This window comes from Mesoplodon mirus (assembly GCF_964341445.2).
Source record: "Mesoplodon mirus genome assembly, chromosome: 16".
NCBI classification, from domain to species: Eukaryota; Metazoa; Chordata; class Mammalia; order Artiodactyla; family Ziphiidae; genus Mesoplodon; species Mesoplodon mirus.
The window spans coordinates 56853248-56997426 of NC_138992.1; the positions used below are offsets into that span (position 1 = coordinate 56853248).

The 144179-nt window shown below is 36.2% G+C and overlaps 1 protein-coding gene across 3 annotated transcripts; it reads right to left on the reverse strand.

Annotated features, from left to right (window-relative positions):
• Window positions 1-16828: 16828 nt before the first annotated feature.
• On the reverse strand, window positions 16829-115968 carry PKIA (cAMP-dependent protein kinase inhibitor alpha). 3 transcript variants are annotated; one of them, XM_082601749.1, is made up of 4 exons: window positions 115825-115929; window positions 53181-53307; window positions 24473-24650; window positions 16829-20695 (listed from the first exon to the last, which is right to left on the reverse strand). In XM_082601749.1, the coding sequence occupies exons 3-4, from the start codon at window positions 24621-24623 to the stop codon at window positions 20616-20618; spliced, it is 231 nt and encodes a 76-aa protein (XP_082457875.1). In that variant the 5' UTR covers window positions 24624-24650; window positions 53181-53307; window positions 115825-115929; the 3' UTR covers window positions 16829-20615. The 3 variants fall into 3 exon arrangements, with proteins under 3 accessions (XP_082457875.1, XP_082457876.1, XP_082457877.1); XM_082601750.1 differs by lacking the exon at window positions 115825-115929 and adding an exon at window positions 100876-100955; XM_082601751.1 differs by lacking the exon at window positions 53181-53307 and having other exon boundaries at window positions 115825-115968.
• Between the last annotated feature and the right edge of the window lie 28211 nt (window positions 115969-144179).

Below are 144179 nucleotides of genomic sequence, written 5' to 3' on the forward strand. Positions count from 1 at the left end.
CGTGGGCTGTGCATGATGATCACACATCTTCTTTCAAAAGGTCATACATCTTCTTTCTAAAGGGTACAGTACGGAAAGGGAAAAGAATAAAAATAACTTCTCAAAGGAGAAACCTGACAAAAAGAACTTCTGCCAGGAAATCAAAGTCAACATCAACATGACATCAAATATATAGCATGTTGCTAATATGTATCTTTGATATGATGTAATGAAAATGGCTCTTTACCTTTGTGATCTTCTTCCTCAAGACCCAGAACCTGAGTCTAATCCTGAGAAAAACGTCAGACAAATTTCAATTGAGGGATATTTTACAAAATACCTGACCAGTACTCATGAAAATTAAGTCATTAAAAACAAGGATAAAAAAAAAAAAAAACAAGGATAAGTCTGAAAACCTTCCACAAGCTAGAAGAGCCTAAGGAGACCTGACAATGTATATACATAATGTGGTATCCTGAATAAAATCCCAGAACAGAGAAAGGACTTTAGGTAAAAACTATGATATATGAATAATATATGGACTTTAGTGATTAATAATATATCAATATTTGTTTCTCAATTCTAACAAATGTACCATAAAAGTGTAAGATATTAATAATAAGGGAAACTGTTCCAGTTCTGTATGGGGACTCTGTACTATCTGCTCAATCTGCAAATTTAAAACTGTTCTAAATAATAAAGGCTATTAATTAAAAAAAGGAACTTCAAGAGACTTCTCAATAATTACAATATATAGACCTATTATGAATTCAGATTCAAACTAACAATAGAGTCATTTTGTGAGATAATTGTAAACTGGAACAGTGACTAAATATTTGATAAGAAGACGTTATTCTTTTTCTTTAGTTGCGATAAGGCTACTGTAATAATGTATAGGATAGTCTTTATTTTCTAGAAATGCAAACTGAAGTATTTAAAATTAAAACTATAGGATGTCTGGACCTTCCTCAAAATAATCCAGTTGGGTTGTAGAGTGTGGGAGTGTAGATGACACCAGATTCCCCAAGAATTGATAATGTTGAACCTGGGTAATGACTAGATAGTTCATCATACTACTTCTTACTTTATATTTAAATATTTCTATTAACTTTTTTAAAATTTATATTAAAGAGCTGTCATAAGTAAACGAATATTTATCCTTATATGTCAAATATATTATTTCTTCTCATGAATTCATTGTTCTTCAATTGTATAAGAGGGCATTCTTCTATGATAATGCAATCCTTTTATATTTCAAAACAATAGCTAAAAAAAAGACAAAAAAAATCCGATAATGTTTAACAAAATATTTTACATACAAGTCACTTCAGTGATTTGGGTTCAGTTAAGTTATTATGTTTATTACTTATATTTAAATGATAGCCATTCTATTCTTTCCCTTTTGCAGATCAGCACTAATCAAAGGAACATTGTGAGATATGTAGAATACATCATAAATATTTTCTTTCCCAACTAAACCCTCATATTGGAAAAAAAAGTGATGTAGGTGCTTAATTAGTCTTGTGTTAATTTATCTAACAATTTCAGAATTACAGATATTTACAAATTAATCTTAGTGGCTAAGATTGTCTTTTGAAACATGCTTCTTCTATTCAAAAATTATTCTGTATCATGAGCTTATAAGTATTTAAGTTAAATATTTATTAATGACATGACATACAACATATTTTACTATTATTTCTACTGAGGCAACATTTCAAAAATTGACTCAGATTTTGTTAAATCATAGTTTTAAAAATAACCTCAGTATATTTTTATTTTGACAAAATCTCCTGCATTTCTAACATATAGTTTTAGTAAGCAATGCTATGTTCCTGTCAAGGCAGGTTTGATACTTCCCAAAGGGTTTTATGCTATTGCCAAGTAAAGGAACTTAACCAAACAAAGAAGCATATATTTCTCTGACCATCTCTGATTGACACAAGAGACCTTACCTCAGGAGAATGTATATAAAGAATATTCCACTTGGCTAAATGTAATAAAGGCAAATCATGCTGTAACCTTAGGACTATGAGGCTTTGGGGGAGATATTTGTGAGAAATATATTAGAATTACCAGGTAAACATTTTAGTTTGATCAAAAGTAGTTTCCTGAGGACTCAAATTTATGTGCATATATTTATGGCTTACAATCCAGTTGAGTAAAAAGGGAATTGAGCTCCACAATGTCCTTGAAAGGCACTCATGTTCTTGGCTACCACTGCTGACTTTTTCCCTTCTTGGTACCAAGCTGATCCACCATTGCTTTCCAGAGTGAGTAGCTTTTTAAGCAAAATTCTAAAACAAAATCTCTTTGCTGTATTTTAAGAGACACAGACTATTTTTTTCCTTTAGAACCGCATATGGCCACCAGGAGGCAGAAATCTATTGCTCATTATTTATCAATATTTACAGAAATATGATTAGAAATATGGAAAAATATAAAGGTATATTTTTATTTTACCCTTGAGATAGATGAATGATGATTTAATTATTAAATAACTTGATTTTCCCATCTGAGAAACGTGTCTTATTTAACACAAATATTTATTCAAGGACAATTATAGAAAACATTTGATTAATCAGAGTGTCTATTATATAGAACTTGCTTAGGATTAAGAGGAAAATTCTTTTTATTTAAAAATTATTTACAACAATAAAAATTTAAAAGTCAACTCTGCTGGTTTAGTAAATAGCTTCATATCCCCTATATATGCTGGCTGAGATTTTGAGGGCTTCAGGTCCATTTTGCTTTTGCTTTTTTTTTTTTTTTTTTTTTTGTGGTACGCGGGCCTCTCACTGTCGTGGCCTCTCCCATTTCGGAGCACAGGCTCTGGACGCGCAGGCTCAGCGGCCATGGCCCACGGGCCCAGCCGCTCTGCAGCATGTGGGATCCTCCCGGACCGGGGCGCGAACCCGTATCCCCTGCATCGGCAGGCGGACCCTCAACCACTGCGCCACCAGGGAAGCCCGCATTTTGTTTCTAAATCAACAAAAAATACTTCTTTAGTATGTATGAATGATGTGTGAGTGTTATATCAATCATACAATTAATACTGTATGCTGGAAATAGGTATTTATTAAAGGTAGCTTTCATGATATATCTAACTAGAGGAAGAGGAGTCTCTTAGTCTAGAAACTGGGATAGGAGGAAAAGTCTGTAGATGAAAAGGGAGAATTTTTGGGGTAGTGTCTCATCTCTTTTTAGAGGACCTCATGAGTAATGGGAGGGCCTGGAGATCTTGGACTGAAGTTAACTAGATTGAAAATAAGAAACCTTCCTTTAATAAGCCAATTAATTTATACTCTCTCTGTTTTTCCTCACTTTGATTTCCTTGGTGTTTATCAGACTCTGCCTGGTCTCAGTTTTACCAAGGGGAACCAAGAGAAAGGAATTTTGTCTGCACTTAAATCAGAAGGCTAAAAGGAAGACAGCTCTCAGAGGTGCCAGTAAGAAATCAACATCATCAAATGATTGATCCTGTCCAATGATTCCCCCTGTCCTCCTAGTGTCAATCCCTGATGGCTTCGTGTTTTATTTCATTATGAGTACTTATGTTCCCTTCTACTATCTATTGACATTGTGAAACTGCAAAGGTAACAGTTGTAAGAAAAAGTTAGAGCTGAACTTGAACTGACCCTAAGACAGTCCTGAGGTAGTTTTCCTCTCTCTCTTTCCTCCCCACTCAAATTTTGCCCCTCAAAGTTTGACTTTCCTATAGTACACTAGGGTAAATGTTCTAAGTATTTCACTTGCTAGCATCCAACTGAACTGTTTTTTTTTAGTGTGGAAGCTTCACATGGTTGGAGATCATCCCTATAGTTAAACCATTGTATAGAAAGCATCCTGAAAGTACCTTTCATGTAGAAGGGACTTATTCATCTTTGTTCAATAAATAAGTGAATAAGTAGAACCTCTGTGCTATTAGATAGCACTCCCCATAAAGAAGCAAAAGCCATTTAACTATTCTCTCTGAGTTATCTAAGACTATAAATACATATTTCATAAAACAACACAACAACAATATTAGTAACTAATATTTATACTGAATTCCAGGCACTGTTTTATAAGGTGCCTTATATGTATTAACTAATTCCAACCTTTTAACATTCTTCTTATCTACTATTATTCAACATCCCTAAGAGATGCTATTATTACTTCCTTTTGCAGACAAGAAACTGATACCCAGAGTGGTTAAGGAAATTGGGCAAAATCATACATTTACTTAGTAAGAAGTCTAGGTTCTGGGTCCATGCTATTAAAATCAGTCTCTCCTTCATATATTTGCCAAGTGTTTCCTAAAATTGTCAGTCACTGGGAGTTCCACTGAATGGACAAATGAAAACTCAAGGTGCCTCTCTGATATTTGGGGAAGTTGTGAAATTTCTGACTTCAGGTGGTGGTGGCAGTTGGTATCCTCTACCACCTCTCCCATAGTTGGTAAATGACTCATTGGAAATTTGTAGAGATAGAGGTGAAAATTACTCTTGCCACCAGTGTCAGTTATGCATTCCTCCCCGTCACTTTTCCTTATGCCCCTCTCCCTCCCCAGGACCTAGGGCTTATCTCCATACTTCCAGCTAACTTTACATTGATCCTAGAAGCTTAGGTATGGAGCTCCTTTCCTGTTTTCTTTCTCCCACATGAAGTTAGGTAGTGGCTGAGGAGTGCAGAATGAGCTAGGCAGAGGGATTGAGGGAAAAAGCGGGGGTTGGGAGGATGGAAAATGGCAAGCAATTCATTAGGTACTCCTGAGGATTATAAGAATCGTGAAGTGATAAAACAGAGGAAAGTAGTGATAAGTGAGTAGGAGGAGAGGAATGTGGAGAGACAAAATGTAAGTGAAGAAGCTTAAGTGAGAAACTGGTGGAATGAGGCAGGTGGGCCGAGTAGGATGGAGTCAAAGAGGAAGACAGCTGTGTTAGGATATTGTCAGATTGAACCATGAAGGGAGGAACAGATGGTCATGTTTTCCTATTTTCAGCTGCAAATGCTGTCTTTGCAAAGTCAGACTCATTCAAAATATTCGTGTATGGGCTGGAAGCACAACAAGTCACTGTTCTGAGAGCAGGGAAAAAAACCAACACTGTGAAGCAATTGTGATTCCAACAAGTGGCAGGCTGAATACTGCTGGGTGTTTAACACATCTAGAAGTTGTTTACTCAGGATTCACTGTAGCATGGGACTCAAGGATGCAGTCCATTTTCATGTTTGCTCAAGTTGGCTGGAGTTAGGAAATGTCTTCATTAAGTATTTTTTTTCTTGATTAAACCAATGAGGGACCACCTGTGGAACACACAAAATTTGAATTTTCTTAGAAATGTGTTTTAAATCTCTCGAATCTGCAGAAAATAAATGACTAGGAAAACAAATGCTGTTTCCAAAGAATTGAATTTATAGGACCAGAGGTTGTGTGTAGTAATGAGAAGGGCTGGAGCAAAAGTTTGGGGAATGAAGTACCAAGGAAAAGGTTGTAAGCCTGTTGGGACTTAAGCCTGTTCAGTAGGAAATTGTAATCACTGTTACAGGCTTCACAAAGTTGCTGTCCATTTGATCCGTTGATGATCAGGGAGGTGAAACTCAGGTGAGAAAATAGGTGGATCATCCAGGAAAGGTGGGGAGAAGAGCAAATACCCAGTATCATGCAACTTAGAAGGGCTGAGCAGACACGGAGCCAGTGGTTCAGGACTGAATGGAAACTGGACCTGCATGGACCAGGGGATACAGTGGTTTGAAGGACCTGTGTTTTCTCGGGTAGAGATCCTCTAGAACAGGGGTCCCCAACCACCGCGCCGAGGACCGGTACTGGTCTGTGGCCAGGGCCGCACAGCAGGAGGTGAGCAGTGGGCAAGAAAGCGAAGCTTCATTTGCCACTCCCCATAACTCTCCATTGCTCGCATTACCACCTGAACTATCCCCTCCCCTTATCCCCACCCACCACCCCTCGCCGCCGCTATCCATGGAAAAATTGTCTTCCACCAAAATGGTCCCTGGTGCCAGAAGTGTTGGGGACTGCTGCTCTAGAAGACAGATGGGTTAGCACATGGTTTATTATTTCTGGGCTACAAGTTGACCTGACAAACTCTAGGCTAGAACCCTGCAGAAGAGCAAGCTGTATTAGGTGACGGTTCTATAAAAGCAGATGTGGATTCACCATTTATCAGTCTCGTGAGATGTAGCACTTTGGAGGGCATGGCAACTAGAAGGGAACCTGACTGGCGTTTCTCAGGTGTTGGAATGTTCCGATCCTTGATCTGGTTACCTGAGTGTGATCATTTAATAAAAATCCATAAAACTGCACACTTATGTGCACTTTTTTTTTTACTACTTAATTTTACTTCAACAAAATTAAAAGAATATTGATGCCTGTGCATTACCTTGCAATAAAATTAAAATCGAAGGAGATAGGGCCACATTCTTAATATGTTTTAAAAGTTTTCCAGGTGATTCTGACAAGAAGCCAGATTTGAGAATCACTGAGAAGGAACTATACACATATAGGCACACTCTATATCCCTATATCCCCAAAGTGCATCGTTTCTCTGCTTAATTCTTGGAAAGCAGAATAAGGTATATAATTTGTGATGTGCAATATGGTAGTCAGACCACTTGAAATGTAGCTAGACTGACTTGAGATACGTGTATAAAACAGACACTGGATTTTGAAGAATTGGCACCAAAACAAAATGAAAAAAGAATGTATCATTGATTTTTATATTGATTACATATTAATGGACATATTTTTAGATATACTGGGTTGTTTTACTGCTTTTTGTTTTAATTTGGCTACTAGAAAATGTTAAATTGCATGTCTGGCTTGTATTATTGTTCTATTAGACAGCTCTGGTATAGTTTGAAAAACATGGGAAATGTCAGAGAAGATAGACATAGGTTTCAGTCTTGGCTTTACAACACAAAAGCTGCATGGTCTTGGACAAGACACTTGACCTCTCTGAGCCTTATGTTGCTCACTTATAAGGAGATAGTATACTCATATTTCAGAGTAATTGTGAGAAATGGGGTTAATAGAATCAAGCATCCAATACATGTTTGGAACATGATAGCTATTATTACCCTGAGAGAAGATCGAGTCTTCTTCCCCCTTCCTATGGTGCTAAAAGACATTTTTTTTTCCTCACACTTGCACCACATGTTGTCAGCTGAGAGATACAGTGTCTATAGAAACTGAGGGGTACATCAGGGCATGAGTAGAAATCATGGATAAAGGACAGCAGCAGCTGCTTTGCCAGGCAGGAGTCTGTATGTACTGGGATGCACACATCTTTCCTGCTTCTCACTTTTCTTCTGACGTCTGTTTTTTTCAGCTGCTGGATTCTTAACCTTGGTATAAGTCCTTGTGTCTACTTTCATCTTGAAGGCCTTAGCTCACCTTTAAAAACTTAACTCTCACTTTCAAAATTCTTCTGTGTCTATGTTAGGCCCTTTGGCATGGACCCCAACTGTGTCTCAGGGTCTTTGTGCCTGAGACATGCCCCAGTGCCCACACTCTTCCCTATGATTGATCCCTTGGAGCTTGGTCTGCCAGCTGCTGAGGAGCTGTCAGAAACACCCATGAGTTCTCAGTGACTTTCATAATCTTCTGGGTCTTCCAGGTTCCCTTCCTTAGGGTCTCAGATTTCTACTCCTCCACCTCGCTTGGTGTCTCTCCTCAGAATGTGCTCTAGCTAATTTGGATAATTTTTAAAATATATGACCCCGTGTTTTCCTACCTCTGTACCTCAGTTTATGTCATTTTGTTTCCTATGTAGAATGTCTAATATCTCTTTCTTCAATGAATATATATATCAATAGGTGAATTCTAGCAAACATTTAGAGAAGAGCTAACGCCGATCCTTCTCAAACTCTTCCAAAAAATTGCAGAGGGAGAAACACTCCCAAATTCATTCTATGAAGCAAGCATCACCCTGATACCAAAATCAGAAAAATATATCACAAAAAAAGAAAATTATAGACCAATATCACTGATGAACATAGATGCAAAAGTCCTGAACAAAATACTAGCAAACAGAATCCAATAACACATTAAAAGAATCATACACCATGATCAAGTGGGATTTATCCCAGGGATGTAAGGATTCTTCAATACAAGCAAATCAATCAATGTGATACACCACATTAACAAATTAAGGAATGAAAACCATATGATCTTCTCAATAGATGCAAAAAAAAGCTTTTGACAATATTTAATACCCATTTATGATAAAAACTCCAGAAAACGGGCATAGAGGGAACCAACCTCAACATAATAAAGGCCATATATGACAAACCCACAGCAAGCATCATGCTCAATGGTGAAAAACTGAAAACATTTCCACTAGGACCAGGAATAAGAAAAGGATGTCCACTCTTGTTGCTCTTGTTCAACATAGTTTTGGAAGTCCTAACCGTGGCAATCAGAGAAGAAAAGGAAATAAAAGGAATCCAAATTGGAAAAGAAGAAGTAAAATTGTCACTGTTTGCAGATGACATGATACTATACATAGAAAATCCTAAAGATGCCACCAGAAAACTACTAAACTAAACAATGAATTTGGTAAGTTTGCAGGATACAAAATTAATGCACAGAAATCTCTGGCATTCCTATACACCAACAACGAAAAATCAGAAAGAGAAATTAAGGAAACAATCCCATTTACCATCTCAACAAAAAGAATAAAATACCTAGGAATAAACCCGCCTAAGGAGTCGAAAGAATTGTACTCAGAAAATTATAAAACACTGATGAAAGAAATCAAAGATGGTATAAACAGATGGAGAGATATACCATGTCCTTGGATTGGAAGAATTAATATTGTGAAAATGACTATACTACCCAAAGCAATCGACAGATTCAATGCAATACCTGTCAAACTGCCAATGGCATTCTTCACATAATTAAAACAAAATATTTTACACTTTGTATGGAAACACAAAAGGTCCCAAATGGCCAAAGCAATCTTGAGAAAGAAAAAGGGAGTTAGAGGAATCAGGCTCCCCGACTTCAAACTATACCACAAAGCTATGGTAATCAAGACAGTATGGTACTGGCACAAAAACAGAAATATAGATCAATGGAACAGGATAGGAAGCCCAGTGATAAAACCATGCACATATGGTCACCTAATCTTTGACAAAGGAGGCAAGAACATACAATGGAGAAAAGACAGCCTCTTCAATTAGTGGTGCTGGGAAAGCTGGACAGCTACATGTAAAAGAATGAAATTAGAACACTACCTAACATCATACACAAAAATAAACTCCAAATGGATTACAGACCTAAAGGTAAGACCAGACACTAAAACTCCTAGAGGAAAACATGGGAAAAACACTCTTTGACATAAACCACAGCAAGATCTTTTTTGACCCACCTCCTAGAGTAATGGAAATGAAAACAAAAATAAACAAATGGGAGTTCATTAAACCTAAAAGCGTTTGCACAGCAGAGGAAACCATAAACAAGACAAAAAGACAACACTCAGAATGGGAGAAAATATCTGCAAATGAAACAACAGACAGAGGATTAATCTCCAAAATATATAAACAGCTCATGGAGCTCAGTATCAAAAAAACAAACAATCCAATTAAAAAATGGGCAGAAGACCTAAATAGACATTTCAACAAGGAAGACATACAGATGACCAAGAGGCACATGAAAAGATGCTCAACATCACTAATTATTAGAGAAATGCTAATCAAAACTACAATGAAGGGCTTCCCTGGTGGCGCAGTGGTTGAGAGTCTGCCTACCGATGCAGGGGACATGGGTTCGTGTCCCGGTCTGGGAAGATCCCACATACTGTGGAGCAGCTGGGCCCGTGAGCCATGGCTGCTGAACCTGTGAGTCCAGAGCCTGTGCTCTGCAATGGGAGAGGCCACAGCAGTGAGAGGCCCGTGTACCACACACACAAAAAAACTATAATGACGTATTGCCTCACACTGGTCAGAATGGCCCTCATCAAAAAGTCTAGAAACAGTAAATGCTGGAAAGGGTGTGGTGAAAAGGGAACCTTCCTGCACTGTTGGTGGGAATTTAAATTGATGCAACCACTATGGAGAACAGTATGGAGGTTCATTTAAAAACTAAAAAAAGAACTACCATATGACCCAGCAATCCCACTATGGGGCATATACCCTGAGAAGACCATAATTCAAAAAGAGACATGTACCACAATGTTCAATGCAGCACTATTTACAATAGCCAGGACATGGAACCAACCTAAATGTCCAACGAGAGGTGAATGGATAAAGAAGATATGGCACATATATACAAAGGAATATTTCTCAGCCATAAAAAGAAACAAAATTGAGTTTTTTCTAGTGAGGTGGATGGACCTAGAGTCTGTCATACAGAGTGAAGTAAGTCAGAAAGAGAAAAACAAATACTGTATCTTAACGCATATATATGGAATCTAAAAAAAAAAAAAAAAAAAAAAAAAGGTACCGATGAACCTAGTTGCAGGGCAGGAATAAAGATGTAGACATAGAGAATGGACTTGAGGACATGGGGTGGGAGGGAGAAGTTGGAGCGAAGTGAGAGTAGCATCAACATATATACACTACTGAATGTAAAATAGCTAGCGGGAAGCAGCAGCATAGCACAGGGAGATCAGCTCGGTGCTTTGTGACCACCTAGAGGGGTGGGATAGGGAAGATGGGAAGGAGGCTCAAGAGGGAGGGTATATGGGGATATATGTATATGTATAGCTGATTCACTTTGGTGTACAACAGAAACTAACACAGCATTGTGAAGCAATTATACTCCAATAAAAATCTATTTAAAAAAAAATCATTCCAGTGTTCCCCATGATCTTTCCTATTGAGTGACATTTCTCCCCAAGAGTCTATATGGGATATTCCATATTCATCTATTATTGCTCCTTATACCTAGATATTTATTATAGATATGTATATACTTGTCTTACCATTACTATTATAAATGAATACACCTTAATAAACCTTAGGGTCCCATGTGGCCCTGTCTTTGTATGGAGCCACATTCAAAAGAAGTCTCATCCAAAAACCAGAAATAATTGAAAAGTATTCCCAATATTTACATGTATCTCTTTGAGAATATTAAAGAATATCTAATTAACAACCTATAAAAATGCTCTTTTCTGTCCACACTACATTGATACAGTTCTCTGTTTCTTCATTGAAGCCTCTTACTTGTCAAACCCCAAAAACTTGCTTTTGGAAACACAGTTTCATAGCTTTTTCTAATCCTCTTTCTAATTCTTAGCTCTTTATTATACAAATTGACTTAAAAATGCTAGCTTGATAATTTTTTTGTCTGCTTCAATCATTAACTGTTTTACCCCCCAACAAAGAACAATTGTGGTCCTGTTTCTTCATGAAAAAATTCTCCTTTTTCCTCTTATCACTCTAACCTGTGTCTAGATCTATTCTCCCACTTTTGTGTTACAAAGGCCTGGGAGTCAGCTGAGCAAAAAATAAATTCTTATTAGACAGTTGAATAGAAGAAAAGTTCCTTATAACAAGGAATGGAATGGAGTGGTGATGGGGAAGCCTGGGAATACTGATAGAAAAACTATGAGCACCATGATATATTTCAGTTTCTATTAGTCAAAGATTCTGTGGTCTTTTAAAAAAATTTTACTCCTTACTGCACCTAACACAGAGACTTAAACTTACTAAAAGCTCATTAAATATTTCCTAAATAAATGTGATGACTTACCAAATTTTATTTAGGACCATCTGGGAAAGCAGGTTCTGTTTAAGTTGTCACTCCCTCGCTAGAGCTATTTTTACATAACTTTTTGCTCTTAAAATTCACAGTTATGTATTGTTTTATGGATTTCAAAAAGCATGTGGGATAAAAGAAAACTTAGAAATTTAACGGGACAGTCATAATAGTCACGCCATCCTACTCAAGTCAAATGTGTAAAATGAATCATGGCAGCCAAAGTGCAAACATGTGTTCTGTTAAAAATTACCACACCATTACCTTGGCCATTCTTATTTCTTGGTTTCAGAGTCAAAAAAGTACATAATACTTCTTTAGTCCTGTTAGGTTTCCAGTGTTAATTTGATTACTACTATTTTTCTGTTTTTTTCAATTGATACAATATTTAGGAAAAAGAATTTAAGGTCAGATGTATCTGACCTTAAATTCTTTTATATATATATATATATATATATATATATATATATATATATATATATATATATAAGAATTTATATATATATATCAGAAAGAAATTATATATATATATATAATTATATATATATATCTTATATATATATAATAATATATATATATCAGCAAGAAACATGTTTTTATATACTCAAAGAAAGCATATATCAATGTTCTTAATTTGAGTATATAAAAACATGTTTCTTTTATTATTTCCCCATTTTTTTCTATGAAGTCCTGCTGTTGAAGTTCATCATATTCTTTTTAGAACTCCCATTTCTTTTTTTTTTTTTTTTTTTAAATTTTATTTTATTTTATTTTTTTGCTTTATAACAAATTTAATCAGTTATACATATACATATGTTTCCATATCCCCTCCCTTTTGCGTCTCCCTCCCACCCTCCCTATCCCACCCCTCCAGGCGGTCACAAAGTACCGAGCTGATCTCCCTGTGCTATGCGGCTGCTTCCCACTAGCTATCGACCTCACGTTTGGTATAGAACTCCCATTTCTTTAGGCTATTACTGTATATTAGAGTTCATTTCTGTAAAACATATTCTTAGAAACTCCAGTGTACCCTTGTTCAAGGCCCACAAACATCTCCCCAGAGATCTTCCTCTCTGGCTAATGTGTTACTTAGGCCAGGAGATTAAGATACAACCTCCTTTTTTGGCTAATAAAAATTCCAGCAAACTGAAGGGAATTCCTACTACAGAATGCCAATAAATACCTTTACCAAGGTCACTACTTAACTAAATGACATACTCTAACTTGCTCCTTTATTTCTATATTGTACTATTAAACAACTCATCTCCATTAAGTTGTATCAAATCTTCGTGTGTATGTGTGTAAATGTGCAGCATAGAGTTTGAGAATCAAATTTAAAAATAATTTATTGCACACACTAGGAAAAAAAGTGATAGAAATCAAGTGTTTATCTTCTGTAATGCAATATTATGTAGCTTTTACTATTTTCAAACATTAACTTTGTCTCTGAAATGCATTTTCCCCTAATAGATGTGTTTGTAAACCTCTCTTAACTATATTTTGAACTTCGGGGGGCAGACATTTATTTATTAATATTTGTTGAGTATCTAATAGACAACAAGGATACAAAGATAAATAAAGGAGGGCTGCTGCCCTCAAGGAACTCATATTCTAGTTGGAGAAATACACATGAAAACAAATTGCTATGGTCTAGTGAGATATGTTTGCAGACCAAGTGTTAGGGGAGCAAAGTATATAGAACAGTTAATTTCCTAGGATGGGGTTTGGGAATGGGGATGCAAGTCCAAAAGGCTCTATAAAAAAGGGTGAAGTGAGGCATAGCCTGAAATGATCAATGAGAATTTGCCAACAAGCATGAAGAAGGACATCTTAGGAACAGGAAAACAGCTACACAGAGCAAGGAGTTATATAAAAATAAAATATGGCACTTAAACCAAGAAGTGTTATCTGGCTAAATTTAAGGATTTTTTAAATTAGAGGAGTGAAACCATCAGACTTATGTGTTAGAAAGATACTTCTGATTGCAAGATGGATAGAAAGGGTGTCAGACAAGGTAGGCCATTGCTCAGACATTATATTAGATAAGAGATTTTTTTTTTATTATTATGATTTTTTTTTTTTTTTTTTTTTTTTTTTTTGCGGTACAAGGGCCTCTCACTGCTGTGGCCTCTCCCTTTGCAGAGCACAGGCTCCGGACGCGCAAGCTCAGTGGCCATGAACCATGGGCCCAGCCTCTCCGCGGCATGTGGGATCCTCCCAGACCGGGGCACGAACCCATGTCCCCTGCATCGGCAGGCAGACTCTCAGCCACTGTGCCACCAGGGAAGCCCCTATAAGAGATGATTTAAAGGGCTGAGTGTAGACAAAAGGAAGTGGGAAGTTTCAAGAAGTAGTTAAAATTAGAATTGATGGACTGAAAAAAATTGAAGGAAGAAGAGTTAAGAGGAGTCTGAGAATTTTGATTTAAGGTTGCTGAGGAACCAGTACTGCCATTATATGAGATCTGTAGCATATGAAGGAAAGCAAGTGTGGGAACGGTCTCATATACTGGATTTAGCATCTGAATGTTGAATTTTAAGACGCTTTTGGGAAATCCATGTTGAGGTATCCAATAGGTCAGGTGATTAGGAAAACCCCTGGGGCTTCCCAGGCCCAGGGTATGGGATTCATCATGGTAAATATGGTGATTGATGGTGTTGGAGTGGAAGAGCAGTGAAGAGTGGGATTGGAGAAGAGGAAACAGGATGGAATTCCAGGGAAGTAGTGGGGACATAGAGAAGGAAGAACTAGTCAAGCAGAGTGAGGAGTTGCCAGAGAGAAAAGGACAAAAGATAACTAACTAAATTTAAAACACCTGGGGAAAAAAAATGAAGGCAACGAAACATCTCAAAAATAAATAATAATAAAAAAAAATTCCACGGTAAGATTAAATGCCATACATAGGGTAGGCTAATAAAATATATATAAACTATCCATTATATTTCATCACTTGGATCAATATATTTATCTAGGTCTAATTCAGAGAATTAGAGTTTGACTGGGTACAAAGATGTTAAGTGTTTTTGCTTGTATGTGGCTGCTATTTCGAGGAACTGGTAATATCACTGACAGTCATCCCAGGGTATAATGAAACAGAGAACTCTAAAGCATCACAAGATAATCTTGCCCATCTCTGGATGTATGGGCCCTAGGTTAGTGCCTATACCTGTAACCACCACTCCTATGAAGAAATGAACACTGTAGGATCTGGGAATGTAGCAAAGAAACATTATGGGGAGAATGTGGTCAGAGAGAAAGGACACATACATATGTAATGGAAGATTTGAACCTGGAGTAGAAAACAGACTTTTTCTTGGTATATGTAGATTCCATCCTTAAGAAGGCTTTTATTATGCAACTATACTGTGCCACACTAATATCAATCAAAATTATAAAATCATTAACTTTGATTTTAGGTGAAGCTTGAGATCTCTGTAACATCATCACTTTTTAATTTCCACATTGGCCAGGGCTTCAGTGACAATTACGGAGAAACCAGGAGCTATTAAAGATGTCATTGGGGGTCTTCCCTGGTGGCGCAGTGGTTGAGAGTCCGCCTGCCGATGCAGGGGACACGGGTTCGTGCCCCGGTCCGGGAAGATCCCACATGCCGTGGAGCGGCTAGGCCCGTGAGCCATGGCCGCTGAGCCTGCGCTTCCAGAGCCTGTGCTCCGCAACGGCGCAACGGGAGAGGCCACAACAGTGAGAGGCCCGCGTACCGCAAATAAAAAATATAAAAAAATTAAAAAAAAAAAAAAGAAAGAAGAAGAAGCATGAAAACAGGGAGCATAGATTGTTATTTTGGGAAACAAGTAGTGAAGGAAAGAGGGGAACTTGAGAACTTGAGCACATTTGCGGAAAAGGGTAAAGTCAGTGAAGAGGAAAGGATAATTAACAGACCTCCTGTTAAGGTCAGAAAGAAAATGGTTTAAAAACCTCAGATGAAGGAGTAATCTTAGACAGGAAGAGGAAAACTTCCTCTGTCCCCAGGGACATGAAAAAAGTAGCTGTGCAGCACTTATGTCTAAACTGAGGTTGGAAAGAATGAATAAACATTGTTATGAACTTTTTACAGTCATTCAAAGGACAAGCAAAGAGGGATGGTTTGGTTGATTTTGATCGGACAGGAGTGTGAGAAAGACAAGAAAGCAAGGAAATTGAAAGCACTGAAGAGAAAGATTAACAGGGATTCCAGACTGAGAAGGGAGCTGCTGAGAAAATATCCATCTTGATATGGTCAGAAAGTAAATGTGGTGCAAATTCGAAAGATAATGGGTGATAGTCAGGTGGTTTTTTAATTTTGACTTTACAATGAGAGATGACCCGGACCCCAAATCCCTATATCCTGGACTAGACAGATGCAAAACTTTTACAAGAAGAGACACGAGAGGCTAATGCAAACTGGTCGCACTGTTTGCTAGTATTTTGTCCCAAATCCCTATGTAGTGTTTTATCCTCATGACCTGAGTAAGAAGAACTTAAAGATGTACATCCTTTTTTGCCTCTTTGGCTTAAGTCCTTCCCTGGATCCAGGCTGAGTGCTATTTGATGCTTGTTTTCTCCTGAGCCCTGCCTTGGTCTCTGCTTGGTCTTTACTGCCTGTATGTGGCAACAGTAACATTTTGAAAAGAGAGAAACACTAAGATAAAAAAGAGTTAAACTCTTTGCTCCTCTATTCTAAGATGTTATCCTTAATATAGTAAAACCCTGTGTGTCTGTGAGCACTCCTTTTTGTTGATTCGTTTTAAAGTTTTTCAGTGAACAGGTTGGGTGCATCAGGAAGCCTTGTACTTCTTCTAGATAAGTGGTTCTCAAGTTGTGGAGGTGAGGGTAGGAGGAAAAAAAAAAGATATGAAAGTATCCCAGGGAATGTTTCCAAGGGGAAGAGAGTGCTCATATCTCTGTGTGTGCAGGGGGAGGAGGGAGCATTGTAAAGACTTTTGGAGGGTACTGATAAACACCTGTCTTTCTTCTGACTGAAAATCACTGTCCTACAGGTGAGCAGGTAAGAAGACAGGAGTGACATTGGAGTTTACTATTTGAGAGGTGGGATGGCTCTGGTAGGTGATAAAGTCCAGGAAGTGGGCTACCAGGGTGGAACGGAAGTGAAAAGTTTTGGAGTAGAGGCCAGGAATAATGAGGCTGGAATGCTGGGTATGTCCACCACAGGGTGGCTGAGTTTTGGCTTTCTCCTTTATTACCTGCAACACTTTCCCGAGCATCAAGTACATAGTGTGTGTTCAATAAATACTCTTAATAGACTGTGTACATTTCAGAAAAATGTATTACTTTTAATATCAATTATGTGAGCATGCAACATTGCTAAATACAAAAGTCATACAAGCTCACAAATGACTTCAGAGACTGCCACTTGCAATTAAAGAACAATTTAGGCCCTATTAAGACATCATAAACATAGATCCGTTCCTGTTTTCACTTGATGACCATACATTTTCACCCTATTACTACTGGCTTCACTCAGAAACTCTATTGCCCGCTGTTACATTTCTTTACCCCTTAATGCTTCTCTGAAGAGAAACAGCCATTATCAATCATCTTCTAAAACGGTGTATTTCCACTGTGCCTGAGTAAGACTCAAGTGTTGGGCATTTACAGTACACAGCTCTGGGGATATTGCCTAAAAATTGGAGGCTGCCTGTCTATTATCTGTTGGAAAAACATTTCTATGAATTTATGATATCAATATGTCAGCATAGGATACTTACAATTGATTAAAGGTAAATTTGAAAAGTTTACACTTGTTGCAAATAAGTTGAAAGATGGAAAATTTCAATTTCTAGCTAATTAAACAAAATGAGTAGCATGGAGCATAAAAAGTCTGAACCATGCTAAGTTTACAGGCTCCATGCCAGAAAAATGTCTTCTGGGAAGTATAACACAAAAAAATAAGTTGAAATTAAATTTATTATTATTACTTTTCAGATAAAAGTGCTACTCACATCTGTGTCATTGCTCATCTAGGTAACCTTGAGAAAAACAATTGCCCTTTCTGGGACTCAGTTTCCTCCTCTAAAATATGGAGGCTGATCCAGTCCATCTCTAAAAGTTCCCTTCCAGATAAACATGCTCTGTAATTGGCTTCAACTTTAGGGCGCGTGCAGTAGAAAGCTCCCTGGAGACAGATAAACACAGTTTTACATTTTATTCATCATTTATTAGCTTTTCAAGCTTGTAAAAGTTATACCTTATTGAGCCTTAATTTCCTTATTTATGAAATGGAATAACGCTACCTCTTTAATGGAATTGTTTGAGGATTAAATGGGATAATATGTGCTGTGAAGTGAATAGCATAAAGTCAGTTGGTTAACAGGAATTCAATGTGTATTATCAAATCAGTGTCTTAGTTTTCTACTCTTTCCTCCTCTCCTTAAAAATTCAATTCCTTGTATGTTACTGACTTGCAAGTAAAAGATATTATGATAAAATTTGGAAGATACTATGGACTTTTGCTGAACAACATTTGTAGGATGTGAATGTTTTAGAAAGCTGATTTTTATTTTCTGGTTTGGGAATACCTCTGGATTTGAATATAGCAGACAAAGTAGCAGTAAGAGGTCAAAAATAATTCAAAAGCTCCATATGACTTCACAATTTAGCAACTATTATATATTCAAAGACAGGCATGATACCACATGCATTAATAATAGTATATCACACAGGAATATAAATCCTTCACATATACTCAGCACTAGTCCTAAACTTTACAAAATCACATGACATCAGTTTGGAATTCCACAATTTTAAGGATGAAGAGAACTTTACCTAGAATCACAAGAAAGCTATGAGGATAATAAATAAGAATATTAAAAAGTGATTGTATGGGTTGGATGTGCTAAATAGACTAGCAGAAATTGTCTAAAATAGCCCCAGGAACCTCTTTTCCCACTTGCGAGTCTATTAATAGACTAGTCTATTAATAGGTGGATTTGTTTGAACATTAACTGGACATTTTGGATCCTACTGGGTTAAGCAGAAGGAAATACTCAAAAATTTAATCTTTCCTATTGTCTCAAAGACTCACACTGTTAACATTTTTTCTAGTAATATGTGATTGAGGACGATGTGATACCCATGCCCTTATTCCACTCATTCAAAAAGTACTGTAAAGGGAGATGAGGGCAGAATTACCTTTCATCCTTTATGTAACTACAAAGGAGGGCTGAGTTCCTGGTATATCCGTATAGATTATCTGTTGAAATGCTGCTTAACCTACTTCACATGGGATTGTATCTAAGACCTCAAGGACAGTTAAGTGGGGTCTTTATTGCAAAGGGTCTTCCTGTTGCCTGCCATTTGTCCAGTAATTCATGAGCCATTGGCATATTACTGGTGCCTTATATATTACCACTGAGAAATGATTTCATAATACTGACCAGTGGGATTACACAGCTCATAGAAACTTTCCACATAAGAACCATGATGTCAAAACACAGCAGAGGCCACTAACAGTACTAATGAGGATTTTGTCAGCTTCTAATGATGATTATTATTGTATCAGAATGTAATTCACACTAATTATTAGTAAAAGTTTACAAACATTAGAAAGTGCATAATAACATTTGGATCTGATAGGGCTGAAAAAAGACATGAAAAACACAACACAAGGGCTTTACTTTTGTGATTGGTGTCCACATGATTGCAAGATCATTTTCTACATCTTTTGCTGCTCCGTGGAGATAAGTTGTCCTCCAAATTTTAATAGTATCATACAGCACTGTGATAAATTTGATTCCATAGAAGAAAATATTTCCCATGCTTAGTATTATCTTGTATTCTCTTTCCCACCTCCCCAATTCTCAGAAATCCTCATAATTGGAAATAAAAACATTCGTTGGAAAAAGTTCTCCACTTGGGAATAAGACAAAATTTGCAGTTTGAATTCTGGTCTGTGTAGACACCAAACAGACTGAATTCAGGTAATATTAACATTAATGGATATTTTCAAGTGCCTGTATAATAAGCAAAGGAGTCTTGATGAATCTGTTAGACTTAATTCATCAGCTGTGCATTAAGGGGAAAGATTAAGTTTTAAAAAATGTGTGTTCTGGGCTTCCCTGGTGGCACAGTGGTTGAGAGTCCGCCTGCCGATGCAGGGGACACAGGTTCGTGTCCCGCTCCGGGAAGATCCCGCATGCCGCGGAGCGGCTGAGCCCGTGAGCTATGGCCACTGAGCCTGCGTGTCCGGAGCCTGTGGTCCGCAATGGGAGGGGCCACAACAGTGAAAGGCCCGCATACCGCAAAAAAAAAAAAAAAAAAAAAAATGTGTGTTCTATCCTGTGCACACCACCGCACTATGGAGCAGAATTTTTAGGCAGCCCTTTTAAAAATGAGTAGTATAAAAATTCACAGTAACATACATCATTTTTGTTTTTCATAAGCAATCAAAGAAGGGGACAGTGCTGAGCATCTATATTGTATAATACAAAACAGTGTAAATAACACAGCAGGAACACACAGATACATAATGCTAAAAACAGTGCTTTCTGGATGGTTCTTTTACTGGGTGAATACTTAGGCCAGAGATATTTAAACTCTGGGGTTCAACCAACCCTTTGCGATTAGACACAATTAAATCCTCTGACATTGTGAGGGGCCAGATGCTACAGGAAGAATCATCATCTAGGTCGGTGCTACTCTCTACAAGCATTTAATCATATGGTCAAGTGAAAGGATCCGTACAAAAATGACATCCAAACACAAGCCACATGATTTCAACCATTGCTGATGCCAGAGGTAGAGAAAAGTCTGTCTGCAGCCACAGCCTCTGCCCCCATTTTTAACATAATGAGCAGGTTCCTGCAATGCAGCACAGCCATTTTCTTTTTCCCCTTTTCACTCTTGGAAATAAATGCATTCCAGCCAGGCCTGGAGATTTGAGACATTGTCAGCTGTTGATGAAGATCAAAGTGGGGTGTTAACTTTCAGATTTTGCTGCTTCTCCCTGGGCTTCCCCACTTTGTTCTGTCGAATTTCGCTGTGCATCTTCTTCACCTTCTGTTAGAGACAGAAAAAAGGATAAAGGCAAAATAAAAATGATTGCTTACATTTACTGACTCTCAGTATATCATATTGGAAATTTCAGAAATACTCAAGTCTGAAATTCTCATAGAGACAAGTATATTTCCTTGGTAATCAATTCCCCATCAAGAAAACAGCTTAAGTGTTTCAAGGGCTAATTCTGGTTCTGGAACAGCATGGCTCTAAAACAAAATAATAATTGAATTTTTAGAATGGTTAGTGATGCTCTATGCTTCTGATAATAGCTGGGAAATCTCATGGCCAGGTCATGGCATGGCACTTGTGCTTTCATAGGTTGCAGAAATCAGATGTGTCTTTAGGCAGAAATCAGAAGTAGGGAACAAGTTTACCTTTTGATGTCTGACTACCTTATATTAAGAAATATTTTAAAATTACGTTTTACATTGTTCTGAACACTTGATGATAACCTAGCTGACTTCTCATAGGTTTAATTAATTTAAATTAAAAGCAACAGTGGAAGGACATTATGTCAGCTTGTTAGTCCCTTGTCAAATAGTTATGATGGCCTCTGGCCTGCCCTTACAGAACATATGTACAAATCCAATAAAACCACTTTCATAACTGTACCCTTAGCAACAATCTCATCCATATCAACACTAAAATTAAACAATGCTTTCTCTCCATATTAGGTCACTTTACCTGGGTGCAAGCTGAAGGCAATTCTTGATTCAAAGATGCAAATATTTGCATGTGTTATCTTGTTATTAAGCGACCAATATGGCTTAGTGGACAAAATATTTGGGGGTGTTGCAATAATGTGTGTTATATTAATTTTTGCTAAGAGTTTATTACCATAATTCAAATTAATTGAGGTAAGTAGGCTGTCCATTATCCAGATGGAAAGTTGAAGGTAATTTCTCCTATACACTTAACAAGTACACACAAGACACCTCACCATGCACCATACTTTAGGGAAATTGAAAGCAGTTTTTCCACATAAAAATCATATTCTGTTCTAAAGGGGTTCCAAGAATATCATGATGCATTATATAGAATTTTCATGTACTATCTTCACTATTAGAGAAATGAACAAGCCCCCGAGGTATGCAGATGGCCTGAATCTGAGACGTGTAGATTAGCATGAAATGAAAAATTGATAAATAGGAGAAGCTCTGTAACCAAAGGAATGAAGTCATATTAGGGCAGATGCAAGACAGCAGAATATTAAGGATGAAAGTGACTGCATAAGTAAAAGATGAGGATCTTGACTCCCATGGGGCTTGGGACTTTCTAGGTATCCAGAGATACTTCTCAGGGCTCAGAATAATGCTGCAAACACAGAGCTGTGGCTAAATAGATGCTTGTTAACAAGTCAAGATAAACACGGGACAACAATATTGCTGAGCATAAACTTAAATAGAAGCTGAAATACTCAGGAATTACAAAGGAAGTCCCGCACTATTCTCAGCTAGTGGTATTTAATTTTGTGTGTGTGTGTGTGCAGTACGCGAGCCTCTCACTGTTGTGGCCTCTCCCGTTGTGGAGCACAGGCTCCAGACGCGCAGGCTCAGCGGTCGTGGCTCACGGGCCCAGCTGCTCCGTGGCATGTGGGATATTCCCAGACTGGAGCACGAACCCATATCCTCTGCATCGGCAGGCGGACTCTCAACCACTGCGCCACCAGGGAAGCCCTGATATTTAATTTGCCATTGTACAGTTGTCTTTAGTTTTTATGTTTTAGACTTTTGATTGTACAGTTATTACTTTTAGTTCTTTGTACTTAGAATAATAAATAAAGTCAGTGCTGTTTATACTTTGCCTTATTCTGGATTTTGTGATTTGAACAGAAACAGAAAATTCTTTCAGGGCCCACAGAATTGCAATTAACATGTAGAAAGATTTGAAAAAGAATACATCTGGAAGCATAAAGATATTTGAATTATTTTAAATTATTTAATTATAACATATTAATATCAAATATAAAATTATTTATTAATATAAAATGTCAACCTATTTAAATTTTAACATAGTCTAATAGACTATGTTAAGAGACTATAGCCCAGAGCTGGAAACAACCTAAGTGTCCATCATCGGATGAATGGATAAAGAAGATGTGGCACATATATACAATGGAATATTACTCAGCCATAAAAAGAAATGAAACTGAGCTATTTATAATGAGGTGGATAGACCTAGAGTCTGTCATACAGAGTGAAGTAAGTCAGAAAGAGAAAGACAAATACCGTATGCTAACACATATATATGGAATTAAAAAAAAAAAAAAAGTCATGAAGAACCTAGGGGTAAAACGGGAATAAAGACACAGACCTACTTGAAAAAAAAAAGAAAAAAAGAGACTATAGTCTCTTGTATAAGAAAGGTCTTGAGGTTAATGGGTCTTAATTTCAGTGAAAACAAAAAAAGAAGAAATTAAACTGCACTATGAATAAACATGTCCTCATAGTAAGAGTGGCTAAAATTAATGCAGATTATTTAAAATAGAGTATTCATATAAAACACAAATTTTATGAAAAAAGTTAGTAAATTCTCAAAGATTGCAGAAAAATTATATTTACTTACTTCATGCCACCAAATTGGAATAATTCCCTATAGCCTTTCTCAGAGCTATTTTGAAAATTAACTCCTGGTAGTAACAGAGAAACAACGAAACCTAAAATATGCATCAGTCTATATACTCCATGGAAGTGATTATTAAAGTTTTATTTTCAACCTGAGTTTTAAAAGACCAGTCTATGACCTGCTGACCTGTAATCATTGAATAAAGTTCTGTCAGTAGTAGGTGTTTTAAGGTAATGTTGCTGAGCTATTTCATTAACATATATATATATATATATATATATATATATATATATATATATATATACATACATACATATATATATACTCTGACTCAGTTTTCCAATAACTGGAAGGCTTTGCCATGAAAATTCTAATAGCAAAGAATTATCAAGCTGTTACCATGAGTCAGAAACTGACCAGTGTTTTTCACATATATAACACTGTGGTTCCTTAATTGTGAACTCCTTTTTACTTTTAAAGATTATTTTTTGCACAAATGTTTTTCAGTGAAATACATTCAGTTTTGATATTTGCAAAAGCTATGGATGGAAGAGCCATCAGGGGTTTCAGAAGTACTTTGACATGTCAAACTTATTTTACTTTTTCATTGGTAAAGTTAGATTTGGTGGGTAGGAGTTCAAGGCCCAATAGTAAGACAAATTTTTCAATCTCAGTCTATCATGAAAGGAAAACTAAAAGAACTTCTTACCTAAGACTTATTTATGTAGTAGACTATTTTACTTCCATTATCAATAAAAATGGTCCTGGAAACCCTTTTATTTTGAAATGGTTCTTGGAATCAAGATCCGTCAGACTCATCTGTGAATCTTGTTAAATATCTAATGCTATTAAATGTTACAGGTGGCCAAACTGTCAAAGGTAGGAGCTCCAACTTTGTTAAATGTTCTACATAAGATATTTCAGAGCTTTTATAGAGATTAGGATTAAAAAAAAAAACCCATGTGTTTTATTGATTGCATTAATAAAATCAGATTAAGGGTTCTGCATTTGAGTGGGAAACCATGTAAGGTGCAGTCATTAAAAACAGAGTGGGAGTGATTAAGAGATTAGTACCTGCCTTTTATCTTACCTTAGACTGTTTATAACTTTCTATTAGGTTACTTTCAAGGGTGTTTTTTCATGACTTAATCCTACTTAGTGAAGTGCTGCAAATCATTCCATGTTCATAGAGATGGATGTCAAACGACTCACCTGTCTTGTTGATATCAAGACCTGCTAATTTCAAGGCTAATTCATTGCTGTTACCACTTGCAGAGGAAACCAGGATATCATGTATTGCATTTCTTCTACCCGTTCTTCCTGAAGCAATAAAATCTGCATATGTAGTTTCCACATCAGTCATTGCTAACAAATATCCACATAGCAGGAGCTACAAAACAGAGAAAAATTAATAGGTAAATATAATGTTGGTCAATGGTAAACATTTAACAAAGACACTTGTTAAATTACTGGCCTATAATATGGATGTGAAATAACTGTCTTGCTTACATGTCCACAAAGCAAGTAATGCTTTGATTCTTTTTTTTTTTTTCCTGCGGTACGCGGGACTCTCACTACTGTGGCCTCTGCCACTGCAGAGCACAGGCTCCGGACGCGCAGGCTCAGCGGCCATGGCTCACGGGCCCAGCCGCTCCGCGGCATGTGGGATCTTCCCGGACCGGGGCACGAACCCGCGTCCCCTGCATTGGCAGGCAGACTCCCAACCACTGCGCCACCAGGGAAGCCCAATGCTTTGATTCTTGATCAAGGGTCAGGGAACATTTTTTGTAAAGGGCCTGATAGTAAATATTTTAGGCTTTGAGGGTATATAGTCTTTATCCAACTACTCAACTCTATGGTTGTATGACAAAAGTACTCAAAGAGAATACATTAAATAAAAGTAATAAACTAAACTTATAAAAATAGGCATAAGGCCAGATTTGGCCTGCATGCCATAGTTTGTGGACACCCAGTTTAGATCATAAAATTCTCCTTCTCTAATACCATCTTAGTCAGTCTTCAACTCCAGAAAGAAGAACTTGAGCTCAGTAGCATAACAAAGTGGTGGGAGGTGGAGTGGAAGTGCTCCATCCTAGAGATAAGCAGTAAGCAAGGGCATTGTTTGCAGAGAACCTAAGAACAATAATGAAATTGACCAAAATCCAGTTTGCTTTTTATTATCATCATGCACCAGCAATTCTAAACAATGCCAGTGACCAAATACCACTCCCAGTCTAGGAGGACAGGTCCCTTGTTGCCTCCTTGGTAAGTCATTCCTTGGGAGGAATAATAATCTTTCTCGACTGAAACTTTGAAATAAAATCTTCAAAATTACAAAGGACAATGAAAGTGAGTTTCCCCAAACAGACCTGATAACACGCATACTTAATTACAGACTTAATGAAGAAAATATTTTCAAGGTAGAATATGAGATACATGTAATAACAAAAGATCATCAAATATAAATCTTTCATTTCATTTTTTTTACATCTTTATTGGAGTATAATTGCTCTACAATGGTGCGTTAGTTTCTGCTTTATAACAGTGAATCAGTTATACATATACATATGTTCCCATATCTCTTCCCTCTTGCATCTCCCTCCCTCCCACCCTCCCTATCCCACCCCTCTAGGTGGTCACAAAGCACTGAGTTGATCTCCCTGTGCTATGCAACTGCTTTGCACTAGCTATCTATTTTACGTTTGGTAGTGTATATATGTCCATGCCACTCTCTCACTTTGTCACAGCTTACCCTTCCTCCTCCCCATATCCTCAAGTCCATTCTCTAGTAGGTCTGTGTCTTTATTCCTGTCTTACCCCTAGGTTCTTCATGTCATTTTATTTTTTTTCTTAGATTCCATATATATGTGTTAGCATACGGTATTTGTCTTTCTCTTTCTGACTTACTTCACTCTGTATGACAGACTCTAGGTCCATCCACCTCACTACAAATAACTCAATTTTGTTTCCTTTTATGGCTGAGTAATATTCCATTGTATATATGTGCCACATCTTCTTTATCCATTCATCCGATGATGGACACTAGGTTGTTTCCATCTCCTGGCTATTGTAAATAGAGCCGCAATGAACATTTTGGTACATGACTCTTTCTGAATTATGGTTTTCTCAGGGTATATGCCCAGTAGTGGGATTGCTGGGTCATATGGTAGTTCTATTTGTAGTTTTTTAAGGAACCTCCATACTGTTCTCCATAGTGGCTGTACCAGTTCACATTCCCACCAGCAATGCAAGAGTGTTCCCTTTTCTCCACACCCTCTCCAGCATTTATTGTTTCTAGGTTTTTTGATGATGGCCATTCTGACCGGTGTGAGATGATATCTCATTGCAGTTTTGATTTGCATTTCTCTAATGATTAATGATGCTGAGCACTTTTTCATGTGTTTGTTGGCACTCTGTATATCTTATTTGGAGAAATGTCTATTTAGGTCCTCTGCCCATTTTTGGATTGGGTTGTTTGTTTTTTTTGTTATTGAGCTGCATGAGCTGCTTGTAAATTTTGGAGTTTAATCCTTTGTCAGTTGCTTCATTTGCAAATATTTTCTCCCATTCTGAGGGAGAAAAATGTAAATCTTTCATTTCTTTTTCTATGTTAAAAACTCATATTCTTTCCTGAAGGTCAAAAGAGGGATGAATACTAAGATATGAATAATGAATTTCTCTTGGATTAATTTTGTTTAAACAGGACTTTCAAGTAACACAATTTCCCTCCTATTCCTAAACATTCCAATGACATTTTACTATAGCTTAAGATTAAAAACTCATGCCAATAATCAAGAGAAAGGAGTCTTTTCAAAATATACGAAATGTGGAAGAAGATAAAATGGTAGAACCCATACACTATCATGGATGTGCACACTGTCACTCTGAAATAAATTGATGCCATTTACAGTGAAATCCAGGATGGCAGTCAGTAGCACTTTCCTTAAAGCTTAGTTCTTCTCCCAGTGCATAATGAGGGAGCTATTAATTTAATCTGGGGAAAACTTTTATACTCTCTCTTCTGTAAGAGGAAGCTAAAAGAGGAAAGAGGGAGGAATAGCACAATACAAGTTTTGAAATAGGAAATATATGAATACTGCATGCTTTACTGTGACTATATTATGGTTCCAATCACTTGACTATATCCACCATTCTTTTTTATGGGAATAAGATTTAATGGTTGTTACCATGTTACTTAAAATTTCCAAATGCTCCTCAGAAGATCCTGGATTTAATCCTGTCCCTGACATTGGGTCATGGAGTGACAGAAAATCACTTGACCTCCTGGCCTTCCATTTTCTAATAAGTAAAGCAGGACAGCTGGATGACATAATCATTAATGGCACTTTAAGTGAAAGTGTAAAAACAATGATCACTCAAAACTATATCATTTCTAGAATCTTGAATTTGGAAATTCCCTTCTGTGACCATAACCACCTATTTTTTTTTCTTTTCCTCTTACTCACAATGAATCTGTTCTTCACACTGGTCATGTCTTTAATTCCTTTAATCCTTTTTGTTTTAGTTTCCTCTAGGCCCCGTCTGGATCAATTGCCCACCATTTCGTGTAGCTTCTCATTAGCATCAAGAAGTCCCTTTGCTCTACCATCACCTTGACTTTCCTAAGCCTCACCTGGAAAACAGCACGGTACACTTTCTCTGATCTCATTACTGGGTGGATAAGTGTTACCAAAAAAGTCACAAAATTGTGCCAATTGGCTCAACTAAACATTTTTACTCTATTATTAGTATACACTCTGAGTTGAACGGAAATTCTTTTGTTCACCTCTATTTGACTCTTCCGTATGGCTTCTCTCTGTGGGAAGGATTCCAAACCCTTTGTAGTCCACACAACCAGACACTACCTGCCTTAAGGGGTGATTTTGCATCTTCCTTCTTGGAGAAGATATAGGACATCTGCTGCAAGTTCTCTTACATTTCTTCCTTTCTCAAATACATTTCTCTGTAAGTCACTATTGTTTCTTTTCTAGATAAACTAGCTGCTTTCTTTTTAAGGCATGCTATTGATTCTATTTCCTATTACGTCCTGTAGGACCTTTCTCCAACCATTTTTTTCTCAATAATTTGAGTCTTCTTTCTCCTCTGGATTTCTCCCTTAAGTTCATAAGCATGTTCAAGTCTTTCCTTACTAAAAAAAAAATGAACCAACCATTCAGCCAAATACCCATTCCTCAACCTTCATAAATCTTTGCACTACCTTCTCTTTCCTTCATTAAACTTCTCAGAAGGGTTCAACTACTTTTATTTTCTCACTTTCCTTGAACCAACCTTTAGAATTTTTCTATTCCATTGGCCTTTATATAGTATGTTTTACAGAGACTACTTCCATATAGATCACTGAAATGATCTGTATTAACATTAAGTAACCACTTAGTGTTAAATGTTCTTGTGAGTGTCTATCCTGTTTGAGCTCATGTGACACTGCCAGTTACATTCTCCTTGAAACTCTCCCCTAGCATATATTAAAAGTTATAGAGGCAAAATAATTATAAGAATCAGACTTATCTGTATTTGAATGTAGACTTTCCATTTACTTGTTATGCCATGTCTAATCCCTCTTTACTCAGTTCTTTATCTATAAATTGTGATAAATATACTTAGTTCTCAAGATTATGAGAATTTACTTGGATTATGTATCTTAAGAGACTAACACAGTGTTTGGCACATGGTGGGTAAGTACTGATTTAAAAAAAGAAAAACTGTTACTTTCTTAGCTTTCATGATCCCTTACTATCCTGGTTCCATCCCATTTGACCTTTGTATTTTTTACAGACTTCCCTTTCTAGGGTCATCTTTAGAAATAAGAGCACATTTTGTAGGAATTTAGAATCAGTCATTGACCTTCTTTACTTTCTTACTTGAATAACTCATCTAATCCCCGTGCTTCTAATTCCTCACTATGGATAATACAAATGTCTGCATCTGCTATTTAGAATGTCCCCCCAAGCTCCTCACACACAAGAGCGACTGCCTGCTGAATAGGGACTTCCACTTGGTTTTGCACAAACATTTCAAATTCAATAAAAAAAAGTAAGACAACAACAAAACACATAAATAGAGAAAACTGGCTTCATTAATACACTGTGTTGGAGCATATTTTGACTTATTTCTCTCACTTGATATCCATGTCTAATCATCTGCCAGGTCATGTTGGTTTCTATTTGATGTCACTCATATATATTCTCTGTGAAACATAGAAAAAGCTCTTACCAGGATTATTGCTGAGCTTTCCCACAATCTGAGAAGAACCCACTTTTGCTGCTTTAACTTTAACCACTCACTCTCATACTTGGTATGCTACAGAAAAATGCACAGTGTTTTCCCAGAGCTTCTCTGATGGTGCATTTGCTCAAGTCTGTTATTCAACCTGGAATGCCTTCTCCTGACAAACTTACTTGTTGAAATGGATTTAGCCCTCAAAATTCAGCCAATGCCATCTTCTCTTTGTCTTCTTTCCCCTATCTCTTCACCTAGCACTCCCACAGGCCTTGATTTGTGCCCATACAGGGCGTTAAAATTCTAACTGGCATCATGGTTGCCTCTCCTTCTAGACCGATCACAAGTTCTGACAAGACAGGAAATGCATTTTGTTAATATTTTAACTACATAGAATTCCTAGTAGAGCCTTTTGCACATAATCAGTGCCGAATAAAAATATGTTGAATAGAACTGAACAATGAGGAAGAAGTACATTAATCACCTTTCATCAGTAGCCACAGAGAATTTCCCTATCACTGGGTTATACTAAATCACCAAATCCTAAAACTCTGGAAGGTTTTATAGGTGAAAAATCTGAGGACCAGATAGTTCAAGTGATCTATCCATCTTCATATAGTTAATTAATTAAGTGGTTGGAATGAAGGTCTTCAAATCCCAGTCCACTCTTTCTGTTTTACCAGGTTTCCTGTCTGTAAGCTACGAATTCGCATAAAGTTTTTGACCTTGAAGTAATTCGGTGCTATTATAATGATATTTTCATTACCTACTCCACTATCATTAACCAACGCAGTACTTAGTTTCTATGCTACTTTAAAGATTTAGAATTGGATATCTTTACCGATTTCTTTCTATGGTCACATTTTGAAATAAGGGCACATTTTGTGGAAATTTAGAATCAGTCATTGACCTTCTTATATCTATCAAATATATCTGATAAAAAGGCGAAGTAGTTTACAGGAATAAGTTCATCTCAAAGTCATTGTTATTGTCTTTCATTCTTAGTCTCTTTATGGCTTTCTAAAACATAGGCTTTAAAAATAGCACAACTGCTATTATTTCTCATCTGATAAAAATGTTATGAAGTAGGCAAAAATATCCTCATTTTCATTTGAAGAAAATAAGTCAGAGATGTTAAGTGACTGCTAAATAACACACGGAACTATGACTTGAGCCCAGGTCTGTGGGTTTTGCATAAAGAACACTGTATTTTGCAATAAAGTTCCTTGTTTTTTGCCATTATCATTTTTTTAAACGTAGACTGTCATAATAATACTCGTGTATGTGGGAGTTTACATCTAATTCACTTTGCTGATAATAGTTTTAAGAAGATTTGAAATATCAGAGTGAGACAGAAAAAAGTGGTGACATTTTCCATGAGAAGATATGAATTAAAAGGAGTACTGCGTTATGATTTGTATATCTGGGAATGTTAATTTCTGTGATGGTGGTAATTCTATTTATAAGAGGGGAGCCAAAAACTTAATTTGAATTTTCATTTAGGGTACTCCTAAGTAATGAGCACATGGAAGAAGAAACAGGGTTATGAGAGACGTATGTGTATACTGTGTTCACCTTTGAAATGTGTGTATCTAGATTTCAGTTGGATTTAGTGAAAGTCAATAATGAGAATTGTGAGTATAGATTATTCTGTAAACTCCTTTTCTTCTTAAGCACTTATGAAATATACTTGCTAGATTGATGTGCATCTTATTGTAAACGTCTAAAGTAACATAGAAAGTACTGGGCATTCAATTATGGTAGCCATTATAATTATTATTATAATAGTTATTATTATAAAGTACTATTTCACTTTTATTAGATTTGTTTTCTCCAGACAATAAACTTAATTTTCAGTAAAAAGAACGATAGCTTACAAATAGCACATATTTAAATACATAATTACATTTTGAAACAAAACATATACATGTTATAAACTCCGTATCTTTTTCTCTCTCTCCATGATTATACTTCCTTAATGAATTCCCATTAGGTGCTCAAAAACAGTAATTTTTACATTCATGGCAGCTATGTTTTTTTCCTTTCAGCTAAACATCTTGACACAGCTTTTCAATTTATTGACATGACTACCAGAGATTGGAAATAACTTTTACACCAATATAATCACTGTATGATGACTTGTAGTTAGCTTAGAAATTCTGGGGAAACTGTTGCCAAGTGACTATGGCTGACAGATGTTCACCCCAAAATGACAAAAGTCAAAAAAAAAAGCCTGATAAGTGTCAGCAGCTGGTAGAGATTTAATAGAGTAGCACTTAGCACACATTCTGGCCTTATGCAAAATAAACTAATCAGAATAAAACTTGGAAAAATGTACCAAAAGTGGGCTTTGACTCTTCACTAAAGCTTCCTATTTATGTTGCTATAATTAAATTTTCTAGACATGATAAAATGGTAGTATTGGATATAAACAAGATAATATGGTGTTATTTTTTGTATCTAGTTATATACAAGAGCTAATTATACTAATATTCAAAGTCTGATTAGAGGGAGGAAAAGACACTTTATTATTTAAGTACTGTACTATTTAAAATTAGATTAAATTTTAAAGCATAAATTTCTAAATATTGATATCTAAAAATCCAATCAAAATTCATGACTAAGAAATAACCTTGCTTTCTTTTCCCTCTTCTTAAAAACGTCTCACTTTTTCCCTCTTTAACAAAAGAAACAGTATATTGGTATTCTAAAATTGTTTTGTATGTATAATGGATTTCTAAACTGAGATTCATAATTTGTGTTGGTCTTTCCCTTATTTATGCCCTTTATCTTTTTAAATATCATTTACACAAATTGAGAGAATAAACCAGATTTCACCCTAGCATAATTTATAGATTTAGATAGACTGCAAGAGGCTAGAAAAAGTATGTACTTACGTCTCCTGTATTAAACAAATTGAAGTGTCCGCATAGATGTATTCTAAAAGAAGTTGGGTCTATGAAGCTGCTTAAATGATTTTTATAGTGACATTGAGTCATGAACCAAATGGTGACTGGATAACATGCTAATTTTACTCCTGTAAATGGGGACACATGAAAATGAGACTCACAGACTTGGAAGAAAGAATGGAGAGAATGTCATCAGCAGGCACTGAAGTCTTCTCTCTAATATAAATGGTATGATTTTTTTTAAAAGAGAAGGAAAATTCTTCCTCTACCATTATTACAAATGCAGTTACATGACTTCTCCATTGTTACTTTATGAAATCATGTGAAGTTTGCTAAAAGTCATTGAGTAGTTTCCTATGCGCTTAAGACTTGGTCTACATTAGTGTTTCTGAAACGTTTTGGTCACAGATATCCATTACATTATCAAAACTTACTGAGAACCCGAATGAGATTTTGTTTATATAGTTATATCTGCCAATATTTACCATATGTGAAATTAAGACTGTAAATTTTAAATATTTATTAATTCACTTAAAATATAAATAAAAAGCCCATTACATTTCAGTAAATAATATATTTTTAGTGAAATGAAATATATATTCCAAAGCCAAAATAAAATAGTGACAAGATGGCATTGTTTTACATTTTGAAATTCTCTGACTTAGTTTTGCAAATGTCTGGCTTAATAAAAGACACCTGGTTTCTCATATCTGCTTCTGAATTCAATGTCTCAATATGTTGTTTCAGTTGAAATATATGAAGAAAATCTGGCCTCACACAGATTTCTTAGTTGGAAAAGTGAGGAGAATTTTAATAGCTTTTTCAGATAATTATGGATTTTTAAATTTTGCAATGTGGAATCTAAAACCATATCAATATGCTTCCCTTACTGTTTTATTAAAATCCATTGTCTACTTTGCAACTTAAATGGATCCTTTGCCCATGTGTATTTTTAAAAATATCAGGTATTGGTCATTTGGAAAAATATTGGTTCACTAGGTTATGCAAAATTTCCAAATAGTAGCTTATTTCATTATACAATGTCACATTTGTTAGTAATGCCACCTATCTCAACAGAAAATTCTTTAAGAATTGAGAAACTGACAAGTTCACAGGGGCCGGTAATAAGTTTTCCAAAATTGTAATTTTTATTTGAAAACTCAGATTTTATCATTGGCAACAGATACAGTAGGATTTTGCTTCTCTTGAAGTGACAAGCTCACTTTGTTCATTTTCAAGAAAATGTCTGCCAAATATCCAAATTTGAAAAAAAACACAGTTTGCTTGTCAGTTGTTCTTTCAAGTAAAAATGGTGATTCATGAGAAAAGTGGCTAATTTAGCTCTCAACCCAAGCAGTCACACAAGTACTTACTTGAGACAACCATGCAGTTTGGTACATCTTCACTGACTTGCCATTTCATCACACAGAATATTAAAAAGACCTCTACTCAAGGGTCAAGATTTGACAAAATTAGTACATTTTTACTCCTTAATCAAGTACATTCTTAGGTACATCTTACATTTTAAAAAATATTAACTCTGAGTGTGTGGCAGTGAAGAATACCAGGCTTACTAGTAGTTTGCTGCTACTGACTTGATTCATGCTAAGGTGTCAGCAGTTTTCCCCACCATGCTTTTGCACCATTAGTGCAAATGGCAGCCAAGTGAAAAAGGTAAATAGCATTAGTATTATTATGAAAATTATTTTAAACTTGTGAATCCACTGAAAGTATCTCAGGGAATGACTGAAAGGGTTTTGGGGACATGCAGGGGTTGGGGGACCAAATTTTAAGAACTGTTGATCTACACAGTAACAGGAAGCTATCTGACAAACACTATGGATTATAGAAGGGAACCCTTTTGTAAAGAACCTAACTAAGCAAGTTTTTGATTCCTATAATATTCTGTAAATAATCAGCTATTTCCATGCTAAGTACAATACTATCTATCTTTTTCTCTTTTCTTTTCCTGTATAAGAATATTACTTATTTATCTAATTCAGGCTTACAAACAATCTAATAGCTTATTTCTAAGAACAACCCCCCAATCTCACAAATCAGAGGGCTTCAAATTAAGTCTCATGAGCTCAGGACAGGGTGCCAGAACTTGATGCTACCTTAGTTCCCCTCTTCCTTGAATTGGGCTATATTCTAATCACATTTTGGAGTAAGTGGCAACAAAGAAGAAATCAAGAACCATTCCCTGTTAATAGCAACAATTTGAAAATTTCCATGGAAGTCTCTGTTAAGGCATAATTATAAATCCTGTGCCAGGTCATGACATTGCATGCTCTAGAATACCATTTGGTATAATGGGACACGTATTGTCCTTTAGAAGAGTTTGGATAGTGTCCTATCAAAAGCACACTTAAAAAAAAGTAATCTCATATATTGAGTTGTATCACAGAATGATGCCAACACATATTAACTCTGTGAAGTCAAGCCCTCTTTTGTTCTAAATCCAAGGCACTGACTTATTTTTTTTGCGGTATGCGGCCCTCTCACTGTTGTGGCCTCTCCCGTTGCGGAGCACAGGCTCCGGACGCGCAGGCTCAGCGGCCATGGCTCAATGGCCCAGCTGCTCCGTGGCATGTGGGATCTTCCCGGACCAGGGAACGAACCCGTGTCCCCTGCATTGGCAGGCGGACTCTCATCCACTGCGCCACAAGGGAAGCCCCAAGGCATTGACTTTTTAAATCACAAAATATTGCTAGAATAAATTTTGCCTAATATGAGAAAAAATAGGCTGTCTTTGATGGTTTTCACAGTAAGTTCTTGACTAATACTACTAGAAATAATAACTTATCTACATTTGTTGGGGGGAGTTCGTCACTTCTTCCCCGATTTTCAGTGTATAATAAAAATTCTCAAGTTCAAAAATTTCCAACATTTGATACTAATGGTTATTCTTCTCAATCTTCTCTCTCTTCATCAATTCATCTCTGATCCCCAGTAATGTCATAATTGCAATCCTTATGCCTTCATTCAAGATTATATATATTTTTTTCCTTGTTTTGACATGGGCACATTTTCATATTGTTTTTGTAAATTCATGACCTAGTCAATTGTATTATTACTTAACTTCTTCTCTGAAACTTCCTTTAGCCCAGATTCAAATCCTTTCTTTTTTTTCTTTCCACAGTGCTTAACATATCAAAACTTTGTAATGAGAAATCTAAGCCTAAAAATGTTATAAAGCCAGAAGCACAGGTTATCTTAAGAAAATATTTTCCCTGTCTAATTAGGCAACAAGTGACCTCAAAGCTATTCATAAATTCCTTTGTTGATCTCTGGCTGACCCGTTCACCATCCTTAAAAACAGCAATTTCTTTATTGTTTTGTGTTTCTTAAGTCTCACTTGTATTTCATATTCTTATACTCCATAGAAAATCTTGCCTAATGAATTTATGGAGAATTTCAAGGTCATCCTACATAAATTCCTTCAATTGCTGTTTCTTTATCATCACATCAAAATTGCCATTTTTTTTTATTTGAGTCTTTTTGCCAACATTAATACCTGACTGGTGCTCTTGATTCTATCTTCTCTCCTGTTATTTTCCCTTCAATCTTGCCTTGTGCTTCCGGAGTCTTTCTTCTCCCTGCTTCTCCAATGCCTATAAGATTATTTACATATTCCCTGTTATAAAATATATTTCATCTTTTAGCTCTGTTCTTTTTGTCACTCACCTTTTACTTTCATTTACTCTCAAACTTACAGAAAAAGAGATAGATAGGAATTTTCCTGCATCCTTTACAATGTTTTATTTTTAATTCCTTTGCAATTTAACTTACATATCTATCAATTACCAGACTTGTTTTCTCAGAGAAAAACCATTACAGATTAATCACAAAAGTCAATAGGCTTTTCACAGTAATCATCTATATCAAATTGTGTACAACATTTTACATTGCTATTCCTCTCTTCTTGAAATATCTTTCTCCCTTGGCTCTGATAGTAACTGTACTCTTGATTCCCTCATAATCTTCTTATATTTCTTCTTGCTCTTTCCCTCACTTAACTATTAAATAATATATTTTCTCTCTTTTGTTCTTTATGTTCTGTTTGGTTTACCCCATTTACCCCAATTGTCTTAATTTCCAACTGTGTATAGACGGCTATCAAATCTATAATTTGGGGACCTGATATTTTTCTGAAGCGTAGTTTAGGAATTTTTACTGCCTATTGGATATTCCCCCATGTTTGTCCTTAAAAACTCAAATTCAGTAAGTTCAAATGGAATCTCTTTGCTGCATCTCTACATCCACTCCCAAACTATTTATTATCCTTATCATTTTAGTGTATATTACTACTATTTTCTTAGTTAGGTATTTTCTTAGGTATCCATGATATTAATAGAAATCTTAGAATTGTGTTCAATTACTTCCATCTCACTAATTCTTCCCATCTAATCAATTCTCAAACCTCATTGTTTTAATTCTATCCATTCAATACTTCTTAAGTATTCTTCATTTCCGTTCTTTGGTCAGTCCCATCATCATCTCTTTCTTGACTATTGCAATTATAGGCTAACTACTTACTTATCTAAACTTATCCTTTTCCAAGTTACCCTTTACACTTTCACAAGAATTAACTTTATTAAACATGAAATACTCAAAAATCTTCAGTGGCTCCTGGGAACCCTCAAAACATAGTTGTAACTTTATTTGCATGGCCCTCAAGAATGTGAACCCAACCTAATTTACTAGCTTTTTTCCCTATACTATCTCTCCCATGTATACTAAGTTAGATCATAGCAAACACTTGCTATATCTCTGGTGTTCTCTTAATGGTCTTCTCATGCTGTTTTTCTCAACCTGGAGTGACCTTCTCTCCCAATGACAACAAAATCCTCCTCATCTTTCAAACCCAGTTTATAAGCCACAACACCTCCCCATCTCCAGGTAAAATAAATAACTTTATTATAATATTTATTTAATTTGGCACTATGCAAGAATTAATTATTTTCATGTTGCTCTTCTTCCTATATTATATGTTCCTTGAGATCTGGGTCTTTGATTTTTGAGTCCCCTCAGAATGCTTGACACAGGACTTTGTATGTTGTTCTTACATCTACAAAAAGTATATTGTAGATTTATTTTTAATCATCATACTCAAGATCTTTATTGGTAAAGTAAATTTGTCAACGTTATCCCATTGTCAATAGTAAAAGTATTGATAGCTCAGAAAGCATGTTTCTTTATTCTTATTCATTTAATTTTCCTGTCTCATAATACTTATCATCAATATAAAGAGGTGAACTGTAATCATTTCCTCTAATATACTTTTTCTTCTGTGTATTCTTTTTTTTTTTTTTTTTTTTTTTTTTTGCGGTACGTGGGCCTCTCACTGCTGTGGCCTCTCCCATTGCGGAGCACAGGCTCTGCGGCCATGGCTCTCGAGCCCAGCCGCTTCGCGACATGTGGGATCTTCCTGGACCGGGGCACGAACCCATGTCCCCTGCATCGGCAGGCGGACTCTCAACCACTGCGCCACCAGAGAAGCCCTCTTCTGTGTATTCTTAATTATGACAGAAGATTTTTTTTTAAATAACAGCAACAAAAAGCACTCTAGAATTCCAAGTAATCTATCCTATTTTCACTTTACGGAAGGTTACCTCTTTTTAAGTTTTTTATAAAATATATATGACTAAAGTAGCGAATTAATGCATGGAATGATTTGTCTGTCCTTCTTTTGTTAAGGCTTTTTACATCATTTATTTAATATTTCAAAAGGTTTATAAATCATTTATTAGCTAATCTTTGCAGCATCCCTGCTGAGACAGTCAGTTAGCTGAAGAAGTACTGCTGGTTGGCAACTGACAAGTAATATTACTTGCACATTACAGATGAAGAAACTAAAGCAGAGAGAGGTTAATCGACTTGACCATGTCTTACACAGTGAGTGGTAGTACTGATGTCAGAATGGGAACCTGGGTTTATTCACATCAAAACCACAAAAGCATTAAGAGTCCAGAGCTGGGGCTTCCATGGTGGCGCAGTGGTTGAGAGTCTGCCTGCCGATGCAGGGGACGTGGGTTCATGCCCCGGTCCGGGAAGATCCCACGTGCCACGGAGTGGCTGGGCCTGTGAGCCATGGCCGCTGAGCCTGCGTGTCCGGAGCCTGTGCTCCGCAACGGGAGAGGCCACGGCAGTGGGAGGCCCGCGTACCACAAAAAAAAAAAAAAAAAAAAAGAGTCCAGAGCTGGTGCTGTTCTTTATTATATTATACTTTCTAAATCCTTTGTTTAATCTCCTTTTCTGGCTCTCTATGAGTCCAAGATACTTTTAAAATCTATACCTTCTCATTAAACTAAGACTATTTTTTCTACATCCAATAAATATTTAGTTTTTGCAAGGACGTTAGAACATCGACACATTTCTTCTCAAAGTAACTCATTATTAACTTTTCCATCTTTAAAAGCACAATGAAGGATCAAATCAATCTCAGTAATATTTTCTGGTCTGTTCTGGTCTGGTCTAAGTTGTAATAATAACCATAATAACAAAACAGCTATTGTTTACTAATTATTTATCAATAATAACAAAAATATCAAGTATTTGCCAGATACAACACTAAGAAGTTTATGTGAATTGTATAGTTTAAATTCATCAACAAATTTATCGAAGATGAATGTTCATTATCTCAGTTTTAAAGATGGAATATTAAAGGTTTAGAAATACTGTCATGAAACTGATAGGTGATTTAACCACTTACAAAACCAGTTGCCATTTTCCAACATTAATTTTGAAACATACTATACTTAATTTTTTTGCTGATGATTTGCCATCCCTATTTTTTTTTAAATATGTAAGCAGTTCACATACTGTGGTGTTGAGACATTGCTGTGTAGGGTGATATTTTATTGACATCCCTACAGAACCTGGCTTTTTAATACTATCATCTGATATACATCATATTAATTGACACTGCAATTTCTTCCTTGATTTGTATATTTTTTTCTACAAACACTTTGCATTCCAACTTCCACATATCTGATTTACTCATCCATGTGATGGTCTTCATCTTCAGACATCTTGCTGTCTGGGCTGTTCAACCCTGTGACAGTAAAAGCACACTCACTAGGGACTAGGAGTTTGAGAAGGACTTAGAAAATTGTTTGACACCTGAAAAGAATGGCTCCAGAATATGAAAAAAAATCTGCAAAATTGAGATCAAAACTTGTGTAATTAATATTTTCAACTAATATTACTACAACATCAATGTTACTCAGCTTTCATATAGTTATCTATAAATTATATTGGATATGTGACTTGGGCACATTTTAATGCATTTGATAACATTTAGGGTAAAGCTTCTAAAAGGGCAATTGCCTAGGACTGAGGAAGGTTTAAAAATGGCCCTGCACAGAATGAACTAGAAGTGACTTCAATGGGAGGCTGAGGCAGAGATGCTGGACCCGGAGAGTGACAGAGCAGGTGTATATTGGAGAGAGCTTTCCTATACAGGAGAACGAAGTATTTGTTACTTATTGAGTGGGGAGCATGAAGGTAGGGGACCCTATAATGAGAACCCTAGGATTGCTTCTAGATTTCTAACTTGGATAAATGACAGGACGGTACTCTTTGGTGAATGCTAAAGGAACAGCAACAGCAGCAAAAGTCTAAGAATGGAACTTTAACATATCACAATGCCACCTTTAAAGTAAATTTGGCATTCTTCTCCTTTTTGAATGAATGAGAATGCATTAATTAAAGACATACACATTCACACACCTGCTAATATCTGCTCTTCTGCAATCATGTGTTTTCTGTATAGTGTCTAAATATCTATTCCAGTTGAAGTAGTACTTAAACACTTCAATATGCCTCTTTTCAGCCAAAAAGAAAAACTGTCTATGACTGTTTCAACATATTTTAAATATATGTATAATCATTGCCAACTTATCTGCTTTGCAGATACTAGTTTCCTATACAATATTAAATATCTCCCTTTATTTAAAATGTCATTGCTCAGTATTATGATTAATGTTTTTCATTTTTATGATATGTCTGAATGTTAGAATTATTGACTAATCTCTTTATTACTGGAATGATCTTCAGCACAATGTTAAATACTCTTCTTCTCTACCATTATTATATGTTATATTAAAGATTTTCCATACAGTTACTTTAAATGGGATTTTCAGATTTTTCAGGTTTTTTGAAGTCAGTAGAATAGGCTCCAGTGAGTAAAAGAAATGCTGAAGAACAACAATATGAATTAAACAAATTTAAGTAGTTAAGAAAGCACTAATCTAGACATTGAGAAATATATACTAATATTTACGTAGTATGTATATATAAATCAATAGTTTCAAAATGAGATAATCTACTGAAGAAAATATCTTAAAATGTGAATTAAAAGATGTTGTAAAATCTCTGTATGATTAAAATACAAAAATTTTTATAAGTTTGGAATATAAATAATAAGTGCATTTTTGTCTGTGAGACAAGTTGTTATCTGGGAAACCTCAAGACATTTTGTAGATTATCGAAATCACTTTACTATCAATCTTGAGCATTTCTCCTATCAAGTCTATAATTAGTATTGGAAATTAGCATTATGACTCTATTTCACTATCAGGAACATTGAAGAAACTATTTAAAGTGCTAAACATTGGTTTTAACAAATAAAAAACAATTCATCTGAAGAAGATGTTACAATGAACTGAGGAATTAAAAGATCTCAAAGTAGAGAAATTTCACTGACTACAGTATAAACAACTTGAGGGTAGAGAGTTTCTGTTTTTCCTGTTTGCCCTCCAAATTTTGGAACAGTGTTATATGCACGGTGCAGGGTAATAAGCAAATATTTAACAAATGAAAAGTACTGAATTCATTACCTTGTGGTACAAATTAGGATTTCTTTTGTACTGTAACTAGAAGATTTTAATTTCAGCATTATGAATTATTAATGTCTTTATCTGATTCCCAGTTCTGTGTCAACCAAACTTATCTGAGTGATAATTAGAGGACTCCATGTTTATCCTATCTTCTAGGATTTCACTTTTGCATATCTGTTAATTCATAATTTTGATATTTTTATAGCACAACCAGAGACTATAAAAACACATAGAGCAAGCACTTGCCAAAGAACTCTAAACAAAACAGGTCTCAGATATGAAATTAGAGGCATGCTTGGTTATACTTCTAAGTGCTTCATCTAAAGAGAGACCTGCAACACTGCTGCATGAATTAATCACCTAGAGTGACTTTTAAACCTACCAACAGCTGGCCCCTCTATCATATCTGATTTTATTCAGTAGTCTAAATGATAATAATTTTTTGATCAAGAACTTTATTTTACTGGTTGTAAAGGTGCACGCATGCACACGCACACAATCCCCAGTGCTTTTAAAAATTGTGGGACAGAATTAATCATAACTATTGAGTTTAAATGTCATTTATCAACTTATTAAAGTGCAAGCATGCAGGGAAAATAAGCTAAAGACAAGACTTTCGTGTTTCAATTTATTTTTAAAAAGTCTTGTAGAAATCTTTATGAAATTAACACAAAATTGTGGTACCAAAAATCTTTTTGCTTTGTTTATTCCCTAGTCTGTGGCAATGTAAACAGTGGAAGTTAACCCAGAATTTAAGTTAAGGAAAGCTATATTGTATTAAGTTTAGCCAAACATTGTCTAACTTGCCATCATATTTTTTCAAATAAATAAAATTTCTATTCTCTTCCCTCTCTCCTCATCTCCCTTAAGATATGTCAACTCTAACCCCGCCCCCCATACACACACCTTGTTGCCTCTAACATTATCTCCTCTACAAGACGTGCTTTTGTACTTATTGCTACACAATAGTTCAACAATAAAATGTGATAAATGCAGGCAAAGGTGTTTCAAGAAGAAGGTAAATGTCCTTACACATTTTCAACATAGAAACAGAATTTTTCAAAAATGAGTTACAAAACAGCAAAATTAAAAAAACTTAGTTATAGATAAAGTTTGTAGATAACGTTGTCATCCCTCTTAAAAGAAGAGGGATAAGGCACAGAAGAAATGTAGTGTTGAGGACAATGAAAATAAGCAGTTATTGCAATCTATTTATGCTGCATTTAATGGATTTAGAAGACAGAGTCTTGAGTGCTGTCATTATTACTTGTTTGCCATTTTATGGTGGGCAAAATATTTAATTTCACTGGGTTTCTCTTTCTATACCTCTAAAATGTGGATTCCCAGGCTAAGAAAATACTTTAAATCTTTTCTAGGTCTAAAAGTCACAGACCTTAGTGTCTGTGTACCCTTTATAAAGGCCACATTTTCACAAAAGATAGCATTCTTGTAAAACACCTTTATAGAAAGAAAAAGCTACATTTAGAAAGTCCACTCCGTGTCCAGGGTTTTCTGAAGTCGTACTGCTGTCTATAACCAGGTGTAGGCCAGTAGGACAACACATTTGCTTTAACTAATAACTGTCCAGATTTCTTGGAGTTAAAGATAAGTTTTTCATTATTCTAAGTGTTGACCTAAGAAATTATTGAAAATAAGAATTGTTCTACTTTACTTATGGAATTGCCCAGTCCTTACATGGCCTGACATGAAAGGTGATTTAAAAGCTTGCATTTAAGTTTGGACATACAGCCTTCATCCTGCTGTTTCATCACAGACCTCTTACAGGATAAACACGTGCAACCATTTTGAGTTTCTGAATGGGAGTGCTCCTTATAGTATTTTCCCCTTATAAATTTCTTGCCAACTTACTCCAATTTGAATGCAGGTAGAAATTTATAAATTTCTCCAATAACTTTATTTTTATGAATCTTACTGATTTTGTTTTAATACCGAGGATTTTATCAAATTCATAGACATTTGATAGAATAAAAAGCAAAAGCATAATTAGGAAAAATCCAAAAACCTCAAGTAGAAAATAAGATGCTATGTTGTTAGTAACTGAAATTAGCACAAATAGACTGAAAAACTGACCACCATTGTAAACTGAGCTTTTAACTATGGGAGTCGCCAGGAAAGGGAGGATTACCTGACTCAGGGGTCTTCTCTTTCTTTGCCTTCTTTTAATAATCTCAAAAATTAAAGAAAGGTTGAAATGACAATAAAAATAATGTATTTCCCAAACCATTTGAGAGTAGGTGCCAACACAATGCAATGTCTCCCCCAAATCCTCTAGTATTTCCTACAAACATATATCCAAATATAATCATGAAAATCAGGAAATTAACACTGATACATAACTACAGTGCTACCAATCCTCAGACTCCTTTCAAGTTTTGTCAATTATCCCAATCATGTCCTTCATAATAAAAGGATCATCCCAGCGTCACATGTTGCATTTAGTTGTCCTGTCTCTTTAGTTTTTTAATCTGGAAAATTTTCTCAGGCTTCCCTTGAATTTCATGAACTAGAAAATTTTAAAGAATATGGATCAGTTATTTTGTAGGATTTAGCTGTTTGTATTTGTCTCATGATTATTCAGGATATGTGTAGTTGGCAGGAATAACACAGTGGAGAAGCTCTGTCCTTCTCACTGCTTCCTATCAAACAATTTCGGCAAACTTTTAACTTGTAACCTTACTGGAATATTATTTTACTCATTTGATTAAGGTGTATCATCCAGTCTTCTCCATTGTAAAGTTATTTTTTTCTCCATTATTAATAATTTTTGTGGTAAGACACTTTGTAATTATGTAAATATCCTGTTCCTCACCAAACATAATTTATTCAATTTAATTATTTAAATCAGTATGAACTCATAGACTCCTATTTTATTCAATTGACTATAATATGTTTCTACCATTATTTATTTTGAGGCTTAGATTGTTCAAGATTTGTCCAGTAGAAGCGCCGTCAGTTTGGCTTCTATATCTTTTGATGTTTCCCAATTATTCTTTGATATCTCCCTTCTTTCTTTTTTTTAACATCTTTATTGGAGTATAATTGCTTTACAATGGTCTGCTAGTTTCTGCTTTATAACAAAGTGAATCAGCTATACATATACATACATCCCCATATCTCCTCCCTCTTGCGTCTCCCTCCCTCCCACCCTCCCTACCTCACCCCTCTAGGTGGTCACAAAGCACCGAGCTGATCTCCCTGTGCTATGTGGCTGCTTCCCACTAGCTATAGGTTTTATATTTGGTAGTGTATATATGTCCATGCCACTCTCTCACACCGTCCCAGCTTACCCTTCCCCCTCCCCATGTCCTCAAGTCCATTCTCTACATCTGTGTCTTTATTCCTCTCTTGCCCCTAGGTTCTTCAGAACCATTTTTTTTCTTTAGATTCCATATATATGTGTTAGCATATGGTATTTGTTTTTCTCTTTCTGACTTACTTCACTCTGTATGACAGACTCTAGGTCCATCCACCTCACTACAAATAACTCAATTTCATTTCTTTTTATGGCTGATCCCTTCTTGAAACAATAATATGTTATACGGTCATCTTATATTTTCCCTGTAGTAGCTCTAGAATCAGCCATTTCTCCAAAGAGCTTTAGTTCCTTCAGTTGGAGAGCTGTATTTAGAAACCAGGATCTGGACACTAGGTGTATTCATTGCTCTTGGGAAGTAGTGGTCCCAGGTACTCTCAATAGGCAGAGCTAGGGGATTTATGTACATATATGCATACACACATATGAAAACACATATTCATAACCATTTACACATATTCATAAACATATATTCATAAACATATGCATACATATTGTCTATGTTTATTTCTATAATGCCTTTATATTGAAAATCATGTGTTCACATTAACATCCTCCATTCCCTTTCAACACCCTTTCATTCTAGTTTTTGCCCTTTTCATATTTTAGCTCCCTCCACAGATATTAAAATAACACTGATTACCATATCCTTAATATCCTTACTTATTTGATCAATCTTCCTGTATTTAAGTAAATTCTTGTAGCTGCCACTTTCCCATCCACACATTTTCTCCACCTGGCACGGGTTATGACTCTCTGTACAGAGTGGTTGCCAAGGCCACTTCCTCATGTGGATGCCCTTTCACACGAATCAGACTTCAGCAGTCAACTCCAGGCTCACTTATGCAGACATCCTCTCCCCTTTCTCAGACTCTGAGACACAATGCCAAGTCATGTGGTTCCTTGAATGTCCACCTCCCCCATGCTGACAAAGGGTTATTTTACCTCACTTAATGGACTAATTTGTTCAAGAAGGGAAGGGATCACAACACTGTAAAGCAATTATACTCCAATAAAGATATATAAAAAAAAAAAGGAAGGGAAGGGACAAGGAAGGGGATGAAGAAAGGGAGGTGGACAGGGATGAACAGGTATCTTTTTTTTCTAAACAATATTTGAAGAGGTCCTTCATTTAGAAGTTACAAAGACATTATGAAGTATCAGCTGAAGAACTGAAACAACAACATATATTTACACATCCATATCCCTACATCTATGACACACAATGTACACCTAATTTTATAGCAAGCAAAATATAATTTAACAAAACTTATGATGCTTATCCATACACTTTAATACTCAGCAACTTAAAAAAAATATGCAGTGCCATTTGGCTGTTAACTATCAGTCTATTTATATGAATGGGTTTGTAAAACTCCTAGCCAAGAGTGCTTGGGATAGCATCTCTACTGGTCCTTACTGGATCCTCTTCTTCTTTTGTCACCCTTTTCAGTCATTTGTTGATTCTCGATTGTATCTCATTGGTGACTTGCATGACCATTGGTAATCATATCTGGGCAAATACCCCAGCTTGGTGTCTCTCAAAGGGCTGACTGAAAACCATTTGCAACAGAATCAACTGAGGTACTTGATAAAATTCAGGTCCACAGGCCCTGTTCTGATTTCCTGCTCAGAAGCTCTTTAGAGAGTAATAAGTATTTGGAAAATACCTTAGCTAATTCTCACACATTAACACTGAAACCATGGTGTAGTTTGCATGTCTACAATTCCTCAGAGTTCACGGTTTAAAACACATAGGTCTCACCAACTACAGTTCTTTTATTTTAGCTTCATCAATTCACATTTGTTATTTAACCAACTTGGACATTGCTAGATGTGTGAATAGCTGCCAAAGTAAAATGTATCTATCTTTTGCAAAAATGTCTTCTACCAAGTGTCTCTACAAAATGAAAGGTAAATACCTTCTAAGATCTTGCTTGGAGGAATCTTACAGATTTTTTAAATCTTCCAGGTTTTAGGGAATAGCAAGTGCAAAGGCCCTGATGTTGGGAAAGCCACTGCAGAAAGAAAATCTGTGTGTGTGTGAGAGAGAATAGTAGTAGTAAACGAGTTTGGAGAGTAGGGCAGAGAAATATTGAATAAAGCATGTAGGACAGGTAAAAAGTTTAATTTTTATTCTAAAGTGATGGGAACGGGTTTTGTGAAATAATGTGATATGATTTATTGTTTTTGTTTTTTTTTAGATTATTCTGGCTATTGTGTTGGTTATAGACTATAAGGATTGGGACAAGAGGGGAAGAAGCAAGGAGGTTGTGTAAGAGGCTGCCTATTGCATTAGATGAGGCAAGCAATGATGGCTTGGAGTAAGTAAAGATGGCAAGAATAAGGTGAGAGGTAGGTGGATACAGAATGTATTTTCAAGTTAGAGCTGGCAAGACTTTCTGATGGACTGGACATAGGAATTGTGGGAAAGTGAGAGTTTAAGGATGAATCTAACATTTTTGGCCTGAGCAACTGGATGAGTTATGGAGCCAGGAAAAACTGGAGTGCAATGGATGGATCAAAGCAAAATATTTAGTTTTATTTGCTAAGTTTGAAATGTCTATTATGCATAGATTGGAGATATTTAGTGGGAAATTGTAATTAGGAGTCTGGAGGTTAGGTGAGTGGTTAGGGCTAGAAGTATGAATTGGGGAGTCATGAGTCATCTTCCCATTAAAGTAATGGGTCTAGATTAAAACTTATGAGTAGTTAAGGTAGGTGGAGAGTGAAGGGGGCCAGGAATGAGCCTTAGGGCATTCTAACAGACGTTGAGGGATGGGAGGCATCACCAAGGGAGACTGCCAAGGAATGGTGAGTGAGGAGGGGAGAAATCTAGGAGAGGATGGTGTCCTGGTAGCCAGTGAAACAAAATATTCATTCTGGAAATTATGAAGTTCATTTTCCAAAGTTTTTTGAATTGATGATAATTTGAAACTTGGTATTTTAAAAAGAGCTTTAGCAAACAGAAAAGAGAATACTTTTCTATCATGAGTGATTGATTGCAGTAGCATGGGGAATGGAAAAGTTGTGAAAAGGAAATCAAGAATTTATGTAAAAGACAATTTTAAACAAAAGTATTCATTTAAAAAACAAGTACACAATATTTAGACATTATATTTTGTCTTTGTGTCAACAGCAGCTACAGCATGCTGTAAGTGAAAGATGAATTATTACAGTTTAATATCAAATCAGGGAAAAAGGTGAAATACTTGAATTCTTTGTAGATTTTTAATAGATTTCAAACCTTTATTGTTTTTGAATAATGTCATATTTCAAACATAATTTTCTATATAATCATAACAATTTTAGAATCAGAATAAACCTTATATAACCTTATATAAACCTTATTTAAATGCACATATAGTTCATTTTTATGGGTAAAACTAGGACTCTGGTCTTACGATTACCAGTACTATTTCTTATTGCAACACACTGTTTAAATGTATAGATGATTGAAAAAAAGAGCACACCAGTGATCTCTTAAATATTTTACAAAATATTAAGGAATTAAAATTAGGGGAAATAAAGCTCATGAGGATTAAATTACAGGAAGAGTTTATAAGAGGGCAAAGAAGTAGGAGATGTATTTCCACATGGATAAATATGAGATTTTAGGAGAAAATGACCAAAACTGCATTTACAAGGTCATGATACTAGCTAAATGAAATAGACAACCATCATGTGAATAACATATAATTTTGAAGGTGAATTTTGAATATGGAGACTGATACAGATTAACATCTGATTATAACAAAAATCAGGTAGGTAGGGTAACAAGGTCTTCTTCATCCAATCACAGCTTATCAGGAATAAGGGAACCTCTTGATACTTTGGTATGTGCCATTTTAGGACAATGAACTTGCTACAAAGTGAACACTTGATGCAAGAAATAGTTTAGAAACATAAATATGATTCAAGAAATTCGTGAATGGTGAAAGCTATGTTGGATTATTTCAAAAAGTTAGGGACGACTAGGTTAAGTAGCTTCTATTTTTAATAACAGAATAACTGTCACATGAAAGATCTCACTATGCCATTGACAAAGATAAAATCCCGGGATGCCATGGCTTCACAGTCTAATAGTCTAGAGCTACAATGTCCAGTATAGTGTCCATTAGTCACAAGTGGCTATTAAATACTTGAAATGTAGGCAAGTTTGACTTAGGAACTGCAATTTTAATTTTATTGAATTTACATTTAAAATTTTTAAAACACATGTGACTAATGGCTATAGTTTTTGACAGCACTAAGAACATTTCCATTATCATGGAAAGTTCTATTGACCAGAGCTGACCCATAACATTTTTATTTAATTTTACATTTATTCCTCTTTGTTAAGAAAATCCTCTCTCTTACTAAAAAACAATATTAGCAAGATGGCTAGATATAAACTCAAGGTGCAAAAATCTATTGGATTTCTATAATCCAGGAACAAAGAGAGAGAGCTTAAAAATTATTTAAAATGGAAAAAAATAACTACCTAGGAATAAATCTAAATAAAAATGTTCAAGACATTTATGGAGAAAATAAAACCTTATTGAAAGATATTAGAGAAGTCTTAAATAAATGGAGAGATGCATCTTGTTTATGGATAGAAAAGACTCATCATAATGATATAAATTTTCCCCAACTTAATTTATATAGTCAATGCAATTACAATAAAAATACTTAATAGAGGTTTTACAGGATTGCCAATTCTGAAATTTATGTGAATGGTCAAGAACAGCTGAGACACACCTAAAAAATCCATTCATTCCAAAATGGTCCTGGAAAACTTAATTATTCATAAGAAAACAAAGAAATTGGATAATACAGACAAGTCGATTGTAAGTGCATTAATGGCCTGAATATAAAACAAAGATACACTAGAACTTTCAGAAGAAAATATACTATATCTGGGTAGCATTAAACAAGGGAAGGACATTTTAAGTAGAACAAAAAGACACTAAGCTAAAAGATAAATTTGATTTCATTAAAATTGAGAGCTGCTATTTATCACAAGACAACATTAAAAAAGTGAGAAGGCATGAAATAACTTATTTGTGTCATATATAGCTGACCAAGGATTATTTGCTTGTATTTAAAGAACAATAGAAATAAGTAAGAAAACGATAAACAGTAGAAAAATGGACAAAATATATTCTCTGGACTTTCACAGAATAGGAAACATAGGCAACTATTAAACAAATGAAAGGATTCTCAACCTATCGGTAATTAGAGAAATACAAATTAAAATTGTTATGTACTGAATTGTATTCCCTAAAATTTGTATGTTGATGCCCCATCTCCTAATGTGGCTGTTTGGAGACAGGGACTTTAAAAACATTATATGGTTAAATGAGGTCATAATGGTGGGTCCCTAACTGATATGACTGGTGTCCTTGTAAGAAGAGGAAGAGATATGAGGGATGTATACACACAGAGGAAAAGCCATGTTAGGACATAGCAAGAAAACAGTGGTCATCTGCAAATCAAGGAAGGAGGCCTCAGGAGGACCCAAAACTGCCAACATCTTGATCCCGGACTTCCAGCCTCCAGAACTGTGAGAAGATAAATCTCTTGTTTTTTAAGCCACTGAATCTGAGGTATTTTGCTAGGACAACCTGAGCAGACCAATACAAGGAAAAAAAGACTAGACTGGCCATTCTAACTGGTGAAGCTATAGAGCAAAAGGACTGAAAATTGATTCCATAACTTTGGAAAACATTTTGACATTATTTTTTAAAGTTGAATATTTGAATTCCCTGCAACTCAGCAATTCTACTCTTAGTATGTCTACTCTTTTACTTATGTTAAATCTTGCACATGTGTACCAGGAAACATTAAAATAAATGCTTACAGAAGTACTGTCTGTAATAGGCCCAAAACAACCCAAATATCATTAATAGAATAATAAACACATTTTCTTGTATTTATACAATAAAATATTATACAGTAGTACAAATGAATGAACACTAGTTAAAGCAAAGTGGATGAACCTTAGAAACATAATGTTGAGTAAAAAAAGCAAGCACAGAAGAATAAAGTATGATATCAATTTTATAAATCTCAATAATTAGCAAAATCAGATAAAAATTATGTGGATGTTGAACATAAAGCCAAGATCAGAGTGATTTCTTTAGTGAAAGCAGGAAGGTGGGATCAGGGTAGAGAACAGAGAGAAGACTCAGCAGTTTCGATTCTAGTTCTTAGTTTTGGTGGTGTGTTTGCAGGAGTTTTTTATTATTTCTCATAACTTACATACAATTAAATATATTCTTTTGTATATTATCTAATAATATTTAAAAAATCAAAATCCATTGTATACCAAAGATAACCACTGGATATTAATTATAGAGAGTCCACTTTGAAACAACATACATAGTTACTCATAAATCTTCTGTAGTTGAAAGCTTTTAGCTATGAAATTCTTCCCCCTTCATATGAGGACTTTATGTTCCATAATGAAGGAAAATTGTTCCTACTTTGGGACAATTTGCCTTCTTTATTTAAGTGATACTAGTCCTTTGGCTGCCTAGAAATTTTAAAAACAACTGATAACTACATCTACTGCCTGCAAGAGAATAAAGGAAAAGGAGCATAGGAGGCAATTTCATACATTATTCATAAACACATACAAAGACAATATTGGTACAAAGCTATTTCTCCATATAGCAACTCTGAATTTTATTAATAAATACATATATATCAAACATTAATAAAAGAATAACATTATCCAATATGAGTACATTTGCTCTTTTTTTGCAATTAGTTCCAGGATTCTATTTTATATTATTACTTCATATCTGCGAGAGTTGGGTGTGTGTTTGTGTGTTTGGTTTTGTGGAAGCTGCATTGTGCTAAATTTTACATTTCTTCTTGAATTAAATGGCTTTTGTTATCCCTTGGGAATACTGAAGATAGCAACATCAGATTACTACCTACGGGTGGAAAAGTATAAATAGCAAATTTAGCTGCTAGTGATTCTGAAATTGCCCTTAACTTTGTCCTTATAAAAATGCTCCAAGAATTACGTTTTGCAAATCCACAGATTTACTATCCATATTCGAGTCATTTATGTGGACAAAGAATGTAGCCTGTCTTATCAGTAACAAAGGATGTCATAGCCATCAAGCCATCAGCCACTGAAGCCACCCCCAAAGCTTCACCCTGAGGGGACTCAGGATGGAGAAAACAGGATACTGGCCCTAGATAATTAAAGTGCATATCAAGGGAATGAGTTCCATGAGACCAGATTCTTGAATCTCACCATATATAGAAAAGTGCTAAATTTATTAACTTAAGATGTCTAGTTTCTTTAATTAACAGTAATCTTTTGATGTTCCAACTACCTGTTTGTTTGTTTTTTTTGCAAGAACCCCTAAATATCCTGTGCCCTCCCTTACCTCTTCAGAACAGTCCCTCAGAGCTATCTGAGAGGCTGTCTCCTGACTTAAGTCCTCAGTATGTCCTCCAAATAAAACATAATTCTCAACTTTTAGGTTGTGCATTCAACATTTAATTGTATGGCTCATGTAGGTACTATGCCTAAATGTAATGGGATGAGCTGTAAATTATTAAAACTAGATAAATTCTGTCAGCTCTACCACTAGCTGAGATCCAGGCTTCCATCTCTGGATACTTCTCTCATAGACCTTGGCAGATATGGGGTCTGTGTTGTTCTTAAAATTATTCTTAGAATTGTGGGGACTCATTCATTCTTTCAACAAATTTTATTGCTTATATTCTATGTGTCAGTTACAGTGCTGGGCCTTGAAATACAGAAGTCAACACACGAAAATACAAGGATAAAACACATTTTCTACCATATTAACTTTTTTCATTCATTAATTCATCCCTAAGTCATTCAACACACATCTTCTTATTGAATACTGATGAGGGGTCAAATGCTATGCTAAACACTGAGTATATAACTGCAAATGAGATGGATAGGCCCTGATTTTGATGTCACTACTATCTTTTGTCCTGCCATATAATGGGACAGCTTCATTATTCCCTTTACCCTAAGTTTTTATCACAAATTGCTAATGAAAATAAAACTGTTAGTGGAGTTTCAACATGCATAGGTAAGTGAGAACACATAACTCCCTTTCACATGCCCCATTCTCCTCCTTCTAACTCCCTATGTGAACTCACTTTGTTCCAAGACCAAGAAGATGTGCCCCAATAAGAACCAAGCTGATTTCCTCACACTGACTGTGGCTATTGCTCACTTAGAAGACTTGATGCTTAATTTTGATAAGCAACTAGAAGACCATGGAGACAACCTATAAGAATGATTTGTCTTGGGAGAAAATACTAAAAAGGGTTAATGTGCTGTTCCACATGTCTAACCTCCTGGGATTAAACCACAGGCACCAAGATCACCAAGTGTACTTGGCAACAATGAGCTAAAAATGAAAAAAAAAAAAAAAAACGCATCATACTGTTATTGTATTCATTTTCCCCCAAGGCACTCTCTGATAAACACCACAACCTCTAAGGGAATTGAGAACAGCTTTCTTGTGGGGTAGATTATATATGCATCTTTTTCCAAGCAGGTAAATCATATCCAGCTTAAGGTGATTGTAATGTATGAGATTAAATGTTCCTACCTGATTGGAAACCTTCTTGTCCTCAATTCATTGGCTATACTGGATTATTTTTCTTGGGTCAGACCTTCAGACTTCTACCGGAAATCGTTCCTTTGGGGAAACCAGGCCTTCCCAGAAACTCAGGAAACTGAAATGGAGACAGCAAGAGAGAAGGCAATTATTTGGACATATAGACCTCAATTGTTTGGCTTTAAGTAAACGTCCAAGCAAACATCTTCTAAATGGTATAATAACTTTAGGGAAATTCACGGTTTATAAGTTTGTGTACTCATAAACTGAACATATTATGATAAGAGTACAGGTTGCATTTTGTGTCTTCAACTCAAGCAAAGACTTCAAAAAAGGCCCAGTTATCCTTTGTTCATTAAGACACAAAGAGAGGGCAAAAAGGGCAAGTTTCTAACTCTTTTTCTTTAAAATTTACTTCCTTTCTTCAGTCTTCATCAAGATCTTCAGGAAATTAACTTTACTAAAGCTAATTACTCATAAAATAAACATAGGAACCTGCAGAAGACTATTTCACAGAGATCCGTAATGTACAATATCCATTGCATACATGCACCATGAGCTTGTCTTTTCTAGCACTGGCATACACAAAACTATGTGTGTGTGTGTGTGTGTGTGTGTGTGTGTGTGTCTTTTTTTGTGATGGAGCCATAGGGAGAAAATAAATCTATTGGCTGCAATTCAGTGATGTAGAAAGATTTAAGGGTAAAGGAAAAGGCTACATCAAGTGAAGCAATAAAGTCATGAGGTTGTGGTTCCATAATAATAACAACAGCAGTCTTCTGTAACCAAGGGAGCAGGCTCCTCAAATTATAGTCACACCTGTTAGACCATCTGCCCATAAATTTCACACTATCATTAATGGAAAACAAATGGCACTGTCTCTCCTTCCCTTTATCCATTGGCCATTCTCATATAAACTATTTTTCTCTTCAAGGTCATGCTCTTTCCTATCTGTTTAAAAATATTAGGATTTAGGAGGAGTGATACATAATGTGCCATGCCTTGATACTTGTACCAGTGATGTCTCTGTAAGGAGCATGGGATTGTTAGGAGGCTATAAATTGAATTCCCTTAGAAGCAGAACCTGAGGCAATAATTTGAATGCAAACTGTTCATCTGGGATGTGCTTCCAGAAAACTCAGAAGTGGAGTGGGAATTGAGAATGGAGGCATGGAAGGAAGCCAACAGAGGTGCATTACTGAATAAATTACTCCTGCAAGGAACTGCTGCCAGTACTTCAGGGCAGTTCTGTCAAACTCTATAGAACATATCTCAGAGTTATCCCAAGAATCAGTGAGAAACTTGAAGTACTTATCTTCCAGACCCCTCTGTCCTTGGTTGAAAGCTACACCCAGATACATTAACTCCTGTACACTTCTGGACTGCCCTAAGGTGGATAGTTGCAGGTGGTATCATGATTCTATCAGCATATACTGGAATGATTAGTGCTGGGGAGATATGAGTGGGGCATTGAAACAATCTAATACAGTCGGGGCAGGAGATATTAATTATTGGCTTGCAAGTCCAAATGGATAACCTTAAATTCCTGGGTTAATGGTTTTACTTTGAGGTATTTAAGCATGATGTATGAGTAAAAATTTCCTCTATTAAATCAAGTTGAAGATCCTAAGTCCCTAATCTTCTGGAAAACTGTGGGTATCTTTTAACAGATATTTGAAAAAGTAACATGATTAAGATTTCAAATTGACCATTCATTCATTCACTCATTCAACAAACATTTATTGAACACCTAAAGTATGCCATGGGTTAAACTAGGCACCAGTGTTACTGTTACTAAAATCATTATCGTGCCACCTAGAATTCAATGTATTGTGACACTCAAATAAGAAGATTCATAGTTACTGTAAAAATTATTACAGAGTGCTATAGGAAGACACGGTAAGACCTTAATTCATGATGTGGACAGTAGTGTATGGGAGATATCAGTAGGGCTTCCTGTAGAAGCCAACTGAAATGGATATGTAACATGAAGAAAGGGTGAATTTTTGAGGAAAAGAGAAGATAAATTCATGGTTGCCAGAAAATGAATGGTTAAGGCTCAGTCCAGAAAAGAGTTCCATTCATAATCAGTATAAGAAATGCTCACTGGGGCTTCCCTGGTGGCGCAGTGGTTGAGAGTCCGCCTGCTGATGCAGGGGACACGGGTTCGTGACCCGGTCCAGGAAGATCCCACATGCTGCGGAGCAGCTAGGCCCGTGAGCCATGGCCGCTGAGTCTGCGCGTCCGGAGCCTGTGCTCCGCAACGAGAGAGGCCACAACAGTGAGAGGCCGGCGTACCGAAAAAAAAAAAAAAAAAAAAAGAAATGCTCACTGGAGTGTAAGAAAAGAAGACAATGGAGAGGGTGGTGGAAGCCAGATCATGAATGGTCCATGTATGTATAGTAAGTGCTATGGTCTAGTCTTTGTGTTCCCCTCCAAATTCATACGTTGAAATCTTAATTTCCAGAGGTGATAGTATTAGTAGGTGGGGCCTTTGGGAAATGATTATGGTATTAGTGCTCTTATAAAAGAGACCCCACAGAGCTCCCTAAGCTTTTCTGCCATGTGAGGATACAATGAGAAGTCTGTGACTCAGAAGAGGGCCCTCATCTGACCATACTGGCACCCTATTCTTGAACTTGCAGCCTCCAGAACTATGAGAAAAAAAAAAAATCCTGTTGTGTATGAGCCACCCAACCTGCAGTATAATCTTACAGCAGCCCAAAAGGACAAAGAGAGTTTGGATGTGAGATTTTACTCCAAGAAAGATGGGAATCCATTGAAGGATTTTAACTGGTAGCTTAGAAGAGAGAAAAGTTTCATAACACAATCAGGTATTTTTATAAGAAAAATTTGTTTCATTTTCAGAAAGATCACTCTGGAAATACTGTGACTAGATTTTTGGAGAAGGGTGATGACAGTCCCGGATATAGAAAGATGAGTTAGTAGTCCATTAATATAAGTCAAACAAGAAAGTGGATATAAAAAGTGTGAATTTGTGGCTGAGAGTTCTTTTCTTTTAGTACTTGAAAAATGTTATGTCAATGCTTCTGACTCCATAGTTTGAGACAAGAAATATGCTGTCATTGGAATTGGTGTTTCTCAATAAGTGATACATTGTTTCTGCCTGTCCACTTTCGAGATTTTTTTTGTTTGTTTGTTTCTGCTTTTCAGAAGTTTAATTATGACACGTCTTGGCAAGGATATCTTTGTGTTTTTCCTCTTTGGGTTTGCTCAGATTCTTGAATTTGTGTTTATGTCTTCTAAAAAATTGGGAACTTTTTAGTCATGATTTCTTTGACTACTTTGTCAGTCCTACTTGCTCTCTTTTTTCATTCTGGAACTTTGATGATATGAATGTTAGTGCTTTTGTTACTGTTTACAGGTTCTTGAGATCCTGTTCTTTCTCCCATCTCTACCCCTCAGTCTATTTTTCTCTGTACATTTGGTACATTGTATTGGTCTCTTTTAAATTCATGATTCTATGCTTTGTAATCTCCACTCTACTCTTGAGCAAATTTTTTGACTGTTGTATTCTTCAGTTCTACTGTTCTCATTTGTTTTTATTGTTATAACTTCTAGTTCTTTGTTTACATTTTCTATTTTTCCCATTTCTGTCAAGGAACACATAATTGCTAATTGAAGCATTTATGTGACAGCTTATTTAAAATCCTTGTCTGATAATTTCAATAGATGTTTTATCTCAGTGTTGGTGTATGTTTATTGTCTTTTCTCATTTATTCTGTGATTTCCTGGTTCTTGGTGTCATGAGTATTTTTCAATTGTATTCTAAACATTGTGAGTTATTATATGACTCTGTATCCCATTTAATTTTATTATTACCTTTTAGAAGGAAGTCATCCTATTTGAGGTGTAGTATGAGGACTGGGGGGTTACGTACAGATTTCCATTGGGCCCTACTGACAATATCCTAGCAAAAGTGGGCACTTACATTGTCTCACTGCAGACAGATCAAGTAGAAGTTCAGCTATCCTATTGGCTCTCTGACACCTTCCCCCCAAAAGTGGGAACATTAATATCATTGTGTTGCCTTTTATTAGGAGTGGAAGTTCATCTCCCCAGTAGATTTCTTGACGCCAGGGGAGGGGAGAAGTGAAGTGTTTGCTCTCCTTCCTCCCGCTTCATTCTTTCTTGTTGATGCCAGGTGTGAGTAGAGGGTCAGCTACCTGCTGGCCCCACTGACACCAGGGTAAGAGGAAGAGAACTGACAACTAGCCCTGTTTGTGCCATCTCATTCTGTCTTACTGCCTTAGGAAAGTTATGGGGATTTAGCACCCCAGTGGGTCTCACTGACACCATGTGTTGGGGGTTAGTGGGGTGCCTACTCCCTCCAACCTGTAACATCCTATTCTTATTGATGTCAGGGAGAGACAGAGGCTAAGTTCCACCACTGGACCCCACGACTGTGTGAGGGCAGCCCAGTGTTAACTAGCCTGTCAGGCACCACCTTTTAAAGTCTCTTTGCTAATGGAAAGGGGTGGAGGCTCAGCTCACCACTGGACCACACTGAAACAAACCTGGTGGGGAATCAGAGTGCTGCCTCTTCTGGAGGGCAGGAGTGGGGTGGTGAGGAAGATCAAATCCTAGCTTGGCCCAACTGAAACCACAGGACATAGGGGATGGGTGCAATATTCCACTGGCACTTGGCTTGAGTAGTGTGTGTGTGTATATTATTGCCCAAATGGTTTTCTGTCTTTAGCAACCCCTTTCCTCATACTTTGGCTAGGGGGAACAGGTTTTTTTTTTTTTTGAAGCTTTTTTGTCTGTTGTTCTGTTGGTGGTTATTGATTGGGGGTTCCTGTAATACCCTCTCCAGGATGTATAGGAAGCAACAGGAAACACAGGGGACTCATCACCATGTTATTCCTCAAGTCCCAAGGTCTCTAGTTAAGTCTGCCTTCTCATTTCCACCTTTCAGTGTCTTCCTATATTTGTTTGTGTTATGTTCAGGGTTTTAGTTTTAAGTGGGAGAAACTGGGAGAAATGGGCTACTTCATCTTCTTGGAAGCAGAGGTCTGGAGGCCTATTGATGTTAAAAAGTACTGTTGACTGTAAATTAAAATTTGATGATATACACCTTGTCCTTTAAGAATTATCCTGCTAGATGATGTGGCTTCCCAAAGTTGCTACAATTTGATTTTCATACTTCTAAAAGTCAAGTGTTTTGCTGGAGTTGAAATTTAAAGATAAGCAAGAGATGAGGCTAAGATGATCTATGTGGTAACAGATTAAAGTTGGAAACATCAATATACATTCATGTTTAGCTTAATATTGCTTCATATTACCTTAATACAAATGTTATGTAGAGAGATACTTATAGATATGTGCATATACATGGGTAATGTACACACATATTATCTCTTTGCTCTGTCAGCTGAGAAGATCTAGAAGCAATGACATCCGAGCAGCAACTAGCACACTCCACACCCAGATCCTGCTGTCTAATACAGTTCTCCACTAAAAAGACCTAGTTATCCTTGAAGAAATAGCTGATTCTAGGACTGGGGCAGTAAATATACAAGATTTATATACAAGACCATCTTATAGTGCCAGAAAGTAAGGAAGTTCCAAAAAAAAAAATAAGAGGATGGGGATACATCAGAGTGGCACAAGAGCGAACTGAAAAGAGTTCACAAGGGTCAGGACTAGAGAAATTTGAGGAACAAAGTAACTAAAGTAGAATTAGATTATAACCCAAAGTATAAAATAAAAATCCATGAGTTCTTCTGATATAAATAAATAATTGGGTACATAAATAAATGCAGGAGAATAGATAAATCTCTGGTGCAAAATAATTCCAAATAGTTTATGTAGTACTCCATTTTAAGCATAACTCCCTATTCCTTAGTTGTGGGCTGAGCATATTGACTTCCTTCCAAAAAGTACAGTATGAAAAAGGGAAAACAGTAATTTTACAGTGGAGAAACCTGAAAAACACTACCTCAGCCTGGTGATCAAGGTCGACCTCAGCATTCATAATGCATATTGATACTTTGTACACTTGATGTGATCTGACAAAATAACCCTTCTACTCTGTGGTCTTCCTCCCCAAAACACATAATCCCAATATGATCATGAAAAATGCATCAAACAAATTCTAGTAGTGGGCATCCTACAAAAACCTAACTATTCAAAATTGTCAAGGTCGTCCAAGGAAAATCTGAGAAGCTATCAAACCCAAGAGGAGCCTAAGGAAACATGGCAACTAAATGTAATGTGATGTTTTGGATGAAATCCTGGAATAGAAAAAGGACATTAGGTAAAAACTAAGGAACTGGACTAATGTATGGACTATAGTAAATGATAATGTATCAATATTTGTTAATTGATTGTAACAATGTAACCTACGAATATAAGTTGATCATCATAGATGGAAATGGGTATAGTGTATATGGAAACACTTTATACTATCTTCCAATTTTTCTGTAAAATTAAAACACATCTAAAAAATAAAGTCTATAAAAACGTTGTGTTTTCTTGTTTTATGATTATGTGCCTGTATTTCCTAATAAATATGTAAACTTGCTTTACCTTCCTTGATACTGATATTAAAGAAAATACTAAGTAACTCTGAAAGAATTTGTAACTCCGATTCAACAAGCAATAATTCTTGGTATTAACTTTTTGGAAGAACCCACTGAATAAATCAAAGCAAATTGTCTTTAAAGGCTGAATTTCTTTTCAGTGTTTAATCTTTTATATGATTAATGCATACCACAAGCATGATTCTGTTTCAAGGGCAGAAAACATTGATTGTAGGCAATGTCTAAAGTACAGTGAAATATTAATGCATGATGCTATAACAACTTTAATGTATTTTATGATTTCAAAATTATGAATTGTTATTTCAGTCAATAAAGTATTCACTTTTATACATTTCCTACCCACCTTTTCCCAAAACACCCACAAGGAAATGATACTATCATCTGATATTAAGTTAATCAATTTAAATAGGAGTTTTTGATAGCTGTGGTTGCCAATGTACTGGAATGTGTGATACTTTTACAAATCCTCTCCATGGCAAAATCTGATCTTCACAAGGTAAATCACAGTAGGTGCCTAAAGCCAAATGACATATAGCTTTGTAGCTAGATAACCAAGCATTTTACTTAGAGGCACAATAGAATGTAGAAAAGGCCATTTCTCTTTCTGTGTTTTTCTGCTCAAAGGTCACTCACTATCTTACTTTTTATCAGCCATCTCAGAAGTTTTCCATAAATTTAGAGTATATAATGTCACTTAATGTGAATGTAGCTCAACATTCTGTTTTAGTACAGCTAAGCTCACATTATTTTATTGGTGCTAAATATGTAAATCATTAGCAAATTTTTGTACTTAACTTTTTTTTTTTTGATGTGGACCACTTTTTAAAGTCTTTATTGAATTTGTTACAATACTGCTTCTGTTTTATGTTTTGTTTTTTTTGGCTGTGAGGCATGTGTGACCATGGATCCCCGACTAGGGATTGAACCCACAACCCCTGCACTGGAAGGTTAAGTCTTAACCACTGGACCACCAGGGAAGTCCCTGTACTTAACTTTTAAAAATAATTAAAATAAGCTATTCAACACATTTTTCCTTAAAAAAAAAAAAAAAAAAAAGCAATTCTTCTTAGGCTGGCCCTGGGCACATACGTGACTTTGCCATTTTTTCCATGGACTATTTTCTTATCTGTTCTACTGTGTCACATTTGTTCTACCTTCTCAAAAAGAAGCATTTAAAAATTCATCTACGTGCTCATGCATTCATACATTTATTAAATAAATCTATTGAACACATACATACGGCACAGAAAAAAAGGCAGAAAACTAATCTGGGTTGCACAGAAAATAATGAACTCAGTTAAAATTTTTGGTGAAAACAGGTGTTACTCAATCTACTGGAAATTACATTTCATTATGGGGACTCACAGACTCAAGGAAAACCAAGACCTAAATAATAATAAAGTAATAAAAGCACTAGCCATTTACTGAGTGCCTGCTTGTACCTGACTCTGAAACTCTAAAATCATTATGGATGTTCTGAGGATTGTCTGATATAATTGTAATCTCCATTTTACAGATGAAAATAACAAGGTTCAGAGACATTAGGTTACTTGCCTAAAGTAAAGTGGCCCAGAAACTACAGAACTGGAAATTGAACCTTAGACTTCATAATGCCAAAGTCTGTGCTTTTAATCACAATGTGTGTGTGTGTGTGTGTGTGTGTGTGTGTGAGAGAGAGAGAGAGAGAGAGAGAGAGAAAGAAAGAAAGAGAATGTGTTTAATAGAGAACTTCTGAGAAATGGCAAGAAAACTGCCAGGTAACCATAAAACAATAATTTAGGAGCTTCTTACTATACAAGTAATTGTTAATCATATGGCTGAACTAAGGATCTCTCACTTTTGAACTAAGAAATCAAAAGCTTCCAGAAGTTGAGTCTAAATTTTACAGTTACATAAGATACTTCATACAGAATGCTAAAATATAATAACTAAAGAGCTCTGAAAATCCTGGAAGCATTCATATTAGTATGATTTCATAATGTGGATAATAAAGGATTTAAGAAATTGGCAGATGCAACTGCAGACTCATTTGTTATCATTTCTGTGAAGGGCAAGATAAATGAATAAAATGAGAAAAATGAAAAAAGAATGGCTAGCAATTTTAGGTAGTTTGCTTAATCTCCATACCAGGAAAGACTAAGCAAAAAAAAAAAAAAAAGAAATTCTCGAAATTTTATTTTGAAAGCACCTACAAGTATATATGGTCTATTTATACCAAATAACTTGGAATTATGAACTGTCAAATAAGTCTAATCTTCTCTGATGATAAAATTGCTGACTTTATTTGAAACTATGAAATGAAAAATGAGGTAATAATCAGAAATTCTTAAGAAAAGGAGTAGAAAAAACAGAATTTTAAGAGTTATGTTAAAAAATATTTTGAAACAAACATAAAATCCCCATTATTGGCACAGAGCTTTTAAAACTTTATTTTGGTTTTAAGTTTTAATAAATATTTATATGTTTACATAATTACTGTCATAAGGAAGACACAATTTTAAGTCAGCTTTCTTCATTCTTTCTTTATTCAGCATTATTCTATTTTGCTCCATCATCTTGTAATTATAATATAGTAACTGTGTAATTTTCTACTAAGTGGATATAATTTCCTAAACTGTTTTCCTATTGTTAACAATTAAAGGTGTTTCCAATTTTTTGTTATTACAAATGACATGACAATGAGCATCTTTATATAATAATTTTCTGGATTATAACTTAGTTATTGGCATAAGCTTCCAGAATTAGAATTAATGTGTAAAAAGCTATTAACATTTTTATCTTGCTAGACATTACCAAATTACTTGTCAAAAGATGGAACCAAATTATATTGCAAAAATCTTTGCCAACAGAAGACATTATATATAATTTTTGATTTTGCTAAATTAATAAGTTGGAAACCTATGTTCCATTTCTTTGAATTCTTTGATAACAGAGTGCTGCTGGAGGCTGGGAGTGTAGCCATGTCCGTGAAGGCTTCCCAGAGTTGGAGCGGGGAAGTGGAAAAAGGTAAAAAAAAAATACTAATTGTATTTTCCCTCGATTGTTATTTCTCACTCTTTTCTGCCTCTGTGTAACATATATCCAGGTAGCTGGAGAAAAATCATGTGACAGGGCAAATTGGTATTCCAATAAATTAATAATCACCAACTTCAAATGGATTTTCAAGACTGGAAATATTGCTCTGACTTACAGTAAGTTCTTTCTAATTCTCCTTTAAGGACTCTTTTCTTAGAAGCTTTACCTACCCTCCTCAAATTTTCCTCCATCCTGTCTACTTCCTTCACTCTGAGCTGGTGAGGTGCTTCATAACTCATTAAAAACATAGAAGTCAGTAAATAGTCCACTGCCAAATCCATTAGTTCATTAGCATTAGCATTGATCTTTGTATTCCCTTTTACTACAGGAGTTAAAGTTAAAAGGCCATGTGCACTACAGAGAGCATTTCATTTTCTCTCATGTTCTCAAGTACGTCACAGCACTGCATTTTCTACAGCCCATCTACTCCTTATGAACGATTCTTGTCAAAATTCAACCTCATTCTAGACTAGTAACTCCAAGTTAAAATGTTAAAAACTATACGTGTAACAAGAAAGCCTCCCTCCTCCCCTAATCCCTGCATATCTTCTTTAGCCAATTCATGTCTGAGCTTTTCAAAATTGTTATCTTCATATATTGTTTCCATTTCCTCACGTCCCATTTACTCTATAATTTACATCCATCTGACTTCTCTCACTGTAATCTCTTTGCCCACTGTCCTGAAATTTTACTTATGAAGGTCACCAGCGATCTCCGTGTCAGTATAGCCAATGAATAGTTTTTGTCCTATTTCTAGGCTCTTTCCTTCTTTAAAAAAGAAAAAGAAAAACAAAAACCGTTTTTTTTTTTTTTCTTCTATGCTTTCACACTCTCATCATCTTCTGTCTTGGTATATTTTACTGGCTTTCTGTGTTTAATCTGATTTCTAATATTCTATTAGTTTCCTTTATCTTCAGTGGAATAAACCACTATATGAAGGATTATTTTCAACAGTTAGTTCTCATAATAACAGTACTAGTAGGAGCAGTCAATACTCTGTAATGCTTATCATGTGCCAGACACTATTCTAAGACACTGTTTAAATACATATATATAGACACACACACACACACACATATATATATACATACATATATATATATATATATATATATATATATATATATATATATGAGGTTTTCCTCCTCATAGGCCTATGAAATAAGCCTATTATTATACCCATGTTACAAATGAGAAAACTGAGGCAATGAGAGGCCAAGGTCACATGATCAGTACTTGGCAAAGCCCCGCCTGAGTTAATGCTGGAACTTTAGAGTAGACAAGTTAAATAATGTCTCACAGATTGGTCTTAAAAGTGAGCAACATTTAATTAATGACTTGTGAAGTATCAGAAAAAATGGAACCTTTTAAATTGGATGGGAACTACTAAGTCATGTATCAGTAACTAAGAATGACTCATTGAATGAAATTATTTTTCATTATTCTTTTGAAAGAAGAATATTCTTGTGTTAGTGTTTCACAGTTTTTTTTTCATTCACGTATTTATTCACTTATTAGACACACATTTCCTACACACCTTCTATGTGCCAGTGTCTGCTGCAAGCCTTGGAAGATTCAGTGGTGAGCAAAAAATTACGAAGTCCTTGCTCTTATGCAAATGTCCAGTGGTGGAGGAAGACAGAGTAAACATGTAAATAAATTTTGTACAGTGACAGAAATACGACCGGACAATGAGGTGGAGAGGAACTGAGGAGGCAGGTCTCTTTGGTCAAGATAGTAGTGGTGGCGTTTGAACCGAGACCTTAATGATCAGAGGGAAATTGGTCTGGGTAGAAGGATTAGCCAATCTAAAGCTGGAAGAGCAAGAAGTAGAGCTTGTTGCATCTGAGGGACTGAAAAAGACAACTGTGCCTCGAACCCCGTGAAAGTCAGGGAAAGATGTAGTAAGTGACCAGAGCACATGGTCCCTGTGAGCCTGGCTAACTAGTTGAAAATTTAATCTCTTTACAATAGATAGCCTTTAGAGGTTAGAAGCAGTGAAATAATAGCATCTGATTTGTGCTTTTTAAAAGACTACTTTGACTGTTGAGTGTCCTACAAAAGCAAAATACTTGTGTCTCTATGAAGTGCAGATGGTAAATTTTAAAAAGCCCAATGAGCTCATAAGCAGTTGGTTTACTAACTGTAATCATTTATCTTAACTAGACTTCATTAATATAAGCTTGGTGACCTTGGGGTACTGGGACATATTAGATTAGGGAAACCCAGCTATTTTGAAATAGTGTGAGTTGAAAAATTTTTGAAATTGTTGGGGTTCAGGAAGATTATTTTATTGCTGGGGCTGGATGGGAAGTTTAGAATAAGAAAAGAAAGTATGATGGCTGGCTTCCATCTATTCTCCCCTTCTGTGGGAGAAATGATGGTGGAGTGACTACTTTGCTGTTGACCCAATGCTTAAATTTCAGAGCTAGTTCAATCCAGTAAATATTTGCTGAACAACTATTATATGTTAGGCACCTAGCTGAAACTGGGAATATAAAGAGAATAATTAATAATAAAAGCAGGTATTACTAACAAGAGACAGGCACTGTGCTAATGCTTAACATGCACCATCTCAAGTTACATTAATTTACACACTAACCATATGGGGTAGATGCATTTATTATACCATTTTCCGGGTGAGAAATCTAATCCCTTTAAGGGACTTAAGTTACTTCTCCAAGGTTACACAGCTAGTTAGGGACATAGGCAATATTTGGACTCGGGTCTGGTATCAGCACCAATTCTCTTAGCCATTATGCTCTATAAGGACCTTACTTGAGAAGTTCAGGATTATACATATATGGGTACAACCAACCCTAAGACCATCTGGCAAAACTGGCTGCTTGAGAAGTCCTGGATTTATGTAAAATGCTCTTGGAATGGAGAAGATCATGAAGGAGGGTCCCCAAAACACACTCTCTATACCAAGGGGCAACAAAAGAGAGAAAGAATTAGCCTACAGCAGTATGATATTGAGAACCAAGAAACAGTGTTTCTCTCTTTTGTGAATAGTTATTAAATTATTTCTACTTCAAAATATCAGAAAGAAATCACAGTACTATGGACAGTTTGCAGAGCCACCCTATCTTAGCGTGAATCCTGACAGGTGTAGAGTTCATAGTATGACCCTGGCACCTAAGTGTAGTTAAGTAAGCTTTCATTTTTCTTTAGCCTTAAAGCAAAGTAGCTTTCTGATAGGTATAATTTAGGAAAGTCTTCAAAGAAAATATTTAAAGTCCACTATCTCAGAGAAAAGCAATTTTGCAAAAGATCCATCAGCAAAAGCAAGGCCAAACACACCAATTATTTAGTGAGACTTGTATTGTTATATCATTGCTCATGTTGTTGCTTTATGCATTTACCTGGAGGAAGGCTTTTAATGTTCAACAATTCTCAAAGAGATAAAGACCCACACTGATGTGTCAGAAAGAGCTTTGCCCTGGAATTAGATCAGTTTAGGTTTGGCTACTTACTAGAATTAGGTAACATTCTTAATCTTTCTGAGCCTGTTTCCTATCTGTAAATAGGGAAAACACTATCTATTACAGAGGGATGTGGTTAAATTAAATGACACATGTAAATGAAATATATCCTTCCAGACTGAGAACATACCTAGTAAATGTTAAGTGATCTGCAAATATTCTGCTTTCTTGAAATGGATGAAACCTGTTATCATGTTCTTAACCAATGGTCTAAATATCAAGACAATATTTAGTTAAAAGTTATATTTGTTCTTTCACTGTCCATCTGCATTTTAACATATTCTAACATATTCTCCTTGATAAATTGTGTCCATATTAGTAACATTTGTCATTTAAGCTATTACTGTTCATATGTTTAAAATATTTCAATGTGATATAAGTCATTACTCAAAGGGATGCCTAGCTGGCTTTATCAAAGATTTATTTTAAGTAAAAATAGAAGACACATTTTTCATTTTCACCAAGTTTTATTGAATAGTGTATCCATTAACTGTATGAACTTTCTGGCCAACCCAATACAGTAGCCAAGACATGGAAACAACCTCAGTGTTTTTTTGTGGATGAATGGATGAAGAAAATGGGGTGCATATAACCTACTATTATTCAGCCATGATAAAGAAGGAAATCTGGCTATTTTTGACCACGTGGGTGGATTTGGGGGCATTATGCTAAATGAAATGTCAGACAGAGAAAGATAAATACTTTATGATCTCATATGTGAAATCTAAAATACTGAACTCATGATAGAAAGAATGGAATGATGGTTGCCAGAGCTGGGGGTTGGAGGTGAGGAAAATGAGTGAAGATGATCAAAAGATAAAAACTTCTAGTTATAAGATAAGTGAGTAATGGTGATGTAATGTACAGCTTGGTCACTACAGTTAAAAATACCATATTTTATGTTTGAAAGTTGCTAAGAGTGTAGATCTTGAAAGTTCTCATCACAAAAATAAAATTTGTAATTATGTGAATTAAGGTTAACTAAACTTATTGTGGTAATCATTTCACACACTATATATATATATATATCAATCATCACATTGTACACCTTGGACAGATACAATATTATATATCAATTAAATCTCAATAAAACTGGAAAAATTTCGTTTATATTTTAGCATAAATATATCAAATTGGGTTTCTTGACAAGATTAATAATAACTATAGATAAAAGGAAATAAGATATTGTTGTTGCTGTTGTTTGCTTTATCCAGAGTGCAAAACACTAAAAAGGGGGGAGGTGAGTATGGGCTTGCAGATGCTGCTCCATGGGCCCTAATGCTGTGATACAGACATTTAGTCCAGATCTGAAGGAGAACTTGAGTCATTCCAACAAATCTGCAAAACAGTCATGTTCAAACATGAAGAGATGAATAGATATCAGTAAATTCTTTTTCACACTGCAAGAAATCTGCCTTCAGCTTTCAGCAAAACCTCAGTTTTCGGGTTATGAGGGTAACAGTTCTTAAGCAAGCAGTGCAATCCTTCCACCAGTGCTTTCTCCCTACGATGAATAAGTTTTCAGTCTCCCCACCAATGCTCATCCCTTCTCCCATTAATGCCTTGGCCAAAATTCAACCATCAGCCCAGAAACCTCTTTCCCAGTTTCATTGCCTGTACATGACCACGTTATTTCAATCACCTTGGCACATTTATATTACCTACTTCCTAAGGTAGGTATTATATATATGAGATTTTAAATAAAAGAATGCCTGTAAAGTACTTAATGCTCAACTTCTAGCACAATATGAATATTCCGTAACTGCTGACTAGCATTATTATTATGTCATTTACATTAAAACTAATCTGTACTTTCTTTCACACACCCATGTTCTTTGTCCCCAACTGGGGTAAAGGAAATAAATGAACATTTATTGATTATCTACAGTGAGAGTATAGAATGCAGTGTAGGCTATAGAATTAGTGGTGTTCAAGACTGAAACTGACCTGGATTTGAATTCCAGACCTCTCACTTACTTAGACTTTACTACACCTCAGTTCCCTTACTGATAATTAGAGATAATAGACATTTCAGGGACCACAGTAAGGATTAAAAATATTATAATGTTTGGATCCAGAAAGGGCATTCATTACCTCATTTAATGTTAGATAATCTGATTGAGTTTTGAGAATCTGGTAACGGCTCTGCATCCTTTTGCTAAAAATAATTAGATAGGTAGACAATTATTCATAGTATTTTGCATATAATTCCAGGGCTTTGCTAATATGAAAATCAATCAAAGGCGTTAGTTGGCACAAAGGGCTCAGAGAAATTGTTAATGGGCAAGAATTATAATTCTTCTTGAAATATAGACTATCATCCTGGAGAAGAAAGAACAACATTTTAATGCGGTCAAATTTGGGTCAAAACTATGCACTTCCATAATGGTGTTTCTACCAGGTCTTGATTTGAGTGGGATTGAAGTTTCTGACATTACTGTCCCCATCACAGACTTGAAAACCTGGCAGACAATCAAGTGAAACCTATAGTTAAAGGTCACTCATCTAAAAAAAAAATGGGTATGTTACTACCATTCTGACAAGAGCGTTATGAAGATTAAGAAAAAGCACAAATAAACTCTCCTAACACCTGACAGCCAAGTAATGCACCTTTCAGCTCTTTCAATTCTTTTTCCTTCTTACTTGACTTATTTCCTTCCCTGCTCTGAGTTCTCTCTGTGTTTCATGTCCCACAATGCTGAAGTCATTGTACTGCTTTTACTCAGAAATCTCATTTAACATTTAGCATAGTAAATAAGAAAGCCTAAGAAGTGATTGAGGTAAACTGCCATTATTACATCATTCTGATAACCTGATTTGTCCAGAAATGTAACTATGTGATTCTCCTTTACTTCTAGTTGCCCACCATTCATGGGCACAAATTGAGTGTATATCAGGTATATTTAATTCCTGGAAAATTATCTGTGGTGTGATTTGGGGTTCTATTTGTGTACTACAGCTTTCCTGAAACTAAACTAATATTATTTCTACCCCTCTTCTGTCTGAAAATCCTCAAAACATTATTTCTAATTAATAGTTATACTAATTGGCATTATAGTCATTCTTTTTTGCTTTTTCTCTGATTATAAGTATCTTCTGACTCTTAAGTCAATCAAATGGGTTCTCTACATATGAGGAAGTTCAAAGAGGAAAATAGGATGAGTAGGGTAAGAAGACATTCATGCAAAGAATTAGTGGAAGCCTTAGCAGTAACAAAACTAGTGAAATTAGAGCTAATTAATTAGCAGTCAGGAAAATTTTGTCATGTGTTTTCATTAGTTGGTCAACTAGGGTAATTAGGCTTACAAACAATAGAAAGCAAAGAGTGGAAAATCTATTGTTTCTGCCAGCTTCTCCTGCTTGTTATCAGCGCAATTTTCTTCTAGTTTATGAAACAATAACAGTTTGGTATTAGAATTTAAATGCCATCAATATAAGATATGGAGATAATGTGAAGCCTACTACACTTTCTTCATAAACTAATACTATAGCATCATAAATTCCACAGTAGAATGATTTAGTTGAAGATAAAATTCATGCAGAGTACACTATTTGTTTAAACTTCAAAAAAATCAAAAAGGATTGCTATATCTTGGCACAATCTTCTTTGTAGAATATGTTAGAGCTGGCTTTTTTTTTTATTAAGAGCTACTGTTCTGTAGAGAACACATTTTTCATATTCATAATCATCAGGCAAATCAAGGATCTGACTTCCTTAGAATCAGTAAGTGTTTTTTTCCTCACTTCTTAACAAAGAAGAGAACAGCTGATAAGAAAACTAAAATACCTCTTTTTTATTGATGTATAGATGATTTACGATATTATATTAGTTTCAGGTATACAACATAGTGATTCAATATTTTTATAGATTATACTACATTTAATTATTATAAAATGATGGCTATATTTCCCTGTGCTGAACAATAAAATCCCTCTTTTGTTAACAAAAGAGCGAATGATGGAATGTTAGAAAATTAATTTATTTCCCATGAATAATGATCAATAACTATGGGACACTGGCCCATGTAAATTAAGCGGCTTCTTTTTCCATGTGATTCTGAATACAAAATGTATCCATATTCCGGAATCATTTACAAAGTGAATATTTTTGGTACCTTAATAATCATAATGGGTAGTAAGATCAATTTGTTTTAACACTTATGTAGATAAGTGTTAAATATAAAATGATAAAACGCAGGGTTTTTTCACTTTTTTATTTTAACTCTATATATGAGACAAAGGAAACTAACTGCTTTCTATCATACTGTAGTTTTTGCTCAACTACTACGACCAAAATTCTGAAAGATAGTATTACCTGTTTGTGTCCTTTCAGAACAACCCCATTGCATACCAGTGCCATAAAAAAATCAATAGCCTTGAGAGTCCTTTCAAGGAAATCATTGTTATTGATTCATCCCTCAAATATGACCCAATTTAGCAACAAAATGATGCTGAAGTTTATTGTTTCTTCTCAGTGACTTAATAACTCTGGAAGATTTAAATGTCTTTTCCTAGATGACAGAGGTGGCTTCTATACACATACACAATGGACACATACACACAAATAACATCCTGATATCCATTTTACATCTGTAATTCCACTCTGAATTCTCCCTGCCATTAACCAACTCAAATGTCACATTACTCAACTCCTTTCCCTTGCTGGATGGATTGGGTTCAGGAAACAGGGAGCAATTTTAATGTCCTCTTTAGTAAACCTACACCCTATTTATGAACTAAGAAGAAATAGTTTGGGTTTCTATTTTCTGGTATCTTGAGCCTTTCATATGATTGCATCTCTCCAACTATATAGCTTGCAGAATTAGTATTATGATTAGAGATGCAGAAAAGTTTTGCTGCCTAAAAATGTCTTCTCATCTACTAACTGATGGTTGGCACTCAACTCTCATCCCTTTATCTCTGAATCTCATCCCTTTACCTTAAATCTTTTTTTCCCATTAAAATTCAAATACTGGTTGTGCTTTAAGGTCGTAGCCATTTTTACCCCAGCCTGAATGATCCAAAAGCAAGTTTTGATGATGTGTAAGAGGGAAGAGAACTCGAGGGTATAAGTGTTCTGCAGAGGGTATTAGGGAATAGAGAAGACAGAGCAATAAATAGACTCACAGGGGAAACTCAGAAAGTGGAGCTTGATGAAACAAGCAAACATCACGGTTTTGCTAAGGTCTATTCTAATTAGTTGTTATTCATGTGTAAAAGTTTGCCTAAAAAGCATAACTTATGAGTGATTTGTGCCCCTCATATTACAGATGTATAATATAATTCAAAGAGTGCAAGGAACACACAAATTACCACATGGCCTCAGCCATGCTCCATTTTGTACTCTGCCTACTTTGAGCATCAGAAAATGGATTGTAGAAATCTGGTTCATCTTATTTTAAACTTCTCATTCCCCAAATTTGAAACAGTATTTATTTAAAAACTAGGCTCTTTAAAAAGATCACAAAAACACTATAAAGTATTCATTGAAAAGAACCTAACATTTACTACTGTAGTACATTATGTACAATGTATTGACTATTTCTCCTGAATATACATTTATGCATTTCATAATCTAACATTTATATTAAGTATAACTATAATATGATTCTGGTGTCAACCTTGACAAAGCTGGTGAAATCCTTTGCTACAAAAAATATGTCTCTGCCTTATATTTTTGTTTCAGTATTTGTTTCCACATTTGCCAGCAAGACACTTTTCATCCTACTAAACTAATAGGCCACTTAGTTGAATACTGGATAAAATACAAATTGCAGAGAATTCTCCATTTCTGTTTATAATTTTAAAAATGTCAACTAAAAGTGCAAAGCTTTTTATCAATTTCTGTAGCTTGCTCTCTTCCTAAACCTACTTGCTTCTTACACCAATATTTAAGTTTCTGGTTTTAAATAACTGTGACTCTCCTTTAATGTGTTCTCTGTTAAAGGCTTTCTCTCCCTTTAGAATTGTTAGTAGGAGAAGTAGTACTCTCCCTTTAGAATTGTTAGTAGGAGAAGTAGTATTTTTGTGGGAAGAAAACAGCATCTTCTCTACTACTCAGCTGTCAGGACTACAGAGCTACATCCTCAGTTGTATAATCAAAAACCTGGCCTGGCATCAACTAGTGGGATTAAAAACCACTTTTTCAATTCCTTGCAATTAAAATATTTACATCAACTTCTCTTTGTTTTAACAATAGCATATAGAACCCAGTGTGGGTGCGGCTCATGATTCTGCTTCTCTGACTCATGATCTTAGACTTGTTGCTTCCAACTTCCTGATGAATGTGCCATTTAGCAATTGCTGGGGGCCAGGTTTGTTTACTGCTACTGGTTTCCAACAGTTCAATGCCATGAGGCATCTCTTGAAAGTAATTCTTTGCTACAAAGTATTTTTCTCCCCTGCCCTCACCCCACTCTCAGGTTCTGTTGCTTATTTAAGGTGTGCATCTGTAAGTAGTCCTTTGGGTTTGTTTCCTTGGTGGACTGGCTGTCTTCCAAGATTTTGTTGTTAATCTTGTCTGACATTTTAAAGATGACCTTTTGGTGTTGTTATAAAACTTCTCAAGAAAAGGAAAACAGAAGTGCTCATCTAACCCTCTTCTAAAGACTATGCAAAAAAGCCAGTTGTTTTAAAACATTATGGCTGGTGATATAAATGGGCACAGCATATTATATCTGCACCTGCATGTTTTTAACTTCCAGAAACTAAAAATCAGCTGTGCAACATGCAATCAGACATTAAGAAAAAAACAAACAAACAAAGAGCCAGTATTGAAAATTTTCTGCCTGATACGTGAATGTATTGGCGAACAAGCCTGCTACTTCTAATATTTACATAAAGACAGTAGTCAAATAACCAGTACAGTAAAACAAACAATTCTTCTATGAGAAAAAAGAGTGATGCTACTTAGAGTTGATGGACATGAACTTTAGGAATTCTAGAGATGAAAATAATCTTGGAGGCCTCCTTTTATAGATGAGGAATGAGGTCTATGGTGGTTAAGTGAATTGTTCAAGCCAGAGATGGGACTAGGGGCAAAGTTGAGGTCTTCTGCCAGGATGTTGAGCTTACTCTTTGAACTTGCTGGGTGTTTACATATTGCATCAAGAGAACTCATATGTACTGGCTTTTCTTCCATTTACTAATAGAAGCAAGTTAGTGCTTTTACATATATTGTAGTATTAAATCAGCCCAAATCAGTCAAACTAGTCAAAAATTAGTCAATCTAGCAGTCCCAAAGAGACAATGCTTTGTAGGCTTTTTCTTTTCTTTTTTTTTTTCCACTGGAAATGGGAATTAGATAGATAATGCATGTTTGTGTGTATGTATGTGTATATATATATATATATATATATATGTATATATATATATATACACACTTATATCTTGTTCAAATTTAAAAGAATACATTTTTTATAGTCTAATTATGTATGACACAAAAATAGAACATGCCGTTAATCGAATATATTTGTAGTATTTATTTTTGTAAGTAACTTCCTCTCTTTATATATCTATACAGTTTTAAAGATAATGGGATGACACAGAAATATTATTCATTTTCAAGCTAACACTGATAAATGTTTTGTAAGTGCCCTAAATTATGTAAAGACTAAAAGTTCCATTGTTCTATCTATTCTATGGAAAGTGGTTGATGTTTAGCTATGAAATAATGTATCAATCTCAGGAAACAATTCTTAGGTTAAAAAACTCATTTTCCCCATGATGTCTTTTCACAAAGATTTAATTCAAAGAATTTGCCTTTGTAAGATCTCGATCACTTTTTACCATTGTTCCCATGCATGTTCCTGTTAAGGGTGCCTGATTCTGTTGCTAAGCAACCTTGCAGTCTTGTTGGGGCATGATGATGAACTAATAATTATTTTAAATATGTATGTTTGGATAGGGTCTTTTTAAGAATATCTTGATACTTTTGTCTAAGAGGCTGTGTAAGAGGGTTCTTCATTTCAACTTTCAGTTCTCCAGGAATATAAGTGATAGAATGATGTGTTCCAGAAGAGTTGGGAGAATGCCAAGAGTTCACTAGAAAAGCATTAGGTCTTACTTCCTCCTGGTATGCTTTTTTTCTAGAAAAGGGTAAAAATCAGTCAGATGACAAGTCAAGAAATTTACCAAAGTATTTCAAAGAAATATGAGGAACACTAATATTCCTTTTATTGACTAGATTAAATTATTATTTTTTCCTTCTCATCCCAAATTCTTAAGAAAAATTGTCAAGCCATATTATGTTGAAAAATAAGTCCCATGTAAGCGAGACATGGGTATTTGAATTTTATCAGGCTTCCAGATAAAACTAAATTGTTGATTAAATCCTCTCCATCCTGCTTGCTCTTGTCCCAGACATCCCTCTCCAGTTCAGGAATATCCTCCTTTAAATAGCTTACTTAACCATATGGGACTGATGCCAGTAGCCTTAATATTTTCTGTATGGTATTCTGGTTTATATAAGGGGACTACCATCATATCTCTAGCATGTAGTGAGAGTTAGTAAATAGCATTCCCAGTGTGTATCTGGAAAAACAAAAAGGTTGTTCCTTTAAACAATCTTTTTTGGTGATAAAGCAAAGAATCAAAGGTATTTCATTACTAAAGAATCAGAGAATGTCCTAACTCTAAGAGAAGAGCACTTCTAATGTCATCTCAATATCCATCCAATCCAGAAGCAGAGCTGATGGTGCTACCAAGAGACAGAGTCTCCTTGTGGTGACACCTCCTTCAAAAGTTTTGGAAGGTACCCCCAAACATCACCAGTTTTCTTTACAACCTTGCTTGTCTCTAGTATTTAAAGATACATCTGATACTTATTGATTCTATTTATATTTTGAGGGTGATCCCTTCTTAGGGATATCATCTCATATGCAAAGTTAAAAGTATTGATCATTTTTCTCTCCTAAACTTAAACTATTATAATTTATGTTTAAGGCAGCCAAGTTTAATAGCTTTATGACTTGGGGCCATAAAGGTGAGTGTTTAAATCTTGGTTCACTGTTTTGTAGGTGGTATATGGCCACCCCAGGTATCAGTTTTCTTACTTATAAAATAGGGTTTGCAGTGCTTTCTTCACAGATAAAGGATTAAATTTGATATGCTAACATAGTGTCTACCATATAGTGTACATTAAATGTGAGCCCTCTTTCCTATCTCCACTGGGTGTGGTCAACTTCTAGTTTTCTAGGATTTACTAGAAAATTTCATACCTTCTGGGAATATATGGCTTCTGATCATATTCCCTTACCATCTTCATTTTACTAAGCTAAAGTCTCTTAATTTTTTTGTAATTCCCACATTCTTATTTCCTATCTCAGCTACTTTTCTGTTAACTTTTTAGAATTCAGTTTATTTTAGCAGGCATTAATTGAGGTAAGGGGAATTACAGTAGGTCCTGTGGTTACAAATGTAAACAGGATCTCTGTTCTCAGGTACCTTATAGTCTAGTGCCAAGAGTAGTAAACAGACAAAAAATTGCAGTTTGACCTGATAAATTCTGTGATATTGGTAAGCCTGTGACAACACAAGTGAAATATCTAAATCAGATTAGGGAGGATGAGAGATTAAAGGTAAAGGAGCTTGCCATACTTGTTGGCTTTTCTCTAGAGTTGGCAAACATCTGTACCTGTGTTCAAGGTTTAGATTGACCAAGACAGCCTTAACATTCCTTTCAGCTTAATAAAACTTTAGACAGGTTTCTTCCTGACTTATAGGCCCTTGACCTCCCCTTATTTAGAACATTTACTCTAAAAAACATGCAAATTCTTTTTTCACCCCTTTGACACATAAATCTTCTTCTAGTAATCTTGCCAGATTTACAACCCAGGAATGTCTTTCTCAAGGACATGGGAGCCATTTTTTGAAATGTAATCATCAAGAAAGATAGCACTGCATTCTCTGTGGGAGGGCAAGAGTCTAACTTCAATAAGTGCTGATTAGCAAACACAGATGGCCTAATCACATTAACCAGTCTCCTCCTAATGTCCTCCAGTACCAGTCCACTAGCTCACTCCAGAATTGATAAACTCTCCCACTTTTTGTTTCAGCAGAGTTTAGTCCAATCTCTCTCTCCAATTGCAATAGTTTTGAATAAACTTTTCCTTGCCTGTTTAAGTCTGTCCTTGGACAGGATGCATCCAGGTATTGTACAAGGGGGAAAAAACTGATTTTTGCCCAATAATCTACTCACTGATGCCTGGCACTTGGTCAACTTTTGTAAGTGCTGATTAAAATAAGTCTATCATGTCAATGTCTAGGGGAAATGTTTTCAGTGGCTCTAAACACTTTGAGCAGTGATAAATGAAATCTCTGAGTTCACCATCTTCTAACTGGAACTAGAATTATTTTTCCAAAAATATATTTCTTTACACTTATGCACAAAATGAGCCTCTGCCTCAAAGAGACTGTGAGTATGCTCAAGTATCCACTCGTCCTAATAGCTTTATACTCATTCTTTTGGTATTTCAATTATCTCAAGTGTTCAGAATCATGAATAAAGTTGGGAGCAATTCATGATGATGTTAATCAAGTATAAATTACTCAACAAGGGCTCCCCTTATTATACTCTCCAGGAAGCTCTCTAGAGGATCAGCTCAGGTACTGGCCTCATGCTCAGTCTAGATTGAGAGAGGATTTCAAATAATTGATGGTTTTAGCCAAAATTTTGAATTCTAAAAATTGATGGAAATTTGGAAATTCTAAATCAATCATAGCAAATTACAAATTATCATCAAGAAAGACTGCATAATAAAAATTTCTAAAGGTTACTGTAGAAATTAAGCTTAAATTCAAATTTAATTCTAAGGTAAATAAAAATATGTATTCCATTTTCATTTTTTTTCATTATAAAGTTTATAAAACCAGAATTTTCCTTCTAATGTGTGCATTTGGTGTACTTGCTTTTTCTTTCCAAAAAAAGTTTCACTAACTTAAGGATGTATACAACATATGGCACCTTAGAATTAAGGAAATATGGGAGAATGATTTTGATTACCTCCTCATGCTACATGAAAGTTAATGTGTTCATTTTATATAGTTATAATTTAAGATATGGTAGAAATTGGTTTGAACATGATATATACCTTTTTAAAATATATTAGAAACTTATATAACCACCTCACAGTGCCTTTATTTGTCCATTATGAGTTTTAGAATATACTTTACTACTTAAATGAGCTAAGTATGATATTTTATAGTTATACCTTTGCTTTTATCATATATTGTGGATATAGAGTCTTTGGTCAGAAACATACCCTCTATATTATAAAAACATCATTAGAGAAAAATGCACTATTCTTTTATTATATAATTTAACATGAAACTAGGACAGATTTTCAGCAAAAGAAGGGAGCTGCATATATTTGGCTTTTACTGGCAGGCCTGTTTCTGCCCAGTAATTACCCAGTCTTTACATACATGTTACAGTTCAGTGCTTTTAAGGAAATCCAGCTTTCTTTGCTCTCTGATCTTTTCTTCTCAACAAATACATAGCAAATACATAGCTATTAGCTCCATATGAAGTGGTTGTATACATCAGGTATTTTTCACAAGCCCACTTAACCAAGGTACCAAGTAATTTGACTAGAATCCAAACTAAATCAGTTGAAGAACTAAGTGTGCAAAAAATCCTGTAACACACTAGATTCCAATGAGCCACAGTTTTATTAACACTGCATCGCTTAGCAAACTCAGATGGGGTCTTTGGGTCTTTATGTTGTTTCTTTAATTGGCAAATGCTTAAAGCACACTTTATTTATTTACTTATTTATTAAAGAATCATCTTTTTTAAAAAATTTATTTATTTTTGGCTGCGTTGGGTCTTCGTTGCTGCACGTGGACTTTCTCTAGTTGTGGGGAGTGGGGGCTACTTTTCGTTGTGGTGCGTGGGCTTCTCATTGCGGTGCCTTCTCTTGTTGCAGAGCACTGGCTCTAGGTGTGCGGGCTTCAGTAGTTGTGGCACAAGGGCTCAGTAGTTGTGGCTCGTGAGCTCTAGAGCGCAGGCTCAGTAGTTGTGGCACATGGGCTTAGTTGCTCCGCAGCATGTGGGATCCTCCCGGACCAGGGCTCGAACCCATGTTCTCCGCATTGGCAGGCAGATTCTTAACCACTGCGCCACCAGGGAAGTCCCTAAGAGCACACTTTAAATGCAGTTACACAATGAGATCATGATAAGAAATGCTATAGGAATATAGGCATAGAAAAAAAAATCATCACTCATATATGCCCTGAGCATCTTCTGCTGAAGAGAGAATCTGAACTCCATAATGAGGGTACTAATATATTACATGCTTCTGATAGTAAGTTCTTATCACTTGAGAAATATCATTAAACATTATATCTGTGCAGCTTAATCCTTCTTAACTTGAAATATACCTTTAGAAATAATACTTTAACAGTTTGAGAAAATTCAGCTATTATATAGCTATTTATCTAAATATTTATGTGAGATAATTATGAAAGCATTCTATTAATAATTTTATGAAGACATTGTAATAACAATTTAGTCTTAGAATTTTAGAAAAAAAAATAGACCAGTAAACGTACTTCTTCTTGTTCAAATTGTGCAAATGAAAATTCTGAAGCTAAGTAAACTGGGCAAAGTATGTTGTTGTTTCATAAGTTAATGAAAGTAAATTTATTTATTAAATTTTTATTTATTTATATTTTCATGGGTTTATAACACATAAGTTTCATGTGTATATTATATTTTGACATCTATATACACTACAGTGTGCTCACCACCAAAATGTTAGTTGTCATTTGTCATCATATTGGTGACCCCCTTTACCCATCTTGCCCTCCCTCCACCCCCTTCTCCTCCGGTAACCACTACTCTGTTCTCTGTATCTATTTCTTTCAGTTTGGTTTGTTCATTCATTTTGTTTTGCTTGTTTTTATATGCCACATATGAGTCAACTCATATGGTATTGGTCTTTCTCCATCTGATTTATTTCACTTAACACAATACCCACAAGGTCCATCCATGTTGTCCCAAATGACAAGATTTCATATTTTTATAGCTATTATTCCATTGTAAGTGTGTGTGTATCTTCTTTATCCATTCATCCATCAGTGGACACTTTGGTTGTCTCCATATCTTGTCTATTCTAAATAATGTTGTGATGAACACAGGGGTGCATATATCTTTTCAGATTAATGTTTTTGTATTCCTTGGATAAACACCCACAAGTGGAATAGCTACATCATATGATAGTTCTATTCTTAATTTTTTGAGGACTCTCCATGTCATTTACCATAGTGGCTGCACTAATTTACATTCCCACCAAAAGTGCACAGGGGTTCCCTTTTCTTCACTTCCGCTCCAACACTTGTTATTTCTTGTCTTTTTGATAATAGCCATTCTAATGGGTGTGAAGTGATATCTCCCTGTGGTTTTGATTTACATTTCCCTGATAATTAGTGATGTTGAAAATTTTTCACGTGCTTCTTGGCCATCTATATACCTTCTTTGGAAAAATATCTATTCAGTTTCTCTGTTCATTTTTTAATTGGATTGTTAGCTTTTTTGTTGTTGAGTTGCATGAATTCTTTATATATTTTGGATATTAGATACATGATTTGCAAATATCTTCTCCCATTTGGTAGGTTTTCATTTTGTTGATGTTTCCTTTGTTGTACAGAAGCTTTTTAGTTTGATAATAGTCCCATTTGTTTAGTTACGCTTTTGTCTCCTTGCCTGAGGAGACATATGCAGAAAGATATTGCTAAAACCAAAGTCAAAGCGAATACTGCCTATGTTTTCTTCTAGGAGTTTTATTGTTTCAGGTCTTACATTGGAGTCTCTAATGCATTTTGAGTTGATATCTATGTATGGTATAAGATAGTAGTTTAGTCTCATTCTTTTGCATGTGGCTATCCAGAGAAACTAAATTTAGATGCTCTCCATCCTTTCATCACATTTTAAACCCATTCAGATTAATCTGCAAAACTTCATCAAGTGGTTTGAAGGTAGAGAACTTTTTGCTGTCTAGCTGGTTTTTAAGAGTGATTAGGGCAGAGTTATATATCAAATTACTGCAAAAAACGTTCTGGCTAGTCCATGTCAGTCATTTTCCTAAATTTCAAGGTTATTGATTGCTCAGCTTATCTTATGACTTTAAATTTGAAAGCCTCAAATTAGCAACAAGTTTTCATATGATTCAAAGCAGTAGGGGTTTTACAGAATGATTCTGTTAAATTAATTTTTTCCTCATTTGAAACATAGATGATTAAGATACATATTAATTTATTCAGAAAAGTCATACATTTTTTCAATGGAAAAAGTCTTCCCTTCTGTGCTCCCTAGGGCTATTTGTGTGCAAAATTTAACAAATATTGGTTCAACTCTTTTTTTTTTTTTCTGATTCAGAACTTCAGCATGAGTGATGATTAGTTGGATGGCTAATGAGACAGTAATCTCCTCAAACATTTTTTAACCCACTTGTACATTCTACATGAAGCAGCAGCTCAGTAAATGTTGAATGAACGAGTGGACAGATCCCACTTACACAGAAGACTGAATTCTTCTTTAAGAATCTGAGGTTTATTTTGTGGTCCAATGTTTAGAAATGGAAATATAACTCAACGTTCCATTTGACTTATAACGTGACTTCTGTCCTCAGCAGATGGTTAAAAAGGTTAGTTCTACCAGTGGCTTCAGAAAACATCAAAAGGTGTTAGCGGAACCATGATATTTATGGTATATATTTGATTGTTTCAAGAACTGAGTGAACAGGTATTACTTGTAAGGGCAATCAGGTGCCAGTTTCAATGATAAGGCCCGAACTGCAGGGGTTTCACACTCAGCCCTGCTACTTGTTAATTCTGGCTTAACTCATTATGCTTCCAGATGCTGCCACACAGCTCCTTATTTTGAGGTAATAGGTGATTTGACTATGCTTTTTTGTTTGTTTGTTTTTCTAATGTTACACAGAAAGCTAGAGTCGAAATTTTGTGTGTAGTCTGAGAATGATACTTTGGATATATTGCTATTTATGATAAGCCCAGATTTACATGTTTACCTCGAACTGGAAAAAAATTGCTAACTAGAATTTCCCCCGTAAAAGTAATTACTGACAATGTCTTCCTCCTTAACCACATGGACCTATATCAAGGCTGCTTATTTGCGCAAGATACCAAAGTTGTTACCGCAGGATTATGCTATCAGAAGCAGCTTTTCTGCCAGTGGGCTGGGCCAGCTTTTGCAAACTACAGGAAACCTGGGTTCATAAAATAACCTAAGGGACACTCCTGATCTAAACTCAAACAGAATGAGGTTAATACATAAATCCTTGCAGGAAGTTTGGACACTGAAAAGATCTGTCACTTAGGATGGCAATTCAGCTTAACAAATGAGACAATGAGACTGATGGAATATGTCCTTTCCAAGGAAGAAGTTACAATGATTTCCATTGATACTATCCGTATTTCCACAGTCCTCTGTTTCCAGGAGGTTATACATAGTATCACAGAAGAACCCTGAGAATAGATAATCAAGCCTTTATAAAGAATCAGAGAAATATATTAAATGTCTCTTAAGGAGAATTGAACTTTTTTATTTATAATAACCATTATTATCATTATAGAATTATTATATTGTTCCTAATATTTTATTATTAAATAAATAATTATTATCTGCAGGGAAGGCAGATTGGAATCACATAAATGTTACATCACTGAAAACTAATCAATACACACACACACAAAATGTGCTAAGGCTACACTAGGGAGTTTCACTTCTGATCTCAAGGTTATGCCACTTTATCCCAATTTCTCAACAAAACTCTTTATCAAACGTATTGTATCTTATCCCTCACTATATTGGAACTGTTTCAAAAGGGATCTTGTTAGTCATTTTCTTTAAAAAAAAAAAAGAGAAATCCATGTCATGCCTTTTCTATGAAATATTTGGAGGTTGCTATGACAATGTTATTTGTAGCTCAGCCCACAATTCATATTCTTCAGCTTTTACCCAAAGTAACCTGGTTCTGCTTGCTAGGTATCATCTTCTAAGACTCCAAGAGATATTGCTGAAGTTTCCTCCAGAGACTGGGATTGGAAAACTGACGGCATTATTAAATGCTGAATTTAAAAAAAATCATTTCTATTTTGAGCACCCTAACACAGTTATCTTCAATTTGCATAATCCTTTTTTTTTAAACAAGGATGTACATTTTTACATGGTTGTAATTACAGCAAACACAGGGTTTTGTGTTATTCCTTCACTATTTCCAATAACGAAAGCATTTTTCATATATTACAATTGGGGGATTATTTTAGTGTTAAAGAATACATGATATTTAATGGATACAATCTATATTTAATTTAATCGGATCCCTATTACTAGCTATTTGTCTTCATTTTTTTCCTTATTACAGATAGATTCACAAATAACATTATTATGAATATTTTTTTTTTCCTCTACAGGATTGTTTTTTAGAATGAGACAGGGGTTATGGTTTGTTTGGCTTGTATCGACAGTATTTATAAAAGTGTAAATCTGAATGTGTTTAGGTGAGACAAGTACAGTAACCTGTATTCCCCCTTGCCTTCCGCCAGGCCAGCATTGCACATTTAGATTACTTGCTTGACCTTGAAAACATTTGAATTTTGACTCCTGGATTACTGGGTCAAAGGGGTAAGTATCTTTATGACTTTCAATAACAATTATCATTTAACTCTTCTAAACCAGTTATACATGTATTTCAATGTCACCAACTTTCATTTATTTGAGTACTTTTCAAACGTTAGGTGCTGTATAAGCATTGGGGACACAATGATGAAGTAAGACAATGAACAGGGAGTTACAATGCAGTGTGAATTAATCGAACTTAGAATAGGGTACTAAGGGAACCCATAAGAGGGGCAGAAACAAGTCTTCTCCAAATCAGGTCATTACATGGGGAAGTGGTGGCAAATAGAAGTACGGAGGAAGGAGAGAACTCCAGGCAAAGGGAGTACCACATGCAATGGCCTGGAAAGCATAAAGCAAGCATATTTTAAGTATTATGAGAATGTAGAGGGTGAAGTTAGTGTTGAAAGACATGAATATATATGAAAAAGCATATATATATATATATATATATATATGATTTTATAACGTAGTCATCATTAGGTATCATTTAATAATTTTTGTAAAATTTATTAACTCTATAAGCATGTTATACATGTAAAGTAGATTTAATATGCATTGCATCTAAGAAAATCCAATTCCTGACATAATCAGCAGAATGAAAAGTGACACAGAGATTAGAAAACTCCCCAGCACTTGAGAGAAGAGAGGTTTGTGCAGTTTGATGGCAGCACAGGCCCATGTGTAGAAGGGGAGGTGATAGAGCAGCAGTGATAGGTTAGAACAGTTGGAGTGCCTGGAGGGCCAGGCCAAGGAGTCCACTTTGTATTAATTCAATGGTCAATGAAATAACGTAGCAATTTTAGAGGAAACAAAATTATAATTAAAACTGTAGAGGAAACACTAATTCCTTTCACTAAAGCAAAATTCAGAACATCCTGGTGTCAGCACTAGAAAACAATCTCCAGGTAATTGAAGCAGGAAAACCACATCCATTTAGGGGTTCTCTCATTTTCATTATGACTACTACCACCATAGCAGCCTCTAGGCTTCCATTCTAACACTTTTGTCCAGGTATGGAGCAATCAAAAACATCTTGCTTTGTTTTACTTTAGTACAAATGTTATAGAAAAGACATCAAAAGAATTTATTAAGTGATAACAGAGAATAACTGAGAAACAGAGGGTGTATGAAATATATAAACAGTCTAGTTTACAAAGAACTACTTTATTCTTTATAGAACATTGTTAGCCCATAGTCCATGTTATTCTACATTGGACACCAAATATCTATTAACCCTATGAAATAATATGTAAGACATTATGTGCATTTATATAGTGTTTGTATAAAGGATGTGATGGAAGGGGACCTCTACTAATAGATAGAAAAGAAATTCTTGTAATTGTCTGTTATGCAAGCCAAAAGCAGATGGGGTAATTTGCCAGAAATAATACTATAAGGGATATAAGTAATTTGGTCCAAGTACACAGCTCTCTGGCTTGCATTATTCAAGGGGAAATTTTAGAATGTCTGGAAGCAGAGGTCTTACCCAGTGTTCAAGACATATGAGGTCTCTGAGAATTTCTCTGAAATCACACTGAACATCTTGTGTACATGTATGTGTGTGTGTGTATCTCCTGGGAAGTCTTTAAAAGGCTCATAAGCTCTTTTATGGCACTTCTTCATTTCACTTCTGTGCTGAGCCTCCCCATTTATGAAAGCAGAAGTTTCAGCCTCTGAGACTTTGGGCACAAGTCAGCAGGTGGTGACAGCTTTCTCTTCCAACACTGCATCTTTTAAGCATTCTTAAGAAAGCAAGCAGCCATCAGTTATGAACATCATTCAGGTGACGTTCTGTATGTATGAACTGTATTTGAGATTAAAAGACGGGGAAGAGATGGGAAGTGAGTAGACATGAGACTATTATAGGGCTGAGGAGAAAAGTGGCAGAATCTAATTACGATGGGATCAGTGGGAATACAGAAATGAGGATGGGCAGAGGATGCACATCTTGGTATTTGGTATATACCACAGGGTTTTTTTCACCAAGTTGTCATTCTGTGTTTGGAAAACAAAATTGGGGGAAAAATAAAATCAAAGAGTAAGTCAGTGCTTGGCATATAATAGGAATGTAATAAATTTTGGAAAGACTCACACTACCATGGTGAAACTTTTAGTATTAAACATATATTTAGTATTAAACATATATTCATTTGCAGAACAGACAGTAGTTGGACTTTTATATTACTAATGCTTACAATACTTCAACTTCTGGTCATCTTATACAAGTTCATTAGACCACTGATCATTGTTGCAATAGAGTTCTGAAAGTTTAATTTTGAGCTGTGAATGAGAAATGAGGTCATGGCACAGATGAAGACAGGCAATGAAACTATAAAATTGGTAAGCTTGGTCTATGAGAACCTATATGAGCAAAGAATCTGAAAAAGAATAGATATATGTACATGTATAACTGAATCACTTTGCTGTACACCTAAAACTAACACACTGTAAATCAACTATACTTCAATAAAATTATTTTTTTAATTAATTAAATAAAATTAAAAAATGGTAAGCTTGGTGAACTGTAGTTGACCTCATTCAGGAAAGTATAAGTGGGCACTGGTTCTGGAGGATACAGGAGTGGTTTGAATAGAGAGAGGGCCAACTTTACTTCCTAACAGTAAGTGAAAATTAGGGGAATACAGAGAGTATAGAATAATAATCAGAAAGTAGCATAAATGTAAGAAGCAGGCTGGCTCTTCTTATACTAGAGAAAGAGAAAGCTAAATTTGTGGTGGAGATGGTAGGGGAATCATTTGAAACAATCCAGATTTCAATTGAAGTGAAGAGGTCAGAAAATATTAAGGATAAATAAAGCTTAGTTTATTCATTAGGAACATGGAAGTTAGAGGTAGTAAAAACCAGTCTCAAAATGATAATTCTCTAGTTTGATAATTCTGAACTAATCAGAAAAAAATATGAACTATAGTGCACATTAAGTCAATGTTGAGGAAAATGATGTATTTTTTGAGTACAATTCAGTTGTTATTTTACAATGCTTTAACAAAAGTATACATTAAATACATAGAATTTTATATATACTATACTATATCTATAAGTATACTTTTTAGTATAGAAAATTACAAAATTATCTAATCACTTAAAAGAAAATAGCATTATCCTTCTCACAAAGTTCTGAAATTAAAGAAAAAATTTATGAAGATATAAAATATTCACTGAAGTTTCTGAAATAATCAGAAAGCTTGAATCAAAGAGAGATTACATTTAGGAAGGATGTGTTATTGTTTAATCAATGGTTAAAGAAATAGAAAAATTAAATGGGAACACTTTTCTGTTAACCTTTCCCCTCTGGCGGCTAGTATAAATAAGGGAGCTAGTTTCGGACTCTCCATTTCCCTTGAACAGGTGTGAACTTCTTCCTAGAGGGTTTAACTTCATGGTTAAGAGCATGGCCTCTGGGCTCAAATCTTTTGTGCCTGAATCCTAGACATGTCACTTGTTAAGTGTGCAACTTTTGGCAAGTTTCTTACTTTCTCTAAGTCTCAATATTTAACTGTGTAATGTGGATAATATTTGTGAGGGTTAAATGTCACTGACAAACGGTAATTGGTATACATTTAAGCGCTCAATAAATTTGTCTATCAGGAGGAGTTTGGACATAGAGGGAGATGGTAAATAGATTCAGAAGGGAAATGTTAGAATTTGTTTAGAATGAACAGTTTCGAGGAAGATAACAACTGAAAGGGGGGGTCCTCCTTCCCATTCAGCTGCTAGAAAAAGAGGTGTGTTTAACAGGACAGAGAAAACAGGTTGAAAACTGGTGGCCCTGCGGGCATTGGAGTAGGGGAAGCATGTTAGAAGTGTTTCACACACAGACTGAAGAAGCTAAATACTACACATCCAACAGAGCTGTGGATATCTATTTCAGTATGTCTGTGGGTCTATCTGTACGATGTTTCTCTTAAAAAGTCAGCAAGCGCTGTGAAGATAGAGCTCCAATCCTCTCTGACACTTGTTTAGGGGAGGGGCAGCAGCAGAGAAATCTCAGTGTTAAGACAATCTACAAATACCTGCAGGGACATACATTACTACTTTCCACTTTCCTCCTGGTATCAGAGCTCTCAAAGTAGTTTATACCCTTTCACTGCCTTATTCATTCCCTTCATGCATCTTCCACAATCAGGCTTCTGTTTCACATTTTTTACTTCATTTTCCTCTGTAATGTTGTAATTGCAAAAATTAAGTGAACTTGCCTCAATCCTCTTCCTTCTAGTCCTCAATGAACTATGAAGTGGTAAATATATATCTTCTCTTTCTCTTTTCTAGAAATCCACCCTTTAGGGTGTGAAATCCCACAGTGTGTAAGACAAAATTGTTCTCTTATAATTAACTGTGTATATATAAACCTTCGTATTCATTATATACCTTTATTATATTCAGTTGTTATTCATAATATATTTATTATATTCATATGTATATAATGAATGAGAATATCAACTTTATCCCCTTAAATTTAAGCCCTCCAGGTAATAAATATTTTTGTCTTTATGAGCTACATAGTTCCCTAACACATATTCTTTCTTTTTTTCCTTTTCTTTTCTTACAACCTTTTCAAAATGTAAAAACCATTCTTAGCCCAAGGATAGATTTGACCTGTGGGCCATAGTGTGCTTACTGATGCTTTAAAATAAATAACTTTGAATTTGAGAGAAATACAACAAAACTCAATCATCAGTTCTTGATGTTGGATATGGTACACTTTAATGCAAGTGAGCGACAAGTACTATGGTGAGAATATGCTTATCAGTTCCCAACACATCTGAGGAGTGAAGGTAAGTTGTGTGAAAGGAAAACAGAAATGGAGTCATTACTGGTGTGGAGAGCTCTCTCAAATGGAGCCTCTGAGGAAGCCACTGAGGAAGTGTGACTTAGGCACATCTCAGCCGAGATGGAATCTGAACTTTGAATACCTATTGCTTTGACACAGGCATCCAGAGCATCTGCCCACATTCCAGAAACTCAAGATACTTATCGGACCCTTACCCTAAAATAACTTGTGACAGAGAATCCCTTAAGGACAAATGTTTCCTTTCCTGTGTCAGAGTCAATCATAATTCCTGCCAGACAGCTTTAACAACCTTGTACCTTTTATCTTTATAAGTCCCTGACTCTTTCTCTTCCACAAAACATCTTTGGGTTTTACCTGAATCTGTGTCTCCAGGATTGCAATTATTAAGACCCCAAATAAAACTTTGTTCTCTGCAGCCTCAATACTGATTACTGTTCGACAGTTGGGCCCCATAGTTTACGAATAAGTGAGACAAGTTCTTATCTCTTGGTTCATGCCTCTGATCTCCTTTTTCTTGTTCAATTTAAATGTCATTTCCTAAGAATGACTGCCTCCTTATATTGAGATAAAGTTCTAATTTTCACCTTAGATCTAGTCATGTGACAAAGGAATTATTTTATTCCTTTGTCACATGACAAAGGAATGAGAAAATATACTCATTTTCTCAATCTCTTATGGATTGATTTCACTTTGATACAGCAAAAATGTTACTGTTGAGAAAATTGTTTCTTTTGCCTGTTAATTTGATCCCGTCAACCTTTTCTTGTACATTTTCTATGCTACATTTAATCAATTTAAATTACTGACAGCTGATTTCCAGGCCTACAAATATACCACTTCTGCCTTTCAATACTCACTCACCTTGTTTCTTTGCACTTCTCTTTTCTGTCATTTTTGCTTCAAATTGCTCATATTTAAAAAGTCCTCCTGCAATATCATGCATAATTCACTCACAGATGTGAGGAGGAACAGCTGTAACATCTTTCTGCCAAGGCATACACTCATTCACAAGGCCCAGTGGTTTCTCAGTTGTATGTAGGATTTTTCAGCTGGGATGGGTCTTTTATCATCTTCAAACATGCATGACTCAGCCACACATACTACCTTCATACAGTCTTCCCGGCTATAAAGTTTAGAACAAGCTTTGACTCCCAAGTATCTGCTATGGTCTGAATGTTTTATATGTCGAATTCCTATGTTGAAATTCCTATGTTGAAACTCTAATGCCCAATGTGATAGTATTAGTAGGTGAACTTTTGGGAAGTGCTTGAGTCGTAACAGTGGAACCATCATGAATTAAATGAATGCCTTATAAAAGAGGCTCCAGAGAGATCCCCTGCCCTTTCTACCATGTGAGGACACAAGGAGTTGGTGTCAGCTTATGAACCAGGAAGAAGGTCCTCACCAGAAGGCAAACATGCTAACACCTCAGTCTTGGACTTCCCAGCCTCCAGAACTGTGAGCAATAATTGCTGTTGTTATAATCTACCCAGTTGGTGGTATTTTGTTATAGCAACACGATTGGAGTAAGATAGCATCTTTCTACCCTAGAGGAATAATTCCTAGACTAATTACCTAGTAAAATTTGTGCATTACCTCAACATACACCAAGTGATGCTGGATGAGGTAAAATCCAGAAACAAGGTTGCTGAAGAGTTTTGTCATGATCTACTATCACATACTATCACATACCTCAGAGATACTACATATTTACTCATGTTAGGAGCTTCACGTGGCAGTGGTTTTCTTCATGGCAGTGTGAACACCAGCATCACTGTTACCTGCTACTCTTAAAGGAGCCTGAATGCTTCACTCCTCTTCCTTGTTTGAGAGCTATTCCAGTTTTCACTTGGCTGATCTTCAAGCTACTTATCATAAGTGCCCATTCTCTTGATTTTCAGGAACACTCATTACTATTATATCGCTCAGGGCAATTTTAGAAGTTTAAAGCAATGAAGAGTAACTTCTTATGATAAGAAAAAAGAATAAGGTGGATTGTTGTTCATTTATTGATTATTTATGAGTAGCTGTCATATGCCAGGCATTGGGGCATTGTGCTTTTGATATCAGAAGCAGTCCCTGCTTTCAAGTGGTCTCTGCTAAAGCTGGGAGGAGTTTCAACTGGACAGAATAGTATAACATAATGAGTAGATAAGTGCCAGGACAGGGTGCCAGGGTGGGAAGGAGGACACAGAGAAAGAACGAGTTTATCATGAAATATTTTTGAAGAACAGGACACCTGATTTGTGTTTTGAAGGTAATGTAGAAGTGTGAAAGACAACAAAAAAGTTTCAGAAATGAACATTCTAGGCAGAGGCTACAGCAAGATTTAAAAAGCAAGAGGGCACAAACCACAGAGCTGATCTCCCTGAGCTATGTGGCTGCTTCCCACTAGCTATCTATTTCACATTTGGTAGTGAGTGTATATATGTCCCGTGACCACCTAGAGGGGTGGGATAGGGAGGGTGGGAGGGAGACGCAAGAGGGAAGAGATATGGGGATATATGTATATATATAGCTGATTCACTTTGTTATAAAGCAGAAACTAGCACACCATTGTAAAGCAATGATACTCCAATAAAGATGTTAAAAAAATAAAATAAAATTTTAAAAAAGACAAGAGGGCATAAAGAGCAATGGTGGTTCTAAAGAACTGCCAATAGGTAAGTATGACTGGAGTATAAGATCATTTGAGCAAGTAATGCAAAAGATACCAAAATTTGCAGTGGATAATCTAAGGTAAAGATATATCACCTTTCTTTCTTTCACTCTAGAAATATTTACTGAGTGACTCTTATGTGCCAATGATTGTTGTAGGTTCTGCAGTGAAAATACCATGACTCTACCTGCATGGAATTTGCATTCTACCTAGGGAAGAGATAGAAAATAAACCAATACGAAAATATTGATATATTATTTGGCAGATGGGAACAAACATATGGAGAAAAATATATCAGAGATGGAATAGAGCATGTGTAGGTTAATGTGTGCACCTGCATGGGGATGCACAACAGTTGTTTTTTATAGGATGATCAAGGTCTCACTGATGTGGTGACATTTGACCAGAGACTTGAAGGTAGTCATATCCTATCTATTATCATAACCTCTAGTGTCATATTCTATTTATATGTGTATGGATTACTTTTCTAGAACATTTCCAGAAGATGAAATTGTAAATGCAAGGGCCTTTGGATGGGAGAACGTTGAGTGTTGAAAGTACAAGCTAAGAGGCTGGTGTTCCTGGTGTGGAAAGAGTGAGAAGAGCAGTGGATAAACTGGATAGCTGGTGGTGGTGAAGGGGGTGCAGAATAGATAGGGCTTTTAAGAGTCTCTTTAAGTACTTGTTCCCTTGTGGCTTCCCACCTCTTAGGCAGAATCAAGGAAATGTCTAGCCCCAGGCAGTGGAGAATAGGCATTTGGTAGTTTTCGCTAAAGAGTTAAGCTTAAAAGCCTAAAATCTTTATGGACAGAGAGAAATTTTGCTAAATTTCTTCTTTACTGCATCAGAGTAATAGATGGATAAATCCAAATAATTTTCCACAAAGGGAAAAGCACCATCAGGATTTGCATGTTTTTTGTTTTGTCTTGTTTTTTAACAAGAGGGAAGGAAAATTACCGTTACTATTTTGAATCTGAGAAAGACTGGGGTAAAAAGGGGTTAAATGGCTCATTCACTGCAAATCTGGGCTTAAGAGTAGGACAGTCAGGAGTGTTCTACATGATGCCCTCGGCCGATCACTTACTCAGAGGAGGGCCAATTACTTTTTTTTCAAATTAAATTAAATTAATTAATTTATTTATACAGCAAGTTCTTATTAGTTATCTATTTTACACATATTAGTGTATACATGGCAATCCCAATCTCCCAATTCATCCCACCACCACCACCCTTGCCCCACTTTCCCCCTGTGGTGTCCATATGTTTCTTCTCTACATCTATTTCTCTATTTCTGCCTTGCAAACTGGTTCATCTGTACCATTTTTCTAGATTCTACATATATGTGTTAATATACGATATTTGTTTTTCTCTTTCTGACTTACTTCACTCTGTATGACAGTCTCTAGGTCCATCCACGTCTCTACAAATGACCCAAGTTCATTCCATTTTATGTATGTACTACGTCTTTGTTATCCATTCGTCTGTCAATGGGCATTTAAGTTGCTTCCATGACTTGGTTATTGTAAATAGTGCTGCAATGAACATTGGGGTGCATGTATCTTTTTGAATGATAGTCTTCTCTGGGTATGTGCCAGTAGTGGGATTGCTGGGTCATATGGTAGTTCTATTTTTATTTTTTTAAGGAAACTCCATACTGTTCTCCATAGTGGTTGTATCAATTTACATTCCCACCAGCAGTGCAAGAGGGTTCCCTTTTCTCCACACCCTCTCCAGCATTTGTTGCTTGTAGATTTTCTGATGATGCCCATTCTAATCCGTGTGACTTTCAATAGGCTTCCCTGGGGCAGTAGTGATTATCTTCCCAATAGCTTGGGCAGCTTGGTGAAGAAGGTCAGAGGCTGACTTCAGCTTTTCATAGCTCTGGATCTTTCTACTTCGTAAATTCCCATTCCTTTTACTTGAGCAGTGGTCCATCAAATATGTAACAGCAGCAGAAGTTTCTCCTAGAAACTTGTTAGAAATGCAAATTTCCAGCTGAGGCTCTGGAAATCATTGTTTTGACAAGCCTTCTGATTCTCACTAAAGCTTGAGACCTATTGCTCTCCTTCTGATCTGAGAGAGAGGGAGAGGGGGAAAGATAGAGAAAGCCCAGGAAAGAATGCTGGAAAGTAAATTCAGATAGCTTTTTATATGTGGTTTTTACTGTAGTAACTTACAAATGGTTGAAAAAAAACCCCACAAATTGAAACATGTAGCTACTTTAAGGACTCTTTAGCAGAAATCAATCTTATTCCTGATCTATTACTTAATAGGTCATTTCCTCATAGGGATGACTAACAGCAATTCAACAGAAAATGCTTTTTATATTTAAATAACACTTTCTGTTCCAAGATGTCAAAATGTTTGACAAGTGGTCAAAATGCAGCTCACTAATATTCTCAACCCCATGGTAGTAAATAACCCACATCTACCATCACTGCTGTTTACTGGTGATTTCTTATCTGGGAAAGTTGAAGCGCCTTCTCTATCTCTGTAGAAAGTCAATGACTAAAGGAGAAAACGTCCTTCTTCTTGGTTCCCATCGGAAACCAAACTGATAAATTACTCACTGACTTCTATTATTGCATCTCAAGGATAGTTAACAATGCTCATCAAGGAAAACTCCCAAGGAACATTCTTGCCCTATCTCTGATTAAACCTGATTTTGGAAAATCATCTGGCTCAATCTACATTTAATTACAATATGAATGCTACTTAATTCCCTATTACTTCTGATTACACAGGATCAATGCCACTTGAAGAGTAAGGAGCAAAGGTTCACTACATTGGGGTCTCCTTGACAGCCAAGCCTGTGCCTTAGTCATTTTGACTCCCTAGTGACCAGCTTGGTATCTGGAATAGTATATGCGATCAGTAATTATTTCTTGAATGTATGATGTATGAATGAGTCAAGATATTTTTAGAGTTGGAGTCATGGCTCAAGAGGAGAAAACGTGGTTTAAAAAAAAACTACTACATTCTCAGAAGCCGGTGCTGCAATGAATGCTAATAACAACTTGACAGTGTCCTCTGTCATTGCAAATAATGTGATACCAACACCTACTAATCAATCAAAAACAGACTTTCAGAATTCAAATTTGGATAGGATTTTGAGCTGGGGATTCCTCTCACCCACCTTTTCCTATGATAAAACTTGGAACTGTAGTGTCAACAGATAATATGTCAGTTTTTCACTTAAAATTGGAAAATTTAATCTAATTTCGGAGGCATGAAATAAAACTGATGGGCAAATATCAGAATTTCCATCAATGAAAAAGCTTAATTTCTAAAATGCTGAAGGTTAGTTTATCAAAATACTGAAATTGCCTCATATCATAAGTCAAAGCACCCCCTCTTTACTAAATAAGGAGCTATAAAGTTGTACAATTACTGTCAATAATTTTTTTACTTGGTTTGAAAAAATGTTCCTTGTTTTAAATAAAACAAAGTTCAACTGAAGTGACTATATATCATCTGTCTTGTAAAACTCTTTGTGTTAGATTTCTTCTATCCCCAAAATGCCAACCATGCATATTAAACTAACTCTTTTTTTTTGCGTATGATTTCTGTACATCTTTCCTATTTGAATTTTAATGTTATGTACCCTTTCTTAGAGTGTGGATTGTAACCACTCTGTTTAACACTCTATCACCAGTACCTAGAATAGTGCCTGCCACATAAGAAACACTTAATAAAATTTCTAAATTATCTTGGTTAATATCCATACTCATCCTAGCTTTAAGCACATGAAGACAGAAATAGGTTCCAACTGCATAAGAACACGTAAATAATCCAGAGTAAATGTTAACTATAAGTACAAGTTATCTGTTGATTTAAATACAGAACATGTCTGAGATTTGGAATTACTTCCTAATAACCCTGAGTCAGAGCTGTGGTAAAGGCTTACTGGGGGTATGTTACCATTTTCTGAATACATACTCAGAAGAGGAAGAAGTTGGTGAGAGAGCATGCAAGATTTTCCAGGCTCAAAATGGAACTTGACTCATCTGCATGGAAACATCCAGCAAAACACAGAAGAGCTCACTCTTCTGCTGGATTAAGCTCACCCTGGTGAATGGAATGGAGCAGAAACAAGAGACTGAGGTCTAGGTTTTGAGGATCTTCACTCCACTTACCTGCTTTCACAGGACCAGGCAACGGACAAGAAGAAATGTGGGAACTGTTGCTCTGTACCTCTAAACAAACACAGTCACCCTATGTAATAGAATGTGTCATAAATCTGACCAATCAGAATAATTCCTCCTTTCTTGGTGGAGTAGCTCTGATAGAAATGGACAGAGCTGGGCTCTCTGGGTGGGAAAGGGGTGGTTTCCTTCTGTTACAGGCTCTAAATTTTCTTCAATTTTCCTATGATTTAAGCCTAACTAAAATTTATGGACTTTTGAAAAAGAGTAGGTACTAAAATTAAATAAGCTGAGAGTGTTGAGGGTGAAAAAAATGATAACAATTTTAAGAAAATGTAGAATTATTACTATGAGAATTACCAAAACTGTGTTTGTTTCAAATATGAGCCTGCTATAGCATTTTAATTATGAATAGAATTAAACAAATTCACTTGCTGTCTCCATCTGACAATATTACCAGAGACTTCCCTTAAGGAAATTTAAAATTATTTATTCTATGTAAATCTCTACAAGTCCTTAATTTCAACCTTATTATAAGAAATAACACAGAGTATCAACAAGCTGGCAGAATTTTGAAAATTCTCCTGCCTCCCTCCATTCCGCCTTCTTTTCCTCTTTCCCTCCCTCCCTTTCCCTCCTCTTCCCTCACTCCCTTTCTTTTCACAAAGCAAGTAAATGGGTATATAGCAAATAGTAGGGATCACACGCTTTCATTACAGGGGTTGGAAATGTGGACTCTCACAAAAACAGACTTGATTTTAAATATTCTATCTGCACCTTACTAGCTGTGTGACCATGAATAATTTAATCATTCTGTGCCTCAGTTTGTCTGGCTGTAAAATAGGTGCAAAGAGTACCTACCTCTTAGAATTGTTGTGAGGGGGGATTCCAATTGGTTTTAAAACAGTATTTAGCACAGAGGAAGCATAATAATTGTTATTTTTCACTTCTCTGAATATATAAAACATTTAGTATTGGGATTCATCATCTCAAAATCTAACAGTCACTGATGTGACTATCTGATTTGCTAAATGAAGAAAACAATTGTTAAAGTAATTATTTATTTAGTTTCTCATTTTGTTTTTTTAACTGAAAACCAGAATCACCATTTCTTGGTATTATCTGTTATCAATGAACAGTATAAGACTATAATATTATTTTTGACAAGGCACTGAATATTTGAAATGAAGAAAACTAAGAAATAGTAGTAAATAAAACTTTTACTAATCCCAAGTGAAAGATGAAATTAATGATGATATATATGTGAAAACTCTGGAGAAGTCATACAGAAAGAACCTCAAGTAAGTACTTGAGGCACACTTGAAATTCAAATGACACTAAATGACTAATTCTTAAATCAAGAACCCTTCACTAAAATTAAAAACACAAATGCTTTCTTTTTCTTGATTTCTTGTAGAAACTGAAAGAGTACTCGGTAGGTGTCAGACTATTTTAAAAAGCAGATTATAGAGATGATATTTCAGGAGCGTAAAAATACTAAGGCGGATCTCATAAATGATTGGTATATTATTTAATTCAGGTTAACATCAGAATTGTCAATGTTTGTTTATTAAGCAATGCAATCCTTTAGGTAGGAAGCATGGTTCTTTGAAGAAGTTTATAGACACAAGATACACAAACTGGAATATGGTGAAAAAACAGACAGTATAGATTTTTCTAAATTAAACCTAGGAAAAATTTAACACGGCCATTTCTTTGGGTTGAAGAAAGAAATTCATATAGATTTTCCTGGTTCAGGCTACAGTGAGGTCTATAGGCAAATTTGTAACTAGAGCAAGATTCAGACCTATTTCCATTTTTGTGCTTACCTCTTAAGTATATCCAGTTTCTACAGCATAGAGGAAAGCACTAGATTGGCCATGGCATGAAACAGGTTAGAATTCTGGCCCTGCCACTTAATAACTGTGTACAGCTTAAATGGGCAATTTGCTAAACTTCATGAATTTCAATTCCCACCCTCCAACCCCCACCCTGGGCAAAATGAGTATAATCCTTTTTCTACCAACTCTAGAGAGTTAGGATGGTCTGAGGAGAAAATGTATATAAAAATGCTTTGAAAATTATTTAATGCTTTAAAAATATTATCTATCATTATTATTTCAAGATGAGGGAAAACTCCCCCTCCTCTAATATATTCAGGTTTTTATGGCCAGCTAGGTCTTCCAGAAAGCTACATAAAAACTGAACATTTTAACAACACTCAGCAATGTTTAGATGTTAAAAAAAAAATTATCCAAACTGGCACATTTCTTCTTAAACAGTTCTAAAAGTAATATATACATATTGCAATGAATTTGGAAATACAGAATGAGAACAGGAGGAAGTAAAGGTCACCCTGACTCTCTTATTTCTTGAGTTAACCATTGATAAATAATTTTTAGATTTTCTTTGGGTCTTTTTTCTCTATGTGTGTGATATTCAAAACCAAGTTGTGAATATGCTGTATTTATTATTTACCATTCTTCTCTTCTCACTTGACATTTTACAAAAAACAATTTTAATTTGTTAGTTTCTGTATTGTTTCCGATTCTAAGCATCATAAAATACTTAATAGTGAAGGTTACCTATGAGTTATTATGTAAAAAAAAGTTCAGCATATATAACCCAAATAAATATATTAGAAATTCATATGCTTTAAAGCAGTGATCCCCAACTGTTTTGGAGCTAGGGACCGGTTTCGTGGAAGACAAGTTTTCCACCAACAGGGTGGGCGGGGGAGGATAGTTGGTTCAGGCTGTAATGCAAGCGATGGCGAGCCATGGGGAGCAGCAGATGAAACTTCGATCGCTCGCCGCCGCCCACCTCCTGCTGTGCGGCCCGGTTCCTAACACAGCCAGGGGTTTGGGGACCTCTGCTTTAAAGGATATCCTTATGTTTTTAAGTGATTGACCATTTCAAAAGTTTCATAGACAATTCCAATATTTATATTTAATTAAAGACCATGAAACTTTTTTTAGTATTTTTAAATAAAAGATAGTTAAAGATTACTTCATTTAAAAGCTGATAACAAACCTCTAGAACACTTCCTTCTACTTAAGTGAGGTGTTAGACAAAAAAAGCACTATAGAAATATAGATTATACTTGACTTTAAATAAAACTCTGAATAAATACTATAGAATTGTTATCTCCCTTTTATTCTGTTAATAATTGGCAATAGGAATATTATGGAAAATGATTGAAGCTTCATAGTCATATGTCAATTACCAAGATCACATTTGTGTGATACAATGAATTTGCAAAGGTAGACTATCAAATATATTTTATTGTCAAAGGTGGTCTGCCAACCAGCAAGTCATTTCATAAGTTATGCTCTAAAATATATAATTTACTGATACCCAAGAGACATCTCGGTATGTCATTAATAGTGCAGGAACTCTAAGCCAGGGATATTTTTGTCTTTATAATTAATTTGAGACAGCAGCTAATAAAAACCAGAATAATAACACTAATAACCTTCAAATTAATTTTGACCCTAAGCTATAGCAATTTCAACAGAAGTTAGTATATTTACATACAAATTAAAATTCCTAAACTTGTATTACAATTGATGCAATGTTTTTATGAAATACTACCTGTATAATATTTCATTAAAATAATAAAATGAGAACAATATAGAAATGTCATAAATGTTTGTGTCCTAGAAAGGATTTAGAGGGAATTTCTGGTAGTATAAATTAATACATGATTAATCATATTACTTTTGTTTATAAAGAATCCAAACATACACATCTGTAATCTTATATGTCTTTACCATCAAGAGAAATATATTCCAGAATTAATTTTAAAAACACTGCTTTTACTGTGCTTATGTTTTCTAGTTGAGAAGTCTGGACTTTAAGCATTTTTAAATTATAGAACTAATCAGAAAGCAGGAGGAAACCAACAATACAACTGATGGCATTTGTTAATATAAACCTTTGTGTAAAAATGTTATGAAATTAAGAATGGAAAAATAATAGAATTATTAATCAACAAATGGCTATTTTAAAAAATCTAGTTAATAGTATACTACCTGGGTTATTCTCTTACTTGAAAAAATTACAGTATATTAGGATGTCTTAATTTGGAACTATATAACTGCCACTCTAGTGTTTCTAGTTTTACTAGAAGAGTGCATTTTTTTTGGTATAAGTGTAAGAAAAAAAAAACTGGAAAGTTCCATAGTGCAGTTTCCCTCCTCCCTTTCCCCAACAGAAAAAATAAGAAATACTGTACCTAACCAACAGATCTGATGATTCCAAAAGGGACAAGTCTCTATTCTGAAACACTATTCAGGTCAGAACATTCCAGATTAGGATTTTGTGAGACACTGGAAAATTATGGCATGAAAAATAGAAGAATATTTCTAATGCACTATAAAATGTATTCCTCAAAGCAAAAGAGCTAATGGAAGGCCAGAGCACTTAATGGATAAAATAAAATCAAATGAAACAGAAGCATGTTCCAAGCTGAAAGGGAACAATATCACTATTCTCACATAATTTGATAGTAGTTATAACCCAGTAAGATCAGGTTTAAAAACATTTAAATATATATAAATACACATATGTATAAGTAACATATATAGCACCTGAAGTAAATACATGTTCATATTCATATATTAAAGAATCACTTTGAAATTTAAAAAAAATTTTTTAACTATTAAAAAATAAACAGCTAGTGAAAAAATAAGTTTTCTTTGCAAAACTTGACTCTGGAAACAAAGATTCTTCAAATGCTTCTCCAAGAACTTGTGTGTTTATTTTAAATATAATCAAATAAAAAAATAAAAATAAAAAATAAATAAATATAATCAAATATTTGAAATAGAAGGCAAATGTTCATGAAAACAGACATATATACATGCATATATATATATATTTACACACATAATTGGCTAAATATAATTAATATATATAATACACATAAAATACAGATCTCCCTTAACTTACTATGGCATTGCATCCTGATAAACCCATCATCAATTGAAAATATCATAAATTGTAAATGTTTATACTACACCCACTCTACCAACCATCATAGTTTAGCCTAGTCTACCTTAAATGTGCTCAGAACACTCACAGTAGCCTAAAGTTGGGCAAAATCATCTAACAGAAAGCCTATTTTATAATAATCTGTTGAATAACTCATTTGTTTTATTGAATACTGTACTGAAAGTGAAAACCAGAACGGTTGTTAAGTGTGTCAGTTGTGATCGAGTTGAGTTGCTGAGTGGGAGGCGTGGCTTGCTGCTGCTGCCCAGCATCACAAGAGAGCATCATGCTGCATATCAGTAGTCTGGGAAAAGTACAGTTTCTACTCTAAATTCAAAGTATACTTAGAAAAAATTCAAACTACAGTTTCTACTAAACGAGTATCGCTTTCGCACCATGGTAAAGTTGAAAAATTGGTAAGTCGAACCATTGTAATTCGGGGAATGTCTGTATATAAATTTTTGTATAATATATGCATATATGTGTATGCACATTTATATTTAAAACAGGAATTTAGACTGTTTGCTACATCTCATCTTAGAAGCAGACTATGCCCAAAATCTATGCCTCAAGACTTTGGTGAATAGCTAATGAATTCAGTATTCAAACAGGGATTAAAAATATTGATTTGGAAATTCAGGACAAACTTACTACTAAAAATGTTTTACACTTTTTACTTAAAAGAACATAGATAGGTACACATGATTAGACTCTACCAATTGAAATAAATTATTGCCGATTTGGCTAGAGTTGTTGATCACCACAAAATTCTCTCTTGTGGACAACTATGGCTTACATATGAAATGGAAGGCTTTAGGCAGTTTTTGTACTTGTTTCCTTAGACCTAAATGGTCCACATAATGATAAAAAGTCAAATAAGAAAAAAATGTAAAATTATGTGCTTTTTAAGCCCAACAAAATGTTATCATACTAAAGCTCGTCTGTGTACTAACAGTGCAGTTTTTATAGGCAGGTGTTTCTGGTACTAAAGTTTTCACGTTAATTGAGGCTCTAGTTTTGATTTCAGTTTAAAGGTGTTGCTAGTGATTGAATCTACTCAGTAGTGCACATTTATGAATAAGACTCTGAATATTAAAATTCTTACATGTACTCCCTAAATTCATTGAGATTCAGTAAAATAGAAAGATATCATATACCAAGAAGATTCCTTTGTATATGATGTACAATGGAGTAACAGATTAATTTTCCTTTTTGGACAACTTAATGATATTGATTAACATTAAAAAACTTCAAAGTTACATATTAAAAAAAAAGATTGGGGTACAAGGCAGATAATTAGTAGTATTACCTTTAAAGGCTTTTGTTACAGGAAGTGAATGTTAACAACTCTTTATAAATTAAAGTTGCCCTCTCCCAGGAACTTCAACACTGTATCAGAAAAAAATAAAATAAAATTGTCAACTATTGCTTTTAAGAAAGGGAACAATTCCCATTTTCTATAACATTACTTCTGAAATCAACATCCTTATTCAACAACCTTGATATCATTTCTGATAATGAGTCAGTGAAAAGAGTGATTAGACAAATGGTACAATTCAGAAAGAAAATAAGATGCAGAAAGAAATTCAGAAAGAAAATAAGATGCCAACTGAGTTTTCCCAGGTCATCCAATCAACTCCTTGCAGAGTTAAAAATAGAAGTTAAGACTAATTCCCGCAGCTACTGCCAGATCAGAGCCTGACAACTTTGCATTGTGGTAGCTTCAACCTCTCCTACTACTGGGATTACCTGCATTGAGACATCTTCCTATGAGGTTCAGTCATTTCAAGGTTTGGTTTAAAATGGAGAGGGGTAGGAAAAGGTTCATAATTTTAGGGAAAATCTGTGGTAATGAGATCTCATTGTAAACTGCTCACGAGAATTAGAAAGATAAAAATTGGAAATATTTACTAACCCTTACTATGTCTCAAAGACTGCAGTAAGTTCCCTTTTATGTTATCTTCTTTAATCTTCGCAACAACCTTGTGATTTTCCTGTTTTAAATATCCAGAAACAATTAACAGTGGTTAAGTAACTTACCCTAAGTCATAGAGATAGAAAACAATAGAGATAGGATTCAAACTAGGTGAGGTTCAAAGTTCAAATTCACTTCCTGAAAAATATGATTAGAACATAAATGGTAGCCAAAACTCCCCAAAATAAATTAAAAAAATTAAAAGAAAGAGAGAAAGGAGGGAAGGAGGGCCTAGTGATCTGCATACCTTAAAAATAATGTTTAGAACTTTTTGATTGATCTTAAAAATGACCAAAAGCTAGCTGCCTGAGAGCTCTAAGAATAAAATTATTAACAAACTAAACAAAAAAACATTGATTTTTATACTCACTCACTTTGAGATCAACCCAATTGCTTTCCTTTCATAACACTGTACTGCCATTTTATTTCATTTTCTATTATATTTATTAAGTGATAATTTAAAGACAAGTATTTTGCCTAACAGGTTAATGATTTTTTTTCTTTTCTTCTAAATGATGACCAAGATGCCAATCCTCCTCCCCTTATTCAATGGACTAATTAGTGTCAGATCATTTTAGTGTCATATTTAATTTTTGTGGTGAAATAGTGATTTCACAAACCCTGTGAAGATGTTACACATCCACTATAACATGCATGCAGGTGGAAAAAATTTTCAACGGATGTCGATTTTGCTTTTGCTATGATTGTATTCTTTACAATCAATGAGATAGAAAAAGACATAGAGATAAGAGAACTGTTGACTCATATTTTCTTATTAAAATCTGTATCTTGGGCTTCCCTGGTGGCGTACTGGTTAAGAATCCACCTGCCAAAGCAGGAGACACGGGTTCGAACCCTGGTCTGGGAAGATCCCACATGCCACAAAGCAACTAAGCCCATGCACCACAACTACTGAGCCTGTGCTCTAGAGCCCGCAAGCCACAACTAAGGAGCCCGTGCGCCCCAACTACTGAAGCTGGAGTGCACTAGAGCTCGTGCTCTGCAACAAGAGAAGCCACCGCAATGAGAAGCCTGTGCCCACAATGAAGAGTAGCCCCCGCTCCCCGCAACTAGACAAAGCCCATGCACAGCAACGAAGAACCAACACCGCCAGAAATAAATAAATAAATAAATTACTTTAAAAAATAAATAAAATCGATATCTTGCATTTTCAATTTTCTAAAAGTTCAAATCCATTGTAGTTGAAAAAAGAAGACTAATGTCATATGTTTCCTTGTCCTGAGTAAATGGACTGTGCTTGGTTGAGTGTCTTTTATTTTTTTAATTGCCAAAATTTCTTTTTTATTATTTTTATATCTACTAGTACTTATTTGAATTCTACTCACTGTTTTTTTTTTTTCATCTTTATTGGAATACAGTTGCTTTACAATGGTGTGTTAGTTTCTGCTTTATAACAAAATGAATCAGTTATACATATACATATGTTCCCATATCTCTTCCCTCCTGCGTCTCCCTCCCTCCCACTCTCCATTTCCCACCCCTCTAGGTGGTCACAAAGCACCAAGCTGATCTCCCTGTGCTATGCGGCTGCTTCCCACTAGCTATCTATTTTACGTTTGGTAGTGTATATATGTCCATGCCACTCTCTCATTTTGTCACAGCTTACCCTTCCCCCTCCCCATATCCTCAAGTCCATTCTCTAGTAGGTCTGTGTCTTTATTCTCGTCTTACCCCTAGGTTCTTCATGACATTTTTTTTTTCTTAGATTCCATATATATGTGTTAGCATATGGTATTTGTCTTTCTCTTTCTGACTTCCTGGTTGAGTGTCTTGAACTGCTCAAACTTTAAGGTCCATCACCTCTAATTTCCACCTTACCAAAACCTCAGAAAAGAAACAGGAGAAAGGGTAGTGCCATCCATAACTCATTCCCACCACACCTACAAAAATAATCACAAGGAACTTGTGTAGAATACCAATTCTTTTGTATTAGGAAGGCAGTTTTCAAAATTAAATGGTATTGATTCATTTGGTTGCTTAATAAATATCTTGCAAATGCCTATAATAAAGCCAAATACCAAACTGACCATTTAAGTTGCAGAAATTTTTACGTTCTTGATATTTTACTATTTTAAAGTAAGTTTACATTTGAGTGCTTACCATAATATATGATACCAATAAGCTCCCTAGAAATCTAAACATTTATAAAATACACCAAATGCTGCTGTCTCATGCCTTGCTTTGCAATCCTGGATTGCTTTCTAATATGGAGATGATGTAAGAACTATAATCTGGATATCTCTTCTACAGGATCACCAGCCATGTCTCAACTAACTTTTATCAGTAGAGACTCTCAGTATGTACATATTTATTTATTATAAAACTATTTGGTACTGATCATTAGGTAATTCTGGTAAATGTGGGCATGTAATAATAGTTAAGAATGTCAGCCCCATTTCATTTCAGCTTGATCCACTGCAGGAAAGCACAAATTAGATGAAATCAATTTCCCCAAGAACAACTCACTTCCTTGAGATGAGAGATAAACTTGGATGAACAGTGATTTGTCACAATTTATTTTTGAGGGTAGTGGTTTAAAAAAAGTGCTAAGGTAATCTTTTCAGAATGAATCCTTTTAAAAATGCATTAATTCTCTAGTGAATAAAGCTTATAATTAAAAACTTATACATAAAATTTTACTTTTCTAAATTTTTACATATGACCATATATAGCAAATATTGAAATCTTAAAATCTTCATTATCTTTAAAATTTGATGGACTTTAAATCTGAATTTGGATTTGGTGAGTCTGACGGATTATTCTTAGTGACTCTATTGGGTACCACCAATTCAGATTCAACATTATTTCTGCAAGTCTCAAAAGAATTAAGTTTTGTGAATGGATAGAGGGTATTAGCATCCTGGTTGTTTTTCACTGCATTGAGATTACCAGAGAACCTGAGTGTGAAAGATCATGGAGAGGAGTGTAAGAAATGGCACTAAAGGTATCACTGACTTCTCTCTATTTACTCAGACTCTGCAGTGTACAACAGAAGGAACAAAGCAGGTTGTGTTGCTGCTACTGTTGCAATGACCAAGGATCCTCAGTCTCATAGCCATTGCAGTCCATTGTTTAAGATGTGAGCTTGTTGTTGCTTATTCAGGCAAAAGTCAGAATGCTTATTTGTTTTATGTCTGTTTTTTTAATGAGGGTTTGATTAGACAGCAATAAAGACAAAAGTAAATAGGAGAAATGTTTATTAATAGGTCTCTCCATCCCTAGCAACCAAAGAAAAGGCATACCTTAAAATATTGTTGTGAAATGTCTAGGGTGTGTCTGTCTGTGTTCTTGCAACCCTTCACCTTTAAGTAGCTTTTCAAAAATATGTTATAAACATGTTGCTTCATCCTTGCCCTTTTAGCCTGTTAATGTCTAATTTAAGTAAAGCAGGATGCAATCCCCAGCAAGTTATCTGTTTCTCCTTTCTTGGACCATGCAAATCAAAACAGTCTTCTTCTAAGGAGGGTAGTGAAAAGTTTTGCCAATCGTGTTCATACTTCAGCTATTCCAACATTCTTTTTGTTTGTTTGTTTGTTTTTGCGGTACGTGGACCTCTCACTGCTGTAGCATCTCCCGTTGCGGAGCACAGGCTCCGGACGTGCAGGATCAGCGGCCATGGCTCACGGGCCCAGCCGCTCCGTGGCATGTGGTATCTTCCCAGACCGGGGCACAAACCCGTGTCCTCTGCGCCAGCAGGTGGACTCCCAACCACTGAACCACTAGGGAAGCCCTCGAACATTCTTTAGTTTAGCTTAAATGAGACATTCTCATCTTTGGGCTTTAATTATTCTGTTTAAAAATAAATTTTAAAAGATACTCTAAAGAGAAACTAAAAAAACCCCAACAAAATAAAATATTTACCATAATGCAGGAACATAAATATGAACTAAAAATAGTTTTAGATGAAAAATTAATCTTTTTTATTTTAAAAATTAATCTAATTAAAATTTCAGATTAGGCTGGATAGAAATGATCCATTGCTGAAGCTTAAAAAAAAAAAAACTAGCTATAAATGTTACTAGTTTTCTACACTGTTGTTACAAGACTTGACTGACATCCATGATGTACTCTGTAATATTTTTGAAATGATGAAATGTGTGATCCAGAGACTTGAAATATTTCAATACTTGTGTATAGGAATTTTCTTCCATGAACTAGAAATGAAAAAAGTGAGAACGTTTCCTTGTTCAAATCACATTAAATGGATTCCCTTATAATACTTGCATTCATTTTTAAGATAGTCATAAATGAATGGTTACATAAAATACAGGAATACTATCTGTTGAAGAAGTTTATGGTTTTTATAGTCAATGTATGTATCCAAATTATAAATGTTTCTGCATAATCTCTCACCCAACAATACCATTCCATGCCACTCCAAGAATTCTTCCACCATAAAAGCTCCAGCACATAAAGACATGAACGTCTATGTCCATTACCACATCTCTTGAAATCATAAAACTGTTTGGAACTTAATAAATGTTTATCAATGTGTTTTGACTGAATGAAATTATGGCTCACTCATAGTACACATTACTGGGCATCTACTAAAGATAATATGGTAGTGATATATGCTAGATATCATTAATATAATAGAAACACAATGTACTAAAAGTGTTTTGCAACTAAAAATCACTATACATTGTATGGCTTTAAAAAGGAATGAAATGCTGATACATGCTATAACATGGATGGACTCTGAAAACATTATGTTAAGTGAAAGAAGCCAGACACAAAAAGACAAATATTGTATGATTCCACTTATATGAGGTAGTTTGAATAGGCAAATTATAAACCCAGAAAATAGAATAGAGTTAACCAGAGGCTAAGGGGAGGGGAGAAATAAGGGGTTATTGTTTAGTGAGTACAGTTTCTGTTTGGGATAATAAGAACGGTCTTAAAATGGATAATGGTAATGGTTACTCAACATTGTGAATGTACTTAATACCAATAAATGATACACTTTAAAATGGTTAAAATGGTAAATTTTACGTTATGGGACATTTTACCAAAATAAAAATATACTATAAAATAAAGTAAAAATTTACCTCATAATAGGCGTATTACGAAGTTTGCATAAAATTGCACTTATTTTAGGAGCTTATATGGTTATTATCATATCTGGGGACATGTAAAGAAAGCAACAGCTTGAGCTTCCCTGGTGGCGCAGTGGTTGGGAGTCCGCCTGCTGATGCAGGGGATACGGTTTCGTGCCCTGGTCCGGGAAGATCCCACATGCCGCGGAGCGCCTCGGCCCGTGAGCCTTGGCCGCTGAGCCTGCGCGTCCGGAGCCTGTACTCAGCAACGGGAGAGGCCACAGCAGTGAGAGGCCCGAGTACCGCAAAAAAAAAAAAAAAAAAAGAAAGAAAGAAAGCAACAGCTTAAGTAGTCCTCTTGAGTTCTTTCTCTCCATCTTTCCAACCCGGGTTTTCCTAGATTAATGGTTTTGTCACGCCTCTCTTTGAATACTAGCAACAGTAGGAATGCTAGCTAGTACTGGTTTCCTTAAGTATCAGCTAAAAATTTTAATGTATTTTTATGCTGGTAATTGTTTTAGAACCTGGGAGGGATATTGTTTTCTTAACTTGGCAAAAGCAAATATATTACTGTAGACAGCATTACTAGAAAGAAATAGTAACTTTGAAGTAGACATATGTCCATCCTAAGAAAACTGAATATATTTCAAAGTAGACCACACCACTCAACTGCTGGCAATGTTCTTCTACATACTTGGCAGTATAGTACTCTAAGTCTGAGAACTGTTTCATTTGTAAAAATGGTTTTTATTGGAAAACCCTGAATAAATCATTTGGAATGTGTAACGTTTAGAGCTCCTTCTGGGATTCCTTTTCCATGAATCAAGGTTCTTTGATTCACTATTCTCCTTGGCACTTGCTTCCTAGTCATCTCAGCAGCCTTTGTGCCATTGCTAATGAAGAGCTCCCATTTTAGGTCCTAAAGCAGGGAGAACAATAAAAGGAGGACCTCATTTCAAGTACCAGAAATGTCTGGGCTATAAAGGACACACATATTGTCAAAGTAAGCCCAGAGTGGGGTAACATCACCAAGGTCATTCCTGGCTCCACGCCCCGCCCCCAGAAGGAACAACTAACAGTTATTTGGAAACAGGACACTATTTGAGAGAATCCTAGAACATGGAGGTGAGGCTGAAGCACCCCTGTGCACCACAGAGACCAAGACAGACTGCATTAGAAGGGTGAGAGAAGGAGCTACACGTTGACCACATTGCCCCTCCCCCAGGCCAGTGGAGCACCATGGGTGAGGTCTCCCCTGAACCTCTGGTTCCTCCAGTAGGAGAAGAGAACTGGGGGACAGCAAGCACCACCACTAGCATTGGGGTTGCTTTGTGGGAGCCACTGCTCTAATCTATTCCACTGGGATTGCAGGGGAATTTGCAGGGTTTGACCAGTAAAAGTTGGAATGGTCAAAGTTGGACTGGTCATGAAGGGGGAAGGGGCATGCAACAGCCAGCACATAGATTGTGACAGATGGAATTCATACCTGCAGTGCCCAAGTAGTGATCACAACTGACATCTTTGCTTATCTACAGAGCCAGCTTGGCGGGGCACTACAACCAGGGAACTCAGCAGGGTACAGATCCACCTGATACGCATCTGGCCCTTAAGCCTGGTTTGCCCATACCCAGGGAAAGAGCAGAGTCACAGCCCACCCACTGTGGAGAGTGTCTTCTGGCCATCTGACCAAAAGGGCTGGCAGTAATTCCTGGAAGCTATTTGGCCCGGTCGTGCTCCAGCCAAGAGGCAGGCAGCCAGAGCTCATCACTGGCTCTGGTACAAAGCAGAGCCAGTACCAGGTGTGGAGGGATCCTGTACCATGCACAGGCAGGGAGATTAATTCATATCCAAGGCTGAGAGTAGATCCCAGCTCCTCCCAACTGAGGAGGCTGTTTGAGAAATTAAGAGTAGCCTTGAGTGGCCCCTCCTTATCCCACCCAGGCAAAGGAACTGGGACTAGCCCCATCCCATCTGCTGTGGAGAGTGTCTTCCTGGCCCATCTGACTAGAAGGATTGGTGACAACTCCTAGAAACTGTGCGGCCCAGCAGTGCTCAAGCCTAGAGAAGGGTAGGCAGAGCTGATAGTCTGCAAAGCAAAGCCAGTGGCCTTGTTCAGCCACAGAACGTGGGGTGTAGATCAGCTTGAGTTAAGACAACAAAGAGCTTTACTGGCTTTAGAGCTGCTTCTCCTGTTGCACCCAGGCAGGAAATCTAATTCATAGCCCTACTCATCACTGAATACAGCCTTCAGCATGTCCAACTGGGGAACATAACCAGAGAACATGGGAAGCTGTACAGCCCATTAAACAGCCCTAGATACAGTGGTACTTGAACAGACAGCACAGCCTGTGGCCTCCCTCATCTGCAGGGCAAAACCAGTGTCCTCACCTGACCAGGGAATTAAGTGCACAATCTGGCCTGATTTGGGTTCCCAAGCAATGAACTATACAGGCTCTGGGTCCTGTCCAGAGCCAGGTCCTATACAGGCTCTAATTCTCTGCCAGGAAATGAATTCATAGCTCCATCTACTACTACTACTGAATATAATACCAAGTAAAGTCTGGAGGAAGAGCCCAATTACTCAAATATGCAGATACCAATGTAAGGAATCAAGGATCACAAAAATTAGGCAAATATGACACCACCAAAGGATAGTAATAAAACTCCAATAACTGATCTTAAACAAATGAAGATCTATGAACTGTCAAAGAATTCAGAATAATCCTCCTAAGGAAGTTTAGTGAACTACAAGAAAGCACAGACAACTAAGTGAAATTAGGAAAACAATGCATGAACAAGACAAGAAGTTTGACAAGGAAATAGCAATATCAAAAAAACAGGAACACTAGATTTTAAAAATACAATAACTGAACTGAAGAATTCAATAGAAAGTTTCAAAGGTAGATTCGACCATGCAGAAGAAAGAATCAACAAACTGGAGAATAGGACATTAGAAATTACCCAGTGAAAGGAACAAAAAGGAAAAGAATAAAAAGAGTGAAGAAAGCCTATGGAAATTATGGGACACAATAAAGTAAACAATGTTCATGTTATGGGAATTCCAGAAGAAGAAAAGAGAGAGAGAAAGGGAAAAAAAAGTATATTTAAAGCAATAATGGATGAAACCTTCCCAAACCTAGGATGAGAAATGGACATCCAGATCCATGAAGCCCAAACAAGCCCAAATAGGTTGAACTCAAATAGGGCTACACTGAGACACATTGCAATTAAATCGTCAAAAACAAAGAAAGAATTTTAAGACCAGCAAGAGAAAAGAGAGAAGTTACATACAAGGGAACCCTGGGATAATTGGATATTCACATGTAAAAGAATGAAATTGGACCAATATCTTACACCACTCACAAAACTAACTTGAATTGGATTAAAGACTCAAATGTAAGACCTGAAACTATGCAACTGCCAGAAGAAAACATAGGAATAAAGCTCATTACATGGGTTTGGTAATGACTTTTTGGATATGACACTGAAAACACAAATGACAAAATAAAATATAAACAAATGGAACTACATCAAACTAAAAAGCTTCTGCACAGCAAAGAAAAACAAAAACAAAAACAAATCAACAAAATGATTGAAAAGGCAACCTATAGACTGGGAAAAATATTTGTAAACCATATATCTGATAAGGGTTAATATCCAAAATAAATTAAAAATTCATACAAATCAATAGCAAAAAAAAAAAATTACCCAATTAAAAAATGAACAAAGGACCTGAATAGACATTTCTCCAAAGAAGACACACAAAAAGCCAACAGTTACATGAAAAGATGCCCAATACCACTAGTCATTAGGGAAATGCACATTAAAACCACACTGAGATATTACCTCACACCTGTTAGAACAATCATCCTCAAAAAGTCAAGAGATAACAAATGCTCATGAGGATGTGGAGAAAAGGGAACACTTGTGCTGTTGGTGGGATTGTAAATTGGTAAAGCCAATATGGAAAACAGTATGAAGGGTCCTCAAAAATTAAGACTAGAACTACATATATCTAGCAACTCCACTTCTGGGAATATATCCAAAGAAAATGAAAACACTAACTCAAAAAGATATCTGCACCCCCATGTTCATAGCAGCATTATTTATAATAGCCAAGACATGGAAACAACCTAAGGGCCCATTGATGGACAAATGGGTATAAAGAGGTTGTTTTATATATTTATAGATATATACATATCATATGTATATATACACACACACACACACACTGAAATATTATTCATCTATAAGAAAACAAAGAAATGCTACCATGTGAGACAACAGAAATGGACCTTGAAGGCTTTATGCTAAGTTAAATAAGTCAGAGAAAGAAAGACAAACACTATATAATCTCACTTATATGTGGAACCTAAAAAAAAAAAAAAAAGAAAACAATCATAGAAAAAGAGATCAGACCTGTGGTTACAGGAGACAGAGGGTCAGGGGAGGGGAAATTGGAGGAAGATGGTCAAAGGTACAAGCTTCCAATTGTAAGATAAATACATACTATGGACATAATGTACAACATGACGACTATAGCTAACACTGATGTGTGGTATATAGAAAAATCGTTAAGAATAAATTCTAAGCATTCTCTTCACAAAAAAGTATTATTTGATCTCATTTATATAAATGTGTATGTTTGTGTGAGAGAGAAGGACAGAATACAAAAGTGCAAAAAGAAAAATTGTAAAGTACGAAGCTGCTTAGGTTTATATCTCAGTCTATAACAGATAACAATTTGTTTAATTTTAATAGGTACAAAAATAAATATTAAGCATAGAACAAGCAAAAAGAAAAACTGAGCCCAGTGTAGATGTCCTTAAAGCATTTGCAAAGGAGGGCTTTATCAGGTCCGTAAACACCTGCAATTACAGGCAAAATTCTATGTATGTGTGCTGTGTATGTACTTGGGGAGTGGATGTATAGCCTTTATTGAATTATTAAAGGGGATGTTAAGACCCAAAAGTTTAAAAAGCACTGGAAAGCCTGATCACAAAACAATTTTAAACTCTTCTGATTATGTTTTTATAGTTTTCCTTCACTCGTTAACACTTCAAAGAACAGCATGTTAATGTGGAAAGAATCTCTGCCATTTAGGTGAGATCTCTGAGTCTCAGTGTAAAATTAGCATATGGTAGAAGGATGAAATTATATACCATAGATGCAAGTACCTAGCAGAGTGCTTTAAAACTAGTACTTATTTATGCAAGACATCTTCCCCTGCTTACTTGTTTTCGGTAGAATGAAAGCATACTGAAAGCTGGTACAATTTCTTCTTTAAAGTTTTGTTTGGTAATGCTTATTATGCTTTTTGATACGGATGAGCCAATATCCACTTAAGGGCATGTAAGCTCACAGTAAATTTTGTTGAATATAACTGAATGTACTTTCACTATATTATTATATAGGGATTTTAAACTAAAATGTATTGCACACAGTATTTAGAGCCTAACTTGGATACTAGAGTAGGTGGATATACACCCCTGGAAAATACTAGCTAATTTCTTCACTAAAATCAAATTGCTGAACATCTACTTTGCATGTACAGAGCTAGGCACTGTATTATGAGTTGCAGGTAATAAAAAGTTGTTAGTCAAAGACTCTGCTCTCTAGGGTTATTTTAGAACAGCAAATCATGTTCAAACTAAAGGATAGACCAAAATAGAAAGTGCCATAGGGATTCAGACAAGGGAGAAACACATCTGAAATGAGAAGGAAGGTGGGTATGGGGCAGGGTTCATGGAAGAGGCAATGTATGATGTGAGCAAGGTTTCAATGTGTAGCAGGGTGAGTGAAAGGAACAAATGAAGACATATAGTCGTGATACCATGAGGCACAAAGTAGAACTAAATATCACTTTTTCTAGGCTGGTCATGAAGTAATTTAAGGGGATTAGTGAGAAACTAGCTAAAGAGATATCTCTTTATATATTACTTATTAATAATAGTTTTGAACACAATTATTTAATTTAAAAAAAAAGAACAATATAGGGATAGGAGATTAGGAGGTACAAACTATTATTATAAAATGAGCTATAAGGATATATTGCATAGCACAGAAAATATAGCCAATATTTTATAATAACTATAAATGGAGTATAACCTTTAAAAATTGTGAGTCACTATATTTTACACTTGTAACATATATAATATTACACATCAACTATACTTCAATTAAAAATGCTATTTTAGTGAATAAAACACTAAACAGTAAAATTTTAAAAAAATAACTTAGAAGAGAACTTAAAAATAAAGACATAAAGAACAGGTTGAAACAGCGCAGAAATCTGGCAATTAAGAGGCCATTGATAACTTTCAAAATAGCACTTTTTCTACCCATTCTCAGTGCAGGCAAAGCCTTATTAATCCTACTATTTCTTTTTCTGTTTTTCAAAATCTCAGGATAAGTCTATTTCAATTGTAGCTAATGGCAGTAATGCAGCACCAGAAAATGCCTTTTGTAAGGAGAGGGCAACTTTGAATCCTAAATCGGTACTCAAGTCTTAAATTACTGATAACACTGACCACCCATCAGACTAACTGTTTTTTTGACGTGACTGGCAAGCAACAGATTGATTTCAATTCTATCTTGTCAAATCTACAAAAAAAGTTCCTACAGTTCATTTAGCATCTAATAGCGTACATCCTTCTATTTGGTATTACTCCTCCTTAACACCGGGCAATTAATTTTTCCTTTCTCTAGGAAACGTTTTTAACAAAGGAAATAGAGTCATAAATCAGTTTCGGTTAGGAAATCATACAACTATTTCTACCTAGGGCTTTGAATTTAGAAACTTTCCTCAGAAATTGTTTAAATATAACGAAGTCCAAATTCAGAAATACCTTAAATTTAATTTTCTTAGGTGCACTAAAATAACAAATTATATTTTCTATCTTGTTTTCTTTCTTCCCCAGAAGGTTTCTCCAACCCTAATCCATAACTTAATGCATTCATCTCACCTATAAAATCACTGGCAGGTATGAGGCCAGTCCCCTAATCCTGACCCATTTCTTGCCAAAGAATTCAGTTTCTTCAGAAACCAAGTAACAGACATTTCAATTTCTAACCATCATTAGCATATTTTCATGTACTAATACTCAACATAAAAACACCTTTTAAAATTACAGAAATTTTTACTGTACTTAAGATCAATTGCACTAACCTTTATTTCATAAACCTTGGGCTACTTTCTTAACAATGAATTATTATTTTAATATGTTTTTCACTTATTATTCGGAATAATTATTCATATAATTAAATATTTTACAATTAGGTAAGAAAGGTGGAAAATAGTTTTGCTATTCTTGTTCTTTGTTCTCTCTTCTAATTGGTGTGCCTGAGTCAAAATTTTAGAATATTGAAAATTTAATATTTCAAACCCAAACCACATTTAAAAATAATAATAACAACAAGCCAAAAAAATTTCGGTCCAGAGGTTTGCATGGTCCGGGGAACAGTTCCTTGAGTGGGCCATTCATTTGGAGTGGGATTTGCCAAACCCCTCCACTCCTTCTGCCTCCTATACTGAAGATAGAGACAAAGAAACCAACTCAAATCTTTCCAAGGTGTATTTATAAATAGAGAATATGTAATCAGAAAAACAATAACGATATATAATAGAAGTAACATGATTTTTCAGAACCAGTATCTTGTTCTAAAAGCAATATTTAAAAAAGAAGATAAGAAGGTTAGCTATAAACCCTGGCCCTCTTTTTCATTGATCTCCTATTTTAATTTGTTAAAATAAAATCCATGGCCTTTTGAGTCAAACTGTCTCTTTAATTTCAGATTTAAAGATAACAAATCTCTTTTTAAATGGAATATTGGCACATAGACACCACACAGTCTGGCTTATTGCAACTGTTCTCTGTTGGTGAAGTGGCACATTTGCAATCCCCACCATAGTAATCTTCAACATTTCACAGAATATCATTCAACTGTACATCCCTAGGTGGGCAACAAGAATGGGCACTTGAGCTCAGCAGCAAGGCGTTTGTGGGGAAATCCTAGGTCAGAACCCCTAAAAGGGGAGACTAACTTGAGGATGCCCAAATAACCTGAGGTTTACCTTGGCCACCTCCCCTGGCTTTCTGACTGCCTGTGGGAAAAGCCTCTCTGGAAACTCTTGAGGTTATTGGGGGAATCCTAGGACAAACACACTGCTTGCTTTTGCAGGAGGACTTGCCCCATACCCTACCCAGCTAGGTGTCTCACAACCTAGCTGGACTAAAAAAGCTTCAAGAAAAAACAGGATAGACTGACATTTGCATTTCTACTTCCACCTATTCTTATGCACATGGAGCAAAATATGTGGGTATAGCCCTCTTTCTCACACCCCAACAGATTCTGCTGTCCTCGAAACCCATCTGGTAGCTGCAGTGACTACAATGAAGGGAGTTATCGGAAACCATGTTGGTACTGGGCTTAAAGGCTTTTTCATGCCATGCATTTTGGGGAAGGACACAGATAATAGTCCAAACGTGGTATAAGGCAATGCCCTTTCTGGGTCCTTGAAAAATCAGTCACGGAACAGAGGTGGTGGACAGGAGCTGACAAGAGCTGGCTTGTTAATGGGCACAGCATCCCCGGGGGCGGGGGGGGGGGAATCAATGAAATGATTGACAAGAGAAGATGGTAAATGAAGGGAGAAGTGGGGACAAGTGCTGCTCAACCCAAGCTGAACTCCAGGAGGTAAGTTTCTCCTCTAATTTGAGATTCTTTCTTAAGGTTCAGTATTGAAGTGGGTGTTTGACGTTGCAATGTGCAGACCCATTCTGATAACTGGAAAGGGAGAAGACTGAGGAAGGCAAAAGGAGAGAGAAGGTTTCAGATTACTTCTCCAGGCTGCTGACAAGAACCTGCTGCTCGCAAAGCAGAAATTAACCAAGCGAAGGTTGCAGGTAGCAACGTAAAAGTGCAACTCAAATTATTTTACATTCTGAATCCTCTTCAATATCTAAGCGAGTGTGGCACAGCAATGGTTGATTATTTTAAGATTACAGAGGTTGACCGCCTTCTTTGTTTGCCCAGTAACACCGCTCCTCCAATAATCTCAAGCACTTGGCTGATTAACATTTCAATTCCAGTTGTTGCTTCTTTTCCCATTGCAGAAGGCAGCAGGGATATTCCCCTTCTTCCCTCTGTATTACAAACCCCATTACTAACCAAGCAGAAAGCACCGCGCAGTGTGGCCGAGGCTAAGAATAGCCGGGCTGCTTACCTTCTCCGGAGGGATCGAATCAGCGCATGTCCCCGGCGCCGGCTGCCCCGGGGCCGCAGTGCCGCCGCGCCGGGTCTGTGCGTGGTCAGCTCGGCCGGCCCCCACCCCACCTGCCAGCTGCAGCAGCTGCTCCCGCCGCCGAGCTCCGGCCGCATGAAGTCATCCCCCGCGCCGGGCCGGATCGCCACATTCCGCGCCAGCCGCGGGGGGAGAGGGACCTCTCCCGGCTGCGGGGACCGGCTCCTGGAAAGTGCTCTCAACGATCGCTACCCTTCCCGGTTGTAGGGTTATTTTCTAGGAATGCTTTTACAGAAGAAGCGTCGCCGGCTGGTGGACCGAGAGAGAAGAGCCAGAGTGACTTTCTCTGCAGAGCGCCTTTCCTCTGAGCGCTCCCCTGTCACTCCCGCGGCATGGACAGCTCCATTCCGCTGTGTAGGTTTTCCACCCTCTTCATCTTCCTTATCTGTATTGTTCATTTCGCTGAATTTGAGAGTGGGCTTAGCTTTTAAGATATCATTCAAACACTCAGAAAATATTTTAAATTGGCGACTAGTTTTTCTAAGCCCCTTGTAGCAAGCTCCACTTTCCCCCAACACACACACACACACACACACACACACAGTTACTCGCACGTACACACCCAGCCAAACCACTCACAATTATGAAAGCTGGGTCCTCTCGCCCTCTTGCCTACGTAATGGAACAGGAAACTCCCAAAGGAGTGGGGAAGTAGGACCGGCTAGCGAAAGCACTCGAGGAAAGAGAGAGGGGTCGCCCCAAGATTTTGTTGCTGTTTAGTGGTGTCCTTAGTGGACAGATGTTCCCCCTCTAACCCCCTGACCCCGCCCCGAGTGGAATGGCTGGTCTGGTGACAGCTGTAACATTTGGAAACAAAGAAGCTGAAGCCACATGAACAGATGGCTGCATCTCTTTCTTTCCCGAAGGATTTATCAGAATTGGCTTTAGGAATAATATTAGCATATACGTATATAATAAGCCCTTTCCTTCTCTCTTTAAATCGTCACCAGCTATTAACAGGTTTCTCTCTCTCTCTCATCTTCCTCCCTCCCTCCTTCCCTCCCTCCCTCTCCTAAGCTGACCAGATCATCAGTTTCCGGACTTAAGGGGGAAAAAAGGCCAAGGATGTGCTCTCTTTACAGCTGAACCAGGGTTTATTTTCCCAGTGTTGAGCCATCCCCAAGTAGAGAGGCTCTTTGACACTAGAGTTCTCTGTGAGTGAACTTCTCACCTTCAGCTTGCTTTTGGAATTGCCCATCACTAGGTCCAGGCCAGTTTTATCCTTGGATTTGTCCAGCGACCTAAACAGTATAATTGCACAAGGCCAAGGCAGTACTTTTAATCTAGGAAGAGTTCCCAACTCTCTGTTTAGCAGTTCCAAAATTAGGAGGTAGTGTTAGCAAACAGTTTCAACAAGGCTCAGTAAGAACTCTTGACCCTAGAATGCGGGCTTTTTAAAAGCTGGGACAACCTAATTCATCTCTCTGAGTTTCACTTTCATAAAAGTAGACCTCACCAAAGAGCAGGGAATTCTTAATATGTATCAAAGTGTATGTGGAATCTGGATGGGAATATTACATCTTTAATTTCACTAACCTCTAACTGGAATTTAGTATTTAGCATTTCCTTTAAATCTAAATGCAGACAACAAACCACAATAATATTAGGAGTACCTGTGACTATATCACCAGCAGATGTCACAGACAATTTCCTACGGCAGTTTTTATAGATATCTCAAAGTATCACTACTCTGATGTTACAATCAAATCATCATTACCTTTTTTGTTTTATCTAATAGACTATATATATTTTAGAATGGTTTTAGATATACAGAAAAATTAAGGGGATAATACAGAGTTCTTATATATCTCATTCCCAATTTCCTCTATTATTGACACCATACACTAGTGTGGTACCTTTTTTACAATTAATGAGTCAATATTAATACAATAATATTAACCAGAGTCTGTACGTTATTCAGATTTCCTTGGCTTTTGCCTAGTGTCCTTAATTCTGTTTCAGGCTTCCATCCAGGACACCATATTACATTTAGTTATCAAGTCCCCTTAGGCTCCTCTTGGCTGTGGTAGTTTCTCAGGCTTTTCTTGTTTTTGATAACCTTGACAGATTTTTTTTTAATTTATTTAATTTATTTATTTATTTTTGGTCGTGTTGGTTGTTCGTTGCTGCGCGCGGGCTTTCTCTAGTTGCGGAGAGCGGGGGCTACTCTTTGTTGCAGTGTGCAGGCCTCTCATTGCAGTGGCCTCTCTCGTTGTGGAGCACGGGCTGTAGGTGCGTGGGCCTCCGTACTTGCAGCACATGGGCTCAGTAGTTGTGGCTCACAGGCTCTAGAGCGCAGGCTCAGTAGTTGTGGTGCACGGGCTTAGTTGCTCCCTGGCATGTGGGATCTTCCCAGGCCAGGGCTCGAACCCATGTCCCCTGCATTGACAGGCGGACTCTCATCCACTGCGCCACCAGGGAAGCCCCAACCTTGACAGTTTTGAGGAGCAGTGATCAAGTGTTTTGTAGAATACGTCACTAATGTAATCTGTCCAATGCTTTTCTCATGGTAAGACTGGGATTATGGTTTATTGGGAGGACAACCAGATAAAGTGCCTTTTTTATAACATCATATCAAGGGTACATGCTATCAATGTGATTTGACTGTTGATGTTGACCTTGATAACCTGGCTGAGGTAGTGCCTCAGATTTCTCCACCGTAAAGTTACTCCTCCACCCCTCCCACACTACACTTGCTGGAAGGAAGTCACTATGTGAAGCACAAACCCAAAGAGTGGAGAGTTATGATCCACCTCCTTGAGGACAGAATATGTACATAAAGTATTTGGAATTCTTCTGCACAGATTTGTCTATTTTCCCCTAAATATTAATTTATTCAATTATTGATGTTTATTTATATCAGTATAGACTCATGGATATCTATTTTATCCTTTGGGTTATAATCCAATACTACTTTATTTTGTTGTTTGAATTGTTCCAGCTTTGGCCATTGGGAGCTTTTGCTTTTGGCACCTGTGCTTCTTTGACATACTCCCTTTGGGGTGTGTGAGTTTGTGTGTGTGTGTGTATCTGTGTGTATATGTGTTTAGCATGCATATTTATGTGTGTGTGTTTAACACTTCCTGACTTTCTGGTACCACAAGATGCTCCAGGCTCATTTTGTGTATTTCCTGCCCCAGTCCTAGAATCAGTCATTTCTCTGAGGGACCCTGACTCCTTTTATTGGAGAGTAGTAATAGAAACCAAGATCTGGGCTCTAGATGTGCTGTTGCTAATGGGGTATTATTTGATTAGGCTCTCTTAACTGAGAGAACAAAGAAATATATATGTATACTAACCCATGTATATACACATATCAGTAAATATTTCTATATATGACTATCTATATCTATATTGAGCTGAGTGTATACTGCTGTCTGCAACTATAATCCATTAATGCTGATATTATTTTAGCTTCCTCCTCTTGTTTAGCTGTAAATTCATACTTCAATATTGAGAAATGTGGCTACCACCATCCACCATCTATTTATTTAATTGTTCAATTTCAGTACACATGTATCAGAATTGTTAACCCATCACCCCAACATCACTATTTTTAAGTATAGTAGTTAATAGAGTCTCTGTTATATCTTGTTATTTAATGAGTTCAAATACCCATTCGTTTCTATATCACAAATTTGGTTTTTAAAATATTCTAATGACTGCATTTAAAACATAGTAACTAGTTTCTTTTGAGATTCTATATATTATATTTTATGAATTTAAAAGTGTTATTTTAAGACTATTTAAATGGGCTACTCCATATTGTCAAAGGGATCCACAGTAAAAAGAAGGTTAGGATCTCAACCTCACAAAGATTATTGTCAGTTTATAATGAGATGATGTGAAATTGTCTGGTGCAAATGTTGGGAGCTCATGCTTGATAAGTGTTAGCTTTGTCCACTTGAGCAGGCTTCTTTCTCCTTTAAAGTTCTAAATACCTTGGAAGAGAGAACATGCTAAACCTTATGGTTAATAATTTATAATGTAGTGGAAGGATTTGCTAGGTATCAGTGTTGGAAGTAAAGGTCCATATAAGGTTGACGGAGGATGAGAAGAAGACAAAGATAACCCTGAAGGTCAGGGGTTTTGTAGTTGAGCAGACTGGGGATTGGATCCTTCCATTCACAGCCTGACTTTGTCTCATTTTTGAAATAAGGAGAACAATGGCTATTACAAAGGCTTGTCCTTAAGAGTGAAAGTAGATGTTTAATCTTTTCTTTCAATTTGTTTGAGACAGTGGGGATTAAGTGTGGCGATTTGGGACAGTTACATAACATATTGGATTGTCCTTCCTTGTATAGTTTTCACTCCGTGAAGCCAGACTCACTGGAGGTATAGATAGTTTCTCATGATAATTCAGGCTCCTTCATCCATGAAATTACTCTTGCCAGGTGCTTTTTACTCATAGAAGACAATCAGTGTTGATGGTGCTTAAGAAAAAACAAAAATTAAAGATATTAAATAGCAGGAATTAACTGCTTCAGATACTATACCATGGCGAGAGACATAGGTGGAAGAGAAAGAAAAAAAATGAAATGAGAAATGTCTTACGTCAACATGTACGGTTTGAATCTATCTGCTTGGAACTTGACATACACCAGTATGCCAGATAATTTAATTTAATGAATAGTGGCTAGGGTGAGGTGAAATAGTTCAGTTTTTTAATCTATGACTTTTCATTGAACAGCCCCTTTTTAAAAAACAATCTTCGGATCATGACTTTGAGGTCTGCAGTAATTCCTTTCTGATATTCTGGAATTAGAGATCAAATGGCCTCATGATATCATGGGTCTCCACAAAGGACAATATGAAAACCTGAGCCAAAGGCCCTGGGTGCCTGAAGCTGTCAGCATTAGAACCACTCCTTTGGGTTAAGGAGTCCTTCCAGAAAGGACTCATTTAAATGCAAATATACTATCAAGAGGGGTAACCATGTATCCAGTATCTGATTAGCAGCCATTAACAATTTAGCAGAGATTAGCGTCTCAGATTTATTATGGAGAGGAGTTGTCAGGGTGATTTGGCCCAGGCATCTGTCATCCACTGACTGCCAGTTCTCCTGCCCTCTTCACTACGTAGAGGTCTGCCTAAAGCTGGGAACTTAGTTTACTAGGAAAGAATTGGGCACTCACTGCATGACAATCAATATTGTTTTACATAATTTTGACTTATGAGAAAGGGTAGGAGGAGAATTTCTATAATAATAGTACCTTTGTGTATGTGTGTGTGTGTGCGTGTGGTAGCTGCTCAGCTTAGGTTGATTAATCATACTCTACAGAAATCTTAAAATTTTATGATAAACATCTACCCTTTCAATGAGGCCAGAAAGTATATCATGTAAAATATGCACAAATGTAGTCCAGGGATGGCAAAGCTATAGTAATAGAAATAGAATTGCGTTCAAGTAATTATAGCTGGACTAAAAATTTCCTGCATTAATATGAAAGCATGGATACAAGAGTACAAGAAAATGATCATTCATATGAAGATTGATATTTCATATTGAATATCTGTAACAGAAATAGGAAAATGGAAGAAGGGAAATGACTACAAACAGAACAGTAACTGTTTCTTTAGACATCGCTAAGAATTCACCTTGTTTTTACTGGTAAGGAGTTGACATATAATACCAGATCTATATAATACAGGTAGTATTTTATAATTGAAACTCTAGATTTAATTGCAAAATGTATGTTTACTTAAGTGAGATGCTTGGTAAATGGCATATGATACATTCAATTGTGTGGTGTAAGTAATTCTCAAATAAACCCTTTTTAAAAAAAGTCATCATGTGAAAGTCATGAAATAAAACAATGTACTTAGGCATTGCTCTTTAAATTTTTTAACCTTACTTCCGGGGAAGATGGCGGAAGAGTAAGACATGGAGATCACCTTCCTCCCCACAGATACACCAGAAATACAGCTACACTTGGAACAACTCCTACAGAACACCTACTGAACACTGGCAGAAGACCTCAGGCCCCCCAAAAGGCAAGAAACTCCCCACGTACCTGGGTAGGGTAAAGCGGAGAGATTCCCACACAGAGGATCGGTGCCGACCGGCACTCACCAGCGCGAGAGGCTTGTCTGCTCGCGCGCCGGGACGGGCGGTGCTGGAAGCTGAGGCTCGGGCTTCGGTCAGAGCGCAGGGAGAGGACTGGGGCTGGCAGCGAGAACTCAGCCTGAAGGGGCTAATGCGCCACAGCTAGCCGGGAGGGAGTCCGGGAAAACTCTGGAGCTGCCAAAGAGGCAAGAGACTTTTTCTTCCCTCTTGGTTTCCTGGTGCGCGAGGAGAGGGGATTAAGAGCGCTGCTTCAAGGAGTTCCACAGACGGGCGCGAGCCGCTGCTGAAAGTGCGGAGCCCAGAGACGGGCATGGGACACTGGGGCTGCTGCTGCCGCCGCCAAGAGGCCTGTGTGCAAGCGCAGGTCACTGTCCATGCCACCCTTCCGGGATCCTGTGCAGCCCGTCACTGCCGGGGTCACGGGATCCAGGGACGGCTTCCCTGGGAGAACGCACGGCGCGCCTTGGGCTGGTGCAACGTCAAGCCGGCCTCTGCCACCGCAGGCTCACCCCGCACTCCATGCCCCTCCCTCCCCCCCCGGCCTGAGTGAGCCAGAGTCCCCGAAGCGGCTGCTCCTTTAACCCTGTCCTGTCTGAGTGAAGAACAGACACCCTCTGGCGACCTACACACAGAGGCAGGGCCAAATCCAAAGCTGAGACCCGGGAGCTGTGAGAACAGGAAGAGAAAGGGAAATCTCTCCCAGCAGCCTCAGAAGCAGTGGATTAAAGCTCCACAATCAACTTGATGTACCCTGCATCTGTGGAATACATGAATAGACAACAAATCACCCCAAATTGAGGAGCCAGGAGTCAGTGCTGTGCCTCTGAGGTGGGAGAGCCAACTTCAGGACACTGGTCCACAAGAGACCTCCCAGCTCCACATAATATCAAACGACAAAAATCTCCCAGAGATCTCCATCTCAACACCAGCACCCAGCTTCACTCAACGACCAGCAAGCTACAGTGCACACCCAATGCCAAACAACTAGCAAGACAGGAACACAACGCCACCCATTAGCAGAGAGGTGGCCTAAAATCATAAACAGTCCACAGACACCCCAAAACACACCACCAGACGTGGACCTGTCCACCAGAAAGACAAGATCCAGCCTCATCCACCAGAACAAAGGCACTAGTCCCCTCCACCAGGAAGCCTACACAACCAACTAAACCAACCTTAGCCACTGGGGCCAGACACCAAAAACAATGGGAATTATGAATCTGCAGCCTGCAAAAAGGAGACCCCAAACACAGTAACATAAGCAAAATGAGAAGACAGAAAAACACACAGCAGGCGAAGGAGCAAGATAAAAACCCACCAGACCTAACAAATGAAGAGGTAATAGGCAGTCTACCTGAAAAAGAATTCAGAATAATGATAGTAAAGATGATCCAAGATTCTATTTCCAAGATCCAAAATCTTCGAAATAGAATAGACAAAATGCAAGAAACAGTTAACAAGGACCTAGAAGAACTAAAGATGAATCAAGCATTGATTAAAAACACAATAAATGAAATGAAAAATACTCTAGATGGGATCAATAGCAGAATAACTGAGGCAGAAGAACGGATAAGTGAGGTGGAAGATAAAATAGTGGAAATAACTGAGGCAGAGCAAAATAAAGAAAAAAAGAATGAAAAGAACAGAGGACAGTCTCAGAGACCTCTGGGACAACATTAAACACACCAACACTCGAATTATAGGGGTTCCAGAAGAAGAAGAGAAAAAGAAAGGGACTGAGAAATAATTGAAGAGATTATAGCTGAAAACTTCCCTAATATGGGAAAGGAAATAGTTAATCAAGTCCAGGAGGCACAGAGAGTCCCATACAGAATAAAACCAAGGAGAAATATGCCAAGACACATATTAATCAAACTGTCAAAAATTAAACACAAAGAAATCATATTAAAAGCAGCAAGGGAAAAACAACAAATAACACACAAGGGAATCCCCATCAGGATAACAGCGGATCTCTCAGCAGAAACTCTACAAGCCAGAAGGGAGTGGCAGGACATAATTAAAGTGATGAAGGAGAAAAAACTGAAACCAAGATTACTCTACCTAGCAAGGATCTCATTCAGATTTGAAGGAGAAATTAAAATCTTTACAGACAAGCAAAAGCTGAGAGAGTTCAGCACCACCAAACCAGCTATACAACAAATGCTAAAGGAACTTCTCTAGGCAAGAAACACAACAGAAGGAAAAGACCTACAATAACGAACCCAAAACAATTAAGAAAATGGGAATAGGAACATACATATCGATAATTACCTTAAATGTAAACAGACTAAATGCTCCCACTAAAAGACACAGATTGGCTGAATGGATACAAAAACGAGACCCATATATATGCTGTCTACAAGAGACCCACTTCAGACCTAGAGACACATACACATTGAAAGTAAGGGGATGGAAAAAGATATTCCATGCAATGGAAACCAAAAGAAAGCTGGAGTAGCAATTCTCATATCAGACAAAATAGACTTTAAAATAAAGACTACTAGAAGAGACAAAGAAGGACACTACATAATGATCAAGGAATCGACCCAAGAAGAAGATATAACAATTGTAAATATTTATGCACCCAACATAGGAGCACCTTAATACATAAGGCAAATACTAACAGCCATAAAAGGAGAAATCGACAGCAACACAATCATAGTAGGGGACTTTAACACCCCACTTTCACCAATGGACAGATCATCCAAAATGAAAATAAATAAGGAAACACAAGCTTTAAATGATACATTAAACAAGATGGACTTAATTGATATTTATAGGACATTCCATCCAAAACAACAGAATACACATTTTCCCAAGTGCCCATGGAACATTCTCCAGGCTAGATCATATCTTGGGTCACAAATCAAGCCTTGGTAAATTTAAGAAAATTGAAATTGTATCAAGTATCTTTTCTGACCACAATGTTATGAGACAAGATATCAATGACAGGAAAAGAGCTGTAAAATATACAAACACATGGAGGCTAAACAATACACTACTCAATAACGAAGTGATCACTGAAGAAATCAAAAAGGAAATTAAAAAATACCTAGAAACAAATGACAATGGAGACACAACGACCCAAAACCTATGGGATGCAGCAAAAGCAGTTCTAAGAGGGAAGTTTATAGCAATACAATCCTACCTTAAGAAACAGGAAACATCTCGAATAAACAACCTAACCTTGCACCTAAAGCAATTAGAGAAAGAAGAACAAAAACATCCCAAAGTTAGCAGAAGGAAAGAAATCATAAAAATCAGATCAGAAATAAATGAAAAAGAAATGAAGGAAACGATAGCAAAGATCAATAAAACTAAAAGCTGGTTCTTTGAGAAGATAAACAAAATTGATAAACCATTAGCCAGACTCATCAAGAAAAAAAGGGAGAAGACTCAAATCAATAGAATTAGAAATGAAAAAGGAGAAGTAACAACTGACACTGCAGAAATACAAAAGATCATGAGAGATTACTACAAGCAACTCTATGCCAATAAAATGGACAACCTGGAAGAAATGGACAAATTCTTAGAAATGCACAACCTGCCAAGACTGAATCAGGAAGAAATAGAAAATATGAACAGACCAATCACAAGCACTGAAATTGAAACTGTGATTAAAAATCTTCCAACAAACAAAAGCCCAGGACCAGAAGGCTTCACAGGCGAATTCTAGCAAACATTTAGAGAAGAGCTAACACCTATCCTTCTGAAACTCTTCCAAAATATAGCAGAGGGAGGAACACTCCCAAACTCATTCTACGAGGCCACCATCACCTTGATACCAAAACCAGATAAGGATGTCACAAAGAAAGAAAACTACAGGCCAATATCACTGATGAACATAGATGCAAAAATCCTCAACACAATACTAGCAAACAGAATCCAACAGCACATTAAAAGGATCATATACCATGATCAAGTGGGGTTTATTCCAGGAATGCAAGGATTCTTTAATATACGCAAATCAATCAATGTGATACACCATATTAACAAATTGAAGGAGAAAAACCATATGATCATCTCAATAGATGCAGAGAAAGCTTTCGACAAAATTCAACACCCATTTATGATAAAAACCATACAGAAAGTAGGTATAGAGGGAACTTTCCTCAACATAATAAAGGCCATATATGACAAACCCACAGCCAACATTGTCCTCAATGGCGAAAAACTGAAACCATTTCCACTAAGATCAGAAACAAGACAAGGTTGCCCACTCTCACCACTCTTATTCAACATAGTTTTGGAAGTTTTAGCCACAGAAATCAGAGAAGAAAAGGAAATAAAAGGAATCCAAATTGGAAAAGAAGAAGTAAAGCTGTCACTGTTTGCAGATGACATGTTACTATACATAGAGAATCCTAAAGATGCTACCAGAAAACTACTAGAGCTAATCAATGAATTTAGTAAAGTTGCAGGATACAAAATTAATGCACAGAAATCTCTGGCATTCCTATATACTAATGATGAAAAATCTGAAAGTGAAATCAAGTAAACACTCCCATTTACCATTGCAACAAAAAGAATAAAATATCTAGGAATAAACCTACCTAAGGAGACAAAAGACCTGTATGCAGAAAATTATAAGACACTGATGAAAGAAATTAAAGATGTTACAAATAGATGGAGAGATATACCATGTTCTTGGATTGGAAGAATCAACATTGTGAAAATGACTCTACTACCCAAAGCAAGCTACAGATTCAATGCAATCCCTATCAAACTACCACTGGCATTTTTCACAGAACTAGAGCAAAAAATTTCACAATTTGTATGGAAACACAGAAGACCCCGAATAGCCAAAGCAATCTTGAGAACGAAAAATGGAGCTGGAGGAATCAGGCTCCCTGACTTCAGACTATAATACAAAGCTACAGTAATCAAGGCAGTATGGTACTGGCACAAAAACAGAAAGGTAGATCAATGGAACAGGATAGAAAGCCCAGAGATAAACCCACGCACATATGGTCACCTTATCTTTGATAAAGGAGGCAGGAATGTACAGTGGAGAAAGGACAGTCTCTTCAATAAGTGGTGCTGGAAAAACTGGACAGGGACATGTAAAAGTATGATATTAGATCACTTCCTAACACCATACACAAAAATAAGCTCAAAATGGATTAAAGACCTAAATGTAAGGCCAGACACTATCAAACTCTTAGAGGAAAACATAGGCAGAACACTCTATGACATAAATCACAGCAAGATCCTTTTTGACCCACCTCCTAGAGAAATGGAAATAAAAACAAAAATAAACACATGGGACCTAATGAAACTTAAAAGCTTTTGCACAGCAAAGGAAACCATAAACAAGACCAAAAGAGAACCCTCAGATTGGGAGAAAATATTTGCAAATGAAGCAACTGACAAAGGATTAATCTCCAAAATTTATAAGCAGTTCATGAAGCTCAATAACAAAAAAACAAACAACCCAATCCAAAAATGGGCAGAAGACCTAAATAGACATTTCTCCACAGAAGTTATACAGACTGGCAACAAACACATGAAAGGATGCTCAACATCTTTACTCATTAGAGAAATGCAAATCCAAACTACAATGAGATATCATCTCACACCAGTCAGAATGGCCATCATCAAAAAATCTAGAAACAATAAATGCTGGAGAGGGTGTGGAAAAAAGGGAACACTCTTGCACTGCTGGTGGGAATGTGAATTGGTACAGCCACTATGGAGAACGGTATGAAGGTTCCTTAAAAAACTACAAATAGAACTACCATATGATCCGGCAATCCCACTACTGGGCATATACCCTGAGAAAACCATAATTCAAAAAGAGTCATGTATCAAAATGTTCATTGCAGCCCTATTTACAATAGCCCGGAGATGGAAACAACCTAAGTGTCCATCATCGGATGAATGGATAAAGAACATATATACAATGGAATATTACTCAGCCACAAAAAGAAACAAAATTGAACTCTTTGTAATGAGGTGGATGGACCTGGAGTCTGTCATACAGAGTGAGGTAAGTCAGAAAGAGAAAGACAAATACCGTATGCTGACACATATATATGGAATTTAAGAAAAAAAAATGTCATGAAGAACCTAGGGGTAAGACAGGAATAAAGACACAGACCTACTAGAGAATGGACTTGAGGATATGGGGAGGGGGAAGGGTAAGCTGTGACAAAGCGAAAGAGCGGCATGGACATATATACACTACCAAACATAAGGAAGATAGCTAGTGGGAAGCAGCCGCATAGCACAGGGAGATCAGCTCGGTGCTTTGTGACCGCCTGGAGGGGTGGGATAGGGAGGGGGGGAGGGAGACGCAAAAGGGTGGGGATATGGGAACATATGTATATGTATAACTGATTAAATTTGTTATAAAGCAGAAAAAAAAACAATGATAAAAAAATTTTAACCTTAAGTTTTCAAAGAATCTAAGAAAACTAAAAAGTCCCTTCTGCAGAAAGGTATACTTTGAATAAAACTTTTGTATTGTAATGAATAGATTATTAAATAGTATTTATAAAGAATTATGTCTCTATAATTATTCATTTTTTTAATAAAAATGAATATTCAACTTTTCAAATCAAATGTAAATTAATAAGAAGAGGAAATTTAAATTTGATTAAAAAGTAAGTTTCATTGAACTGTGTTTGGTCATCAGGCAAGTTGATGTCCATCCATTCAGCACATATTGATGGAGTGTCTAATATGTGCTGCTGTTCTAGGCACTAGAGCACTAGGATCTAGGAGTGAACAAATAAATCTCTTCTTTATGGATCTTATGTTCCAGTGGAAGGAGACCACCATAAATACATAAATATAGCATGTTAATTAGTGGAAGGACCATGAAGGAGCAGCGTAATGATGCAAGGTTTAGGGCAAGTATATAGGGTGGTCAGGGAACATTTGAGTAGAGATTTGAAAGAAGTATGGGAGCAAACCGTATGAATACACTGAAAAAGAGGCTTGGTGTATGCAGGTGAGTGGGCTTATACTTTATGTGTTCCAGAGACTAGGAGGTTAGTTTGTTTGTAGTGAAATGATCAAAGGGGAAATTGTTAGAAGATAAGGTTAGAAAGCTAGGTTAGCGAAAAATCACTTAGGGTCTTTTAGGCAATGGTCAAGAGAGAACTTTAGAGGATTAAGAATTTGTTTTTGGACATACTAAATTTGTGATGGCATATGTGGACATATGAAGTAGACAACTGGATATACTAGTCTGAAATTCAGCAGCAAGAGATTATCATGGCTGTAGATGAAAATCGGTAAATCATCATGGTATTTAAAGTCTTTATATTTAAAGATGAAATCACTTTATAAGTAGGTGTAGGCAGAGAATACATGATGTTGAAGGACTGAGCCAGGAGACACTCCATTATCTAGAGGATTCAGCAAAGGATATAAGAAGTGAGCAGGGAGATAAGAGGAATTGTCTCATGAGCCAAGTGGTAGGTGTTAGAAGGAAGAGGGAGTTATTATTAATCCTACTGGTAGATTAAGATGAGAACAGATCATTTAATATAGGACTTGGCAACATATAATAGATATCACTAATAACCTTAAGAAGAATAGTTTCTATGTAGTGGACAGGACAAAACTAGGTAAGTGGGAGATAAGGAAATGTAACATTAAGTAGAGCTATATTTTTTGAGTAGATTTGCTATAAAGAGGAGCAGAACAATGGGGCAATGATGAGAATTGGATATGGGAAGAAGGAAATAATTTTTCCCTTTAAGATGGGAGGTATTAGATCTTTGCATGCTAATGAAAGCATCTGGTAGGGAGCAAATAATGGAAGATACAGGGAAGAGGAGACACAGTAGAAGAGAAATCCCTGATTAGGCAAGAGGGGAGGTATCCAGTGCAGAGTAGAGTGTTCGGCCTTAGAAGAGAGGACAAACATTTCTTCTGCCAAAGGAAGAAGGAAGGCAGAACATGTGGTTTCAGATAGATCCAGGTAGGATGGCAGACTTGGTGTTTGGAGTTCACGGATATTCTATTTTGATCCCTCCTGTGTTCTCAGTGAACTAGGAAGCAGCTGAGAATTTAGAGGAAGACATGTTAGAGATGTAAAGAAAGGGGAGTTATGAAATTGTTCTCTAGGACAGAAGAAAAGAGAATTGATTAAGCGATCAGTTTTCTAGTAAGTACTAAGAGTTCACATGGGGTAAAATGATTATGAATTTAAATGAGGCAAATTAGAAAGGTTGCTCGTTTTTTTTCTCCAGCCATGTTTAGTTGTTTGGCCCAGATGCTGAATTGGCATAAGTTCTATTTCACTAGGGCTGCCAGTAAGACTGAGAGTGAGGGCCAAGGGACTTCACAGTGTCTATGCAAAAGAATGATTCTAATGACAGACCATGGGCTCTAATCAGGGTAAGCAGAGAACTGAGGAATTACGCCTTGAGCACTACACTTGATTTTAACTGTATGTTGGAACACAAAACTGAAAATCTTGACTGATAATGGTATGGTAAGAGCAAATACAGCTAGAACCTCCACATTTCACTCTGTTACACAGGAATTCTCCATGTTTCTTTCAGCTGAATTCCTGTCTGTAATTTCTTGATCCTTAATTCAGTGACATTGTCTGAGGTGAGGTATGAATTTTTGATAAAGTCTTTCAGAAATGAATTTTATAAGACTACTTTTAATTTTATTTATTTTTATTTTTTTATTTTTTATTTTTTTGCTGTACGCGGGCCTCTCACTGCTGTGGCCTCTCCCGTTGCGGAGCACAGGCTCCGGACACACAGGCTCCGCGGCCATGGCTCGCGGGCCCAGCCGCTCCGCGGCATGTGGGATCCTCCGGGATTGGGGCACGAACCCGCGTCCCCTGCATCGGCAGGCGGACTCTCAACCACTGCGCCACCAGGGAAGCCCCTACTTTTAATTTTAAAGTTGTTAGACTAGAAATAAGTTTAACAGAGCTTGCAATGTTTTCAAGTGCTTTTCTTTTCTCTAAAGAGACATTTGTTTGACTATTACACCTAGCTCCATCCTTCAGGTGTTCTTCCTCTGGCATTGAAAATAGGAGTAAAATGTAAAAATTAAACAAACATATTATCTTCAAACAGGTATGTATCACTTTTCTTTCTAATATGGGCCAAATCTTTCTATTGACACCATGTCCATTTTTTTTCCCAGTGTAACTAGTTTATTACTAGTTTTCCCTTCATTGTGTGTATGAGACATGTTTGCCCCCTCATGGATGGATCTGGAACTGTCACATGAATTTTTTCTTGTGTTTATTAGGGAAAAATAGACTGAAAACATAGATATTGTGGTCAATGGGAATTATTTTTTTATTTCCTTTTTTTTTGTGGTACGCGGGCCTCTCACTGTTGTGGCTTGTCCCGTTGCGGAGCACAGGCTCCGGGCGAGCAAGCTCAGCGGCCATGGCTCACGGGCCCAGCCGCTCCGCAGCATGTGGGATCTTCCTGGACCGGGGCACGAACCCGTGCCCCTGCATCGGCAGGCGGACTCTCAACCACTGCGCCACCATGGAAGCACAATGGGAATTATTTTTGAGGGAAATGTTGAGGCTGACCAAAAGAGGTTGAAATCACTAGTTGTTTAACCTTCTTCCATTAGTTTCAGAACTTGGGATTATGTTAAGAACCACACTTTAACTGAATCTGGAAGAAGATGATAGTCAAAAAAGTTTAACTTTTGACATCCTTTTAAAATATGAGAACACAGAATTGTGAAGAAAGCTAGTCTCACTCTTATTTAAATATTAAAATGCTTAATGTTTGTAACTTAACTCAGAAGGATGAGATGGCTTTTCTTAAATTAGTTTAAGTTTATATAAATATAAATGAAGGAAAACCTGCCATTGATTAATCTTCACTTGCTACATACAGAATTATACAAGTTATGAGACAGTCCATTCTTAGGACTGTGTGAACAACCATGAATCTGACTTTCCCTTAAGTGTTTTCCCTAACATTCTAGAAAAAATAACTTCAATGTGCTGAATTAGACATTTATGACTTATTTGCTTGTCACTGTTTTAGTTTCTAGGAATAAGACCCAGATTCTTTCCTCAAAAGAGTTGCAAGTTGATATAGAGACAAAAATTGCAATAAAGCATAATAAATTCCACTGCAGAAGTTTGTACTTGATATAAATTAATATAAGTGCAAGCAATGTATTTTAAGTTCATTGTAGAGGAGTAGTTCAGAATAGCTTCATAGAGAAGACCTGAGCTATCTTGGGAGATGTTTAAACAGATGAGGAGTGAAGCCAGAGTTGGGAAGGCAAATACAGTGTAGCCTTAGAATGCAAATGTTCACAGACATGATCTTGTGGCTTATTCACCATTCTTACCGACCTAATAAGGACACCTGCTGGTAGCTTCATCTTCATCATCATCATCGTCATCATCATCACCATCAAGTTAATAAGGAATGGATATTTTTGCCAGGTAGTCAAACAAGCTCTTTACATGTAGCACCTAGATGTTTTCTACCATCCACCTTATGAGTTCAATCATTGTAATTAGTCTCATTTTTCACATACAAAAATGAAGACTTAGAGAGATGAAGTAATTTGTTCAAATCTTGGTGTTTGGCCTTTCAACTCCATGCTCTGTACCTCTGTGCTTAACAGGCTAGGACGATTTGCCCATATTAAGGGCACAAACATTGGTTAATAAGTATAATAACCTCATAAAAGGTAAAGTGAAGTAATCCGCTTTGATGTTTATGATGCAGTTTGGTGAATGCACTTAAGTGTCAATAGATGAATAATAAAAGTTAGAAACACACAAAAAATAGAGAATAAAAATTCATATATGTATGTCTGTTGGGAACAAAAAATCCTCTTGAATGTCTAACTTCTTAGTAAATATCAGGATATCACATACACATCATTAGGCAGCATCAATGGAGTATCCTCTGTACCCTGCAAGAGGGCAATGTTATAGATGCACAGAAAGAAAATTCATATTTCCTGCACATTATAAATAAGTACATACTATGATCACTCTTTAGGAGTGAAGTAATTTGAATTTTTAAATTTTCCTTATCACTTGGTGTATATGAATCATGTTAGGTGAAGAATTCTTGGTTGATTGGACATTTTATGCTTTAATTCTTTACAGAAAACAGTAAACAAATCCTTTTAGGCTTAAAATATCACATTCAGCAAATGAGTTATACTGAAAAAAGTGATGAATTCAGTAGTGTCTGGAATCTAAAATATTGTTATATAAGAAGTAACTGAAGGAACTGGGAATAGATGAGATGAAGCAAGACCAGGAGAGAGGTAGGTGGTCGCTCTAAACTATTTTAGGAGTTGTCCTATGAAAAAGGGATTATACTGTCCCACACTGAAGATTTTAGACCAAGTAGACAGGTTTAGGTTGATAAACGATGAATATTTTGACAAGTAGAACCTTTCAACTATAAAATGGACTGACCGCATTTTAAGCTCAAGAACTCCCTGTTACTGAAGTGTTTTAACAGAGGTGGAAGTTAAGCAGTTGGAAAAGAGCCTTTACAGTGAGAAAATTCTATGATTCTATGGTTTTTCAATTCATAAATTCGTGTAGTTCATCCATTTTACTCATTGTATACACTTAATTATATTGTTCCTTGAAATGGCTATTCAAAGTTGTTTCCTGTGCCACACACTATGAATGCTAGGGTTGGTCCTGTGTAAATCTTACCCCCATTGAATTAGTATTAACCCTAAACAAGCAGCTTTCTTCCATAAGGAAACAAAAAAGAGGTTCAGAAATGTCCAAACTAAGTTTTTATAAAACTGTTATCAAATCTTATTTATCAAAAAACTTCAAACATAGCAGTATGAGTTCCCATGTACCCTTTACTCAGCTTCCCCAAATGTTAACATTTTATATTACCAGAGTATAATTATTGAAAGCAAAAAGTTTACATTGTCACAATGCTACTAACGATTTATAGACTCGTATTCAAATATTGTCTATTGTCTTGTGGTTCAGATTCAAATCTAGGATCACTTATTGCATTTGCTTGTCACATCTCCCCATTCTTCTCTAATCTAAGATAGTTCCTCAGTCTTTTTTGTTGTCTGTTATGAACTTGAACTAATGGAGAATCCTAGCCAGTCATTTTGTAGAATTTTTCTCAAATAGGGTTTGTTTGATATTTTCTCATGGTTAGACTGAGGATATGTATTTCTTGACAAGAACACTTCAGGAGAGATATTATGCCATTTTCTGTACATATTAGAGGTACAAAAAAATCTGTATGTCTCACTACTGGTGATGCTAACTTTGATGACTTAGTAATAATGATAGCTGAAAAATCACTATTTTTCCCTTTGTAATTATTTGAGATTGTTCAAATATTCTGCTTCTTGTTTAATTTTCCCATACTAATTTTAGCATCCATCAGTAATTTTTGGCTCCACCAGTTACTGTGGTGTTTGATGATTGTTCATTTTCTATTCCCATCATTCCCTCTACATTTATTAACTATAATTTGAGTATAAGAAAGAGCTGTTCTTCTCCTTCATTTATGTATTTATCTGGTTATTTGTTTATATGTATACATATATCAGTGTGAACTTGTGGATATTTATTTTATTCTATGGGTTAAAATTTATTACTATCATTAATTGTTTTGTTTCTTGAAGTGTTCCATATTTGGTCACTGGTACTCCTTCAAGCTGTCTCCTATATTTTTCCTACATGGTCATACAATTTTTGGAGTAATATCTTACTTTCTGACACCACAAAATGCTCCAGACCCATTTTTATTTTCCTCTGTCTCAGCCTTGAATCAGTCATTTCTCCATGGAGTTCTTGTTCCTTGCATTAATAATGGTATTCGGAAACCAGAATCTTGGTATGAGGTGGACTCATTGCTATCCAAGCTACCTCATGGTGTTTTCATCAGAGAGAGCTAAAAATATATATACGAATACATAAAAATATACAAATATCTCTATTTTCATATTATCTATCTGGGTGTGTGTGTATACACACACGTGTGCACACACATTATCTATCATCTGTTATCTATCTACATATCTACATATATATATATATATATAACTTCAAATTGATATATGAATTCAAATTGATACATTGATTCCAATCCAACACCACAGGGTTTATTCTAGCCTCTCTTACCCTTTCCTTATTTGTAACTCTTTTCTTTAACAATTAGAAACCTGATTCTCATTATTTGCAGTGTATTTATTTATTTGCTCAATTCTGGAATACACATAAAATATTTAAAAATCATCAACCTGTACACGTGTGAAAAATAAATTTACTAACAAGTTCAATATTTATGTACAATTATTTTTGTCTTTAGCTTTTCAGTATATATTGTGCATGGTTAATTATAGTATATTAAAATACTTTTTTCCAAAGTTACTTAGGTTAGCTCTTTCACACCTCCTTCAGTGTGGTTTTTTTCTTCTGCAGTGTGAGAAGATCCAGTACTTCGTGTTCAACTCAGACTACCGAACCAGAATTTCTAGCAGAAAAGGTGATAATACATATGTGCAAAAAGATCCCTAGGTAATTCTTTTCATTGTAGAAATTTGAGGAACACTGCTTGACGTCTCTACAATTAAGATGTCTAAAATGAAACTTCAATTTTTCCTTCTTACAAACTGTCCCATCCTGCAAATCTTTTCTTCATCAGTGAAAGGTGCCATGATTCACACAAAAACTAACTCAACGCAAAAACCTGGGAAAGATCTTCAATTCCTTACTTTTCTTCACTTTCTGAATAGACTGCATCATTAGGTCCTCTGGAATCTCATCTCTCTCTCTCTCTCTTCACATATATAATGTTTCTCTTCATCTTCATTGCCACCATCTTAGTCACTACAATTTCTCCTTTGCTCTACTTGAACAGCCTAGTATCTACACAACTACCTTTTAAATGAAACTATCTTTTCATTTAATTGCTTTCTCTTGCATCTAAGATAAAGTCAAAATCCTTAGCCTTATGGATTCTGGCCTTGCCTTTTCTTGAAAGTTGTATTTTCATACTTATAAGGACATGCACACTCACACACACACACACATATAGTTGGTATTGTTAGTTTAGGCTTTGTTTGCCCTCCCATCCTAGCATGAGAAAATTAAGAAACAAAGTCAAACCAAAAAAAAAAAAAAAAAAAAACTTTAAAAATAAATTTGAATAATATCCTTTCCCTCCAGAATATTTCTCTAAAGTAGTATTATCATTAATGGCAGTACAGACCAGATTTTTTTCCCTTAAACATAAAGGCATGGTGAAGAAGTCTCATTAAAAACTGGAATCTAAGCTTTCAATGTCAAATTCTGTCTTTAATCTTCTGCAGTAAACCATAATGATTAAAGTATAGGAATCTGAATCAGAGGTCTGGTTTAGTATAATCTTTTTTTTATAAGCTTTGTACCTTAGACAAGTCATTTATCTCTCCATTCTTTAATTTCTTCATTTATAAATGGAGATGTTAAGAGTATTGATATTCAAGGCTAATGAAAAAAGAATGCATCTAAATATTGTATCAAACACTATAAAAAGTGACCAGTTCAGGTTCTCTGCCCATTTTTTTTTTTTTTTTTCGGTACGCAGGCCTCTCACTGTTGTGGCCTCTCCCGCGGAGCACAGGCTCCAGACGCGCAGGCTCAGCAGCCATGGCTCATGGGCCCAGCTGCTCCGCGGCACATGGGATCTTCCCGGACTGCGGCACGAACCTGTGTCCCCTGCATCGGCAGGCGGACTTTCAACCACTGCGCCACCGGGGAAGCCCTGCCCATTTTTAAATTGGAATATTTGGGGGGGTTTGATATTAAATTGTATGATTTCTTTAGATAATTTGGATACTAACTCCTTATCAGATATATCATTTGCAAAAATCTTCCATTCAGTAAGTTACCTTTTCATTTTGTGATGGTTTTCTCCTCTCTGCAAAAGCTTTTCAGTTTGATATAATCACACTTGTTTAATTTTACTTTTGTTGGCCTTGCCTGAGGAGATAGACCCCCCAAAAATATTGCTAAGATCGATGTCAATGTATTTTTCCTAGGGGTTTTATGGTTTCAGGTCTTAAATGTGAGTCTTTAATCCATTTAAAATTTATTTTTATGTGTGGTATAAGGAAATAATTCAGTTTCATTCTTTTGCAAGTAGTTGTCCAGTTTTCCCAACACCATTTATTGAAGAGGCTATCTTTTTTTCATTGTATGTTCTTGCCTCCTTTGTTGTAGATTAATTGATCACATAACTGTGCGTTTATTTCTGGGCTCTCTCCTATTCCACTGACCTATGTGTCTCTTGATATGCTAATACCATACTGTTTTGGTTACTATAGCTTTGTAGTATAGTCTGAGATCAGTGCATGTCATACCACCAACTTTGTTTTTCTTTCTCAATATAGCTTTGGTTATTGGAGGTTTTTTGTTTGTTTGTTTGCTTGTTTGGATGATTCTATACAAATTTTAAGATTATTTGTTCTAATTCTGTGAAAAATACCATTGGTATTTTGATAGTGGTTACATTGCTTTGGGAATACATACAAATGACCAAAGACACATGAAAAGATGCTCAATATCACTAATCATCTGGGAAATGCAAATCAAAACCACAATGAGATATCACCTTACACCTGTCAGAATGGCCATCATCAAAAAGGGAACCCTTGTGCACTGTTAGTGGGAACATAAATTGGTGCAGCCACTATGGAAAACAGTACAGAGGTTCCCCCAAAAGTTAAAAATAGAATTACCATGTGATCCAACAATTCAACTTCTGAGTATCTATCCAAAGAAAACAAAAACACTAATAAGAAAGGATGTATGCACCCCTCTGTTCATTGGAGCATTACTTATAATAGCCAAGATATGGAAGAAACTAGAGTCCATAAATAGATGAATGGATAAAGAAGATGTGGTATATATATACACATATATATAATGAAATATTACTTAGTCATAAAAAAGAATGAAATATCTTCACTTGCAACAACATGGATTGACCTAGAGTACTAGATGTGCTAAGTGAAATAAGTCAGACAGAGAAGAACAAATACTGTATGATTTCACTTATGTGTGAAATCTAAAAAATAAAACAAAACAAAACAGAAACAAACTAGTAGATACAGAGAACAAACTGGTGATTACTAGAGGGGAAGGGGGATAGGGGATTGAGAGAAATAGGTGAAGGGGATTAAGTGGTACAAATTTCCAGTTATAAAATAAATGTCTTGGGGATGCAATATACCGCATAAGGAATATAGTCAATAATACTGTAATAAATTTGTATGGTGATATATGGTTACTAGACTTATCATGGTGACAATTCAAATGTATTTAGATGTTGGATCACTATGTTGAACATTTGAAACTAACATAATATTGTATGTCAACTATACTTCAATAAAAAAGTGACCAGTTAACATTAATTGGTATTATATTACATTTTCTTTGCATAAAGGCACATTTTATTGATTTTTTTCATATAAAGTATAAAAGTACCTTTTACTTTCAAGATGAGTTCTAAGATTACTTGTTAATGTTAATAGGGTAATTTAAAATATGTCTATATATAATTTAATTTTAATTGCCTAACACAAATATGTCTGATATTCACCATTATGAATTAAAACCTATTAGTAAAGATGTCAAATGAGTCACCAAAACATTTTTGTTTATTGTCTCTCATTGAACCCTAAATGCTAACAAGACTTTTTGTTGGAATGAGGGATCAAAATTTTATACTCTTTAAAAACTAATGCCCTAGCACTTTTATTTTTATAAATAACTCTATTTCCATTTACTTTGTAGTGTACAATTTTTGAATGTCCTGGAAAGAGAAAAATTATTCTTTGAGCTGACAAAAATGATAAAGGGGCTCATTGCTGATGAAGGGAAGAAGACAAAGAAGAATAGAGAAAGAAGGATTAGTTCCTCTTTCAAAAGGGGGGCAAGATATTAGAGCTTTCTGCAGGGAAACTGAAGCACACCTTTCTTTCTGAGATTTGAAAGGAAGAGATGCCCTACATTTAAATATCTAGAGTATATCTTCCATTTAAAAATGAACCTAGCTAATCATCCAGTGAGGAAGAAAAGAGTAAAATAGCCTTTGATCAAGTCCTTTTTGTGGTGTTAAATGAAACTAATTATAATGAATATCACATATCTAATGAGTTCAAGAATTCCCCTTGGAAGAATTGGTCTGTTCTTTACAAAAAAGACAGTTCAAGTGAGTTATTTGAATTTGGTAGGGAAACTCTACTGTCTAAATCATACTCATTTAAAAGTCCAGTTCAGGATTTCCCTGGTGGCGCAGTGGTTGAGAGTCCGCCTGCTAATGCAGAGGACCTGGGTTCGTGCTCCGGTGTAGGAATATCCCACATGCCGTGGACCGGCTAGGCCCGTGAGCCATGGTTGCTGAGCCTGCGTGTCCGGAGCCTGTGCTCTGCAATGGGAGAGGCCACAACAGTGAGAGGCCCGCGTACCGCAAAAAAAAAAAAAAAAAAAGTCCAGTTCAAAGTCTGCCATATTTTGTCATTATATATGTAATTTTGAATGTAATATACAGTTATATATGTATATAACATCAACAAGAAATCTTATTTATACTTCTTTGATTAGGCTCCCTGTAGTGACATATTTCTCCTTCCTTTCCAAATACTGAGTGGTGATAGTCATTTTTAATTGAAGCGAAATAAATGATTGTGCATATCACAATTCGGTTGAGGAACTTAGAGGAACATTAGAATTTAGGATCATGATTACTCATTGACTTTCTTCATGAAATTGTCAAAATTACTTATTACTAAAACTCCTATTTTCTGAGTATTGACAAGGTTCTTGTGACATTTATGTAGATTACATTAATGATTTTATAATTTTAACAGTTAGAATTTGATGCACTTTCCCATTATTTGCAGATATTTATTTTTGAAAATGCTTCAGTAAACAATAGTTTTACTTTAAATATATGAAACTTTTGAAATTATATTTTAAGTAAATAAGGCCATTAGGTTTGAGGATTGACCTACTTTTTCACTAATCTTGTCAGTTTGTGCTGTTTGTTCCAAATCATCCCCTTTATGCTAAAAAGCAAAGGCTCTTTATTTTCTATTTTTAAGGAGACTGTGTAGAAAGTTTCTATGGGAAGGATGGAAATTCTCTGAAAAACATGAAGTCTAGGCACCTATTTTCAGAAGAAGTATTTCCCATCACTATCCCTCATGTTCGTCTGTGCCCAATAGTTCTCAGAACTTAATTTACAACCTGTTATGAGCATTGGACACAATCACTCCCTCCTTGAAGCACTTGCTTTAATACAACCCCCATTCCTAGTTTTCCTCTGGCCTCACTAATCATTTTATCTGAGTCTCCTATACTGGACATTCTTCCTCTTCCAGATGTTACGACCTCTTCTCTTTACCCGGCGATCCTGCTCTGCGTAACCCGTGCGGTCTCCTGGAGAGTTGGTAAGATTTGCTATGCTGAGGCAACGTTCTCGGTAAAACTATTGCTACCCATATTTTGAAGGGCAGCCATGGACCGGCTTAACCCGCCTTTCCTATATAGAAGGAAATTTCAGAATGCTGTTGTGTTGCTGTTTCTTGCTGCTATCAGTATAGTCTTTAGAAGAGAGATGAACTCAGGCTAGAGTTAGCCAACTTGCAAACAGTGATGAAAGGAAATGTTGCTTTAATCATGGAGGTGCTATTTCCTGTGGCCTGTAATCTAAACTGATTGAGACTATGGTAAATTAGGACCATGAAGGGTAGAAAAATCCAACTGTTTCTCTGCTTGAAACAGAAGTGGTGACAAGACATGGCTGCAAAACAGCAGCCACTGCAGGAGGTTTGACTGTGGCCGTGTCTCTTTCAAGCATCTTTCTTTGAAATTTAAGACAAGACAGTGGAAGCCACTCCAGCGTCAAAGACTAGATTAAGGACAATACATTCCCACGTGCCCAGTCATCTCCTATACTTGGCCTTACCTCCTCTCAACTTCACCTCTGACTCTAGGCAAAGCTATAGTGAAAATCCTGTGCAGGCTTTAACTCTCTTTGCCGGACAGTACCCTACCTCAAAGCATGTACAGGGTATTTTTCTTTTCCTGCCCCAGGGCTTTTCTAACTCTTTGGCGTGAGACCCCAGTGGCAGCCCCTTCAGCCTTATAACTTGGGGAAATTTGGGTGACCTTAAACTAATAGGAGATGTGAGCCAGTTGTTGAATGCTTCTCCATGTCTCCTCAGACTGAAAAGTTTTGAGAATCATTTCATGAGGTTCTTTAGGAAGTCACACATAAAACCAGTCATTGGCCTTGCCTCTAGTGAGACCACTTTCTTTTCTCCCCTGTTCAGTCTCCAATCCCTCATGTCTGCTCCTTGCCAACAGACCTCCCAAATAAACTACTGGCACACAGAATAATCTTGTGGGCTCTGTGTTAAGTATAAGGGTGACCTCATCTAAAAGACCACCCAAACCCGTACCCTGAGAGGGCCTCCTGAGAGTTGAGATAGGGTGGAATGAGCACCACACAGAGATCTGTCAGTACACAACCACAGCTGTGAGGCTGAATAGTTATAACTAGATGAAAACTTTGGCAGTGGTAACTCACACATGGGGCTGGCAGGAAACAAACCTCAACTCTACCGAGTTTTTGATGGGCTTGTTTCACAAAGAACCCCCAAGCCTGACTTGACATACTGTCTGGTCCCTAAACTTGCACCAGCAGGAAATGGTCCATGAAAGTCTTTAGGATACCCTTCTCTTTAAAGTTGATATCAAGTAGGACTATGGAGGATAATGAACAAAGAGTTATGGAGGATAAGGAACAAAAAGTTCTTTGCAGAGAAAGGAGTCAATGAAGGAATTTATTCTACTTACAGAGAAGAGCATGTTTGTTATCACTGCCCAGCAGAGTTAAAATTACTGTGGAACTTTTCCAAATGTGAACTTTTACTGTGTATTATTTGTTTTGGCAGCAGATGGTTTTAGTTTACAGATTACTGGCCATGTGGAGTTACATTTGCACTTTGTGGAGATGACTGAGTCACGAAGGGATCCTGGATTTCTTGGTGAATACACTGTCATAGGGCTTGGTGCTTGTTTCTCTCAGGAAAAGAGTGAAAATGTTCTTTTTGGTAGAAAGAAGGATGCATATTGATATTTGAATGGCTAAAGAGGAAGATTGGCTGAGACTAACAGTTTTCCCACAATATCTGTTCTTTTCTCATACCTTAGTCGAATTTCCTATTTTTACCCAGGCACAAAAATACTAATAATAAAGATCTTTTCCTATGTTCTGGCCAACAGCACATAAACAGAAATGACTTGTACAAGTTCTGGGATGTGTCCTTAAAGTGAGGATGATGCTCTTTCCTCTCCACTTCCTCTATCCTGGTGCAATATGGTTATGAAGGCTGGAGTGTCATCTCATTATGATGATTAGAGCCACATCCTAGGCAGAGTAAAGTGAGAAGCTGAACTAGAGTCTGTCTTGTACAACATCAGAGCCACCGTACTAGTCTTCAACTGTCCACATCTGAATGCATACGTGAGAGAGAGAAAAAAAATCTGCCTCTCGAGACATATTATGTATTTTGGGTCTGTTATATGAAGCATAATTTACTCTCACACAGCTTGAGACTCAGTACAGTCCAGTGTGTCATGAAGGGCCATCTGGTATGAATATTCTGGGAAAAATGTCCTCACTCCCAAGATCCTAAGAGAGCTGCAGGAAGAGCTTTTTTTTTTTTTTTAACTGTGAAGGTTGTCATATCCGGAGTGAAGCCTGGAACTGCTCTCGTCATCTTGCTGCAGCCTAAGGACAAAGTCATCACTGAAGTTGGCTCTATGAATCAGAGTCCAGTCAAGAAAACGGAAGTGACTCAAGGTGTTCAAGCAGAGGAGGATTTAATGCAGGAAATTAATTAGCAAGTCATTGGAAAGACTGGAATAGCAAAGAAAGACAGAGCAAGGCTGGAGGAGCAAAAGGAAGAAGAAAGTGGGAACGCATATCACAGTGCTGCTCTCACCCTTTGGCTGAAGCCCTCGACCCTACACTTCCCAGCCATTTGCTGAAGGCAGTGCTAGTGCCACAGAGCAGTAACACAAGAGCCTGTGCTGTTGACCTCACTGCTGAAACCCCCACAAATGCCAATAAAGCCTGGAATTCTCTGCACTGGTCAGTTGTCTTCAAAGCACACTCACGGATGTTGCTAAAGCAAAAAGCAACATCAGAAGACACATAAATTTCCTTCTCTTCCCATTTTACAATCTCCCATCAGGGTCTCCAATTGACATAGGTACCTTAGAAATGTGGTTTGAGGCCTCCAGGCCCCTGCAACACAGAGTGGAGTACAAAGGTAGTGCAGAGGTCTGCTGACAGTCAACAGATAAAAACTGGCTGAATGACAGAGTCAAAAAATGGAAATAACTACATTCTCCAATCACATTGTTAATCCAACATGTCAACCAAATTAGAAGACTGCCATATTTCTGGATTTCCTCTTATGTAAAATAATTAATTTCCTTATAATTTAAGGTAGTTTGAGTTGAGGTTTCTACAATATGTGGCTGAATCTATACTAAATTTTATACAGAAATATATTAAAATATATGAGGTTATGTTGCCTCTGTAGTTTCCCTAATATTTTCAGCTGATATGCATTTTCCACACCACTAAAATTAGTTGTACTATGTTGTTATTATTATTATTATTATTATTTATTATTATTATTTTTTGCGATACGCGGGCCTCTCACTATCGGGCCTCTCCCGTTGCAGAGCACAGGCTCCGGACGTGCAGGCTCAGCAGCCATGGCTCACGGGCCCAGCCACTCCGCGGCATGTGGGATCCTCCTGGACCGGGGCACGAACCCGTGTCCCCTGAATCGGCAGGGGGACTCCCAACCACTGCGCCACCAGGGAAGCCCCTATGTTATTATATTTTAAAGAGCTTTGATATCTTTTGGAGACAAATATTTTTAAAAAACATTATATAAAACTCATTTATTAAAATCATATACTCATCTGAATAATTTTATTCTTTTTACTCCTCTTTTCTAGTTCTAGAGGGTTATCTAGTGTGATTTTAGGGCATATTAGGATATGTCAACAAATTTTATATTGAATGCATTTCTACACTGTAGGGTTCCACAGTGTCTTTAACAGGACTTGACACATAATAGGCACTCTATAAACACCTGTGAATAAATAAATAAGTACATGAATGGATGATAAAAAGAATGAATGACTATGAATACAAGA

Bases quoted from the DNA above. Each gene is read 5' to 3' on its own strand.
- PKIA (XM_082601751.1), bottom strand. From the start codon at position 24,623: ATGACTGATGTGGAAACTACATATGCAGATTTTATTGCTTCAGGAAGA. The intron at 20,696-24,472 runs GTGAGTCGTTTG...TGTCTCTAACAG, and splicing joins TCTTGATATCAACAAGACAG to AAGGTGAAGAAGATGCACAG.